Here is a 141,784-nt window from a genome sequence, read left to right on the forward strand (position 1 = left end):
ATGCCTGTAGGCCTAGCTTCTTGGGAGGCTAAGGTGGACGGATCACTTGAGCCCAGGAGTTTGAGGCTGTGGGGAGCTGTGATCACACCATGACTCAATCATCATCATCATCATCCAAGTATAGAGTCCTGAAACTGAGAGCTCAAAACTCCCCTCTGCCACTTTTCAGCTGTGTCACCCCGGGCTTGCTTCCTAACCTTTCACCATCATTATCCAAGTATAGAGTCCTGAAATTGAGCAGCTCAAAATTACTTATCAGCTGTGTCACCCAGGGCTTGCTTCCTAACCTTTCTTAGCCTCAGATGCCTCATCTATAAATGGGGAGTGCAATAGCACAAAAGGTTGATGTGAAGATTAAAGAAATATGCATCATAAGATGCGTGGCACAAAAATGGCAGTTTTTTAAACTGCACAATCTTGCTGTATATAAAGAACTGGTTGTCAGGTATGTTACTTAAAAATAGTGACACCAGGCTGGGCGTGGTGGCTCACACCTGTAATCCCACTTTGGGAGGCTGAGGCGGGTGGATCATCTGAGGTCAGGAGTTCAAGACCAGCCTGGCCAACATGGCAAAACCTCGTCTCTACTAAAATTACAAAAATTAGCCTGGCATGGTGGCGGGTGCTTGTAATCCCAGCTACTCGGGAGGCTGAGGCAGGAGAATCGCTTGAACCCGGGAGGCAGAGGTGGCAGTGAGCTGAGATCACGCCATTGCACTCCAGCCTGGGCAACAAGAGTGAAACTCCATCTCAAAAAAAAAAAAAAAAAAAAAGTGACACCAAAAACCTAAAAACTCAGTGCTACTGTTTTGCTTAGCACTAGGGTAACTGGTGTTGAAACTGTACAGACAGCTATTTTTATCATTTCTGAGGTGAAACCCCAATCAACATATCAGGAAAAAAGGAAATACTGACCTCACCAAAGATTGCTGAAAGTCAAATGATTAAATTCCACTCAAACATTATATATGTCTCTTTCCTTTTATTCAGGAATTAATGTGATAGAGTTATGTTGAGAGTAGAATATGAAAACTTTTGCATAGTCTGTATTTAGGCCAAAACTGCCTTTACTACTGAAGAAACTCCAAAGGGCCAGTGAGGACACTGCAGGTGGCAGACATTTCCATGAGTAACACCTACAAGCACTGTGCTCACAGGACTGACTGACACGAAAAAGGTCTCTTGGAGGGACAGTCATGCAATATGCAAAGAAGCTGTTGTCTCCAATTATTCAAGCCAAGGCTACAACAGTAGCCACAAATCTGCCAGTTATTTCCAATTAAGGCAGAACGATAGACTTAAAGCAATAGTGGTTTTTTCTCCACTGAGCTTTCAATTACATAATGTCTATAACATTTATAAAGCTGGAATTAAATAGTCAAAGCAAAAAACATTAAGTGTGGTAAAACATACATAAAATTACCACTTAAACCACTTTTAGGTGTATAGTTCAGTGGCATTAAGTACACTCACAATGTTATGCAGCCATCACGAAAATCCATCTCCCCAAACTGAAACACTGTCCCAAGGAAACACCAACTTTCCATTCCCACTTCCACCAGCCCCCGACGACCTCCACTGTATGTTCTGTCCCTAGAAGTCTGACTCCTCTAGGCACCTTATTATATAAGTGGAATCACACAGTATTTGTCTTTTTGTGACTGGCTTACCTCCCTCAGCATAGTGCCCTCCAGATTCATGTAATAGCATGTGTCAGAATTTCGTTCTTTGTTCAGGCTAAAAAATGCTCCATTGCACGCACAGGCAACATTTTGTTTATCCATGTATCTGTTTTTGGACACTTAAATTGCTTCCACTCTTTGGGCTATTGTGAATAGTGCTGCTGTCAACATGAGTGTAAAAACATTTCTTCTTGTACACACTGTTTTAAATTCTTTTGGGTTATATACCCAGGAAAGAAAATACTGGATCATATAACTGATTTTCTGAGGAACGACAGTACTGTTCATCACAGTGGCTGCTCCATTTTACATTCCCAACAGCAATATACAAGGGCTTCAATTTCTCTACATCTACACCAACAATAATTTCTGGGGGTTTTGCTAGCAGCCGTCCTAATGGGTGTGAAGTTGTATAAAGAAAATTTAGATCTCATCATCTCTGAAAAGCAAATACACTTCCACCGTTAGTAGCCGGCCTAGAGCCGGAGCCCCGCGTGGACGCCCACCCAGCGAGGGCGCTATGGTTGGCAGCCTCGACTCCTGGAAAGGCCACGGTCGCTGAGGTGACGAGCGGGGGCGGGGCAGCGCCGACTGGGACACTCAGCCCGGGAGCCAGAGCCAGCACGAGAGGGGACGGTCTATGCAGGTGCAGGCAGTTCCAGGACTGGGAAACCACGAGCCGAGTTTCGGTTGCCCACAGGCAAGCACCCGGCGGGGCGGGGCTTCGGGGCGGGGCTTCGGGGCGGGGCGGGGATTCGGGGCGGGGCTTCGGGGCCGGAAGGGTAGAGGGCAAAGCAGGATGGAGCGGCGGGGTGGGCGGAGCAGGGGGCGAGGCTTCGGGCGGAGTGGGCCGCGGACCGCCCTGGGTCTCAGCGCATGCGCGCTCCCGACGGCGACGCGACCTGTGACCATGGTGGCTGTGCTGGGTGGCCGAGGCGTGTTGCGGCTGCGGCTGCTGCTCTCGGCGCTGAAGCCCGGGATCCACGTCCCACGGGCCGGACCCGCGGCCGCCTTCGGGTAATGGCGGCCACCCCGCCCCTGGGATCCCCAGCATCCGCGCGCTCGAGGGGCGGCGGGAGGGGCGCGTGCCGACCGCAGGAGTTCCGGGCGTGTGGGCACTGGGCGTGGGCGAGGTCCGGCCGCCCTGCCGCCCTTTGTGCCGCGAGACCCCGATCTTGGGGTGCAGCCGCGCTTGGTGCGCGAGTCCCTCGATCGTGCATGCGCCTCGGTCAGCCTAAGTTCAAAGAGTCCGGAGCAGTGGAGGCCTTGGGCCGTGGAGTGCAGCCCCTTCAGTGTGCAGACCAGAGAGACCCAGGGAGATACTTTTGCCCGTAGTATAGACTCACCCGTGACGAAGCACGGATTAGAATCCCAACACCCTTATTAGTCCATTGCTCTGTCCAGAGTCCACACTGTAAGGGCATAAGGACAGTAATCTCTTCTTCCTGCTATGTCAGAAATCAGCCTGAGAATGACTGTGCCCATTAGCTCTCTAGTACCGCTAAGGCCTTAATCACGGGTCCCGAGAGCCCTAAGTCTTCTCTTTGCTTGCTGATCTCGTACCTTAATGTGCAAAAGAATCACATTGGGAACTGTGAACATTCAGAATCCTGGGCCTCACTCCCAGAGGATCTGATCTACATGTGTGGAGATGCCCAGGAACCTGCTTTATTCTCATTTGTCGTCCCACCTCTCCCCCATTTCAGGTAAAACAATGACAAAAAACTGGATTAATTTCTGACCTTCCGTCTTGAAAATGAATGCTCTTGGTCCCCAGAGATACTGGGCAGAAATGTGGATACGGCGGCATGAAGCTTGTTTTACTTTATTGTCTACATACATCCCTACACACATGCAAACGCACATATACAACGAACGTACACAGTGCATGTGCACAGTTGACTGTTGATGGGCTATTTCCATGAAGTCAATACTAGATAGGTACACAGCGTTTAGAACTTTACTTGATCCAACATAGAAACTTTTAGTTTGAAAACTTGATTTAGAAGGAGAAAAGAGGGCAAAACTGACCAACTTTTAAAATTTCATATTGCAATTGACTAGCTCCTTTAATATTAGAATTATTATAAGATGGTCAGGGCTATTTTGATAGATGGAAAAACATGTCAATGGCTACAGCTGTATAAATTATCAGTGAAGATGATTATTTTTCCGTTTCCTGTTTGTAGAAAGGCATTGAAATAAGTAAGGTTACTGTAATTGTACATATATATATATATATATATATTTTTTTTTTTTTTTTCTTGAGACTGACTCTCACGCTACTGCGCAGGCTGGAGTGCAGTGGTGTGATCTTGCTCACTGCAACCTCCGCCTCCCAGGTTTAAGCGATTCTCGTGGTCTCAGCCTGCCAAGTAGCTGGGATTACAGGCACCCGCCACCATGCCCGGCTAATTTTTGTATTTTTAGTAGCGACGGGGTTTTGCCATGTTGGCCAACCTGGTCTCGAACTCTTGACCTCAAATGATCCACCCGCCTCGGCCTCCCAAAGTGCTGGGATTACAGGCGTGAGCCACCGCTCTTGGCCTACCAATATAATTCTGATAGGTTATTTAATGGTTGAGGAAGGCCCCATTCACCGAGTTGCATTGCAGGTCATTCTTCCTAAAATATCTCGGAAAAAACAGGTTTCTATGGATTTCGTACTGCCATTTTATACATGCAGCTGCAAGTTGATATGACATATAATCTGGAAAAACAAGCAGTGGTGTTAGTTAATCCTGAAACGCAGCTGTAGCTCAGTGTCAGTAGGTAAAAGGATTCATGTAAAAACTTAGCTTCAGAATAGCCAGTGCTCAACCTACAATTGACTTGTGTTCCAAAAACTTGTTTGTAAGTCTGCTGTTTGGAACTTTGACCCTTATTTCAAAATCTGCAAGGTGATTTATTCCTGGGTCAGGTCAAAAAGAACCTTTTCTACCTGAAATTGTGTATTATGTACAGTTATAGATATTAATAATTCACATAACCTAACAATCTTCCTAAAAAAACATTTTCCAAGTTCAACCTTGGGATGCCCTGCCAGAGAATCAGAGACTGTCCTGCTGACGCCTGCACCACACTGTATCTGGCAGTCAGAGTGTGGCCCCAGTGCCTGAGCCCTCTTAGGACTCTGTTCAGCCATGAGGTTAGAGAGGAATCATGGCCTCTGGAGTTCTGATGGCCCCGTGGCCACTTCCTAGCTATGTGAATGTGGGCAGATTGTTCAACCTCTCTGAGCCTCTTGCCTTGCAGCGTTTTTGTGAGCATTTGAAACAATGAATGTAAAAGCCTGGGGATATAATAAACATGAAGTAATTAGTAGGCACAATGGGAATATTTATATAATAGTACAATATATAAGAAATGTAAAAATAATTCATCAAGATTCATGTAAATTCAAGCCCTGAAGGTAGCAAATACTTTATTATAGGCTACTTTGCAAAAGATACACAAAAGAAATAGCTGAACATATAATATTGTAATAGCAGTTTCTTTTTTTTTTGAGATGGAGTCTCTCTCTGTCGCCAGGCTGGCATGCAGTGGCACAATCTCGGCTCAGTGTAATCTTCACCTCCTGGGTTCCAGTGATTCCCCTGCCTCAGCCTGTGGAGTAGCTGGGATTACAGGCGCACACCACCACGCCCAGCAAATTTTTTTTGTATCTTAGTAGCGACGGGGTTCCACCATGTTGGCCAGGATGGTCTCGATCTCCTGACCTCGTGATTCACCCGCCTGGGGCGCCCAAAGTGTTGGGATTACAGGTGTGAGCCACCACGCCCGGCTGATCCAAAGCAATCTTAACCATAGAAATGAATTTCTCAGAGGAATAGGGCAGGAATCATAATAAGTAAATGGCAGGGTCAGTATTGCCGTTGTTTGCTGGCTTCATTGATGCCCCTCTAATAATATTTCTGTAGATAAGGAGCTTAGAGTTTGGTCAGACTTATTACTACCCAACTCTCTTTTATTTTTCCAGAAATTGTTTGTGAAGATTAGATGTATCTGTATTCAACACATCTGTTTCCACGTTTGTTTCTTTTTTACTTGAGATTGGCAAATAAGATTAAACCAAAAGAGAAAACAGGACCTCGTGTTTTCAAAAGGGCTGTGTTTCAGTTATCTTTTGACTAAGGGCAGAGGTAGGGGTAGGGAGTATGTAAAAGAAAAAGATGCCCCGGGCGCGCCTGTAATCCCAGCACTTTGGGAGGCCGAGGCAGGCGGATCACAGGTCAGGAGATCGAGACCATCTTGGCTAACATGGTGAAACCCCGTCTCTACTAAACATACAAAAAAATTAGCGGGGCGTGATGGCGGCGCCTGTGGTCCCAGCTGCTGGGGAGGCTGAGGCAGGAGAATGGTGGGAACCTGGGAGGCAGAGCTTGCCGTCAGCCGAGCTTGCAGTGAGCTGAGATCGCACCACTGCACTCCAGCCTGGGCGACAGAGCAAGAAAAAAAAAAAGAAAAGGAGATGGTGGTTGATTTCATTGTGTTGGCACTCCACCAGGAGAAGAGGAGCGCCTCCTTCTGGCATCTGTCCTGGCTTGCCATCATGTTCCTCCTGTGCTTCACTCAGTCATCTGTGGGAAGTTTGGTGGGTCCTGGTGCGGGGCCATCTGCGTGCCCCACTGGTGTATATCCCAGGACAGTCTGGCGCTCCTGGAAGAGCAGCTGAGGAGAGGTTAATCAGAACACCTGCACAGCACACATAACTCAGGCAGGACAGACACCGGCATTGTGCCTGTCCTGAGGCGTTGTCCTGTACTAAGCGTGGTCCAGTTAGATGCTGGATCCTAGGAGGTCTTAGGCCAAGGCGGGTGAGTGGCAGGAAGGAGGCTCTTGAGATGGAGGCTTATGGACAGGGCTACTTAGTAGTTGACACAGACATATTTTAACATTTTATAAAACAGTAGGCCTTATCAGTGCAGATGGGCAGTCTTGACTATGGCCCTCCTGCAGCAGGCCAGACAACACAGGATACCCTACAGCTAAGGAACAGCCTGGAGATCAGGACCTTGAGCCCAATCTCATCTTTGGGAATGTCACCAAGGCTGCTGAAGGTCTGGGTGGGTCCTCTGGGTCTGCTGAGGTGCAGACGAGGGCTCCAGGGTTTTTGCCCCAATGTCCACCCTTATTTCACTGCACCAAGCTCCACGCCAGCCTGCACTTGAGTACCCTTGGCTTCCAGCTCACCAGCGTGTGCCATGAGCCTCTGTGGCCAATTCAGCAAGCCTGCTAGGGTTTTTGTAGGGTGAGCCCCAGGCTGGTCACAATGGCATATTCAAGCATGAGAGTACAGTTCAGATTGGCAGTCTAGTAAAGAAGATTCAAACTCATGTCACTGTTCAGAATTGGAAAAATCAGAATAACCCAAGGAGCCTGCGAGGCGATGTGGAAGCGACTCATTCGTATACAGACAGTTTTATCATCTTAAATTAAATGATTTTCCTTTGGGGGTGCATTTTTAAACATTTCTCAAGTTGTATTTTTTAATTGACATAATTGTACCTGTTTATGGGGTATACAGTGATGTTTCCATACATACAAAGCGTAGTGATCAGATCAGTGTAATCGGCATATCCATCGTCTCAAACACTTCTCATTTCTTTGTGTTAGGAGCATTCAGTATCTTCCTTCTAGCTATTTGAAAAGATCTCTTATTGTTAGCATCCCACAGTGGCACAGAACACTAACACTTATTCCTCCTGTCTACCTGGAATTGTGAATCAACTAAGAAATCTTCCGTCTCCCCTTTCCCCCTGCGGGGATGGGTTTTTTCTCTTCTAGAACCTCGGTAACCTCTGCCAAAGTGGCTGTGAATGGCGTTCACCTGCATTATCAGCAGACTGGAGAGGGAGGTCATGCAGTCCTGCTACTTCCTGGGATGTTGGGTCTGGACACTTTTTAATGGAATGCTTTTGCATGCTGTAAAATCTATGATGCATTCACAATACTAGATGCCAAATGTTGATTATTAGTTTTAGTGCTTTTCTGAAATGTTTTAATATTTGCTACAATCAAACTTAAGTGACTTAGAAAGGTAGGTAACTTTCTACTGCTGTTCAGAATTGAATTTTTTATTCCTTTAGTAAAGTACCCAGTTTTCCTATGCAAGTACGCTATGAAATCACAGTTGCCCATCATTTGGGAGGGTGACAGGGGTCAAGGAAAGGGGTGTGGGAAGAAGGGATGGATAAAGGAAGAAGGTGAGTGGGTCATCAGTCATCCTAGTTAGCCTGGCATGGGGGGATTTTCCAGGATGTGGGACTTCCAGTGCTAAAACTAGGGTGGATTGGTCACTTGTTGTGGTTGATAATATATTCAGTGAAAATAAGAGGTAAGAAAAAAAACTCAGTTTAAATCTTGTTAGAAATCAGAGTTAGATTGGCATATTACCCTCTCTCGATGTATGGGCCATAATAAAACCTACTGGATCTCAGTCTCATTTTTATAACTGGAGTTCAGATGTAGAAAGTTCAAGGGAAAAATTTCCAGTGATTCCAGGACATCCCAAATCTGGTTTTAAGGGCATTAGTATTGTTGCTTTATTTTTGATTTGGTAAAATAATCCTAATATTTAATCTCAGTATCGATGGGGGATTGGTTCCAGGAAGCCCTCAGATCCCAAAATCTGAGGAGCCTCAAGTCCCTGATATAGAATAGCGCAGTATTTGCATGGAAGCTACATGTCCTCCTGTATACTTTAAGTCATCTCTAGATTACTTACCATATCTCATGCAGTGTAAATGCCGTGTAAATAATTGTTATCTCGGATTGTTTAGGGAATAATGGCAAGGAAAAAACCCTGTACATGTTCAGTACAGACCCAACCATCCGTTTCTTTCCCCAGATATTTTTGTTCTGAGGTTGGTTGAATCCATAGATGTGGAACCTGTGGATAGGAAGGCTGACTGTACTTATTTCTTTGTGATTTGTTTCTTTTGAAAAGTGAAGTGCTGGCCGGGCGCGGTGGCTCAAGCCTGTAATCCCAGCACTTTGGGAGGCCGAGACGGGCGGATCACGAGGTCAGGAGATGAGACCATCCTGGCTAACCCCGTGAAACCCCGTCTCTACTAAAAAATACAAAAAACTAGCCGGGCGAGGTGGCGGACGCCTGCAGTCCCAGCTACTCGGGAGGCTGAGGCAGGAGAATGGCGTAAACCCGGGAGGCGGAGCTTGCAGTGAGCTGAGATCCGGCCACTGCACTCCAGCCTGGGCGACAGAGCCAGACTCTGTCTCAAAAAAAAAAAGAAAGAAAAGTGAAGTGCTGAAAAGGTTCCACTTGACTGAGCCTCAGCGGACCGTGGCACCGCTGCAGCTAGCGAGGCGCATGTGTCCAAATGGTGCTGGGCACCTTTGTTTGCCTTAAGCTGATGAATGAGGACATTGACTCTTTGTTTGCCTTAAGCTGATGAATGAGGACATTGACTCTCATGGCTGATGTGGAGCTAAAGTTATCTGTAAAAGCATTTCCCATCTTAGCTTTCCATTATTTCAGTGTTGCAGTCATTGTCCAGGTGCTAAAAACTTATCAATTTAATTTTTTTTTTTTTTTAAAGGAAGTCTCACTCTGTTGCCCAGGCTGGAGGCAGTGGTACCATCTTGGTTCATCACAACCTCTGCCTCCCAGGTTCAAGCGATTCTTCTACCTCAGCCTCCCGAGTAGCTGGGATTACAGGTGTGTGCCACCACGCCTGGCTAATTTTGTATTTTTAGTAGAGATGAGGTTTCACCATGTTGCCCTGGCTGGTCTCGAACTGCTGACCTCAGGTGATCCACTTGCCCCGGCCTCCCAAAATGCTGGCATTACAGGCGTGAGCCACTGTGCCTGTCCCCAATTTAATTTTTGTTTATGTAAAATATTAGCATGATTCCAACATAAAAAAAAATGGACCAGAGGATATTCTCTCTCCTGTCCTATCCTCAGCACCCAGTTCCCCTCCCCACAAGCCTCTCAGGTGTCACATGCTGATAACTATGTACATATATTCCCTAAACGCTTTTTAAAGTTTTATATTCTTGGCACTGGTCTTCAAATGTGTACGTGTATGCCAGGAGCAAATGCCTTCTTGTTTCTGAAATTGGTCTTTTAGACTGTTCTTTTTTCCCATCTTCTCACCTCCTGCCCCTCCTTCAGGGTATTTCCCTCGCCAGAACCCTCCAGGTCAGAGGCAGAAGAGAAGCCTCAGGGGGCACAGCAGCAGATGTGGGCTGGAGATCCATTCATTTGGTTTTGGCTTGAATTTTCTGATGATTTACTTGATCTCGAGAAAGAGATATCTTGCCAGGAAAAATGATAGGCCTTGACGATGTTAAATGATCCTGCACCACCTTGAAAGACATTTTCTAATATAGTTTATCAGGCAAAGTGGTTAGTAGTCATTTGTGGCCTGAGATAGAAGTCCTCAGAAATCAGCAGACTTCACTGATAAAATGCTGACTTGCCCCTGGACTGGGCCCTGTGAGAGTGGCCTTCTGCACTGTGCACAGTAGGTGTGAACACACCACACCTACAGTGACCCTGTGGTGGGCTGTGGACTAGCAGGCCAAGCTCCCTGCAGGCCCACTAATAGAATTCGCCTTTTAGCATAGGCTGTTTCATACTCTTCTGATGAAACTGGTTTGGTTTTTTTCCTCCACACCTCTTCTGCATTTCAGTGTTTTCATTTAGTTTTTCTGGTTTTTAATTATAACTACAAAATAAAATCTTTAGGCTATTCACCTTAGCTTAGTAAAAAAAAAAAAAATTTAAATCTGGAATTTTAGAATTCCACTTTGAATAACTTGGACCAAGTCTCATAAATTTGTTTGCAGATATTATAGAGATCCCTCTCATGTGTAAGTCATTGTTTTAAGAAGAAAAGAGAAACCAGAAGCATATCTGTAAATTAATTTCTATACAGTTTCATTAATTCTTTTCTTTAGGAAAGGAAGATTAAGCCAAAGAGGTTTCGAAAGTGCTGAAATAATACAGAACCAAAGGAAGACCCAGGGCCTCTGTCCTTCTCGAAATAACCACCAGGGGGAGGTCGGAGGCGGGCCTGCGCTCCGCCGGGAAAGGAAGCCCGCCTCCTTTTTTTTTTTTTTTGGAGACTGTCTTGCTCTGTGATCAGGCTGGAGTGCAGTGGCAGGATCTCGGCTCACTGCAACCTCCACCTCCCGGGTTCAAGCAATTCTCCTGCTTCAGCCTCCTGAGTGACTGGGACTATAGATGCACGCCGCCACGCCTGGCTAGTTTTGTTTGTTTTGTATTTTAGTAGAGACCCAGGCCGGTCTCGAACTCCTGAGCTCAGGCAGTCCGCCCACCTCAGCCTCCCAAAGTGCTAGGATTACAGGCGCACCCGACTAGCCTGCCTCCTTTCTTTGAGTAGATGGATTAAGTCATTGCAAGGCTGCTTTCCTGATTATATTCTGACCACTTTGAGTAGAAATTAGTTACTTTGCTTTAAGATTGTTATTGCTTCTGTTTTCACTGTAATGTGTTTGACGGGTGATAAGCGATCACCTGAGTGTAACCAAGTGGCTGTTTTTAGGAAGTGGAGAGACAGATTTTGGACCTCAGCTCAAGAACCTCAATAAGAAGCTCTTCACAGTGGTCGCCTGGGATCCTCGAGGCTATGGACATTCCAGGCCCCCAGATCGCGATTTCCCAGCAGACTTTTTTGAAAGGGATGCAAAAGATGCTGTTGATTTGATGAAGGTGGGTTTCTTAGGGAAGGGCTAGCGGAGGAAGGGTGGCTGGGCCTGTGTTCATTTATTTTGTTTAAATCTTGTTGTTATATCTTTCTACAAAATAATACCATGTGATTGCTATAGAAAACTCAAAGAGTTCAAATAGGTATAAAAAAGAAAGTGGGAATAGTCCACAGTCCAGCTCTCCAGAGACACTACCAAGTCTCGGCGGCTCTGCTTTCTGGCCAGTCTTATTCTATCACAAACGCAGTTTCATATCGATGCCATCATACTACACCTAACGTTTTTCTAACTTACTATTTTTATTGAACAATTTTTCAAGGAAATAACTTTCATGTCAATCAATATGCATTTATACTAGTTGTATGATAGGCACATATTATTCCATTGTATGGTGTACTGTATCTTCTTTCACCGATTTTCTTTCTTTTTTTTGAGACAGAGTCTTGCTCTGTCACCCAGGCTGGAGTGCAGTGGCGCGATCTTGGCTTACTGCAACCTCTGCCTCCCGGGTTCAAGCAATTGTCTTGCCTTAGCCTCCCAAGTAGCTGGGATTACAGGCACACGCCACTACGCCCAGCTAATTTTTGTATTTTTAGTAGAGACAGAGTTTCATCGTGTTAGCCAGGATGGTCTCAATCTCCTGACCTCCTGATCCACCCACCTCAGCCTCCCGAAGTGCTGGGATTACAGGCATGAGCCACCATACCTGGCCTATTTCACCAGTTTTCTAATAGTAGACAATTGACTTAATTTTTAAGTTGTCTTTTTCTGCTGTTATAAATAGCAGGCAGTGAATGTTCTGTTGCTCCTGGCCATTTTCATTTTTTTGCTACTGTAAACAGTATTGTTGTGGACATCCTGGGCTGAGCTCCTGGCACACCTGGGAGAATTTCATGCAAATTCAGGAGACAATTTGCTAGGTGATAGAAGTTCCAGATGTTCATTTTACAGGATAGTGCCAGAGTAGTTACACCATTTTATGGTCCAGGCAGCAAATATCTTGGACTAATATTAATTCTTTACCTTTAATTTTCCAGTCATTCTATTCTTTCTTCTTGGCAGCCCCTCTAAGATATAATCTTTGTCCATTTTCCCTGCCAAGCACATGTGCAGACCCTGGCTGATTCACCCGCGGGCTCGCATAACCTCCCCATGACACTGTTCTCTGACAGCCTGGCTCTTGCCAGTTCTTCCCACAGTTGCTTTACCAGATACCCTGCTTCACTTCATCCAGCAGAGCTCAGGGTCCCCTCTCTGATCTATGGAACTGTTCTCAAGGTCCTTGCTCAGGCATGCATATGCGCTCACACATACACATGCACGCTATATTTGTCGTATCTAAGTAGTTGGTCTCCATTGATTCTAGTTCCTTGAGCTTTTTGTCCAACCAGAAGATGTAGTTCCCTCCTAATTCAAACCCATACCATATACTCAGGTTTTTTGACAATTTCCACTAAAACTAATTAAGAGAAAACATGATGTCATCAAATGGTGGACTCTAGGATTTTTCTTTTCTGACTAATTGATACTCCAGACCCACACCTGTATTGATTCTGATAATTAGTGACTCAGTTTCTTTTAACAGAGAGGAGCAATAACTTGTGCTATGCGTTTTATCGTATGATCATAGGCGCTGAAGTTTAAGAAGGTTTCTCTGCTGGGGTGGAGTGATGGGGGCATAACCGCACTCATTGCCGCTGCAAAATATCCGTCTTACATCCACAAGATGGTGATCTGGGGCGCCAATGCCTACGTCACCGACGAAGACAGCATGATATACGAGGGTAGGTTCTGCGAAGTGGAGATGCTGGGACAGCAGATCCTTCCCCTCTCTCCGCATCTCATCTCTTGTTGTGAGATATGTTGACAAGTCATATCTCTTCTGCTTCTAGTTCTCAACTCTCAGGTAGGAATAATAACGAGTTCTCAGAAAAGTAATGCAATTTAACCAGTCTGAGTTTTAAAGCTTTCTATTTCCAGGAGTGAAACTTCATGGCTCAGGAAAAGGCTCAGTAAAATCACTATTTCCATTTACTACTACTGATAATGAACTTTAAGGAAGGAGGGGGTGGTGTGAAGTGTTATCGATAACCTCATTGAAAATAATGTGAGGCCAGGCACAGTGGCTCATGCCTGTAATCCCAGCACTTTGGGAGCCCAAGGCAGAAGGATCTCTTGAGCCCAGGAAGTCAAGGCTGCAGTAAGCCATGACTGTGCCACTGCACTTTTGCCTGGGTGACAGGAGTGAGAGAGAGAGAGATGGGGGGAGGAAAGAAAATAATGTTGAGTGTGGAAAAGAATCACTGGATTCAAATATGAAACCTTTTAAAATAATTTCTGTGCTGTTTGCATGCTTTAAGGTTGTCCTTCAAGCCTGTCTTTGAGTTTTTTTTGTTTTGGTTTTGGTTTTTTGGAGATGGAGTTTCGCTCTTGTTGCCCAGGCTGGAGTGCAATGGCGTGATCTCAGCTCACTGCAACCTCTTCCTCCTGGGTTCAAGCAATTCTTCTGCCTCAGCCTCCTAAGTAGCTGGGATTACAGGCATGCACCACCACGTCTGGCTAATTTTGTATTTTTTAGTAGAGACGGTGTTTCTCCATGTTGGTCAGGCTGGTCTCGAACTCCCGACCTTGGCCTCCCAAAGTGTTGGGATTACCGGCATGAGCCACCGCCCCCAGCCTGAGGTTTTTACGGGCACTGGAATAGGGGCCAGCGAACTGTAGCCTGTGCGTTACACCTAGCCTGCCTCCCACTTTTGTGCAGCCCATGTACCAATCAAGGCGGCTAGTGCTGTGAATCACAGAGACCAAGCTGGGGTATCCCTTTATCACCCAGCATTGCTGCCCCAGACCTGCACTGGTGGTCACTACACAGGGGTGACTGTTGGCAATGAGTAGGCACCTAGTCATGGAATTTCAGTCAGCAGCTCAGGAGTTGCTTAGCCTCCAGCAAGCTGCCCACATTGAGATGACCAGGCTCTTGGGAGGAGCGAAGGGTGCACCAGGATCTAGGGGTTGCTGGGACAAGAAGTGAACCTGAGCTGCATTACCTTACTACCCCCACCTGCCAGCCTGGCCCACCAGGACCCTCTTCCTCAGGCCACTAGCTTTTGTCCCGAGTGTGATCTAGTGGATCCCAGATGGCCTGCCCCAGACACGTAGGACTAGGTGTGGCAGGTATTTTCTCTCCTCGTATGTCAGTATCTGCATAATGTCTCTGATTTTGTTTCTTGCCCAGCAGAACCTAAAATGTGTATTTACTCTGGCCCTTTACATAAAAGGTGTACAGATCTCTTCGCTAGAATATCACAAGTCTAGTGTTTTTCAGCTCTCCTGCAGTTCACATGACTTTGAAGTAAGCTACTTAGTGGCAGTGTTCTATTGTAGAATCGTAGTTCTTCACAGTCTTTCTGTGTTTTAAATGAATATGAAGCTTTTACGGTGAGTCTGATGTGGTTGCCAGTCCTGTCTGTGCTCCTGCCTGGTGTCCGTCTTGTGCAGAGTAAGCCATTGCGCTCTGTTACGGATCTGTCTCCTCCCGCGGCCTCTAGGACAGGCTGCCTTGAGTTCTTCCTCCCTCTCCTGTGTCCTTGAATTCTCTCCACTGGGTCAGTCCTCTCAGCCTGCAAAAGTGGGCACAATTCTTCCTCCAGAAAGTTGCCACTCCTACCTGTAGTTACTATCTTCCCATTCTTTATTCTTTCCCACAAACTTACGGAGAGAGCCACCTGCGTTCCCTGCTTCTAGGGATCCTCCTCTCCTTCCTTCTTTAGTCCATTCTGCCCCATCTCCCTCTCTGGCCCATTCTGGCCCCCTCTACTGAAATTCTTCTCACTGACCACTGCCCACTTGTTCTTTCCCATAATCTCTATCTCAGTTCATGGCCTGCAGATGACCTGGCATCCAGGCAGAGCCCCAGACGCATCCCTTGAGGGCAGAGGGCAGAGTCCTCTTCTGCCCTCTTCATTTGCCCACCTTGCCCTGTTCATTGAACTGCGATGCTTTCTGTTGTCACCACGTGCATACTACCCCTCCGGTCATCCTCACCTCTCTTCCTCCCCCCATCCTCCTGGTTTAGGCCGCTAACTTCTTATGATAGTTTGTCCTCCATAGGAGTGTTTCCTTTGTGAGGCAAAAATCGAATCACTTAATTCTACTAGAGGACTTAAAATCCTTCACTAACCAGCGAAGTCTGTGCTGATTGGCTGGCCCCTCCCGCCAGCCCCTCACTGGGCATTCTCCCATCTCCCCTTTCTCCTGATCCTTCCGGTGCCTCTCCCACATGGAATAAACGGCCATTCCCGGAACAAGCTACCCCCTCAGGCCTCTTCGCCTTTGGAACTGCTGCTGTGCCACCTCACACCAGCCTTCCCCTCAGCCACATCCTCTGCCAGGGCGTATTCACCCCTGACACAGCTCCTTGGGGCTCAGCGTCTGGGAAGGCGTGCCGGAGCCCTGAGACCTGGCGGTGCTCTCCCTCCTGGACCCTGCCACACATTGCACATGCCTGTGTCACGGCCCTTCATCCTGGACACTGTCGTCACTCACTCCCTTGCCTCAGTCACTGCAGTGGGAAGTCACCACGTGCAGTTGCTCTGACTTTCCTTTCTTTATGAAAGCAAGAGTCTCTCAGTAGCACGCACTCTTTACTCTCTGACATCTCTCTACTTCCCCTCCTGGCCACCATTTCTTTCTCATCCCCCATTCTCTCCTAACTTGTGTCAGGATGGCTGTGGCCCGCCAGTCTGCTGTAATAACCAAGCCCCCACCACACACCTCCTCTTGGCTCCTTGGTCATTCTGCAGCGTTCGGGAACATGCTCATGATGTGTGCGCCATTGGTCACGCCCCGCTTCTTGAAGCTTTCTCTGTCTGGAAATTCTTGCCACTGTCTTCTCCCGACTTCCCCTCCTCTCTCAGGCTGTTCCCTGGCTGACACGTGCCTGCTCCCCCACTGTGGGCCACAGTGTTGGGTCCTCCAGGCATCACCCTCGGTGCTCTGCTCCCCTCTCACCCTCACACCTGAGTAGCTTCACTCAGCTCCTTGCTCCACCTAACTCCCAAACCCCACATACTCGACTGTTTTCTTTTTAAGAGACAAGTTCTCACTGGGTGTGGTAGCTCACACCTATAGTCCCAGCACTTTGGGAGGCTGAGGCAGGAGGGTCACTTGAGCCCAGGAGTTCAAGACCAGCCTGGGCAACATAGCAAGACCCCGTGTCTACAAAAAATACAAAAATTAGCCAGGCATGGTGGCATGTGCCTGTAGTCCCAGCCATTTGGGAGGCTGAGGTGGAGGATCACCTGAGCCGGGGAGGTTGAGGCTGCAGCGATCTGTGATTGCACCACTGCACTGTAGCTTGGGTGACAGAGGTGAGACCCTGTCCCAACGACAGAAAAAAAAAAAAGAAAGGAGAGAAAAAGAGATGAGTTCTCACTATGTTGCCTTATTCAACTTTTTATTCAATTTTCTTATTTGGTTGTCTAATACATACTTTAAATTCAGTCTGTCTAATACTGAATTCATGATCTTCCCTCTAGGCCTGTCCCTTCTGCTACATTTCTTGTCTTTATAAATAATACTCACCAGAATATACTTTCTCCCTCAAAATAGTATTTTAATTACTATTTATTCAGTGCCTGCCATGAGCTAAAGTCTATAACCATGTGTTATCCCTGTAAGATCTCTGATACTCAGCCTGCTTGTCAGGTGAAAAACAGGGGCTCACAAAAGTGAGGAAACCTTCCAGACCACATCCCCCACACTGCAGCCTGCAGCCCACTCCGCTCCTCTGCTGGGCTCTGAGTGGACCCATCTTGCCCTCCCCCCCTCTCCCTCCCACCAGGCTCCCGCCAGCCTCGTTGATCCCGCCTGGGCTGATTCTGTGCCTCGCCAACCGGTCCAGGTCTTTGCCTCCTACCAGTCTGCCTTCCATGATGCTCTGAGAGCAATTCAGCAATGTGTGCATCTCATGGTATCTTACTTTAAGCCTGCCAGGACTCCCCACGACTTTCGTGATAAAGTTCAGGCTCCTTCACTTTGCTCACGGAATGAGTGGCCCGGCCTCTGCCTATCCATGTCCCCTCCCCCCACTTTCCCCTCCCAACCACCAGTGTCCAGCCATCCGAGACCACCTGGCCCCCTGCAGCAGGTGGCGGGCTCCTGCCTCCTTGTGTGGGCCCTTCCCGCTCCCTTCCCACTCCTTCACTTGTTTGCTGACTTCCCTTCTCCCAGAATGGCCCAACCACTCCATCCTCTAGGAAGCCCTCACCGCTGCCACGCCCTCTCCGTTGCCCGTGTGAGCACACAGGCCACTCTGCTGCAGACGGACAGCTGGCTCTTGTACCTGTCTCCTGGGTGTAGGAGCAACAGTATCTCCCCAGGGTCTAAGTCCATGAGTGCAATTACTGAGTGTTGTGCGCAGATATACTGCATTACAAGTGACAAATTATTTTCCAGCAAAATAAATTTACACTTCCACCAGCAATAGATGAGATTCCTTAACTTTTACCTCTTCAACAAAAACTTGAAATTCTCAGACTTCTTAATTCACTGGCCAATCAAATGGGTGTCAGATGTTATCTTATTGGGGTCTTAATTTGCATTTCGTATTACTAATAAGATTGAAAATCTGTGTTTATCCACCATTTGAGTTTCTTCTGTATTATATCTATTCATGTATTTTTATTGGCTAAAAACTTTTTATTACGTAATAATTGATACGTGCAATACAGTATGTTTAGGTATACAGTATGAAATGTAACAATGAAACAACCCCCGACTCGCCACCCAGCTCAGCACCAGAACATGTTATCCCAGTGTTACTGCTGTGCAGTTTTAAGAAAATACTCTAATCCTAATTAATAACCCCTTTTAGGGTAACTGTGTTGCAAACACCTTTTCACAGTGGGTGGCTTGCCTTTTTATGGACAGAAGTACTTAATGAAAGGAAATGCCACAATGTTTTACTTTTCTTTCCTTTTTCTTTTTCTTTTCTTTCCTTTTCATTTTTTTTTTTTGAGACAGGGTCTCACACTATTGCCCAAGCTGGAGTGCAGTGGCGCCATCTCAGCTCACTGCAACCTGCTCAACATCAGACTATCCTTCTGCCTCAGCCTCCCAAGTAGCTGGCACTACGGGCGTGTGCCACCACACCTGGCTAATTTTTGTATTTTTTGTAGATATGGGGTTCCGCCACATTGCCCAGGCTGGTCTCAAACTCCTGGACTTAAGTGATCCACCCACCTCAGCCTTCCGAGGTGCTGGGATTGCAGGTGTGAGCCACCACGCCCGGCCTCACAATGTTTTATTTTCTCATTGGTTTGACTGATTTTGTTTGGTTTTAGATCCACCAACATGTTTGCCTGTTTGTTTACTCACCTGTTCTTTCTTCACAAATGTTCCTTCTAAACGCATTTATCTTCTCTTCTTCCTGAAGTTATTTTTAGAAGTTATTTAAGGGCAGCCTGTTAATGGTCAACTGAGTTTTTACCAACAAATGTCTTTTCTTTCACCCACCTTTTCTGCAAGTCTGTTTAGCTGAGTGTGGAAATGGAAGCGGAAAATCATCGTCTCCCCCATTCTGCAGTCTTCTGCCTCCCATCGTTGCTGTTGAGATGTTTCCTGTCCATCTACATGGTTCCTGCTTTGAAGTGATGTGTCTTAACTCTCTGGCTGTTTTTCACATTTTCTCCTTACCTTTGGTATATTGCTGTTTTAATATATTCTGTCCAAGTGCAGATTTCATTTTACTTATCCTGTTTGGAATACATTGCATTTTTGTCTGTGGATTCTTTGATTCATTTTGAAAAACACTCCCACCCATTATTTCTTCAAGTAGGCATCTCGTTCATTCTCCTTATTCTCTTCTGAGACGAGTGGACTTTTGTAGACCTCGTCTTTCCGTCTTCCGTATCTCCATCTTCTTGTCTCTGCATGGTGTTCTGCATCATTTCTTAAGATGTCTCTTCCAATTTTCTAGTTTTTCCATCGACTTTATAAAAATCCTGTTTGTTTCGTGACCTTTGGTTAGGAGCTAATATTTGCTTACTCTTAATCTGAAAACAAACAAAACGGTGAGCATAAATCGAGAGTGCTTTCCTTCCGAGAAGATTTGCATTTGCTGCTCTTGGGAACTACAGGATCATACCAGGTTGGGGCCATTTTTAGCTCAGCTTAATCCAGGAGTCTCAGGTTGGGCCCCCAGCCTGCCCGTGAACACTGCGTCTCCACCCAGAGCAGGCCTGCCTTGGGAGCTGGCTCACTTCCTGTGCTGTATTTTCAGGGTTCTCTTTCTCATGTGCAGACACACACACTCACGCACACTCACACACACTCACGCACACGCTCACTCTCACGCACACTCACACTCACACACACTCAGACTCACACTCACTCACACTCAGACACACACACACGCACACTCACGCACACACTCACGCACCCACACACACGCACACTCACACTCACGCACCCTCACGCACACTCACACACACACACGCGCACACACACATACACTCACGCACACACGCACACTCACGCCCGCTCACGCACACACGCACACTCACACACGCTCACACCCTGGTTTCCATTAACACGGCAACTTCAGCAATGCCACAAAATTCTGTTTTGTTACAGATCTAGTTATTCTCCTGGAAAAAGGCCTTTCAGAGGGTGCGGTCTGCCATACAGCCACAAGCAGAAACTTGTGTGGGGCTGTTTTACTAGCCATCTTCACACTGTCTTGCTTCTCTCTCCCTTACCCCCACCCCCAAACGTTTTCTTCTTCCCACATCTTCTCCCCACCTCTTCACCCTGTCTCTAGTACCTCACTCAAGTCTTTTCATTCTTGTGCAGAGCAGTTCATCCTCTTCAGCCTTTATCTTCAACTCACGCAGGGCCTACCTCTGAATATTTAAGCCAATTAGCAGAAGCAAAGGCAGGCACCAGGCACCGGCCTGTAATGGGGGGTCCTCCCTCCTCGGAAGGGAGTTGTGATTGTCAATAGCAGTTTTTCCTCTATTTGGTGATTTGAATTCACTAAGCACACGGTGAGTGTCTGCCAGGCGCCTGACGTTGTCTGGGACCCTGTACGTATTGTGTTCATATGAGTTCATGCCATTAGTGTTATATTTCTTCCATGGGTAACATGTAGCTCTCAGTAAGCAACATTTAATATGCCCAAGAACATTAGAATCTTTACTTACCACAGTGTATTTAAAGAAATATGGAAAAGATTGGCCTAAGGAATCGTATTTGTTGGTTCACGTTAAGGGTTGTTTTTAGCTATTCTTCCCTACTAATGAATCATCTACAATATAGTTTGAAGTTTGGTTCTTAGCCTTTTACACCCATATTTCTTCGGTAGCAGAAGTTAGAATGAATACTTTGTGTACATTTTTCAATGTCCATACAAACGCAATGCAGAAAAAACTCCTCTTTTGCAAATATTGTCGCTCTTACTCAGGTGACCCTGTTAGGGTCATATTTTCTTTTATCTTGTTTCTTTAAAGGAGAGCAGTAAGTGCAGCTCTTAATTTCATTCACTTGGTAAGCACTGATTTGTGGGCCTGTTTTGTGGGAGGCACTAGCGTAGGCCCTGGGGTACAGTGAGGAGCAAAGCAAAGTCCCTTCCACTGCACCAGGTCCTGGTGGGAGGCAGGCACTCAGTCATGGGTCCAGAAGGCACTGCAAAGCAGCCACCAGGGCTAAACCGAGCAGAGGGAGGGAGGGAGGCACTCCAGCAGACGAGGCAGTGAGCGCATGGGCTCAGAAGTGGCTCTTGCTCGGAATACTTAAAGACAATACTTCAGTATGAAACTAAATGTTTCTTTGCCTACACTTCTGTTTTTCAGGCATCCGAGATGTTTCTAAATGGAGTGAGAGAACAAGAAAGCCTCTAGAAGCCCTCTATGGGTATGACTACTTTGCCAGAACCTGTGAAAAGTGGGTGGATGGCATAAGACAGTTTAAACATCTCCCAGATGGTAGGTTACTGGGCTCGAAGGGCTCTCTGCCTGTTATAGAGGGTGCGCGAGTTCCTCCCCAGTGTTCCAGAATTGCTCAGTGATTCATGAATCTGCCCGTCGCCCTCACACGCTCATGTGTGAACAGAACAGAGAATACTAGTTACTGTGTACTGTGCCAGTTCTTGTGTAGTCAATCTGGCTTAACGTAGAGATAGGGCTGCATGTCCAAAGGTTCACACTGTTGAGTCTTTAATAGCAGACTGTTCTCTTTTCCTTCTTATCCTTGGTGTGTGTGTGTGATGACAAAATAATTACCCAGAAGCCTTGAACAGTTTCTATTTTCTAATTCCAGAATGAGTCATTCGAAAATAAATAGACCACAATATGTACAATATTTTTTCCTTTTTACACTTTTAGATGTGTCACCCCACGAGGACACTGTTAATCTTTAATCTCAATGGAGTTAATATGAGGAAGAAAATATAATTTTTTCCCATCTTCAGAACTAAGTGATATGACCTTAACTATGAACAAATATCTCCTATTCTTTTTTTTTTTTTTTTTTTTTTTTTTAAGATGTAGTCTCACTGTGTCGCCAGGCTGGAATGCAGTGGCATGATCTCAGCTCACTGCAATCTCTGCCTCCCGGGTTCAAGCGATTCCCCTGCCTCAGCCTCCCAAGTAGCTGGGACTATAGGTGTGCACCACCACGCAGGCAATTTTTTTTGTATTTCAGTAGAGACAGGGTTTCACCATGTTGGCCAGGATGGTCTTGATCTCCTGATCTCATGATCTGCCCACCTTGGCCCCCCACAAGTGCTGGGATTACAGGCCTGAGCCACCACACCTAGCCTCCTATTCTTTATCTGAAAAATTACCAAGATTTCCAGTTAAAGTAAGAATTGACATCTTTAAGAGAAATTCTGCATTATAGTTTATTTTCATACAGCTATTTATGTTTATAATCTCATTTTTCTTTTTCTTTTTTAATTGCTGAGAAAATAGAGTAGCTGAGATCTAATCTTGGAGGGCATTGTTACAAAATGGTTGTGATTGAAGGACCAATTTGATCTATTAGGTAATCATTTCCTGCATGAGTCATCTGCCAGAACTTTCACAATGAAAAGGACATTTGGAAATGTTACTCTTCTGGTTTGAGTTGAAAGCAGCAAATATATCAAATATATGCCTTATAATGCTCCTGTTCAGATGCAGTATCCACCCATGGAAACAGGCCCTGGAAATCTCTGCTCTTAAAACAAACCAAAAAATGCCATAAAGCAATGTTTGAGACAGTTCTCCATTAAAGAGGGCACATTTGTAAAATGTAAACTTTTATGTTTTATTGAAGAGAGTACTGAAAAGATAGGAAGATTTAAAGGTGGAAATAGGGTTAAATCAGCAATTCAAAAATACGTTCTTGATACAGAGGCTGCAGCAGTGTATAAACTCTCTCACAGCGAGGCCCTCATGCTCTGTCCCCCTTCTGTGCTGGCTAATTTGGTAGGAGCCCCGTTTTCCTCACTGTCCTCTCAGGTTTGTGGATGCTTGGTATAGCATAGGGATTCATTGCATGGCTCTGGAGTGGGATGGGCCGGAGTGTGCATTCTGGCTGTGCCCCTGGCTTGCTGTTAGAATGGATCTGGGCAGGTAACTTCGCTTCTTGAAGCTTCAGTTTCCTGTCTGTGACCTGGAAAAGCTGTTGTGGGGATTAAATGAGATATGATCTGTTCAGCTTTGGTGCAGGATCAAAGACAGAGTAAGTGCCTAATGAAAGGTTGGCGTGACTGTGATTACAAAAGTACTTAACAGACAACCATTTTTATATGCTGAATGAGTTAAAACATGTAACTACTGGGTTTAACAGATATGAAATTGTGTAAACAGTTCCTGGTACAAAGTGAGCACTCAGGAATATTGACTTTGATCATCACATGATGAAGCAGTTGGCCAGTGTGTGTCATCTCGGGACAGGAGAGGGAAGTGTCAGAGACCTGGAGAAGTATTTCCCTAGTCACCGGGTCCCCTTCTCACTTAGCAGGCGGGGACTTCCCACTGAAGAGGAGGGAAAGGCCCAGGGCAAGGCAGGGCAGCACTGCATTGTGGGGGCAGCTCCCAGCCTTCTCAGAGCTGCAGCATCTTCTTCTTGACACACACAGAGAAGGGAGGGAGGAGAAGGAAAGAGCTAGCTTAGGGATGCCGGGAACCGTAGAAGCAGCTCTCCCGTTAGCCCCACGACAGGCCCCGGGAACTAGGATTGTTCCTGTTTGTGGCTGAAGCGCCCAGTGGTTAAGGGGCCACCACAGTCTCACAGAGGCAGGAAACTGCAGTACAGGGACTAGGGCCCAGGCTGTCCATCATTGCCTCCGGAAAGTTCTCATAAATGGGGGTGAGTCCTTACAGTCTCTCCAAAGGATGTCAGTCAGGAGTGTCACAGAAGCATCAGTGATAAGGCATCAGTGATGTGCAAGTTGTATAATGAATTCATTGTGAGGCTCATATGCTTTGAGGACTGGCCGGGGCCCCTACACTCATCTGAAATGTGATTTCCAGGGAAAAGCTCTACAGGTGTCCAGCACCTACCCCTGTTTTCACATTGGGAACTGCCACTGTGGAATATAGTGGTGGGGTGTTTATTTGATTTTCCTACTATTTTATGTGAATTTAAATCAGGCTGCTTATTTACTAGTAGAACTCAGAAACAGGCAAACAAACAAGAAACAGAATCAGAAAAGGGAATCCAAAGAATGTTAGAGTTGGAAGGATCCCAGGCACGGTCAAATCCAAACCACGGTTTTTGCAGATAGGCAAACTGAGGGCCAAGGAGGGGCAGGGCGCGCCGAGCTTTGCTTCCTCTGACAGCGTAGAATGGTTGCACTAAAGCAGATTTCTTGTGCTGTGTATCCTTCAGGTAACATCTGCCGGCACCTGCTGCCCCAGGTCCAGTGCCCCACCTTGATTGTGCACGGTGAGAAGGATCCTCTGGTCCCGCGGTTTCATGCCGACTTCATTCATGAGCATGTGAAAGGCTCACGGTAAGTCCTGTCACCACCTTCACGCTCCCCCCGACAGAGCCTCGGAGTCAATGGGCAGAGCTACTGGAAGGAAAAGAACCAAGAGGAGTTGGAGTTTTAGAGTACACGGCCCCCCTGTTTGCCAGTGCAGTCAGTAGCACCGCTTTATTTAGGGGACCACGGAGGACAGAAGCCCTGAACTGTGGGTGATTGATAACCGGAAGGAAAGGCACGCTCAGCTAGTCAGCTCTTACTTTTATGAGTGGCAAACATGCTCATAGGTGCTAAGTCCTGTCACTTGGTAATAGTTCAGGTTTATTTCCATCAGTATTAACCGAAATAATGTCACACAATTTAGGAATTTTCAGTTTAGTTTTTTATCATTATGAAAGCACTGACCACCCAATTAAAAAAAATCTGTTAAACCAAATTTCTGATGTCTGCTGACAGGCAGCGCCACTCAGCACGGCTAATGGTAGTGTTCCCTGTCCCGAAAGCCCTCCGGCCAGCCGGGAAAGCAGGCACAGAAACAGCTCCACTGCTTCCTTATCACTCTGTTCTGTGATATATTTAACAACGGATTTCTCAGAGAATTTGTAAATGAGGATAAAAAGTTTCTGTTCCATAATAAAATACAATTACCATAAACCTTTATAATTCCTATATCCATAATGGATAATGCTATATCCATTTAGCATTTTTTAAGTTAAAAGGCATCTCTTTATTCCACACATTCCTCCTATGCCACTTCAACCATGAATCAAAAATGCACATGAGCCTGTATAACAAATAATTCATGTGGTGAGAGCGTAGAGTCAGTGAAGAGCAAAGGTGGGAGTTAGGCAGGATTATTTTGCGGGTGGACAAAGAGGTTTAGTGGAGAAGTTATTTATTTTTTTTGGAGCTAGAGTCTCGCACTGTCACCTGGGCTGGAGTGCAGTGGCGTGATCTCGGCTAACTGCAACCTCCGCCTCCCGGGTTCAAGCGATTCCACCACCTCAGCCTCCCAAGTAGGTGGGATTACAGGTGTACGCCACCACGCCCAGCTAATTTTTTGTATTTTTAGTTGTAACGGTTTTTGCTATGTTAGCCAGGCTTGTCTCAAACTCCTGACCTCGTGATCCGCCTACCTTGGCCTTCAAAGTGCTGGGATTACAGGCGTGAGCGACCACGCCTCACTTGGAGTTTTTAAATTGATATAGTAGGGGCTGGGCACAGTGGCTCACACCTGTAATTCCAGCACTTTGGGAGGCTGACGTGGGCGGTTCACTTGAGGCCAGGAGTTCAAAACCAGCCTGGCCAACGTGGCAAAACCCCATCTCTACTAAAAATACAAAAATTAGCCGGGCATGGTGGCAGGCGCCTGTAATCCCAGCTACTCAGGAAGCTGAGTCAGGAGAATCACTTGAACCTGGGAGGCAGAGGTTGCAGTGAGCCGAGATTATGCCACTACATTCCAGCCTGGGTGACACAGTGAGACTCCGTCTCAGAAATAAATAAATAAATAAATAAAAATAAATAAATGTATTTAGTAGGCAATAAAAGGTATTTTCAAACTAGACTTTACAAAATTATAATACTAAGTCATGGTCATGGTACAAAATTCCAATAGTATACTTTCTTATTAATCCTTGCAAAAGTTTTTTTTTTTTTTTTTTGTTGAGGTGGAGTTTGACTCTTGTTGCCCAAGCTGAAGTGCAATGGCGTAATCTTGGCTCACTGCAACCCCTCCCAGGTTCAAGTGATTCTCCTGCCTCAGCCTCCTGAGTAGCTGGGATTACAGGTGTGTGCCACCACGCCCAGCTAATTTTTGCATTTTTAGTAGAGACATGGTTTCACTGTGTTAGCCAGGATGGTCTTGATCTCCTGACCTCATGATCTGCCTGCCTCGGCCTCCCGAAGTGCTGGGATTAACAGGCATGAACCACCACGCCCAGCCTGTAAAAGTTTTTTGTGCAATCTCAGTTTTTGTGCTTTTGATTGTGTTTGTTTGCAGTGTGCAAAGTGATGTCTCCATATAGCACTTAATATTTTTAAAGGTATTTTTTACATAGTATCTAGTTATAGTTTGTGACACACTTATGAAAAAAATTATCCATTTTACAGATGAGAAATCACTGCTGAGAGATGTTAAGCAATCTTTCAAGGCTGCATAGCTAGTAAATAATGAATCTTAGATTTTTCTCCTAATATGGTGCTTTTCCACCATAGTACAGCTGCCACTTCTCTCTTAATATGTACGATGGTAACGTGCCCAGAATAAGATACCAGGTGACCTGGTTAATTGTCTTCCAGCTTCAGAAATGACAGGTTTTTCACAGTGACATACATAGTAAATGTGGTATGTGCCCTTAAACAGCCAGGTTCAATTAAAGTCAGTCTACAAGAACGTTTAATTTAGGAATTAAAGTTTAATTTAAGCCCATCTCCTAGCAACAGAATACATCAGTATAGGAGAAAAACACCCTTACTATGCAGATATTAATTGTTTTAGTAGACTATTTTATGGAAGATCACTTTCTTAAAGCAATATTCTGTGGAGGAAATAGGTTGAGTATAAAGTGTTATTAGCAATGACTGTCGAAAACTGGATTGTAGCGCCGGGCGCGGTGGCTCACGCCTGTAATCCCAGCACTTTGGGAGGCCAAGGCAGGTGGATCACGAGGTCAGGAGATCGAGACCATCCTGGCTAACACGGTGAAACCCTGTTTCTACTAAAAATACAAAAAATTACCCGGGCATGGTGGTGGCGGGCGCCTGTGGTCCCAGCTACTCAGGAGGCTGAGGCAGGAGAATGACGTGAACCCGGGAGGCAGAGCTTGCAGTGAGCCGAGAAGAAAACTGGCTTGTATTTTCTACTTATTACCTTCCTCTGCTGTAAGAGCCCTTTATGTTGGGCATGAGCCTACCTAGAATGTGGTTGGTTTATTTTGGTATCCACAAAACGAAGGCAGATTCCCTGAGTACCAAAACCGGACTGTGTTGTGTGCACATCTGACAGCCATCTGACAGCAGGGAAACAACTTGGTGTAGCAAGCTTCCAGTGAACTGGATATTTCATTGCCTTGCGAGGTACTTTTGTTTTTTTGACATAGGGTCTCACTCTGTCACCCAGGCTAGGGTACAGTGGTGGGATCATACCTCACTGCAGCCTCGAACTCCTGGGTTCAAGCCATCCTCTCACCTCCCAAAGTGCTGGGATTACAGGTACAAGCCACCATGCCCGGCTGCCAGGTACACTTTTAATTAAACTTAAAGGCACAGGCCAGGCGCAGTGGCTCACACCTGTAATCCCAGGACTCTGGGAGGCCGAGGTGGGCAGATCATCTGAGGTCAGGAGTTCAAGACCAGCCTGGCCATCATGGTGAAACCTCGTCTCTACTAGAAATACAAAAATTAGCCAGATGTGGTGGGCACCCATAATCCCAGCTACTCAAGATGCTGAGGCAGAGAATCACTTGAACCTGGGAGGCAGAGGTTGCAGTGAGCCAAGATCACGCCACTGCACTCCAGCCTGGGCAACAAGAGTCAAAACCCTGTCTCAAAAAAAAAAAAAAAAAAAAAAAAAAAATCACTTAAAGGCACAGACTATCCCTTCCCAGATTTTTACCAAGAAATACAGATTATGTGTGAAGCAAACACCAAACTGCCTTTCTTGCCTCAGAAGGAGGCTGAACAAAGGGTGGAGTTGCTCAGCAGGTCTGCCTCCAGCTTATGTGAATTTTCTCTTTCTCTCCTCTCTTTGTGGTAGAAGAAAAATAAGAATCGCTTATTTTTATTTTAAGCAAAGAGGCCTTAGAGATCACTCAAGCTCAGTGGTTTTAACATGTGTTTTTAGTCGATTGAAGCCCTTCCTCTAACAAGCTCTTACGCCGAAGTCTGAGATACGAAACACACAGTGAGAGCTGCTCAAAAGACAGTGGTGACAGCAGGCTTTGCCTTTCTGCCTCTTGTGTCCAAATTTTCTCTTATAAGTACAGCAGTCGTAATAGATTAGGACCTATTCATATGACCTCATTTCAAATTAGTTACCTCTTTAAACACCCATGAACCAGCGCAAGACCTGTCTCTTAAAAAAAAAAAAAAAAAGAAGGCCAGGCACAGTGGCTCACACCTGTAATCCCAGCACTTTGGGAGGCCAAGGCAGGCGGATCACAAGGTCAGGAGATCGAGACCATCCTGGCTAACACGGTGAAACCCCATCTCTGCTAAAAATACAAAAAATTAGCTGGGCGTGGTGGCGGGCCTACCCAAAGGAGGTCACACTCTGAGATGCTAGGAGTCAGGATGTAAGCATATCAATATGAGGGGTACAGTTCAGCCCATCACAGTGCTTCTGAGGAGGTGCTCGGATCTCAAGAACCAGATGCCTGGTTCTGGGTGTCAGACTTGGCTGCAAATGATGAGCCCCTCGCCTCTTGCCTGCAGCCACTCTCCACCCCTCAGCCCTGCCTCTGCCTGCCTGGGTGTGTGCTCACCCCTTAGGCCAGGGCTCAGGCGGCTCCTCGGTGAGGCTTCCTTGCCTCTGCCTGCCCCTCCAGTTGCTTGCTCACCTATCTGAGGTCATGTGGCTCCTTATTCATACCTTTTTTCTTCTTCTTTTTTTTTTTTTGAGACAGAGTCTCACTCTGTCACCCAGGCTGGAGTGCAGTGGCGCGATCTCGGCTCACTGCAAGCTCCACCTCCCGGGTTCATGCCATTCTCCTGCCTCAGCCTCCCGAGTAGCTGGAACTGCAGGCACCCGCCACCACGCCCAGCTAATTTTTTGTATTTTTAGCAGAGATGGGGTTTCACTATGTTAGCCAGGATGGTCTCGATCTCCTGACCTTGTGATCCGCCCGCCTTGGCCTCCCAAAGTGCTGGGATTACAGGTGTGAGCCACTGCACCTGGCCTTCTCTTTTTTTTTTTAAGAGACAGGTCTTGCACTGTCATCCAGGCTGGAGTGCAGTGGTGTGGTCACGGCTCATTACAGTCTCCTGAATAGCTAAGACAACACCATTATTAGTGTAGGTATATGGGCATATTTGGGTTCTCCAAAGAAATAGAACCAACAATACATATATGTGTGTGTGTATATATAGGTAGAAAGAAAGAGATTCATTACAGGGAATTGGTTCATGGAGTATGAAAGCTGACAAGTCCCAAGGTCTGCAGAGTGAGTTGGCCAGCTGGAGACCCGGGAGAGCCAAAGGTGTGGTACCAGTCTAAGTCTGAAGGCCTGACAGCTAGGAGAGGTGATGGTGTGGTTCTAGTGTGAAAGCCAGGAGGCTTGAGACCCAGGAAGAGCCAATGTTTCAGCCTGAGTCCAAAGGTAGGAAAAAGCCAACATCGCAGATTGAAGGCCACCAGGTGGGAGGAATTCCCTGTTCTCAGCCTTCTTGTTCTACTCAGGCTTTCAGCAGATTGGAGGAGACCCACCACACTGGGGAGGGCCTCTGCTTTACTCAGTCAATGGATTCAAATGCTAACCCATCCAGAAACACCCTCATGAACACACTCAGAAATAATGTTTGACCCAATATCTGGGCACCCTGTAGCCCAGTCAAGTTGACACAAAGTGTATAGTCACAGGGTGAAGGGCTGAGAGATGCCATCTCTACAGAGGTCTGGGCCTTGTGTTGGGTTCACCAGAGGGTGTGCTGGCAGGCTGGCAGCGAGGCGTCAGGCCTGGGGTGTCTGTGCAGTGGACTAGTCACTGTCCTCTGTCTGAACCACAGAATGGAAGGAAGTGCCTCTTTCTGCAGCTTCCTTGGCTGTTTGGGTCTGGCCGCCAGTGGTAAGATGGCCCTAGTCCTCCCAGGCAGGCCAGTGGGAGCCTTACCACTTGGTGGAGTGAAATGAATTGGCTTAGGTGGAAAAGATTCACACCAGTGACAATGGTTCATTTTCAGCTCCATAGAAAAGTGAAGCCAGGTTCTGTTGGGGAGGTAGACGCTGCAGGCAGGCAGGGCTGCAGCTTCCGCTCTGTACTGCCTCCAGCCTGGACGCAGTGGTTTGCCCGCTCCTCTGCTACTGCCCCAGGTGACAGTTCCCCGCCACTGGCATCCCAGCCCTCCTCTTCCCAGCTGCTGCTTTCAGCTCCTCCCAGCTGCTGCTCAGGTGGAAGGGAAAACCGTCAGCTCCGGACACTGCTTGTGGGCTCATGACAGGATTTACTGCACACAGAATTAGCCAGTGCTTATCAAGTTGAGTCCTTTGTATTAATATTTCACATAGTGTGGTCTGAACCTTTCCGGACAAATCTTACCTGCAAGATTATATTAAAACCACTCTTAAGAGAAGAAGCCTGCAGTTGGAGGTGTTGTGTTAACAAATGTAGATTAATTGTGCTCCCCGGAGTCAGTCATTGTTTAATGTGCTGCACAGGTTAATACCTTAAGGAATCCTGCACATTGTAAAGTGCAATACAAATACACTAATGAAATAACAGCAGACATTTGTTAAGCTTACCACGTACCCACAGACCCTATGCTGCATACGTTGAATCTACTATCTCATTTCATCCTCAGAATGATTCTGCGGGGTAGATTCTGTTACTGTCCGCATTTTCCAGATGAGGAATTGTGACTCAGGGAGATGGATGTAGCCTGTCAGTTCGGACTCTGCTGGTTAGACAAAACATGTCCTGGCCCCATAAAGCCAGTGTTTTCCTCCCACGATGATGCCTCCAGTTTACATCCAACTGTCACAGGAAGAAAGCTTTCCTGCAGTCCAGGGCCTGACTAGGTCCCCACAGTCACAGCAGACTTGGAAAGGCTTTGTCCTCCACACACCACTTAAAAGCACCAACCCAGCAGCCCGAGGGTCCTCTAGCAGCCCACGTTAAGCCGACACACTGCCCAGAAAGTAGCCTCCGGGGCAGTTTTGCATCTAATGCTTGTGTCTACTGCTTGAGAGATGGTTGCATTTGAGAAAAGGAGCTCTCGGTGAGCTGTTGCCTCCACCGTCCCCAAATGCCTGGTCAGCCCTAACTAGAGGAGAGCCTGTCCAGCCAGGTAGACCCCAGCTTCATCAGCAGCAAGGAGCTTGTGGTTTGCCCACCATTCCCTTTTTGTTTGTTTGTTTGTTTGTTGTGAGATAGAGCCTTGCTCTGTTGCCCAGGCTGGAGTGCAGTGGTGGGATCTTGGCTCACTGCAACCTCTGCCTACTGGGTTCAAGTAATTCTCCTGCCTCAGCCTCCCAAGTAGCTGGGATTATAGGCATGCACCACCATGCCTGGCTAATTTTTGTATTTTTAGTAGAGATAGAGTTTCACCATGTTGACCAGGCTGGTCTTGAACTCCTAACCTCAAGTAATCCACCCACCTCGGCCTCCCAAAGTGCTGGTACTACAGGCGTGAGCCACCGTGCCTGGTCTAGTACCTTTTTCTTAGATGGGGCTTTCTAGAAGAAGCAGAATGAAAAAGGACAATATTTAGTTTCTGAATAAAAAGGGGCTACTGGCAACCAGATTTGGATGGCGTCAGAAGGAATGCCTGAAGAAGTGATATGCCATGTTGCTGCCCAGTTTCACACTGGAAGACATGCTGTGCAAAGATCCAGCGGCCTGCTTTGGGTTCCAGTTAAAACAAAAGTGTGAAATACTGGCACTCTACGGATTACAGACTTACTGACAACTTTATGGATTCATAGATCAAGTTTTGTTACATCGATCAAAGGTGAAGACATGCCACAGCGCATTACTTGTGGCCTTGTTACTGTCTAACTCCCTGAGTTACAGGTGAAAGTTCAGCTAAAGATGAAAAGGGCTCCAGGTGGGGCAGGAAAGGTAGCGTCGCGAGGCCAGCATCTCACCTATGCCATTTTGACTTAAAAGAGCTGTATCGACAGAGGTAAAGTGACCCAGACATTTATCTTGGGGTTAGACAGTTTCTAGTTCCTCAAAATATCTGGAATCATGTCTTGTTTCTGAAGGTGCAACATGCAATGAGGAACCTGCCCGGGCAGAGGAACTCGTGTTCATCCTCTGAAGCCCCTTCATGTCCCACTCGGCCATGTGTGTAGCAGTAGGGGGTTTCGTACTCATTTTTCTGGAGAATGTTATTGTTTGAAAAGCACTCTCCACAAAGCATGTGATTACATCCTTTTGTTACTTGGGTGAGAATCTAGGGCAGCTACAGAGCTCCTGCCTTGCCTTGACAGCTTATATTCATGATGGTCTCTTGTGGTCCTGCTCCCAAAGAGGAACACAGTAGAGTTTCCATGCAGTGAAACCTGTGTCAGACCTAAGGGAGGCAAGGGCTGCGAAGGAGCTTGAAATGACCCTCAAAAGATATCAAGGAGAACAGTTGTCTTCATATTCTCTTCTGTCTATCTGTGCATCTGTCCATTCATCCATCCAGCATTCAGAGCAGGTCTCCCACAGTTTAATGAAGGGAACCTAATTTTTATTTCCCCAAGATCTAGAGATTAGGAAGAGTGCAGACAGTGCTGAACAGCTAAAAAGAAAGGATTCACAGCGAGGGTCTCCTTCCTTCCTTATGGGAAACCAACAAATCCTAGCCAGATGGGCTGGGCTGTCTACAGAGGAGGGCTTCACGTGTGGCAGGCTGGGGATTCCCTGCCTCCCAGTCCAGCTTAGTGCAGATTACGGGATGCAATTTAGCCTATACGTGACCTTCTGTGACCTCTCAGCATCCTTGGCAATTGGTTCTTTCCTGTTTCCTGAAAACAAAGGCCTTGAGTGTCCCTGCAAACTCTGTTCCTTGTGTAGGCAACTGGGATCCTATCTTTGGGGTAGGTGCAACTCATCCTTCTTTTCTGAATAGTGTTAAATTTGAATTTAGAATGTTCTGGTTGTTAGTAATAGCATTACTAATTTTCCAAGGCCCTTGGAAAGGTCCCAACAATATGTCTTCCTTTCAAGTTGATTCTCTTGGTACCCCATTCCCACCCACAATGTGGTGGCTGAGTTGGAAGAGGCCCAGCATCTTCCAAGGACAGCTCCCTGCCCCACAGTCCCTCCCTGGAGCCTGCTGAGGTTCTGAGCTGTCAGTCCCCAAGTATTGAAAGTCAAAAAATTCGGCAACATGGTAACGCATTCTGCCCCAATATTGTCCTTTTAATGTCTAGTTATCATTGTAGACAAAGTGGCTTGAACTTAGGCTTTCATCCTAGAACCTTTAACACTTTTACTGTTTCTATACTTTTGTAGCTAATAAGTCAAATATAGAACAAAGAGAAGGCTGCATTTATTCAGGAAACTGTAAACCTGTCCCATTTTATCACAATCCTGTTGAAAGGAAGAAGCCTTACGAGGACAGTGTGTTTGCCACAATGCTGAGCCGTGACAGCTGCAGCAGCGGCTCCTGGAGCACAGGGCTGCTGGCGTGGGCTCGCCACCCTCACAGCTATTTGTCTGGCGGCTTGTATGTAGATGGATTTGTTCAGTAATCCAAAAATGGAAGGGTGATTTGGAACGTTGAGCAGCAGGCTGAGGGCGGCTGTGCATTCTGCTTTGCACTTGCCCGCTACATCGACAGCCCAAGAAACTCACCTGCCCCAGCCCAGTGCATTCTGGACATTTCTTCTTTTTATCATCTTACCAACCTCTCTGAAAATCAACTTCATTAAAATGGATTTTTCCAGAGTAACCACCAAATCACCTCCCCAACTCTCAGTCCATTTTCTGGTCAAACCATTTGTTACTTGATTCAATTCCAAATATAATATGTGTCTGCTACTGTTAAGTCGTCGCCTTACAGTCAGCCTCAGGGGTCGTCATAAACTCCAAGAGTTTCACGTTTCTGTCTGTATTCTTAGAAGGCTGATGGGTTCCATTTTCTCCTCGATAGTGCTCATGGGGAAAATGTGGCAATTTTTCACTTTAGATGTTTGTGAAGTGTTGGGGAGAGTGAGGGGTTTGTTCTTACATGGTGTGCCATTGACGCAAAGCGTTTTTTCTTCCTTTTTTAAGGCTGCATTTGATGCCAGAAGGCAAACACAACCTGCATTTGCGTTTTGCAAATGAATTCAACAGGTTAGCAGAAGGCTTCCTGCAGTGAGAGTGCGCACTGGAGTCTCGGTGGCTCCTTCGCGTGGGGCTTCATCGTGTTGCTGCCTGTTACCATGATGCCTTTGAAACCTTCCGCCTTGGAAACTTTCTACCCCTCCCTTCAATCTTATCCTGACCAGATGAGAACAATGACATACTGAAACCAGCCTCTAGCTTCAGGCTGGGCATGGTGGCTCACAGCTATAATCTCAGCACTTTGGGAGGCTGAGGCGGGAGAATTGCCTGAGCCTAGGAGTTCAAGACCAACTTGTGCAATATAGGGAGACTCTGGCTCTACAAAAAAAAAAGTTTTTTAGAATTAGCCAGGCTAAGTGGCACACACCTGTGGTCCCAGCTGCTCCGGAAGCTGAGGCGGAGATCACTTGAGCCAATTCAAAGCTGCAATGAGCTGTGATTGCATCACTGCACTCCAACCTGGGCAACAGAGTAAGACCTTGTCTTAAAAAAAAAAAAAAAAAAGGAATAAAGCCTCTAACTTCAATAGCTATGAAAATTAAATCTGATTTTCTAATATGAAGTTGTGATAGGTTATACCATTGTCTTAACAGGTGAATTCCTGCCATAATTTACTTTCAAATAAATTTTACCTGGAGAATGTGTAGTGTCAATGTTGGAGATTTTAAGACGTCTTGAATTTATACTGTACCTTTTATCTGAGAGGTTCAAGCTTCACTTGTGTTTTTATTTGTGTTTATCATATTCAAAGAGAAGTAGGGAGAGTCCATGCCTGAGGTCCTCAATTCTAAGATCATAGGATGTCCACACCAGCAGCAGATAGAAGCAGGTTTGCTTTACCCCATATCCCTCTTTACTCCTGGTTCACTTTTGAGGGATGAATACTGTGGGCCAGTAAAGGCGAACAAAATACGTATTTTCATGGCTCTGTACTAAAAGGGCAGGAATGCTATTAATTAAAATACTAAAGCAGAAATCCTACGTTGCTATTAAACTTTGATTACCACAATAAAAACAGTACCAAGTTAAACCTTGAAACTTTATACTTAAGCATTTAGAGAAAGAATAAAAATTACTTGAAGTGAGAACAGAGACCACAAGGTTTCTACACATGCTTTTTTATTAGTATAGATACCTTCACAGACAATACTGTAATTTTTAGAGGAGTTCCACATCATTACATCAACAGTGTGAATTTTTCTAACAGAGGCAAAACTGAGCACCATAGTTTACAAGTAGAAAGACCATGCTTGAGGACAACAGAAGTTCACTAAGGATGCACGATTGATTTCAGAAGTTCTTAAGCCTCGTCCTCGCCCTCCTCCTCCTCGAACTCCCCCTGTTCGTCGGCCGTGGCGTCCTGGTACTGCTGGTACTCAGACACCAGGTCGTTCATGTTGCTCTCGGCCTCGGTGAACTCCATCTCGTCCATGCCCTCGCCCGTGTACCAGTGCAGGAAGGCCTTGCGCCGGAACATGGCCGTGAACTGCTCCGAGATGCGCTTGAACAGCTCCTGGATGGCCGTGCTGTTGCCGATGAAGGTGGCCGACATCTTCAGGCCGCGGGGCGGGATGTCGCACACGGCCGTCTTCACGTTGTTGGGGATCCACTCCACGAAGTAGCTGCTGTTCTTGTTCTGCACGTTGAGCATCTGCTCGTCCACCTCCTTCATGGACATGCGGCCCCGGAAGATGGCAGCCACCGTCAGGTAGCGGCCGTGGCGCGGGTCGCAGGCGGCCATCATGTTCTTGGAGTCGAACATCTGCTGGGTGAGCTCGGGCACGGTCAGGGCCCGGTACTGCTGGCTGCCCCGGCTGGTGAGGGGCGCGAAGCCGGGCATGAAGAAGTGCAGGCGCGGGAAGGGCACCATGTTCACCGCCAGCTTGCGCAGGTCTGCGTTCAGCTGGCCCGGGAAGCGCAGGCAGGTGGTGACCCCGCTCATGGTGGCCGACACTAGGTGGTTGAGGTCCCCGTAGGTGGGGGTGGTCAGCTTCAGGGTGCGGAAGCAGATGTCGTACAGGGCCTCGTTATCAATGGAGTAGGTTTCATCTGTGTTTTCCACCAGCTGGTGGACAGAGAGGGTGGCGTTGTAGGGCTCCACCACCGTGTCTGACACCTTGGGTGAGGGCATGACGCTGAAGGTGTTCATGATGCGGTCTGGGTACTCTTCCCGGATCTTGCTGATGAGCAGGGTGCCCATCCTGGACCTGGTGCCACCCCCCAGAGAGTGGGTCAGCTGGAAGCCCTGGAGACAGTCACAGCTCTCTGACCCCTTCCTCACCACGTCCAGGACCGAGTCGACCAGCTCGGCTCCATCTGGCCCAGTTATTCCCAGCTCTGCTCTGGCCTGCCTAAAACATGTCATTTTGACTATGGAGGAGAAGGCAGGACGGGTCTTAGACTGGCAGATTCTTCTCTTTTGAATACTCTTCTTTTACCTAAAGAATTATTTTTCTTTTTCTTTTTTGTTTTTTTTGAGATGGAGTCGTGCTCTGTCCTCCAGGCTGGAGTGCAGCATTGCAATCTTGGCTCACTGTAACCTCTGCCTCCCAGGTTCAAGCAATTCTCCTGCCTCAGCCTCCCTAGTAGCTGGGATTACAGGCACCTGCGACCATGCCCAGCTAATTTTTATATTGTTAGTAGAGACAGGATTTCACCATGTTGGCCAGGCTGGTCCCAAACTCCTGACCTCAGGTGATTTACCCACCTTGGCCTCCCAAAGTGCTGGGATTACAGGCGTGAGCCACCTCACCTGGCCGGAAATATTTTTGTATGTCAGTGACTCTCAAAAACACTCAGGATCATAATAAAGTTAGAAGTTTAGCAAATTTGAGGCCATTGATTGAGGAAGAGGATAGGGTTAGAAAACTTAAATGGTTCTGAAATACATACATTTTTAGCAGGCATTCTCTTTATACTCAAGTACAATTAAACAGGCAAGGTGAAGGCAGTGTGACCAGGAGAGAAGGTGGCCTCAGCATCTGTCTAGCTCCGGTCATAACCTGTGCTTTTGGCCCCTGACTCTTTGAAGTCCTTTGAAGTTGCCTATAGCCTATGAAGCCTGGCTTGAAGCTTTTCCTTGCTCTTTCTTCCTTCCAGTCTGAGGCTGCTCTGCAACGGAAGGGCTGCGGCAGCCCTCTGCAGGCTGGCGTTGATCTGTGAGCCATGACCGCCCATGGACTGCGTGGAGCTAGGCCAGGACTCAGGGCTGCTGTGGACACAGTGTCACCTCGGCACTGAACACTAAGAACTGTGCTTTGCAGGGCTGTTAGGAAGAAGGTGTCATTTGGCCAGTTCCCAGTGATCATGACTACATACCAAACACGAAGTTGTCTGGCCTGAAGATCTGGCCGAAGGGTCCAGACCTGACGGAGTCCATGGTGCCAGGCTCCAGATCCACCAGGATGGCCCGAGGTACGTATTTATTACCTGCAGGAAACGAGAACTGACTCAGACCTGTGCTTAGGGATGGACTCACAGCAGCATTCAATTCCAGCATCTGAGACAAAAGGAGAACAGGAGATTTTCTGCTTTTAAGAAAAAGGAGGTCCTGAGTGTGCTTAACTGTGGCAAACAGGCAGGACTCTTAGGTAACCATAAAGCATGTTTTTCCAGCAGTTGGCATTTGAAATGAATATGCAAGAAGCATGCCTTTGTCACGTGCATGTTCCTAGGACATTTCATCTCCCACATCATGGAAAACAAGGATTCCTGGGCACACACATCCCGCTACTCACCAGCAGCCTCATTGTAGTACACGTTGATTCTCTCCAGCTGCAAGTCACTGTCTCCATGGTAACTGCCTGTGGGGTCGATCCCATGCTCATCGCTGATGACCTCCCAAAACTGAAATGAAACAAGAACCACACCATGGCTCTGCATCCTGAATGTCACTAAGGATGGCCTTGTCCTCCTCCCATGTCCTTGGAACAGGGGCTTTTGTGGTCAGACAGTAAGTGCTAGACAGAGAGCAAAGAGCTGCACCCCCTATTTCCTGCAGCAGCCGCTGCTGAGGGGCTTGAAAATCTGCAGAGCATCGGCCATATTATGGCGATAGACTGAAAGGCTGGGAGGGGCCCTGGAGGAGGAGGGGGCACAGCAGATGCCCTTCTAGGGAGAGGGTGGGGAGGGTAGAGAAATCGAGAAGGGGTACAGGGAGGCTCTGTCACCCCAGGCAGGGCTGAATGCCACTGCATCCGGGATGATTGATGGGTCGTGGCAGGACCAAGGACAGGGGGACCCACCCTGTGTCTGCCTCCAGGGATCAAGCTCTCTTGGCACAGATCCCAGGCAACCCTGCAACAGTGCAGGTTTAATGCTAGCACTGACCACCGGAGGGACTGGGCGAAGGGCATCAGGAGCCTGGGAGGGCACCTGAGCGGCAGTGGAAGGAGCTGGCCATGGTGAGGGCGCTGGCTCCATTGTGAATTTGCGGCAGGGAGGGGGCGGGGAGGCTGGGTGGGCAACATGGCGGTTCTCAAAGAGACCACGTCCTTGTACTGGCTCCCGCCCCCACTCATGCACCAGGCCCTCTGCTGCCTCCCACACAGCGGTCAGTAATTGCAGCCCCCACCCAGCGCAGTCACCTGCCGCCTCGGGGACTGGCAGCAGAACTATCGCGTTGTATGTGATCACGTCAAGACAGTGCCCGAGCAAGGAAATTTATCTAACACCCTCGCCTGTACGACCCAAAGGGAAGCCTCTGTTACATCTGTCAGTCCAGTGACACTGCATGTTTTCATTCAAACCGTAGAGATAAATACACAAATTAAATTCATATGAAGCTAGCGCAATAAATATGACCGTAGCCCCGACCCAAGCTTCTGAGACAAATACACCCAGCGGAATGCCAACCGCGTCCCTCAGAAGGGCTGTGTCCCAGGGAAATCGAAAGGGCCCGGATTAAACGCACGCACAGCTGCGGCGCTGCGGGCATCCTGACGGGTCATGCAGCCTCCCGGGCCCCGCCCGGCGGCCTCGCCGCGGAATGTGCCACCCAGCCAGCCCGGGGTCGCCGCGGCCTCCCGCCCCCGCCCCGGCCCCGGCCCCGGCCCCGGCCCCAGCCCCAGCCCCAGCCCCAGCCCGCACCCTCGGTCCCCACCCCAGGTCCCTCCGCGGCAGCGCACCCACCTTGGCGCCGATCTGGTTGCCGCACTGGCCCGCCTGGATGTGCACGATCTCGCGCATGGTGCCGGCTGCTGAGCGGGTGGCGCTGGCCCTCGGAGCGGTGCGCGGCGTGGACCGGCGGGCTTAGCTGCGCAGAGACCTGCCGCCGCCCCCCCAGCTCCGTCTTTTATACCCTGGGACCCGCCCTGCCCGGTGACGTCATGACGGGCGGGGCTGCGGCCGCGGGGGTGGTGCGGCTGGGACTGCGGCACCGCGAGGGGGAGCCGGGGCGCGGTGCGAGGTGTGGGGGCGCTCGGCCCGTTGCGGCTGCCGCTGGGTCTGGGGTGGGCCGCCGGCCCCGCTGTCCCGCGGTCAGCGCGGTGCCCGGAGCTCGGACCCCGCCGCAGCCCCCTGCCGGATCCACGGGCGCGGGCGACCCCTGGGGCTGGGTTCCTCGCTTACGCCGCAGTCCCCACCCCGCCCCGCCCACTCTGGACCCTCAAGGAGGGCTGGAGACCGGGGCCCCGGAACTAGGGGGAGGGGCTGCCTCGGAACAGGGTCCTCGCCTCCTAGGGGGTGGGGAGAGGTGTCGAGTACCCTTTGGAGTGGGGAACTGGAAATTGAAGACCCATTTGCAGTGGGCTCTCCAGCGGGTAGCAAAGGTTTCCGGCATCCTGGGCAGGGGCCAGGACGCCCTTGGGGGGCGGTGGGCAGCGTGGAGAGGAGTGTGGAGCCCCGAGGAGCCGACGGGCAGCTGCCTGAAAGGAATGCCAGGATGGCAGGGTGGGCGCCCTTTCGCCCCTACAGGGAAGGAAGATGGCTTGGTCTGGGGTGGGAGTTGGGGGGTCTAGAAAGGGTCTGGATTTGTCCCATGTCTGCTTTGGGCTCCTGCGTCCTTGTAAAGGCCTTTTAAATGTGGAAAATTCTGCGGGTGTGTGTGTGTGTGTGTGTGTGTATGTGTGTGTGTCAGAGAGGAAAGACAGGAGGAATATATCTGCCACGTTGATGTGTCAGCTGATGGCCCTGCCCCTTACACCCCTTAGGTCACCTGATCCTCAGGGAAGCTTTCGGAGCTAGGCTGTCCAGTTCCATAGACCCTAGGCATGGTGGCTGCCGAACATTGAAACGTAGGTAGTCTGAACTGAGATGTGCTGTTAAGTGTGAAGTATACACTGGATTTTATGGGCTCAGTAAGTTAAAATAATGTGAAATATTTCATTATTGATTCTTAAATATTGATGGTCTATCAAAATAATAGTGTTTTGGATACATTGTGTTAAATGACGTTTTGAGATTAGAAAATGTAAAATTACATACTTGGTTTCCATTTGCTGCTCACTTATGCATATTTTTGTTGACTACCACTGGCTTGGGGTAAGCATTATTACTACCCCAATTTCATAGCTCAGAAAGCGAGGCTGAAAGACCTGACCAGTCACAAAGCTAGTAAAGGAAGGAATCTAAAGTCTTTGTATAAAGAGAAAGCCCAGGTGAGTTTTAAAGGCTTGGGTGGGCTGTGGTAAGGACCAGTCTTAATTATTCACAAAGATGGCCCTGCACAGTGGACTAGGTAACAGGGGCCTAGGGACTGCCTTTGGTTCCCAGCACATTCCGACTATATAAGGATGATAATTACAGATGCCCTGGAGCTGGCTTTGTGGTAGGAAATGAGAAGCCATATATGAAAGCACACTGAGTTTATGGAGCAAAAATGCCTTGGTAAAACCCAAGGTGATGTTGTCATTCTTAATGTGCACCCTACTTGCCACCTCAATAGTTGGTCTGTATCGGAGGTGGAAAATAAAGCCAGATGTCTATGAGTAGCCTCTTAGGCCAAGTCAGGTCTTAATCAGCCCAGCTTTAGGAAGTGCCCAGCATCCTCCCAGCATGTAGGTAGGCAGGTGCCTAGTGCCTCTTCACAGGGTGGGGACAGATTTCCTAGAACTTCTCCTCCTGTCTCCCCTCTCCCTGCTGCTGGGCCCCCAGTGGACAGCCTGTCCCTCGGATGCTGCTCCCAGGTACCCAGAGCTTGGACTCCACCTTCTCCCCACCTCCACCCCACCTCCCACATCTTGGCTCTTCACCACCAGCTGGAGCCTTCCAGAACCTCTCCAGAGAATGGCTTTTCTTGGGGTACCTTCACTCATTACACAGTTCTGAAAAGGTTTTTCCGGAGATAATTGCTTCTTGGCCTTTGTGTTTTAATTCAACGTGAAATCTGAGGCCAAATAGGAGCAGAGGATGAGACCTGAAAGGGACAGCACTGGGGACACGGGGACCCCTAGCAGCTGGGCGTTTCCCGGCCTGTGGAGCATGTGACCCCTCTGCTGTTCCTAGCTCAGTCCTCCAGCAAGTCACTGCACCTCTCTGAGCTTCTCTCACCATATCTGAAGAATGGAAATGGGTTTTTCTTACATTGGGAAGCTGAGAGGCACTGTCTGAACTGGACATCAGTGAGCGCACAGAAAATAAATCCATGGCAGGGCTCACGGGCGCAGGCCAGGCACCTGACTGTCTGCTTTGGATGGCTGGCAGTGAATGTTCTGCCCAAGTCAGCCTTCTCCTGCCTGGCAGCTCACGCCCAGACTACTTCTCTCTGGCGCCCTCCTCCCTCGGCGCCGCCCGTGATGTGTGTTAGTATATAATCAGAGAAACTCACACGCGGAGTTTTAAATAATGCCTGCCCTGCCTAAGGTGACTCATCTGAGGCTGTGAGTTCCTGTTCTCCCCTCCCTCGCTGCAAGTGTAGATATCCCCACCCCACCTTGCTGTCACTAAGCAACTCGACCTTGTACAGCACCGATGCAGGTAACAGACGAAGTGGAGCCTGCTAATTCTCCCCTTCCCTAGAATAGGCTTTTGAGGAGCACTCTCTCCCCTTTCATCCATTTTTCGGTGTCTAAAGAGGAGCAGCTCCACTGGCTGTTGGGTGGGCCGGGGATGGGGAAGGGTAAGGGGACCAACCTCCTCCAGCCTCAAGTCACTTCCTGCTTTAGACAGGATGCCATGGCGCAGTGTCTGAGCCACCCCTACCCTGAAGGCATCATTGGCGCGGGGGGAGGGGGGCAGGAAGGGAAGGGAAGGGCAGGTGTAATGACAAAATTCAGACTAGAGAATGTGTTCCTGGTAGGAGGCTGAGCCACATCTGTCTTTTACAGAAGGACATAATCTCTTACCCTTCTGCCTGCCTTTCCTGCCTCCTGCTTCAGAGGGCCCAACAAGAAGGGTCCTGGCAAGAATGTTCTAGTGAAAAATACCCTGTGAATATGTGGTGCTATGATGGTATCATTACTGTTCATTGATGCCATCTCTAAGGGTGACAATTATGATCTAGTTGAAACAGATTTAGTTGGTCCAAGTAAAAGAGTCCTGGAATTTCGAAAACACCAGTTTCTTCTGCAGAATGATGAAAACCCAAGGACCATCCCAGCAACACAATTGTCTAAATTTGTATGGAACAGTCTTGCATCCTGTTTGTGTCCTCAGAGGAGGCCCAGGGAACTAGCTGCACTCTCCGCTCCTACTTCTTTCCCATGAAACTCATCCACTGTAGCCCCTGTCTGCTATTTTTTAAATAAAAGCATCTCTTTATGAAGATGGAAGAATTTTGTTCAAAGCATGTAAGGGGATGTAACCTTTTCAAAAGGTTACCTAAAATAAAACAGTCTGAACTCCAATTAAATTTAATTTTAAAATATCAACCCCACCAAAGTTTACAATTTTTTTTTTCAGATGACTATAATAATACAGAGTAAATATATAGAAGTTTTTTTAGCCACTTTCTGGGATGGGCTGTGTCCCAGAATGTGACATTCATATTACAAGTGTCAATCTGGGGCCTTTCAAAACTGAAGATGTCTTTTTTTTTTTTTCTTTTGAAATGGAGTCTCTGGCCCAGGCTGGAGTGCAGTGGCATGCTCTCGGCTCATTGCAACCTCTGCCCCCCAGGCTCAAGCGATCCTCCGGAGTATGGGATTACAGGCGCGCACGACCATGCCCGGTTAATTTTTGTATTTTCAGTAGAGACAAGATTTCGTCATGTTGGCCAGGCTGGTCTCAAAGATGTCATTCTTGATGTCAAATTCTCATTAAGCTATACCCCAAAATTTTTTTTAAAAAATACAATGTACACAGCAATTATATATACATATATCTTATATACATATTGTCTGATTATAAAATTAGAAACACTTAGAAAGTACTAAAGAGTACAAGTGTATCTTTCCACTGTTCTCGAGATTTTTAAAAATGCTTGATGTATTATATTCCTTTTTGTTTGTCCTATTCATGGGCTGTTTAGATGTTTTTGTTCCTTTATAACTTTTTTTTTTTTGCCTTCAACATTAAGAATGAAGAAATACTATATCTTCTTATGCTATGACTTAGACATAATGTCACAAATTCTCAAAAACATGTAACCTACTCCCAACTATCATCATCCCCATAATCTGAGGTGTCCAGACCATACTGAATTATCTGAGCAAACTCATCTCTGCTTCCCGTGACTAAGGCCGTTTAGAGGACTGGAATAAATGTCCCTACCTCAGTGCCCTCCTGCTGTGTTCCCTGACTGCTCAGGAGCACAGGGCCTAGAGTCGATGGACTGGCTGCGAATCCTCACTCTGTCACTTCTTAGCTGCGTGACTTCAGCAAGTTACTTAACCTCGCTCTGCCTTAGTTGCCTCATCTGCAAAGTGATAGTAATAATAGTACCCGCTTCCTGGGGTTGTGATAAAGCCTGAATGAATATGTGAAAGCACTTACAATACCACCTGCCCCAGTGTTATATAAATATTAGCTATTATAACTGGTTAATCCCGTCCTTTCCCCGCTCCTTCCCTCCCTTTTTTCCTCCTCCTTCCCCTCCATCCCTGGAGCTCTTCTTCATGAATCAGGACTCAATTCCAGAGCCACTTACGAGGCTCCCTTGCGGCGAGACTTCGGTCTCCTCCGGCCGCACGCTCTTCTGTACACAGCTCCGCACTACGCTCCTCGCCCCTAATCCCGAGGCTGGCGCTGCAGAGTGAGCGGGCGCAGGATCTCTAAGCGCGAGCCGAGGCGCCATCGGAACGCTCTTGCCCCCACCCAGACCCCGAAAGTCTGCAGGTCCAGGGTCCCTCTGCCCCACCTCTGCACCTTCCAGGGCAGAGGGCGCTGGGCGGCGCCGGGAGGCGCGAGGCACCCAGGAGAGCCGGCTCCGTGGCTTCCTGCTGCCTGACTCCCTGACCACCTAGTTCTGGACCCAGGCTTCTTCACCCTTCGCCGGGGCTGGGCTGCCAGGGACTCGGGGTGGGGCCACCACGCTGCCTTCTTCCTTCAGGAGCGCCGGGGCGCACGACCCGCTACATTCCACGCTCCAGACAAACGGCAGTTCGGGAAAGGCTGAGCTTGGCCCCCTCCCCGCAGTGAGAGCGCGGCACGGCGGGGCGGGGCGGGGCCTCCCGCGGGCGGGAGAGGCCCTGGGGTGCGGGGCCTGCGGCGCAGAGGGAGGGCGGGGCTGCGCCCCCTGGAGGCCCTGCCCGTCCCGCCCCGTCGCGCCCTAAGACCGGGGTTCCGCCTGGAGGCCGCCGCCGCCCCACCCTGCCCGTCGCCGGGGCGGCCTGAGCCTCTGTGTCAAGATCCGACGGCCTTTGCAGCGGGAGCAACAACCATTCCCACAAATTCATGAAATACCAGGCGGGAAATGCGCTCAAAATAGGACGTGCCTTTTTTTTTTTTTTTTTTTTTTTTTTTTTTTGGAGCTATAAGAGAATATCAAAGTACTTTTTTTTTTTTTGAGAGGTGCAGTCTTGGTCTGTCACCCAGGCTGCAGTGCAATGGCGCGATTTGGGTTCACTGCAACCTCCGCCTTCGCCTAACAGCCGTGTCTGTAGTACAAAAATAACAATAGGGAACATTTTAATGGGGGGTGGGCTAATTTTGTTAAATTTACTTTTTGATGCCACCACATTTTGTTGCTAGTGTTAATGAAATGCCACCGATGGCTGGCTGCCAGTGTATATATTCTGTGTCTCTTCTTAATTAGGAAGAACATTTGTTCCTTCCATTACCTCAAGTTTGCCCGGCATGGTCAGTTTTACCATTAGTCACCACAAGCACAGTGCTAATTAGTTTTCCAGACCTAAGAAAACGTTTGAGATCAGAATTGGGGTGTGGGGGGTATAAGGGGACTGATGACTCCAAAATAAGAAAGGAAAATTGCAATAGTAAAATGAATGTTTATTTAAATGTCTACAGAATATATCATGTCAATTAGTCAAAGACAACTCAACTTTTATATTGTAATGTATAAATTATAATTAATGTAAAAAGCTAAAATAGAAAATGAAACATGTTTAATATGATATGAGACTGTTCCTCCAAAAGAGTGCCAGTGACCTCCAGAGCTCCAGCTGGCTCCATTCATCACCCACTTTTAGTATCATTTTCTGGTTATAAAGAAATGGGCAGAATTATTTTTTTGAGACCGAGTCTTGCTGTGACCCCCGGGCTGGAGTACAATAGCTCAATCTCAGCTCATTGCAACCTCCGCCTCCCCGGTTCAAGCGATTCTCCTGCCCTAGCCTCCCAAATAGCTGGGCCTATAGGCGTGTGCCACCATGCCTGGCTAACTTTTGTATTTTTAGTAGAGACAGGGTTTTACCATGTTGGCGAGGCTGATCTCAAACTCCTGACCTCAAGTGATCTGCCTGCCTCGGCCTCCCAAAGTGCTGGACTTACAGGTGTGAGCCACTGGGCCCGCCCAGAATTTTTTTAATAACTGAAAGAAAGAGGAAGATTAAGGAAGATGCAGACAAATATGCAGGAGAAACACCCTCTGAGGGCAATTTAACAGAGCAGCAAATGTGGAAAGGGGAAGGGGAGGTGCTCCTTTTATGCCCAGTTTCCTTGGGAGGAAATCGGGTAGGTGGTCAGGGGTTGCGGGCAGTCATTCCCCTTACTGACCCTCAGGGGCCTCAAGGCCAAGAGCAACTTGGTTGCTGTACATGGGTTAGGGGAAGAGGGGAGAGTTAGGGTGCATGATAGGATAGAGAGGCAATGTACAACTGGATATTTCTATGTACTTGGTCTTTCAAAATTCAAAATTTGCTAACTCATGAATACTTGCATACTGACATAATTTACAGATGCCGTTTAAGGTTGGATAGTTTTGTAATTAATGAGGCATTGTGGATCTCATTGAGAGGCCAATACTGACTCTATGAGTGAAAACCCACCAATTGTTTTTTCTGTGTTCTCACGGCACAGCACCCAACACAGAAGATTTCTGTGACCCAGTGTGTAGGGGGTTTCCCCATACACCAAGCAGGAAATCGATTCTGCAGCAGACACCAGCTGGCTGTCCTCGACTTCCGTTCCGTTCTGACACCGTCTACCTGCAGATAGTGTCAGATCCCACAGGGTGAGGCTCAGTCCCCCAGGCTCTCCCCACCACCTTCAGATGCCAACTGCAAGTGCCAGGCTGTGCCTCTGACCAACTGGCTATAAATCCGGGATTCCAGGGTCTCCTCTTTGGGTTCAATTAATTTGCCAGAGCAGCTCACAGAACTCAGGGAAATACTCACCTACATTTCTTGGTTTATTACAAAGGATATTACAAAGGTTACAGGTGAAGAGGTGCCTAGAGTGAGGTATGGGCAAGGAGTCAATGCCCTCCCAGGACATGCCCCACCCCCCCCCCGTAGCCTCTATATCTTCAGTTACCTAAAGGTCTCCAAATCCAGTCCTTTTGGGTTAGTTCTAATGGAGGCTTCATTATGTAGGCCTGATTGATTAAATCATTAGCCATTGGTGATCAACTTAACCTTCAGGCCCTCTCCTCTCCAGGGAAGGTGGGGGATAGGGCTGAAAGTCCCAACCCTCTGATAATGCCTTGGTCTTTCCAGTGACCAGCCCCGTCCTGAAGCTACCTAGGGACTGCCAGCCACCAGCTCACTCATTAGCATAAAAAGATATCACTTTGGAGACTTTAAGGATTTTAGGAGTTGTATGCCAAAAAATGAGTTTGAACATATACTTCACAATATCACACTGACCTTGGAGAAATGAAGCTGAAAACAGCATAGTCTGAGGCCATCCATGGTGGGGAACGCCCAGGCTGAGGATGAGACGAGGGAGTGAGGACAGAGGCTGAGCGGCTCCGGAGCTGAGTCAACAAATGAGCTGCTAAAAATGACCAGAGATTAATGCAAGAATCAGAATCTGTGACACAATCTCAGATCTGGCTGAAAGGCCTTGATGGGGAAGCAGGACGAAGAGACTAGGATGTATATGTCAGAGGTGGGTTACAAGGGTTAGAAACCTAGGTTGTTGGTACTCTGAGCCCAGCCTGAGACAGAACTTTCCTGCAGTTGTAAATTTAGCTTACTGATCCAGACTAGTCCTCAGTGACATTGTAAGTAAGGGTGGTTACATCTCCTTTTTGTTCTGTGAAAGGAAAATAAAAATCTCAGGGCCCCAAACTCGTTAAGTCAAAGGGAAAAGCTTGGGAACTGAGTCATGCAAAGACTGCCTTCCTTCTGTTCCTAAGTAGATAGCTACAAAGATAGAAGGCCATAAACCTCCTAGGGGACCTTCCACGTGATTTGCCCACGAAGAAATTCCATGTAGGTCCCTAGATCTTTAGCCTAAAACAGTTCTGTTGAATTTCACCCTGACAACGTGAATTCACAGCTCATCTTCATAGGTAAAGGACAAAGACAGGACTAGATCCTCCCTCCACTCACTAGAGACAAATGCATGTTTGGCTGCTTCCTGTACCCTGTGATTACTTTATCTAATGTAAAACTGCAGATTCACTGAGACAAATGCATAATTGACTGGCGTTCTACCTCCTCCTTTCAGACGTAAAATGTGCATTCAGTGAAAGCCAATCAAAGTCTCAAAAGAATGCAACTGCTCTCCTTTTATCTACCCGCTCATTTTTTCTTTCCTCTTTCCCCTACTGCCACTCTTTCTCCTTTCAATATTGACGTCTCCAGACCCTTTTTGGAAAAAGCACAGATCACAGAGGTTCCCGTAGTTTTGTGTTCTTTGTCCCCCCCGCCAAGTGTGTCTTCAACCTTGGCAAAATAAACCTCTAAAATGACTGAGACTCACCTTGGTCATTTTCTTTGATTTAGAGTTCTTTTGTACCTCTCACTTTCCTCCCACCATACTGGGCAAACAGGCTCCACCCCCTTAAATTTTGTACTCTAAGGACACACTTTTTTTTTTTTTTTTTTAAAGACAGAGTTTCACTCTTGTTGCCCAGGCTAGAGGGCAATGGCTTGATCTCGACTCACTGCAACCTCCACCTCCTGGGTTCAAGCGATTCTCCTGCCTCAGCCTCCTGAGTAGCTGGGATTACAGGCATGCACCACCATACCCGGCTAATTTTGTATTTTTAGTAGAGACGGGGTTTCACTATATTGGCCAGGCTGGTCTTGAACTCCTGACCTCAGATGATCCACCCACCTTGGCCTCCCAAAGTGGTGGGATTACAGGCATAAGCCACTGCGCTCGGCCTATAATTTTTTTTTTTTAAGAGACAGTGCCCTGCTCTGTTATCCAGGAAGGAGCGTGGTGGCATGATCATGGATTACTGCAAATTTGAACTCCTGGGCTCAAGTGATCCTCCTGCCTCAGCCTCCCAAGTACCTGGGATTATAGATGCAAGCCACCACAATGGGCCAATACTTTCATTTTTAGTTTTTGTGGAGAGGAGGTCTCACTGAAAGATTCTCCCCGAGGCCTGAAAACTTAAGGGAATGAATAACTCCTCCCTTCCCAGGCCCAGTCCCAAGGTGCCAGGCCCGTTGTGCCAGAGTGTGTGTCAGCAAGATAGAAGAAGCAGGACGAGAGCTGGCTGGAAGACACGTATCCCCGGTAGACCGAGAGAGGCTGTCCGGGTACCACGGAGCAGTTACATCAGACTGACGCAATTCTTGTTTACAAGAGACTATAAAACCCCTGCCCTGTCCTCATTTGGTGCTGAGGACATTTTAGGCCTCAGCCTGCCTGCACCCAGGCACTCATTAAAACAGTGTGTGGCTCCAAACCGCCTCGTGTTGTCTGTTGGCGCACTCTCGGGGTTTGAACCAATACAAGAACATTTTACTCACTATGTTGCCAGGCCAGTCTCAAACTCCTGAGCTCAAGTAATCCTCCTGCCTCAGTCTCCCAAAGTGCTGGGATTACAGGTGTGAGCCGCTGCACCTGGCCCCAAGGAAATACTTGAATACCAATCAATGAAGCCCTTTTTCCGACGAAAAGCTCTTTCAAGAATGTTTACATGGAGCCACAGACTTTTCCTGGTTGTAAAGAACCTAAAGATTGTAGATTTAAAAATTAAAAGATATTCCGGCTGGGTGCAGTGAGTTACACCTGTAATCCCAGCACTTTGGAAGGCCGAGGCGGGTGGATCATGCGGTCAGGAGATCGAGACCATCCTGGCTAACACATTGAAACGCTGTCTCCACTAAAAATACAAAAAATTAGCCTGGCATGGTGGCGGGTGCCTGTAGTCCCAGCTACTCGGGAGGCTGAGTCAGGAGAACGGCGTGAACCTGGGAGGCGGAGCTTGCAGTGAGCCGAGTTCACGCCATTTCTCTCCAGCCTGACAGAGCAAGACTCAGTCTCGAAAAAAAAAAAAAAAATTAAAAGATATTCCAAAATTATCATGGTTTATCTTTGCAGAATCCCTGACAGGAAGTTATATAGCCTATCCTTGAACACCTCCCTTGACAAGGTGCTCCCACGGAGCTAGTTATTGCACACACATGTGACAAGTAATTTACATGTGCATTTCATTTAATCCTCATAATACCCTTCTGAAGTGGCCACCATGATCATCGTTTTTTGGACAAAGAAGTTATGGCTCAGAGAGATTAAAATCCTTGCCCAAGGCCATATAACTAGGAAGTAAAAAACATAACTTACTTTAGGAACACAGGTTCATCTTGTTCCAGAGGCTGTGCTGTTTCCACTCTGGGGCAGGCAGGACTCTAAGGTGGCCCAAGATTCACCGGGCTCATGGTATATACTGTTGGTAAAATGAGTCAAACTCTGTAAAATATTCGAAGAGGTTTATTCTGAGCCAAACATGAGTGACTAATGGCCCATGATACCGTCCTCAGGAGGTCTTGAGAACATGTACCCAAGGTGGTCAGGGTCCAGTTCGCTTTTATACATTTTAGGGACACACAAGGCATCAATCAATACATATAACATATACATTGGTTTGGTCTGGAAGGGCAGGACAACTGGAGGGAGGGGGGCTTCCAAGTCATAGATAGATTCAAAGGTTTTCTGACAACTGGTTGAAAGAGTTATCAATAGAAAGGAATGCCTGGGTTATGATAAGGGGTTGTGGAGACCAAGGTTTTATCATGCAGATGAAGCCTTCAGGTAGCTGGCCTCAGAGAGAATAGATTGTAAATATTTCTCATCAGACTTGAGAGTCTGTTCTATCAGCAATTCCAAAAGGGAGGAGGGAATGTAGAGACATGTCCAGCTCCCACTTCCCATCATTGCCTGAATTAGTTTTTCAGGTTAACTTTGAATGACCTTGGCTGAGAGGAGGGTTCCATTCAGATGGCTGGGGGGCCTCAGAATTTTATTTTTGTTTTACAACACTCACCTTTTTCCGGGTGTTCAATCAAGCATAAATCTAGGTACTGCTGTGACAGGATTTTCCAGATGCAGTTAAGTTTCCAAGACCTTCAGATAGAGAGATGATCTCATTGGCCTCCCCTAATTACATGAGCCCTTCTGAAGAAGAGGATTTCTCCACACTTTGACAGAAAGGATATTCCAGTTTGGAAGCAGTAGAGACCCTTTCCTGATGACCTTGATGGATCAGCTAGCCTGCTACGGAGAGGGCCGTGTGGCAGGGAACAGAAGGCAGCCCTTAGGAGCGGGAAGCAGCCTCTGGTCAAAGGCCAGCAAGAAAACAGGAACCTCAGCCTATGACCCTGACGACCTGGACCCTGCTGAGCATGTGAACAAGCATGGGAGAGGCCCCTGAGCTCCCGATGAGTGCAGCCCTCCCAGCCCTGCTGCACTCCTGACCAGACCAACGGAAACTGTGAGGTGGTGTGTTAAGCTGCTGACTTTGTGGTAACCTGTTACAATAGCAAACTAGTACACGATTTCTTCTTTGATGAGTGATGTAGGTCAGGTGCCCCAAAGCACACCCTGAGGCTAGGATCTGAGTGGAAGTTGATGAGGGCAGTGTCTGTCCTGGGAAGCACTGGAAGTGCTGTAGGGAACAGAGCCAAGAAGGAGAAGGAAGCCAAGGGGCTGCCTCAGAACAGGTTACTGCTGCAGGTGGCAAGGGTTCAACCCAGGGGCATCTGTCAGAGACAAGGCAGAACTGCACTCTGCGTTGCCCCACCTGAGGGGACGGGAACTCGCTATTTAGTCTCCAGTCTGTCAGTAAATGGGGCCTCCTGCCAAAGGGGTTTACCTTGCTGCACAAATGAGCCCTGGGGCAGGTCACAGTTTTTTTCAGTAAGAAGCCATTGGCAGGTCTGAGAAAAACCATGGCCAAAGGCACAGAGTGGGTCCAACAGTGTCTGCTACAAAGAAGATTAATGGGAAAGTCCTTGTATCTACTGACAGTGGCCTTCAGCGATTGGTCCTGCTGTGTCCCCTTAGCTGACACGTCTGTCTTCTGCAGCTGCCATTCAGATTCATGCTGCAGCAGTGCTCTCCTCACTAGCTAAGCATTTCCAGTCCCTCTCTGGACCCACCATGAAGCAGGATTTTAAATACTTTGTAATCTAGAGAGGCACTGGATTCAGAACTGAATGCAAAGGCCAAAGATGCTCTCACTCATTTAGTTGTTCTTGTTTGAAGGCTGGGAAGATGCAGGTCTGATTATGTCACCACTGGAGAGCCTCATCACACTGGTGACTCACAGGAAGCTGTCCTGGTTCTTTGTGCAGCTGCTGCAAAACATTTCACTTTCCCCGCCCCTCTCCTCTTAGTGTATGGATGCTAGGCAAGGGCATGTCATCTGCTGGGTGAGCTCGGGCACCGTGAGCGCACGGTACTGCTGGCTGCCCCGGCTGGTGAGGGGCGCGAAGCCGGGCATGAAGAAGTGCAGGCGCGGGAAGGGCACCATGTTCACCGCCAGCTTGCGCAGGTCTGCGTTCAGCTGGCCCGGGAAGCGCAGGCAGGTGGTGACCCCGCTCATGGTGGCCGACACTAGGTGGTTGAGGTCCCCGTAGGTGGGGGTGGTCAGCTTCAGGGTGCGGAAGCAGATGTCGTACAGGGCCTCGTTATCAATGGAGTAGGTTTCATCTGTGTTTTCCACCAGCTGGTGGACAGAGAGGGTGGCGTTGTAGGGCTCCACCACCGTGTCTGACACCTTGGGTGAGGGCATGACGCTGAAGGTGTTCATGATGCGGTCTGGGTACTCTTCCCGGATCTTGCTGATGAGCAGGGTGCCCATCCCGGACCCGGTGCCGCCCCCCAGAGAGTGGGTCAGCTGGAAGCCCTGGAGACAGTCACAGCTCTCTGACTCCTTCCTCACCACGTCCAGGACCGAGTCGACCAGCTCGGCTCCCTCTGTGTAGTGGCCCTTGGCCCAGTTATTCCCAGCTCCGCTCTGGCCTGCCAGAGGGAAAGTGAACATTAGACACTAAAACATAAGGAATTTCAAAATCTGTCATTTTGACTATGGAGGAGAAGGTAGGACTGGTCTTAGACTGGCAGATTCTTCTCTTTTGAATACTCTTCTTTTACCTGAAGAAATATTTTTCTGTGTCAGCGACCTCAAAAACACTGGGGATCATAATAAAGTTAAGAAGTAAGTTTAGCTCATCGGAGGCTATTTACTGAGGAAGAGGATAGGGTTAGAAAACTTAATTGGTTCTGAAATACATACATTTTTAACAGGCATTCTTTTTATACTCAAATACAATTAAACAGGCAAGGTGAAAGCAGTGTGACCAGGAGAGAAGGTGGCCTCAGCATCTGTCTAGCTCCGGTCATAACCTGTGCTTTTGGCCCCTGACTCTTTGAAGTCCTTTGAAGTTGCCTATAGCCTATGAAGCCTGGCTTGAAGCTTTTCCTTGCTCTTTCTTCCTTCCAGTCTGAGGCTGCTCTGCAACGGAAGGGCTGCGGCAGCCCTCTGCAGGCTGGCGTTGATCTGTGAGCCATGACCGCCCATGGACTGCGTGGAGCTAGGCCAGGACTCAGGGCTGCTGTGGACACCTCGGCACTGAACACTAAGAACTGTGCTTTGCAGGGCTGTTAGGAAGAAGGTGTGTCATTTGGCCAGTTCCCAGTGATCATGACTACATACCAAACATGAAGTTGTCTGGCCTGAAGATCTGGCCTAATGCTCCAGACCTGACGGAGTCCCTAATTCCAGGCTCCAGATCCACCAGGATGGCCCGAGGTACGTATTTATTACCTGCAGGAAACGAGAACTGACTCAGACCTGTGCTTAGGGATGGACTCACAGCAGCATTCAATTCCAGCATCTGAGACAAAAGGAGAACAGGAGATTTTCTGCTTTTAAGAAAACGGAGGTCCTGAGTGTGCTTAACTGTGGCAAACAGGCAGGTAACCATAAAGCATGTTTTTCCAGCAGTTGGCATTTGAAATGAATATGCAAGAAGCATGCCTTTGTCACGTGCATGTTCCTAGGACATTTCATCTTCCACATCATGGAAAACAAGGATTCCTGGGCACACACATCCCGCTACTCACCAGCAGCCTCATTGTAGTACACGTTGATTCTCTCCAGCTGCAAGTCACTGTCTCCATGGTAACTGCCTGTGGGGTCGATCCCATGCTCATCGCTGATGACCTCCCAAAACTGAAATGAAACAAGAACCACACCATGGCTCTGCATCCTGAATGTCACTAAGGATGGCCTTGTCCTCCTCCCATGTCCTTGGAACAGGGGCTTTTGTGGTCAGACAGTAAGTGCTAGACAGAGAGCAAAGAGCTGCACCCCCTATTTCCTGCAGCAGCCGCTGCTGAGGGGCTTGAAAATCTGCAGAGCATCGGCCATATTATGGCGATAGACTGAAAGGCTGGGAGGGGCCCTGGAGGAGGAGGGGGCACAGCAGATGCCCTTCTAGGGAGAGGGTAGGGAGGTGGGGGCAGGGGTACAGGGAGTCTCTGTCACCCCAGGCAGGGCTAAATGCCACTGCATCCGGGATGATTGACGGGTCATGGCAGGACTAAGGAGAGGGGGGACCCACCTGTGGCTGCCTCCAGGGATCAAGCTCTCTTGATACAGACCCCAGGCACCCCTGCAACAGTGCAGGTTTATGCCACCAATCTACATGCTGGTACTGACCACCAGAGGGACTGGGCGAAGGGCAGCAGGAGCCTGGGAGGGCACCTGGGTGGCAGTGGAAGGAGCTGGCCATGGTGAGGGCGCTGGCTCCATTGTGAATTTCAGTAGGGAGGGGGTGGGGGGGTTGTGTGGGCGACATGGCGGTTCTCAAAGAGACCATGTCCACCCGTGCACCAGTCTGGCTGCTGCCTCCCCTGCTGGGCTTGGTAATTATAGCCCCCACCCAGTGCTGTCACCTGCTGCCTTGGGGATGGGCAGCAAGAGCATCATGGTATATGTCATCATGTCTAGACAGTGCCTGAGCAAGGGAGTTTATCTGACACCCTCGCCTGTGGGCGTCAGATGACCCTGTGGTCAAATAAATACAAATCCAAGCTGGGAGCGATGGCCTCCGACTGGACTTGCGACTCTTCAGGAGGGCGAGGTGGGAGAGTTGCTTGAGCCCAGGAGTCCAGATCTAACCTGGGCAACACAGAGAGACCCTGTCTCTTAAAAAAAAGGAAATCCAGACTTAGATAAAAAGAAACTAGGCCGGGCAAGGTGGCTCAGGCCTGTAATCCCAGCATTTTGGGAGGCCGAGGCGGGCAGATCACCTGAGGTCGGGAGTTTGAGACCAGCCTGAACAACATGGAGAAACCCCGTCTCTACTAAAAATACAAAATCAGCCGAGCGTGGTGGCGCATGCTTGTAATCCCAGCTACTCGGGTGGCTGAGGCAGGAGAATCACTTGAACCCAGGAGGTGGAGGTTGCGGTGAGCGGAGATTGCGCCATTGCACTCCAGCCTGGGCAACAAGAGCAAAACTCTGTCTCAGAAAAAACAAAAAGAAAAAAGAAACTAATCAAAAGGCTTATTGAAATACAGAGAATGCTCTGGTTTTATTAACCTGTGTGCATCCAAAATTAACTAGATAGAGCTTTTCTTTAGTAGGGTGGGATAAGCAGGACTTGCAGAAGCTTTGTTATGGAGGAGGGTAAATGGATAGTAGACAGGTGGCAAAATCAGATCTCTTCAACAGGAAATATTTTTCTCTATATTCAGCTGATTTTGCAGTTGAGCTGTTCAGGAAGACAGTGTGCCTCTGAGTGCTTGCATGAAAGGCAACATTTGGGATTTATGGGTAAAAACCCAATTAAAGTTTGGTCAAGCCAAAGTCGTTGGTAAAAAATTGGCAACTGTGAGCCTGTGGTTATTCTTTCATTGTTTCAGACAGACAAAATCTGTCCTTCAATGCTGTTAGGGATGGAATAACCTTCATTGTAAGGTTGAGGCTGGTTCAATCAGGTCTCAGGGGTGGGCTGGCCTTCACGTTCTCAATGGCCCGGAAGATCTAGCTGTGACATCTGCTGACTGTGTTCTAGAATGACAGGTGTTAGAGAGTCTTAGAGATCAGCATTTAAGAGAGGTATACCTAGCATATGTTTAAAATAATAATTATTAATCCTTTTTTCCATTTAGAAAAGAAAGTGCAGGCCGGGCGTGGTGGCTCAAGCCTGTAATCCCAGCACTTTGGGAGGCCGAGACGGGCAGATCACGAGGTCAGGAGATCGAGACCATCCTGGCTAACCTGGTGAAACCCTGTCTCTACTAAAAATACAAAAAACTAGCCGGGCGAGGTGGTGGGCGCCTGTAGTCCCAGCTGCTCCGGAGGCTGAGGCAGGAGAATGTCGTGAACCCGGGAGGCGGAGTTTGCAGTGAGCTGAGATCCGGCCACTGCACTCCAGCCTGGGCGACAGAGCGAGACTCCGTCTCAAAAAAAAAAAAAAAAAAAAAGAAAAGAAAAGAAAGTACAGCTGGCTGCTAGTGCTCATTTAATTTTACATAAACACATGCTTTGAGGCCAAAGCAAATCTGACTGATTTTCAATGTGGAAGGAAAATATAAAAACTGTTTTTGAAGTTCTATTTCTAAACAGACCTAATATCAGAATCATTGGAATCATCTGAGCCATCTATTTTAGAAAAATTGGATTCATCACATGAGTCTTCGGCCAACAGCCGTTTAATGATGTTAACATCACGCATAGGAATGCTACGTTTTCTGGGCTCTGACATTTTCAGCGATCAAGGATTACTATATTTTGTAAATGGAAATACCACTACTAAAAACAGAATGCTATAAATAGAATAATGTCTTTTGTTTCCAACGTCAATATGCCAGAGAAATGCAAAAGTAATAATAAAACCAAGGTCTTTCTTGGCAAAGTTATCTTAGGGTAAATGCTGCAGCCAGAAGTGCTGCCGGCGAGTGCTCTCAGGGTAAATGGGAAAAGGGTTAAAAGTTAAATTAGAGAGTAACCAAGATTTGAGGTTTGAAGGAAGCTAGCCTAAAAGGCCTTGAGACGTTGGGCCTGGAGCGTCCTTAAACGGAAGTATAAGGACAATAGTGGCCATTCAATGCATTTCCTGGTTTGCAGTCTGAATATTTTTGGTGATGGCATAGACATCAGAGAGGTGTGTGGAAACATATGCACATCGGTCACTTCTGATTGCACAATCCCAAGTGCCCTGTGGGAAGCTAGGATCATGTCCCATGCCAGTCAATTGTTGTGGGCCACTCACTGGATTTCTTTAATCCTCTGGTGATGATGTTAGTGTCTTTGGTAAGATTTCCACAGTTCTGATTGTTTCCTGAAACAGAACATGGAGAATGTGGGAGCCTGGGTGAACTTACTGAGTGGCCCACTACCAGCAGCTCCAGACACAAAGCTTGTCCATCCATGACCTACATGCAGCATGAAGCCTTTCCAGTGTCCTTCCAATCTTTTTTTGAGACGGAGTCTGGCCTCTGTCACCCAGGCTGGGAGTGGCACCGGATCTCAGCTCACTGCAAAGCCCGGGCCCGGTTTACACGCTTCTATCTTCTCCTGCCTCAGCCTCCCGAGTAGCTGGGACTACAGGCGCCACCGCCTGCTAGTTTTTGTATTCTTTTAGTAGAGACGGTAAGTTTCACCATTGTGATGGTCTCGACCTTCTGACCTCGTGATCCCGGGCCTGCCTTGGCCTCCTCCCAAAGTGCTGGATTACAGGCTTGAGCCACCGCGCCCGGCCTGTCCTTCCAATCTTATAGCCTCTTGTTCTATGGCTTCTTGGGATCCTGATAAGGAAGGAGGGCCACAGTCTCTTTCTGGGGCTGGGATTCTGTGCCTTGGCTTGTAGATGTAAAGTTTTTGTAGCTCTTTGGATTGTCTAGTGCCTGAAAAACTTAAATCAGTGATAATCCAGTAGTAGTTAAGACAAGAAGAGAAGGCAGGCTAATTAAAGATTTGAAAAGCACCAAGAGGATTAGCTAAATAACAGGATCTATTCCAACCAGCAGGCATGCTTTTTCCTTTCCTGTCCAGCCCCCTTCCCGTAGGAGACAATTTGTAGATCAAAGAGGTCATGTTCACTCAAAGCTTGCACTCCTGTTCAAGAGCACGTTCCAAATATTATGGCGCTTGGATATCCTTCTCAGATTGCCCTGAACCCACTTGCAATGCCTAATGGACCTTTCTCCCTGGGTCAGTCCTCCTGAGGGTAGGCCATGCCTGTAGTGTGCACCCCTAGAATCAAGAGGCGCTCCAGGGGTAGCTGCCTGTGAAAATGATGGAGTTTGGACGTGTAGGCGAGGATATCCACAAACATGCACCCAAACCACAGTAAAAACTGTGAACAACAAAGCTTATGTGAGCTTCACTGGTCAGTAACATTCCGTGTGTATTATCATATGTTGATATTGGGAAAGTAATGTGCCCTGACTCCACAAAAAAAAAAAAAAAAAAAAAAAAAAAAAAACATTTGACTCCCCCGGACTCCACTGCAGGCACTTTTCCCTTGGCTGGTCTTGATTTGTATCCTTTCCATGTAAAAAAAAATCATTACTGTAAGTATAATAGATTTCAGTTAAGTTCTGTGACTCCTTCTAGTAAATTATCAAACCTAAGGGTGATCTTGGAGATCATTGTATTTGCAATTGGTTTCAGAAGCAGCAGTGGTCTTAATGACGGTTCCCTCTGACATTACAGGTCGCCAAAACACTTCACAGTAGGTGTCAGAGGTGGGATTCACTAGCCCCACCCTGACTTGCTGAAACATGTGGTTTGAGAGGAAGAAGGAGGAAAGGGCTGGGGGTGATTAAAGGGTTGGTGGTGATGAACCTTTGATTACTGGATGGCCACAGGGTTGCTGATGGTATGGAATTAATGCTGTGCTGCAATTAGTTGCTGGAGGCAGAAGTTACCAAAGGAATTTAGAAATAATGGCTCCGTTTCTGAGGAGATGGTACTGGATAAATAAGGAAATGAAAAGTAACAAGGAACAAACTAGTACCAGTCTCTTGGTTATTGTTATCTGTAATAACTAAAATAAAAGTGAGAGTATTGGGATGGATCCTGAGGCTGACCTAAGCTTGGATTCAGGTGGGTCCAAGCTATAGCCACTAATGTCAGTGTTACCACCAGAGGGAACAGTTAAGCAGAACAAACCAATAACTAAGATGTGAAGGAGAATGGGGGAAGCACAGAGGAGAAAGTCAAGGGACTCATCCCAGCAGGGCAGAAATCCTTCAGTGGTTATTAATGGGATGAATACAGCAGACACTGATGGAGTGAAGACAAAAGTCTTAGTGCAGCACTCTCAGAAACTGTAGGGACTGATGGGAGCCCCTGCTTATCCCCCAGCAGTGAAGGGCTTTTATTTATTTATTTATTTTTGTTGAGACAGAGTCTTGCTGTGTCGCCCAGGCTGGAGTGCAGTGGCATGATCTTGGCTCACTGCAACCTCCGCCTCCCAGATTCAAGCGATTCTCCTGCCCCAGCCTCCCAAGTAGCTGGAATTACAGGCACATGCCACCAGGCTCGGCTAAGTTTTGTATTTTTAGTAGAGACGGGGTTTCACCATGTTGACCAGGCTGGTCTTGAACTCCTGACCTCAGGTGATCTGCCTGTCTCAGCCTCCCAAAGTGCAGGGATTACAGGTGTGAGCCACCATGCCCGGCCATGAAGGGCTTTAAATAAATCTGCTTTATTCACTTTAAACAAACTCTGCTTCATAGTTTGGAGGAATTTTAAAAGCCAGGAAGCAAGGATGACAATGAGAAACCTGATTCTGAATCCCTGAGACAGTGGTCCCGCAATCTAATCAGGATGAAGACTGACAAGAGGGCCTGAGTCCCTTGGCCCCATCTTCAGCTGGGGAACTGAGGGTGTACGCATGCATGTGGGTAAATGGTCAGCAGGTGGAGGAGAGACATTTCTAGGACTCCTTGACACAGGAGGCCCATGCACTGTAATTCCAAAACCCGTTGGAGTTCTAAGGGGCTATAGTTAGATTGAGAGGATATGGGAATGAAATATTGAAGAAATTAAGTGAAAGTTTGGATGAAATTTGCAATGTCTGAACGGACTTTATGTGAAGTGGTGGTATCTCCTTTACCTGAGTTCATTAAGCAGATGGATATTGAGTCTGACTGGGGAATGCTTCCCTCACCTAGTATTATAAAACATTAAGCATGTAAATCTGCCCTTCAGCCAATATTGGTTGAACGATGCCAAAAACAGGAATGAAGAAAATTACCTGAGCCCATGCAGGTTGTTAATTTTACTAGAGTGATGATGGAGACAGATTATCTGTGCAATGTGCCTGTGTGGAGGGCAGGCTGGAACTTATGGCGGTAGTCTCTGAGAGCCATCCAGTGATGACCACTGGGATTTCTGGACTAGGAAAATTCCGTTCAAAAGGCAATTAGTTACTAGCCTTCTACTGGACATTAATTGAAACTGCCTTATGACTGAAGGACATAAACTGATCTTAAAACCTGAAATATTCGGAATGTCTTGGACAGTGTCAGAGAAACACTCTAATGGAGAAAAACAGTGCTCAGAAAAGCTCCATAATAAAATGGAATTGGTTTATAGAGGATCATGGTACCAGGGGAATGCGAGGAGGAGACACTTGCGAGCAGGGAGCCTCTTCTCCGCTAGCATTGGCTTTGGAACCACCCGAGGAGCTGCTGGGCCCTACAACCAGTTGAGTGTTACCTAAAAACAACTTTTCTTGATCAGCAAAGAGCTACTTGGTTTATGGATGGCAGTTCCAACGTGAGCAGACAGCATCCTGTTTGGAAGGCGCCATTCTGATTGAACAAGGTACAAACAAATCAGGTCAGCGGGCTGAGATGCATGCTGTTTGCCTCTATGTTGGAGTTTTTGCCGACTCATGGGCAGTAGCCAGTGGCCTGACCATAGACTAAGCCAGATGGCAATGGAAAGCTGGCCTCTTAAAGGGATGCCCATATGGGGCACAGCCCTGTGGAAATCACTATGAGAATTTGAGGGCTACATTGAAGTAGGACATGTCAGCGCCCATCAGAATGCCCTTCCAGGATGAGAAAGTGGTTGGAATTGGCAAGTGGGCATCCTGTGCACTTGCTTGGGCGGCCACCTGGGTTCATGGAATGAGTGGATGGGGGTAGTGGGGATGCTGTGGTGTAGACATGGCTGAATCCAGACACATTCCTCTTGTGCTCTCTGAGGCACACAATAGCAGCTGCTTAGTCAGCCAGCAAGAGAAGTAGAGACTGCAGATGGCAATGGGGCAGATTCTCCAGGGTAAGGCCCTGCCCAGAGCTGCCAGGTTGGTCTGATGCTGATGGCCCCTGGGGTCTACAAACGTGTCCTGACAGGAATAGGCACCTGCTCTGGACTGGGTGTTGACCAGTGGTAGATGCAGATGTTCAAAATACTATGCAAGGACTGGAATTGAAAATATTGCCCCAATTTAGACCACTGAATCACACTGAAACTGCATTTGCAAAATTATGACAGTAAGAGAAATCTGACATAGCTGACTCTGTCTGGCTTCTAACCTCTAAGCTGTCCTTGTTCATTCCTGGGCATAGGCTGAGCTAACCTAGAGAGGAATTTAGTTCATAGGTTAACCTTAAGGCAAGCTTGGTAATAGCCCTTTCCAAAACTACACCCTCCTTGTCCTAGGATCAAATTACTTTTTTAACACTAATGAAAGGCCACAGATTAAGATTGGGAAGGGGTCCGAACTCTGCTAAGATACAGGCATAGTGAAACAATAACTAGAAATTGTTCTACAGGGCATAAGAGTCATAACCTCTCCAGTTGCTCCTGTGGTTAACATCACTATTGTCAAACCCAAGACTGATGTTCAAAACTCCGCATCCTGATGAACCAGCTGGCACCATCCGGAATGGGAAACTGGCTCAACTAGTTTTATGATCCCACACAGGAACTCAAGAACAGCAGGAAGACAGCTTCAGCCCCCTGTGATTTTATCCTCAACCCAACCAATCAGCATTCCCCGTTCTTTGATCCGGAATCCCTGGTCTGATCTCGAGATTGATCTCGCCGCGGATGATCCCGATTTGATCCCGCGGCGCGCGCGCGCGCGCGGCAGGAAAGCGCGGTGAAAGCTTTTCCTTCTTTCTTTCTTCTTTCGATGGAGTCTTGCTCCTTGCTGAGCCAGCTGGAGTGCGGCACGATCTTGGCCTTCACTGCAACCTCTTCTGCTTCCCCGGGTTCAAGCTGAGCCCTCCTGGCCTCAGCCTCCTTGAGTAACTGATTATATGCATCCGCCACCATGCCCGGCTAACTTTTTCTATTTTGTAGTAGATGACTTCACCATGTTGGCCAGGCTGGTCTCGAACTCCTGACCTCAGGTGACCCACCTGCCTCGGCCTCCCTAAGTGCTGGGATTACAGGCATGAGCCACTGCACCCGGCCGTTAAACTTTTTCTATTGCAAAAAATCTGCTATTCTCAGTGCATTGGCTTTTCTGGTCAGAAGGCAGGATGAACCGATCAGGCAATTACGTTTCTTTGGAATACACTTTCACCCTCAGAATAAAAGTTTGATAGAGAAGTGGAACAGGCAGATGAAACATGTGTTGTCTGAAACAGGGTGATAAAGGCAGGAAGGGCTGTGGCTTACACGCCTTCATGTGCACACTCCACAAGAGGGACCCAAGGGAGTGCACGCTGGACGCAGTCCTCAACTTTCCTGTGGGATCTGGGGAGGCAGGGATGGGGGGATGCTACTGTGACCACACAGTTCTTCCCTATGTCACTTCACCTTCCGTTTTTCCTACCTGATACAGCAGCTCCAGGATCATGGCAGCAGTGGTAGGTGCCAGAAGGAGGGATGGTCCCTAAGCAAGAAGCTAGAACCAGGCCTTTAAAGCTTGTGTCAGAAATCCTGGGGGCCTGATGGTGTGGGCTGGGCCTTCACCCTGTCTGGTAAAATTGGGGTTAGCGGTGAATGCAGCTGTGTCACCTGGTTGTTGGGAGAGGTCACTAGTTCTTTTTTTTTTTTTTTTTTTTTTTTTTGAGACGGAGTCTCGCTCTGTAGCCCAGGCTGGAGTGCAGTGGCTGGATCTCAGCTCACTGCAAGCTCCGCCTCCCGGGTTCACGCCATTCTCCTGCCTCAGCCTCCCGAGTAGCTGGGACTACAGGCGCCCGCCACCTCGCCCGGCTAGTATTTCTTAGTAGAGACGGGGTTTCACCATGTTATCCAGGATGGTCTGGATCTCCTGACCTCGTGATCCACCCGTCTCGGCCTCCCAAAGTGCTGGGATTACAGGCTTGAGCCACCGCGCCCGGCCGAGCTCACTAGTTCTGTGCCTGTGTGCCCCTATCCTATATGAGTGGGAGCGGACTGAGGAGGAAGTCCCTGCTTCACCATGCTTGCTTCTGGCGGTCTATCCCGGCATAGTGGCCCAACCTAACGTCCTTTCCAAAGACGGAAACGCTGGTAAAAATACAGTGATAAATAGAGAGAAGGGGAAAGGCAGCTAAGAGCAGAGGGATGAATAAATGGTTTACGCCATGAGGGAGATCCGATATTTACATTGGCGCTTCAAGAAAGACTCCGAGCGAGAGACGATATTGTCTCTTTTATTTTGTCTGTTTGTTTTGGTTTTTTTAGACAGAGTTTCACTCTTGTTGCCCAGGCTGGAGTGCAATGGTGTGATCTCGGGTCACTGTAACCTCTGCCTCCTGGATTCAAGCAATTCTCCTGCCTCAGCCTCTCAGGTAGCTGGGATTACAGGCATGCACCACCATGCCTGGCTAAGTTTTGTATTATTAGTAGAGACGGGGTTTTACCATGTTGACCAGACTGGTCTCGAACTCCTGACCTTGGGTGATCCACCCACCTTGGCCTCCCAAAACGCTGGAATTATAGGTGTGAGTCACTGCTACTGGCCAATACTGTCTCTTACCACAGTTATATACCTGATGCCTGAAAAGGTGGAGCTATGGATTGCTGAGACTGCCTGTGCCTTTGGAACCTGACCGTGTGAATGAAAGTCTGCAAACCTGAGTGTTAGCGCTCGGGAAACATTTTGGTCATATGATATAATGATTGATGGTCATATGACTGATGATTGATGGACATTTTGGTCATACGATATGATGAAACTAGAGTAATTGATAATGACTAAGTAGGACTCTGGTAACATGATGATGTCTTTTGGCTTTTATTTTTCAGGTTACCATACTGTGATGTGATGTAACACTGGCCTTATTACCAATAAGAGTCAACTACCTTATATAAACAAGTCTTAGAATAATGCTGATAGTGACGATCAAATATATTGAGAGACTGAGTTAAAACCTCTTCAGGTTGTAATAAAATGACTGGCCTGAGGAAGCACTGAGTTTAACTGACCATTACCTAATTTCTATGCTAAATAACTCAGTATAAATTTATCAGAAGGTACAAATAACAGCAGATCAAGGGAGGAAAATAGTAATCAAATTATTAACAGTATAAAAATATGAAAACGTATGTAATGGCTTTATAGGACAGATGAGTTGCCCACTATTGCTCTATCTGTCTAATAAACACTACACTAACTATAGATGCCGAAACAAAGACGATGGTTTTGCTGTATAAGAAAGTCTTGGCCAAATGCCAGAGGGTAGCTTATGTAGTGAAAAGTTGATTTTGCCCAAAGAGAGGTCCAGCCTTTGCCCTTGGCTCCTGGGAGGTGATCTCTAAGCCCCTGGAATGTCCTGACTAACTGGAGTGTCTTTGCTTTGCGGGGTTTAGCCACCAGACAGTCTAACAGTGTGATTCATGACACACGCTTTGTGCCACATGGTATCAGTTCCAATATCCCAGGGACTGGAGATGAAAGGTATGAGCCCTGCCTCCAAGAGGGGCTGGGCAGTAAAGGCCAGTCATGTGGGCAGTGTGTGGTCAAGTCTGGATAAAAACTCTGGACCCCAAAGGCTCAGGTGGGCTTTCCTGGTTGGTGATGCTCTGGGCACGTTGTCACACATCAATGCCAGTGAGGGCAGAGTTAACAGTGTGCAGGATTCCACCGGGAAAGGACAACCCGAACCTTTGCATTTGGGCCCCTGTTGGTCTCCACCTCATGTGTCTCCTCCATTGGTTGATTTTAAGCTGTATTCTATTCTCCATAATAAACCATAGCTGTGAGTACAGCAGCATTCAGTGAGTTCTGGGAGTCCTTCTAGCAAACTGTTGAAGCTGAGGTTGGTTTGGCGAACCCTCCAAACTTGTACTTGATGTCAGAAATGAGGGCAATCTTCTATGTGGACACTGTGTGTCCTCTAAAGCTTCATAAAGTGCCCTAACTTGCTTGGAAAATTAAGGGAAAGCTTACGTATTGAGTGCCGAAAACCCCAGCTTTCCACTCAGCTCTTACGGTGCTGGCAGCCAGGAGTAAGGAGCAGGACACTGGTGTGCTCTACTCTGGGGAATGTGATCAGCTCAAGAAAGAGCTAATGATAATGACTAGATCAGTTAGTGTTTGCTGTGTAACAAACCACTCCAAAATTTGGGGTTAAGATGAAGCCTTTGTTAATCACAGCTTTGCAGTTTGGCTGAGCAGTTTCTCTGCTCTGGGCCAGTTCATTTGGGCCTTTGTGTTCTAGGATAGCCTCACTGTCTTGTCCAGTGGTTGGCTTGATGTTAGCTGGAACAACAGCCATGTGTCTTCCATCATCTATCAGGATAATCTAGGCTTTTGTGGTGGCAGAAAGGTCCCCAGCTGCTAATGTTCCATCTGCCAAAACAAATCATGCGGTCAAACATAGGCTGAAGAGACAGAGAAACAGGCTCCAGTTCTTGACTGACAGAGTGGCAGAGTCACCTTTCAAAGGTGTAGGCATCAGTCAGCATTCTCCAGAAACAGAACTAACAGAGCCTGACATCATAAGGCAGACCAGTTTGGCCAACATGGTGAAACCCTGTCTCTACTAAAAATACAAAAATAAGTCGGTTGTGGTAGCATGCACCTGTAGTCCCAGCTACTCGGGAGACTGAGGCAGGAGAATTGCTTGAACCTGGGAGGAGGAGGTTGCAGTGAGCCAAGACCATGCCATTGCACTGCAGCCTGGGCAACAGAGAGACTCCATCTCAAAAAAAAAAAAAAAAAAAAAGAAAAGATAGGAACCCAAACAAGCAAACAGTAAAAATGGAAACATAGAGGAAATTATGTAGGAGGAAGAAAACATCTTTGAAAACCTCGTGAATTTCCTCAGATAAGAGATGATAGAGAATTAATGAAATAAGACTAGGAAGATGTAAAAAAATAAAATTTGGAGAATAAGGAAACGTTCTTGAGAACTATATAAAAACACAAGTGAACACATGGAGACCTTGGAAAATAGGTCAAGTGAGCCTCCTAGAAAGTGCAGTAAGAAGAGTAGGAGATGGAAAACAGGAAAGAACTGATAAGAAAATGAGGACTGGCCAGGTGCAGTGGCTCACACCTGTAATCCCAGCACTTTGGGAGGTCAAGGCGGGTGGATCACATGAGGTCAGGAGTTCGAGACCAGCCTGACCAATATGGTGAAACCCCATTTCTACTAAAAATACAAAAAACTTAGCCAGGCATGGTGGCACACACCTGTAATCCCCACTACTTGGGAGGCTGAGGCACGAGAATGCTTGAACATGGGAGGCGGAGGTTACAGTGAGCCGAGATCGTGGCACTGCAATCCAGCCTGGGAGACAGAGCAAGACTCCATCAAAGGAATGAAAGAAAGCAAGAGAGAGAGAGAGAGAAAGAAAGAAAGAAAGAAAAGAAGGAAAGAAAATGAGGACTGGGCTGGAGGTCCAACATCGGATAGATAGGAATTCCATAGGAATAATTTTTCTCTCTCTCTTTTTTTTTTTTTGAGACGGAGTCTTGCTCTGTTGCCCAGGCTGGAGTGCAGTGGCCGGATCTCAGCTCACTGCAAGCTCCGCCTCCCGGGTTCACGCCATTCTCCTGCCTTAGCTTCCGGAGTAGCTGGGACTACAGGCGCCCGCCACGTCGCCCGGCTAGATTTTTGTATTTTTTAGTAGAGACGGGGTTTCACTGTGTTAGCCAGGATGGTCTTGATCTCCTGACCTCGTGATCCGCCCGTCTCGGCCTCCCAAAGTGCTGGGATTACAGGCTTAAGCCACCGCGCCCAGCCCTCTCTCTCTCTTTTTTAAACAGAGTTTTGGCTCTTGTCGCCCAGGCTGGAGCTTAATGGCGCAATCTCGGCTCACTGCAACCTCTGCCTCCTGGGTTCAAGCAATTCTCCTGAGCCTCAGCCTCCCGAGTAGCTGGGATGACAGGCTCCCACCATCATGCCTGGCTAATTTTTTTTTTTTTTTTTTTTTTGTATTTTTAGTAGAGACGGGGTTTAATCGTGTTGGCTAGGTTGGTTTCCAAATCCTGACCTCAGGTGATTCGCCTGCCTTGGCCTTCCAAAGTGCTGGGATTACAGGCATGAGCCACCACAACCGGCCGAGAATAATTTTTAAAAATGAGAAACATGATCATGTATCAAGAAAAATGACCAAAGAACATGAGTTTCCAGATACAATTCTATATGATGAAGTGCATCACCTTCTTATAATCTGCACATATGATGTAGTAACTTTGAAATGAATTGTCTCAGGGTGGTTCCTGGGGAAACAGACTCAGAAGGAGATTTGCATGTGAAGCATGTCAGAGAATGACAAATGGAGGACTGGGGACGCCAGGAGTCAGGTGGTGCATTCCCAGGAAATGTCTTGGTCTGTCCTAAGTGTCTCTGGAGCTCAAACGACCCTCAGAGATGCCCCAAACTGAGGCAAGGGAACTAAACCTTTGCACTATCCCCCACTGCCCAGCACTTGCACTAAGCCGTCCCTGAGGAGGGGCTGCGACTGTGGGTGGGCTGCTCTCTTTAGCTGAAGACGACTGTAAGAGAGGGGCTCTGAGGGCCAGCAGTGGCCCCAACTCCCAGCAGCTGGGAGAATATGAAGGGGGAGTCTGTGGTCCACGTAACATCTGCTTTGTTAAACCGGAAGCTTCTAGTTCTGACTTCTTTGAAGTCTTTAATGCTCACTTGGTCAACAACCTCTAGTTATACTGCTGACTCTCACCACGGTCGGCTTGCAGACAGCGTGTACTTGGGGCTCCTTGTGCCATGCAGCAAAAGCCGGATCGGGGAGCTCAGCGCCGAGGCCATCAGTGGCCACAGTCACCCAGCACTGTCTGTGGGGGGAGTGTGACGTCTCTCCAGTTCAGGGGTAGGAGGGTGACATTAAAAGGCCTATTGTTGCTGCACAAGTCGGTAACATGGATTTCATCAGCGATTATGCAGGCATTTTGCTATTGCTAGATCTGACTCCCACAGCCATCTCTCATTTGAGTCTCAACTCCAGCAGAGAAAAAGGGGTCCTTGTTATGAGGTCTCTCAACCCTTACTGTGTGGCTGTGCTTGTTCAAAGAACATCCAGACTATTACATTTAACTTTTTTTTTTTGAGATGGAGTCTCATTCTGTGGCCCAGGCTAGAGCCAGTGCCAAGGCTCACTGCAAGTTCTGCCGCCCGAGTTCATGCCATTCTCCTGCCTCAGCCTCCCGAGTAGCTGGGACTACAGGCGCCCGCCACCATGCCTGGCTAATTTCTTTTTTTTTTTTTTTTGTATTTTTAGTAGACATGGGGTTTTGCCTTGTTAGCCAGGATGGTCTCGATCTCCTGACCTTGTGATCTGCCTGCCTCGGCCTCCCAAAGTGCTGGGATTACAGGTGTGAGCCACCATGCCCAGCCTATGTTAAAAAATTTTTAAGCTTACCAAAGTGACGAATTAGAAGTATTTGTATCTTAAATGACTTTTCAATTTACAAAAGATTGGTCATCTAGCACCATATAAGGAACTTCCTTATTAAGCTTTAAATGTAATTCCAGTTACACAAATTCAATTAACTTCTCGTTCATTGCCAAAGCTGTTTCTATATCATATCTATATCCTATTTATTCAGTGGTGCCTGTGAAGTGCAGCAAGCTTGTGAGATGGGTAGAAGAGAAGGGAAAAACATCTACGTTGAACGCCTTCTGGGTTCTACAACCAGCTATGGTGCTACACATACACACACACACACACACACACACACACACACACACACACAAAGAGGTAGATATTATCTCCTGCTTACATGTGAGGAAGCTGGTTCACAGGGGTTAATAAAATGGCCTGGCATCACACAATGCCAGCAAAAAATCAGCAATCGCATCCCCTGCTGCCTGACAGCACATTTTCTGAAGTTTCACATCCAAGCTGTTTCCTAGGTAACCACCACACAGCCTCCAGGACCGTCTGCATAAATAGGGAGGAAGGGGGAATCCAGCCAGCGCCTCTCATTTCCTGCATCAACAATAGTGCAGGCCTTTGTCAGGGCGTTAATGTGGCGAAAACAGAAAGCCCCAAAGCTTGTCCGTGGGATTCTAGTTCAAATGAGATATTTCCACTCACTGAAGGGCCCAATTCATTGAGGATCTTGCTTGTCAGAGCACTGAGCCTGTTTCTATTTTTATTCACTCCCCTGCCTTTTCCTTTTCTCCCAGGTTTTTTGTTCTCACAGCAAGGAGTGAGTACTCCTCCTTGTTCACAGGAGCCTGTGCCCCTAGAGAAATGCCAGGATCTGAGCAACCCACCCACTCCCCTGATAGGCAAAGGGCTCTGCAGAGTCCTCGCCGGTCCCCGGCCCTGGGACTGGCCAGGACAAGGCCCAGGGCCAGCATGACTCTGGGTCACATGATCTTTTCATCTTGGTGTGGCTTCTTTGCTTATTGTGCTCCGTCCTGTGATGGTCTCTGCAGACGGCCACAGAGACTTAAAGAACTTGCTCTCCTTCCCTTGTCACAACAGACAGGTCTAGGTTGAAGGACTAAGTAAGAGAGGGAAATGAGGGTCATGGCAGCCCACTCTCTTACCACCTTTAACAATTTGATCTCCATCCAACTGAGGCATTTCCTCTATACTTTTCTGAGAAGCTGAAAGGCACTTTGCTTTTGTGAGTAGCTCTCTTCTGAAATAAATATTAATGACATTCAAGCTCGTGGGTGTTGCTGAAAGCCATTTGGCTCGGCAATATTATGTGCAAAGAACAGGTTGGAAATGTCGGTGGCCAGTCATATTATGTATGGTTGCATTAGTCCATTCTGGGCTTGCTGTAAATAACTACCTGAGACTGGGTGATTTACGAAGAAAAGAGGTTTAATTGACTTACAGTTCCGAAGGCTGTACAGGAAGCATGGCTGGGGAGGCCTCGGGAAACTTACAATCATGGCAGAAAGCAAAGGGGAAGCAGGCATGTCTCACGTGGTGGGAGAAGGAGGAAGAGCGCGAAGGGGGAGGTGGTACACACTTTCAGACAACCAGATCTCATGAGAACTCACTCGCTAACACAAGAACAGCAAGGGGGAAATCCACCTCCATGATCCAGTCACCTCCCACCAGGCCCCTCCTCCAACACTGAGGATTACAATTCAACAGGAGATTTGGGCAGGGACACAAATCCAAGCCATCTCAATGATTAACATCTTCACTTGCCATTTCAAATATCCACGGTCAGCTGCAGCATGGCATAGGTCGCCTTCAAGAGGCAGCAGACTAGCTGTGGTGCTGACCCACAGGGATACGGAAGGGAAGACACAGGTATTCACTGGGAAGGAATTGGATCCAGCGGTTTGAGCTGGTGGGTGAAGGCAGCAGGCTCCATCTCTGGACATGATGGTGCACCAAGTCACACTATTAGTTCTGGATGGGGCAGGCTATGGGTGAAGGCAGCAGGCTCCATCTCTGGACATGACAGTGCACCAAGTCACACTATTAGTTCTGGATGGGGCAGGCACGCGGCAGGGACAGGGCTCAGTGCCCAAGCAGCAGGGCGGGGCTGACACAATCCCAGGGTGCCAGAGCTAGTGGCTGGAGATGAGGTGGCCCTACTGAATACCAGTGATACATTTTTTGGGTGTGGTGCTGCCACTGTGGTTACATCAGAGAGTACCTTTGTCCCCAGGAGGTGCGTGCTGAAACATTTAGGGTGAAGCGTCGTGATGTCTGCAATCTACTTTCAAATAATTCAGCAAAAAAAAAAAAAAAAAAAAGCTTACACGCAAATGTGGCAAAATGTTAAAAACTACAGAAGGCAGAGGAAGGGTATGCAGAGATTGACTGTGCTATTCTTTCAACTTGTAGAAGTTATAAGGCTTTTTAAAAACAAGCTTTTGAAGTTTTTCCAAACGGGTTGATGATTGGTTCTAGGCTTGAAACATGAAGCAGTTTTCCGGTTTTCTTCACAAGTGGCCTAGAGTTCAAAACTAGAATAGGTGATACAGCTAGTTACTACTACTTTGCTGACTTCTCATCCTAAATGTAGTACAGTCCACACAGGATGGAATATGGTAAAACTGCTACCTTTATATTCAACGAGTTAAACAGATATTTCATAAAACAGGCTGGTGAATTCCATTTTTATCTTATGTTTTCTTGTTCTCACATTTTCAGTGCTTAATTGTTTTTCTCATTCAAAAGAAGGTTTTATCTGAAAACCCATCCTGTGGCCGGAAGTGGAAGCATGTGCCATCTAGAGATTATACCACAAAAATGGACAGCAAGTCTTCCCCATCCTGCATGGTCCTGCTTTTGTAGCCTTGAGAAAGTAATGCAACCAACCAAAACACATTTGTGGCTACTTGCTCATAATTAGCATGAAAAAAAGTAAGTATTCTCTATTTTGATGCTTATGAAAATATATTATGAATACATAACTCAAACAAATAAAGACATAAAAATTAGATGAGGATGTCTATTTCTCTTCCTAGACTGTAAGACCCTTAAGGGCAGGAACAGTATCTTATTTATATTTGCACCTCTGGTGCCTAGCCCCATAAATATTTGTTGAATAAATAAATGCACAAATAAATTAGAAAATAGAAACGTGGGCTGGGTGCGGTGGCTCATGCCTGTAATCCCAGCACTTTGGGAGACTGAGGCGGGTGGATCACTTGAGGTCCGAAATTTGAGACCAGGCTGACCAACGTGAAGAAACGCCATCTCTACTAAAAATACAAAATTAGCTGGGCATGGTGGTGCACACCTGTAATCCCAGCTACTCAGGAGACTGAGGTAGGAGAATTGCTTGAACCCAGGAGGAGGAGGTTGCAGTAAGCAAAGATTGCGCCACTGCATTCCAGCCTGGGCAACAAGAGTGAAACTCCATCTCAAAAAAAAAAAAAAGGAAAGAAAAGAAAATAGAAACATGATGATGGTTGAATTCCACAGTAGCCAAGGATGACACAAATCCACAATATTGTTATTTTTATAAATTATAATGTTTGTAGACTAAATATAGCACACCGATGTTCAATGCTCAGGGGGAGAGCCTTACTTAATGATACAGCATTGTAAGTATGTAAAATATCTATGTAGCTGAGTGAGGATTAGGTGTTGACATAGAAAATGAAACTAACAGTTGTGTTAGAGTGGTGGGTTTGGTGTAGCTTTCTTTACCATGTACCCCATTTTGGTTTTCAATGAAAGGAATTTATAAGTGGGTATTACCTCTGCAGGCCAGCAAACTGAGGCTGTCTTAATAAATAAAAGAAATAGCACAACACTGAGAATTACTGCTTCTGTTCACATGGAGTCTAGATTCAAAGAAGTATGTGTTGATTTTATCTCACCTTGGGAAGTAGAAGAGAAATACTGGAAGTGACAAGATCTAGGATGCCGCTGCACCTAGTGCCTTGGCCTTGTTTCCAGAAACCAGCCAAACACATGAGCAGGAGTCTTGGGCAGGCCGACGCACGTATGAAAATGGAGTACAATTTCCCTGATAGACCATGTTACCATACAGGAAGGGAAGAAGGTCAACTGGAATTAAGGACTATGTCTCCTAGGTGGCCTATTCAGTGCTTGACAATCTGTAAACTACTCACTTTGCAGGTGAAAGTGGCAGCACTGTGTCTGCACACATAGGTGAGTCTGCAGATTCAACAGTACTGTATCCTAAACTACAAACATTAATCACACTGGGTTCAAAATCACTGTGGTGGATTTTAAAATAAATGCCCTCAATAATATAAATGATGTTCATCCTCACTGATAATTCAGAAATATAAATTAAAGGATGAGATATCATTTTTCATGAGGTTGGCAACATTTTTTAATTTGATGATGTCTGTTGTTGGACAATATGAGTGCTTAGTACATAAATACATATGTATAAAAAATTTTAAAGCTTTCCTAAAATTGACCTTAATTTCTAACTCAAGAGGCTTCTTCTGTTTGGCAGCAACAACTTCAACTTAGTCAATGTTGGTTAATCTTTATCAATCCAGGAAACCCTTAGTCAACTTCTCTGTCTCTCTGAGGTTGAGGTGAAGTTTAGAGAAAGTGTGTGTGATGCCAGAGCAATGGCAAGGGAGGGACGTTGCATTTCTTCTTCACTGCCATCAATCCATGCTGGCCCCTGATAAGATGCCCACATTCCCCTAGAGCCTTCCATAATAAATTCCATCCTGACATATCCTGCTTTGTCCCACTGTCTAGATTATGAGGTATCTTTTGTTCTCCCAGCCTTCTCTCAGCTACCTCTGTGCTCTTCCAAGTGAAAATAGGGAAAACGCTTCAAATCTCTTCCACAATGTCCTGGGAGCCAGTGAGGCTCCATGAGGCTGCCCCGGTACGTTTGAGCCTAAACATGTGTCTTGCTATTTCTACTCTACTGCTGGTACATCAAATTGGTGGCTGTCAATGTGGTTGGGGTTACCATTTCCCAGGATCCAAGAGAGAAACCAGTATGCAGATTTCTGGCTTGTGAAGCTACTCCTAGTTTATCAGCTATGATGTGTTTGGCTGTAAGTAACAGAAAACCCAACTGAAAGTGACTTTAATCATAAGGGACTTGTGATCTCATACAACAAAAACATTATGGTGGCAGTTGTCAAAACATGGTCTAGTGATGCCTGGAAGTCCCTGAAACCCTTTCAAGGCACTACACGGTCAAAATCGTCCATTCCATGTGCAAGTTGCAGATGGACTTTAATGTCACAGAGCAGAAGCCAGTGTTTATTTACAAAAAACTTTATTACCAAATGTGTTGTGAATAAAGTTTTATTGGCACACAGCTGCACTCATTTGTTCATGCGTTATCTGTGGTTGCTTTTGTGCCACACCAGCAGAGTCCAGCAGTTGTGATAGAGACTGAATGGCCCACGAAGTGGAAAATATTTACTATCTGGCCCTTTCCAGAAAACAAATTGCTCATCTCTGCCATAGTGTATAGATCATTTTTGGAGATAATTTCAGACTCCACATTGCAAATGACCTTTAAGGAACTACTACTTGTTACATTCTTAGTGTAGTGCCAATGAAGAATATCTACAATGATCTGGTAAGACATAAAAATACTGCTCATTTTTCTACTACGTATCTGGGTGAAACTAGATTTTTTTTTTTTTTTAATATACTTCAACCAAACCGACACACTGTAACAGATCGAATATAAGAACAGACATGAGGCTGGGCCCGGTGGCTCAGATCTGTGATTCCAGTGCTTTGCAAGGCTGACGTGGGCGCTTGAGGCCAGGAGTTTGAAACCAGCCTTGTCCCCGTCTTTTTTTTTTTGAGACGGAGTCTCGCTCTGTAGCCCAGGCTGGAGTGCAGTGGCGCGATCTCAGCTCACTGCAAGCTCCGCCTCCCGGGTTCACGCCATTCTCCTGCCTCAGCCTCCTGAGTAGCTGGGACTACAGGCACCCGCCACCTCGCCCGGCTAGTTTTTTGTATTTTTTAGTAGAGACAGGGTTTCACTGTGTTAGCCAGGATGGTCTCGATCTCCTGACCTCATGATCCGCCCGTCTCGGCCTCCCAAAGTGCTGGGATTACAGGCTTGAGCCACCGCGCCCGGCCGTCCCCATCTTGACAAAGGGAAAAATAAAAATAAACAAGAGCAGACATGAGAATCCAGCTGTGTTGTATTAAGCCAGACATTAAAGAGATTTGCAAAAATGTCAAACAATGCCACTTGTCACTAAGTTATTTCTTGTTCTAGAAAGATACAATTTTTTCACAAAAATGTATTTGTTATTATATAATCAGTTTATTTTTAATGGATTAATAAATATATATTTAAAATTTCTCTCAGTTTCAATTAATAACATAATAAATACTGATAGATATAACCCACATAAACAAAAACTTGCTGGCGTCCTCAGTAATTTCAAGAGTATAAAGGAATCCTGAGACCAAATAGTTTGAGAATCACTGGTGTAGACCTCACGCAGCTTCAGGACTGGTCACCACATCATCTCACTGATGCTGTCGTAGACCCAGTTGTTTTCTATCTGTTTACTCTGCCATTCTCAGCATACGGACTCGCTCTCTTAGATAGCAACCCTCCCCTCACCTCACATGGTACCAAATGGACACACAGAAATGACAGAGAGAAAAAACTGCCGCAACAGTTCCCGGTATCATAAGTTTGCAGAGGCAGAAAAGGCACTATTTCTTTTTGTCCTTTTTGTCCAAAAAAGTTATTTATTTATTTTTTTTTTCAAGACAGAGTTTTGCTCTTGTTGTGCAGGCTGGAATGCAGTGGCATGATCTCAGTTCACTGCAACCTCAGCCTCCTGGGTTCAAGCAATTCTCCTGCCTGGGCTTTCCGAGTAGCTGGGATTACAGGCGTGCACCACGATGCCTGGCTAATTTTTATATTTTTAGTAGAGATGAGGTTCACTATGTTGGTTAGGCTGGTCTCGAACTCCTGACCTAGGTGATCCACCCCCCTCAGTCTCCCAAAGTGTTGGATTACAGGGATGAGCCACTGTGCCTGGCCCCACTGATTTTTCACAAGCAAGGAAAACCTTTTCCAGAACCAGTGTGCTATTTATTTTTACAATAACCCTAAAAAAGGCCTCATTAAGAAGGGTGTATAGGAGTAACTGATACAGGCTGGGTGCGGCTCACACTTGTAATCCTGGTACTTTGAGAGGCTGAGGTACATGGATTGGTTGAGCTCAGGACTTGGGGACCTGCCTGGGCAACATGGTGAAACCCTGTCTCTACAAAACATACAAAAATCAGGCATGCTAATCCACGCCTATAGTTCCAGCTACTTGGGAGTCTGATGTGGGAGAACTGCTTGAGCCTGCGAGGTTGAGGCTGCTGTGAGCTGTGATTGCACCACTGCACTCCAGCCTGGGTGACAGAGCGAGACCCTGTCTCAAAAAAGAAGAAGAAGAACGAGAAGGAGAAGGAGAAACCAGATCAACTATAAATGACTAGAGAACTGGACAAAATACATGAAACAACTGGTTTTGGTCTTTGGAAAATAGAAACATAATGACTGTAATCTCTGAAGAAGGGAAACAATGGGGTGAGCTCTGCAATCACTCCAGCGTTCTGCCTGAGGAGCTTTCTAAGCCATGTGCAGGGAAAAGGAATCCAAGCAGAGCGCAGCGGTCTTGTTGAGCTGAGGAGACAGAAACAGGTGTTTGAAGGCTGAGGGGGTTGAGCTTTTAGAGATACGCAAATAAATTCCTCCATAAATACGCGTAGTACCCTTGAAGATTTTGGCTGAATGCTAGGTTGTGATGTCCAGGTGAGATTCTACAAGGCTGTGCAAAGAACAACTACCAGGAAAAGAGCAGCTCCTGGGTAGTTGCAGCTTGCACAATGCTGCAGACATTTGAGCTGTGGCAGTGATGTGGGGCAATCTTAATGAACACCCAGGACATTCATTAGAAACCGCAGGGAGATCAGCCCTCAAAAGTGTAAGTAAAGTAGTGCTCGCATAAAGATAACCATAGATCCACTCTAGCAGAGCTTAACAATGAGCCACAGAAGGATCATACTGATAAATAAGTAAATTAACTGCTTGCCAGAACCAAGTTCAATGCTCATTAAAAGAAGACAACAAAATTCAGATGTTCAACAATGAAACATTCAAAACGTCCACCATTCAATCAAAAGATGCTAGACATGCCAAAAAGTAGGAAAATCTGACCCATAATCAGGGGGAAAATCAAGTCAGTAGAAAAACAACCAGAAATGATAGGGGGAAAAATGTAATTATCAGATAAAAATTTTTAAACAGCTAACATAATTATGCTACAGAAGTCAAAGTAAAACTTGAACACAATGAGGAGATAAATGGTAGATATAAAAATAATCAATATTATGGTATGTGAATTATATCTCAAGTAAAAATAAAAAAGATGAAAATTCTAGAGCTGACACCGGGCGCAGTGGCTCACATCTGTAATCCCAGCACTTTGGGAGGCTGAGGCGGGTGGATCACTTGAGGTCAGGAGTTCGAGACCAGCCTGGCCAACATGGGGAAACCCCGTCTCTACTGAAAATACAAAAATTAGCCAGGCATGGTGGCTGCCTGAAATCCCAGCTACTGAGGGGAGGCCTAGTGAGACCAAGAATCACTTGGGAACTGGGGATGGAGTTGCAGTGAGAGCCGAGGATATGCCACTGTGCACTCCAGCCCTGGGCGACAAGAGTGGAGTGAGACTCTATCTCAAAAAAAAAAAGAAAAGAAAGAAAAGGCCGAGATTCTAAGGCTAGAAAACACAGTATCTAAGAGCCGAAATTTTGCTGGGTGAGTCCCTAATAGAGTGGGCCTGGGAAAAAAGTGGAATTAAAGACATAGAAATATAAATGATCAAAATTGAAAGATACGAAAGACAGAGACTTTTAAAAATGAACATACTTCCAGTTCTCTATGAGACAATCTCAACCATACATATAATTAGAATCCAGGAGAGAGAGGCAGAAAATGTATGAAAAAACTATGGCTAAAATTTTTTTCCAGTTTTCATTATAAATATCAATTCATAGGTCCAAAAATCTCAACAAAGCTTAGCAGGATAAACAGAAAACAACAACAAACTCCATTAAGGCAACATAGTCATAGTCATATTAATGAAAACCAGTAGTAAAATCAGGCTATGAATGTCTGCTGAATTCTTACCACAGACCCGGCAAACAAGGGGGCAATGAAACAACATCTAGAAATGCCTAAATCAAGCCCACCTAAAAGTCTCAAACCAGTCACAACGGTCTTCAAAAATGAAGGTGAAATAGGCGTTTGCAGATAATCACGACTTAATTTATCACCAGCAGATCTTACTACAAGAAATGTTAAAGGAAGTTCTTCAGACTAAAGGAAAATGAAACCAGAGTAAAACTCAGATCTACACAAAAAAATGAAGATCACTGGAAATGGTAAATATGTGGGTGGATTTTAAAGTAAGCGTGAGGAGAAAAGGGAGTAAAATATATATCTTCATGCACACCCACCCTCCAAATAGGGTCTAGATCAAATTTGAAGAGTCTAGCTGCCACCTCAGCAACTCCAGACTTGCCACAGTGGCTGGCGGTGCTAATGTAACTTCCAAGGCTGGAGTCGAGGCTGGCAAGCCCTCCAAAGACCCAGCGACTACCAAAGATACAGTCGTAGTTCCTGGGCCCTGGAGTCTCCAGTTAACGTCTGGACCCCAGGCTGCACTGTCTCCTCTATGGCCTGCCTGACAATGGCTTGACCTTGACTCTGGCTCTTATTTCTTTTCTTTCTTTCTTTTTCTTTTTCTTTTTTTCTGAGACGAAGTTTCCCTCTTGTTGCCCAGGCTGGAGCGCAGTGGTATGATCTCCGCTCACTGCAACCTCTGCCTCCAGGGTTCAAGCAATTCTTCTGCCTCAGCCTCCTGGGTAGCTGGGATTACAGGCATGTGCCACCACACCTGGGTAATTTTGTACTTTTAGTAGAGACGGGGTTTCTCCGTTGGTCAGGCTGATCTCGAACTCCTGACCTCAGGTGATCTGCCTGCCTCGGCCTCCCAAAGTGCTGGGATTACAGGCGTGAGCCAACACGCCCCGCCTCTAACTCTTACTTTAATCAGATTTGGGGGTCCACAAAGCCATTCCTGCCCTGTCCCCTTAGAGGCTAGTCCAGAGGTTTTTGCTTGGTGACATGTAGAGGAAGGAGAGGAGCACCAGCCAGTCTTCCCGTACTGCCAGTGTTTAGGCCCTATGGGGATTACGACATTGTGTTCAATTCCTTCCTTAGGCAGCTTTCACTCCACGTTGCGTCATGTCTGCTATGTACACTATGAGCTTCAGACTACTGGGTTTCACTTTTTTCCTTAACTTGGCCACCGTGGGAGTCTTAAGAAAATGTGTTATGTTAATGAAGCATACACTGAATGTGCTAGCCCAGTGCAGCCACCATAATGATTCACACATGACCTAGAAAACTGATTGAACCAGTTAAGCCTCCCTGATTTCAGTTCCTGGCCCTTCTTGTCTGTCCTTCCCATCATCAGCAGATTTTCCTTCGCAAGTCATCACTCTATGTTATAGACTGAATGTTGTATCCTTCTGAAATGCATATGTTTAAATCCTAACCCCCAAAGTGATAGTCTTAGGAGATAGGGTCTTTGGAAGGTGATTAGATCATGGGGGTGGAACCCTCATAAATGGGATTGGTGTCCTTATAAAACAGAAACCCGGGAACTCTCTTGCTGCCTTTCCACCATATGAGGACACAGGGAGAAGGTGGCCATCTGCAACCCAGAAGAGCGCCCTCACCAGGACCCAACCATGCTGGCACCCTGATCTCAGACTTCCAGCCTCCGGAACCATGAGAAGGGAATTTCTGTTGTTTATAAGTCACTCAGCCTATGGTACTTTGTTATAGCAGCCTGAATGGACTAAAATACTCTAATGCCATGTTAGCACCCTCTTCAAAATCAGAACTGTCTTCTAATGTGTCATTGCCTTACCCAGATAGAGCGACTGCCAACGTGTTTGTAATGGGAGCCAAGGGTCAGGGGGAACAAGAGCTCAGGAGCCAAAGAGATGACAGGCCGGTGGATGAGGCAGATGTCAAATATGCTTGGCAATGCTGAAGGACACACGTCTCTCACTGTTGCCAGTGGGATTAAAAGGTCATTCTTCCTTTCAGGCATTTGAATTGCAAAAGCAATGCAATACCAAAACATCAAAAGTAAGTTTAATAGTCTCTCTTCCCTGCCCCTCCCGACACCACAACACGCTACACATGTATCTTCTTAATCATGACCCTGGAGAGATGCTTTCGTGGAAGTTTACAAGCTTATACTTCCAAGTCGATGACTTCAAGCCTTCATTATATTACAGTGTTGCTGGTTCCATTTTATAACCTAGGAAAATGTCTTAGGGTCCAGGCATGGTGGCTCACACCTGGAATCCCAACACTTTGGGAGGGCAAGGCAGGAGGATTGCTTGAGCCCAGGAATTCAAGACCAGCCTGGGAAACATAGGGAGACCTTGTCTCTACAAAAAAAAAAAAAATTTTTAAATTAGCTACATGGTGCATGCCTGCAGTCCCAGCTACTTGGGAGGCTGAGGCAGGAGGATCACTTGAGCCCAGGAGGTTGAGGCTGCAGTGGGCTGTGATTGCACCACGGCACTCCAGCCTGGATGACAGAGTGAGATCCTTACTCTTAAATAAAATTTAAAAAAGAAATAGGTCTTTGTTTAGTGTTGCTGTGTGTGTGCATGCATGCATATGTGTGTGTGTGTGTGTGTGTTTGTGTGTGATTTGTAACAGAGGTTGGGATTTCAAGAGAAGAACAAAAAAGTCAAATATTTTCCCAAACTCTTCTCTCATAAAAAGGAAGGTTTGGCTGGACACAGTGGCTCATGCCTGTAATCCTAGCACTTTGGGAGGCCAAGATGGGTGGATTACCTGAGGTCAGGAGTTCAAGACCAGCCTGGCCAATGTGGCGAAACACCATCTCTACTAAAAACACAAAAATTAGCCGGGTGTGGTGGCACATGCTACTAGCTACTTCGGAGGCTGAGGCAGGAGAATCACTTGAACCCGGGAGGCAGAGGTTGCAGTGAGCTGAGATCACGCTACTGCACTCCAGCCTGGGTGACAAAGCGAGACTCTGTCTCAAAAAAAAAAAAGAAGATTTTTAGCAATTCAATGACACGAAAGTGAAATGTTGCAACAGCTGCCAAATTAGGAAAGATCAGCCCTTCCAAACATTAGGTGAAGCAAGATGGGACTCGTTTTAGAAGTTGCAAAGAGTTTGGATTCCCTTTTCATCTCATTATATCCACAGTTGAGAGAATTTCAGGGTGGGAGTGTATCTAAGGTCCCAGGCACACTGCATTTCTAAGGGTACTGTGGTTCTCGGGAGACATCAGTGGCCCTTCCTCCTGTTCTTCTCTTGCTTCCTTAGTATTCTCCTCACCTCTTCCTGATGAGTTGTTATTGATTCTGTCTCCATAGCTGAGCTGTAAAACGTTGCATACCACGGATGACGCACATTTGCCCTGGAACCGTTTCCATCCCTCAGCAGTCTGTGACCCAGCCCTTTGCCAGCTGCTTGGGAGCCAACACTAATGACTGGAAGCAGGTCGGGGCCATGAACCTCTGAGACGGGAAAACCTGCAGGCAAGAAGGAATTCCTATCAGGCGGCATAGCGCTTAGACCAAAATGCAGTTCTGCAAATACTGGCTGATGGGGAAATGACTGAGACGTTTCTCTATGTCTGAGAAACTTAAAGTTTGGTGGAGAAAGGAACTGACAGAATTTCTATGTAAAGTTGTCAGAACCAAGGGAGCTCAGGAAATCCACCTGAGTGGAGGAAGATTCCCTGAAGGGCGGGGTGAGGAGCTTTATCTTGAAAAGGATGAGTGATTGATGAGGTGGCAAGGGCAGGCTCGGAAGAGTGAGGTAGAGAGAGAGAGAGAGAGAGAAAGAAAGAAAGAGAGGGAGAGAGAGAGCAGGAGCCCAAGCTTGGGGGCTGGTCAGCAGGGAGCAGGCAGTTTTCAGGTACTGGGTCGGGCTGGAGGTAGGGTGACTGTCGATCAGAGTGAAAGTCTGCTGTCAGAGGGATTAAGTATTGTATTAGGACATTTGCACTTTATACTTCAGGGAAGTGAGAGTTTAAGAAGTGAAATAACAGGATCAGGTTTTCATTTCTGATCATCGCCCTGGCTGCAGTACAAATCATAGATTGGAATCTCTCTTCTTAGCGAAGTATCTGTCACATGGTAGGTGCTCAGTAAATATCTGTTGAACAAATGGTCAGTGAAGAAAGGAAAGAAAAAAGTGTCCTTTTTTTTCTTTGAGACGGAGTCTTGCTCTGTCGCCCGGGTTGGAGTGCAGTGGCGCGATCTCTGCTCACTGCAAGCTCTGCCGCCTCCCGGGCTCACGCCATTCTCCTGCCTCAGCCTCCCTAGAAGCTGGGACTACAGGCGCCCGCCACCATGCCCAGTGAATTTTTTTGTATTTTTAGTAGAGACGGGGTTTCACCGTGTTCGCCAGAATGGTCTCGATCTCCTGACCTTGTGATCCGCCCGCCTCAGCCTCCCAAAGTGCTGGGATTACAGGCGTGAGCCACCGCACCCAGCCATAAAAATGTCCCTTTTAATAGGCTTAATGGGCTTGCAGCAAAAAGTGTCACGTATGAAACTCTCCAGACAGGCGGGGTGGGGGAATTTGACACAGACGCTGCTGCCCTGCTGCCGCTTTGTTTCATTCTCTTTCTAATCTACCAGCGCTGCAAGGGAAAGGGTGACTTCTGGGATCTCTGGAGCTAGTATGAGTCAAAGGCCCGCTGACAACATTCTAGAGCTCTGCTCCTCACAGCACAATCAGGCAGCAGTGGCATCAGCTGGGAACTTGGTGGAAATGTAGAATTTCTGGCCCCACCCTAGACCAGCTAAGTCAGAATCTGCGTTTAACAAGATCCCCAGGTGATGAGTAGGCACTCGAGGGTTAGAGGAGCCGGGTGTAGACTCAGAAGCTCTGCCCTGCAGACGAATCATCAGGAGAACCCGGGAGAAGTAGGAAGAGTGGGGAGACCTGAGAAATCCATGTTTTTCCAGTCTCCTCTGCTTGAGACTACAAGTGGGGCCACACTAATAGAAACCTATGGTTTTCTCCAAAGGCCCCAGCAATTTCATAAGATTCAACCTAATACTTTGGAGAGTCCCCAGAGAGTGACTCATGACTGCCCCTCACTCAGTTACCACATGGCATTCCCATTTTCCTGCTCTCCGACCTGGGCACCAGCCACGGCTCCCAGGGGTGCTTGCTTTACCGGGCACTCTGTGTAAGAGGTGAGAACTCTCCTGCCCTGCCTTGAATGGCCTCAGCAATGACCATGATGACAACCAACAACGTCAAGAACTGCTATACACCAGGCACTGTTCTGGGCACTCTTTTGGGTTTAACCTTATGAATCACAATGATTGTTCCTATTTCACAGATGAAATTTCCATTTCACAGATAAAGAAACTAAAGCCCAGAGAGGTTAAGGAGCTTGCCAAGTCACAGGGCGTGTGAGTGGAGTGACTCCCGCTTATCATTTAGCCCTGGCGGGGCAGAGCTGCTTGATGCTCTAAGAATTACACAGAACCTTTAGCAAACGAGCTCTTTTTGTTTATTGCTGGGAGCGTGAGCTATAAGCTAAAGAAACCACTCAGAGGAACTAGAGATTTGTGGGTGGTTTTAAGACAAGTGAATGAGGTTAGGGCTGTGCTGCTGTGGGGGTGGATGTGTTCCCAGGAGCTGATGTGACCCACTGAGTCCCTGTAACCTCGAGCATGATCAGGCTCAGGCTGTAGCCCCTGCTGCTGGGGCAGACAGAGGAGCTCAGTGAAGGTTGGAACTATCACAGGCAAGCGGCTTTGCCCGAGGAAACCTGGGCAGAATCAGGAGAAGTGGGATGAGGCCAGTGAGGAGCCTCAGGCCAGGGCCACAGAGACCCCCAGGATCTATTGAAGGTGATGGAACACCCCAAAAACAATGCTGAATGTCTACATGAGGAAGTGTCTTCATCACTGGTGGTCCAAGGACAACCTGAGGGAGCAAAACAGGACCCGAAGGCCAGAGGTCCAGCCTCGGGTTATGACCAGGGATAAGAGGAAGGAGGAGGCCCATGCCCAGAAGCGCCTTCACCCCAGGTCCACTGCGGTCTCACGACTGAGACCCTCTGCTTGCACCCAACTCAGACAGTGCTGAGGAAGGGAAGAGGACGCAGGAGGGGAAGCCTGCGACAGGACCAGCTGTGCTAGTCTATGGGAGGCTGAGCAGCTGTGCTAGTCTGTGGAGGCTGAGCAGCTGTGCTAGTCTGTGGCAGGCTGAGCTAGGATAAGAATCCTGTGGTTTGGAAGTCCTTTGCTTCTAGGATTTAGAATCTCTCATTTCTTCCAGGGCTATTCTAACCTTATTTTTTTAAAATTAATTTTTGTTTTTTTGAAACAGGGTCTCACTTTGTCACCCAGGCTGGAGTGCAGTGGTGCAATGCAATCTCAGCTCACTGCAACCTCCCCATCCCAGGTTCAAGCACTTCTCGTGCCTCAGCCTCCTGAGGAGCTGGGACTACAGGCATGCTCCACCAGGCCCAGCTAATTTTTGTATTTTTGGGCAGAGACAGGGTTTTGTCATGTTGGCCAGACTGGTCTCGAACTTCTGATCTCAAGTGATCTGCCCACCTCGGCCTCCCAGAGTGCTGGGATTTCAGTGTGAGCCATCATGCCCGGTCTCTAACCTCTTCTTATGGGACTGTCTTGCAAAGGAGCATCCTTACTTGGATGAAGAATGGAGGTGTCAGTGAACCCCTAGAGGCCAGAAGTAGTGCTGACCCTGCAGTGAGTTGCCTCAAGGCCTAGGCATGAGCCAAGGAAGCTGGCATAGGGACGAGAGGGCACTCAGAGGGTGGGGCTGAGAGGCTGCTGGGAACCTGCGCATCCCTTCTCTCCTGGACTCTCCATCCTCCTCCTCCTGCTCCCTCAGTCAGCACCTTCAGGCTGTGTTTACCCTTAGCAGGGTCCTCCTCTGCGTCGCCATTAGTGGGACTGACCTAGGGGAAGGCCTTCTTGAGGTCACACTCCTCTTTCTCCCACCTCCTGGTCTCGGGATCACCTTGGAGCCTCTGGTCCTGGAGGAAGCCGTAGCAGCAGGGACTAAGGAAAGACTGCAAGCTCCAAAGATAACCACATCTTCTATGGCTTCTTCAATTTTCCAGTTGAACCCTGGAATAATTGAATACAGGATTCGACCCTTAAAAAACAAAAACTGTTCCGATGAATAGAAGCAGGACAGAAGCACTGGTGGCCTCTAAAGAGGGTCTGCCCCAGAGACGGCTGTGGGTGAAGCCAGGCAGATGGCAATCTGCCCTCTTTCCTGCCAGCACACACATCAACCGCTTGGCTTTTTATGAGAAAATCCAAACAAAGGGGCATGATTATGTGAGATGCCAGACTGTGTGCCAGCCTGCGAGCCTGCCCAGGGGATGGGATGGCCAAAGACTGGGGCTGGACGTCACAGGTCAAGAATGCAGAGAGGCTCCCTGCTGCCTCCTCTTTCAGCAGAGGAATGGAAAGCTCTAATCTGGTGTCTCCTGTGGGAGGAAGAGCTAGGGATCAACACCAGGCAACAGCCATACTGTCTTCCTCCCAGAGAGAGGCCTGTCAACATTGCTAGGGGAAGAGGAAAACAAACAAACAAAAAAGGAGGCCAGGCTTATGATGACAGAGAGAAGCATGAGCTCTGTGAAGGGGACAGCCCTCATTATCCAGCTGCATTTTCGGTAATACCACATCTTGGCTGTTTCAAGAACCAATGGTTTGAGTCCATCCACCCACAAGAACCCAGATTCTTATTAATACGTGAATTCCATTAGACCTGCTAGTTTAGGGGATGTACTTGTTGCTTCCTGTATGAATGTGACCCTGGTTTCCAGCGAGTGAATTATGTTTTCTGTGCACAGCGCGTGCACAGGCTGGCTGTGCTTTACTTGAGCTTATGTTTCTCTCCCCCACTGGCTTGGAACCTCTGGAGGCTGGAGTGTGTTTATCCACATTCGCACCCTTAGCACAGTGTCAGGCACGTAGTAGGTACTCAGCAGACATTTGTTGAAGCAAAAGGATGATGAGCTAGAAACATGACAGTAGGAACTATTTGACTCAGGAGACTTTAGAAATGACCCGATTTCGGGATAGGTGGAAGATAGCGGTGGTGGGACCAGAGTTTTGACTCTCTCCTCACCATTCTGCCCTCACCTTCCTCCTCCCACAGAGTGGATGAGAAATTAACCCTATAAACTCTCAAAAAAAAAACAAAAAAAACAAAACAATCAGAATTCCCTTTCAGAACAAGGCTTGCAGTGAGGAAAAACTGCTGGAAGCAGATCCATAGTAAGGAGGATAGGATTAATAGCCGCAAAGGAAAGAGAAGATCCAGGTGAAAAGGAATCAGGGAAGGAGCACTGAAGCCCATCTCTCAGCAAGTAGGCCATTAAAAAAATCACTTTCTGAAAACAACAGAAGGGGGGGCTATAGATCCACGCAGCTATTAAACTATAGAGGCTTTTTTTTTTTTTTTTTTTTTTTTTTGAGACGGAGTCTCGCTCTGTCGCCCAGGCTGGAGTGCAGTGGCCGGATCTCAGCTCACTGCAAGCTCCGCCTCCCGGGTTCACGCCATTCTCCTGCCTCAGCCTCCTGAGTAGCTGGGACTACAGGCGCCGCCACCTCGCCCGGCTAGTTTTTGTATTTTTTTCAGTAGAGACGGGGTTTCACCGGGTTAGTCAGGATGGTCTCATCTCCTGACCTCGTGATCCTCCCGTCTCGGCCTCCCAAAGTGCTGGGATTACAGGCTTGAGCCACCGCGCCCGGCCAAATAAAGGCTTTTAAAGTCCAGTGAAAGTTGAGAGACTCATTACCAGCTGACCTGCACATCAAGAGTTGTTAAAGGAAGTTCTGTTCTGTAAGGCGAAGGAAATGTGGATCCTCCCAAAGAAATGAAGAGACCTGGAATTTAAATATATGGATGAACATGTTTTTCTTAGATTTTAATCTCTAAAATGATAACTGTTTAAAGCAAGCTTGTCCAATCCGTGGCCCAGGGATGGCTTTGAATGTGGCCCAACACAAATTCATAAACTTTCTTAAAAAACATTTTGAGTTTCTTTTTGCAATTTTTTTTTTTTTTTTTTTTTAGCTCATCGTCTATCTTTAGTGTTAGTGTATTTTATGTGTGGCCCAAGACAACTTTTCTTCCAATGTGGTCCAGGGAAGCCAAAAGATTGGACACCCCTCATTTAGAGCAAAAGCAATAACAATGTGTATTTTCAAAATACAGTTGACCCTTGAATAACATGGGAGTTAGGGGCACTTGCCCTACCCCCAGTCGAAAATCTATATATAACTTTTGAATCCTCAAAAACTTAACAGTCTACCTCCCAGTAATACTATACTAATTGCTTACTGTTGACCAGAAGCTTTTCTAGTAACATAAACAGTTGATTAACACATATTGTACATGTTGTATGTATTTTATACTATATTCTTACAATAAGGCAACTAGAGAAAAAAAGTTATTAAAAAATTCATAGGGAGAAACTATATTCATTCATTATATATGAGGATGAAGACCTCTATGATGTTCCACTTCCACTTACTATTTCTTTTTTTTTTTTTTTTGAGACAGAGTCTCACTGTGTCGCCCAGGCTGGAGTGCAGTGGCACAATCATGGCTCACTGCAACTTCTGCCTCCTGAGTTCAAGCAATTCTCCTGCCTCAGCCTCCCTAGTAGCTGGGACTACAGGTGTGCACCACCATACCCAGCTGTTTTTGTATTTTTAGTAGAGACAGGGTTTCACCATGTTAGCCAGGGTGGTCTCGATCTCCTGATCTCATGAGCTGCCGACCTTGGCCTCCCAAAGTGCTGGGATTACAGGTGTGAGCCACCACGCCCAGCCTCCTCTTCATATTTCATTAAGTGGAAGTGGATCATTATAAAAGCCTTCATGCTCATCATCTTCACATGGAGTGGCTGAGGAAGAGGAGGAAAAGGAGGGGTTGACCTTGCTGTTTCATAGGTAGCAGAAGTGGAAGAAAATCTTTGTATGAGTGGACCTTCACTGGTCAAACCCATATTGTTTAAGGGCCAACTTCATGTGAAAATAAAATATGGCTATAAAAGCATAGAAGACAGAAGGAGTAAATGGAAGTACACCATTGTAAGGGTCTCACACTATGCATGAAGTGGTAAAGTATTACTGGAAGGTAGATTGTGATAGATTAAAGATGTATATTTAAACCCTACGGCAACAACTAAAATCATAAACACAAAGAAACCAATAGTGGAGATAAAAATGGAATTAAAAAAATACTCTTAGCAGGGAAGCAATAAACAATAGCCAAAATTGAAGTGAAAATGTCATGACCAGAACTGAAATTGCCTGCATCCTAGACCTGTGCTCTTATTCTAATAAAAAAAGAAAGAACATGCCATGTAAAACATCAGAGTAAAAAAAGATTTCTCGAAAACGGTGGAGCCTTAACATGACTGTAAGAGCTGAGAAGCATTTGGGAAGAAATGAAGTGGGCTATTCTAGGGAAGGAGAATGGCATAAGAAAAGATGATGGTGGGAGACCGGGAAGGAGGGTATTTGTAGTGGGAAAACAGGATTCATACAGAAAGTTCTCAGAGAGTATTAAGAGGTAAAGGGGCTGGGCGCGGTAGCTCATGCCTGTAATCCCGGCACTTTGGGAAGCCGAGGCGGGCGGATCACTGGAGGTCAGGAGTTCAAGACCAGCCTGGCCAACATGGTGAAATCCCATCTCTACTAAAAATGCAAAAAACAGCTGGGTGTGGTGGCGGGTGCCTGTAATCCCAGCTACTTAGGAGGCTGAGGTAGGAGAATCACTTGAACCTGGGAGGTAGAGGTTGCAGTGAGCCAAGATTGTGCCCTTGCACTCCAGCCTGGGCAAACAGAGCGAGACTCCATCTCAAAAAAAAAAAAGAGGTAAAGAGGGTGTGCCAGGTAGTCAAGGGCCTTGAATTTAGCCTTCAGCCTGTGGGCAAGATGGAACCCCTGAAGAATGCTTATCTCTGAGTGAGCCTGGCCCTCAGTGGCCACTCTGGCTACCCTTTCTCACTTTCTGTGATCATTTTTAGGTGTTATGTTGTAAAGGTCATGCACTAAGCAGTCAGAAACGTTGGGTTTCTCTCCAGGTTCTCCACTGAATGATTCTAGGGCAAGTTTCTTAGTCTAAGCCCAAGTTCTTTCAGGATCAATTTCCTAGATGATGAGACTACTGATCACTTGGCCCTTCCTTATCCACCTCAGGGGAGGACACAGTATCCAGGCTGGTCAATCACTGTCCCTCTTCCCCTGACCACAGAACTGATTCGGAGATGGGTACATGACACAGTTCTTGCCAGTCTTTTTATTTTTATTTTGTTGAGATAGGGTCTTGCTATGTTGCCCAGGCTGGCCTTGAACTCCTGGGCTCAAGTGATCCTCTTGCCTCAGCCTCCTAAGCAGCTGGGACTATAGGTACATGCCACCATGCCCAGCTATGGATTTTTCTCTAGCAATAGGGTGATATAGGCCTAAAGTTGCCACCATCTGGGGAGATCTTGCCGAAGAATAAAGACAACACTGGGGACTACAAAGCCAAGAGAGTAACACAGAAAGAGAGAGTTCTGATGACATCGTTAGAGGCTCCCAGAACCTGGAAGAACTACCCGTGGACTTTTCAATTACGCGAGCCAATAATTTCCCACCCTTACCGCTTTTGTAAGCAAGTTTTGAATTGATTTCAGACACAATCAAAAGCACCCAAACTACATAGTATTCTTGTGAGGATTAAATTAGATAAACATGCAACAAACGGCACATGTTCAACATATACGGACTATCATTACTTTCTTATCGCTACATGTCTTAATATCATTTTATCCCCTGTATAAGCAGATACCAAGAACTCTATTTTACAGAGGGATTTAGAGAGAGAGGAAGTAACTTGCTAAAAGGTTCCAAAGTTAATAAATGACATAGTAGAGCTCTTTTTCCACCCGACACTATAGATGATAGTAACGTGCCTAGCGCATAGCAGACACTTGGTAAATATGGATTCCTTTCCCCCTTCCTGCAAACCAAGATCCTCAACTCATGCCTATCTACCTAGAGATTCACAAGAAAGCAGAAGTTGTAAGGGGCTTCTCTACATTCTGCCTCCCTTAGGTATAGTTTGCTCTTCAGAGATCTATCTTTGAATGATCGGACCTTTTGAATGCTTGTATCTTCCTGTCTCAACCCCTTAAGGCTTGCCCCTCTCAGCTGTCCTTCCAGATTTTCAGCCACTTCTGAACGTGGGCATCTAACATGTTCTCTGGCACTGACTTGCCCTCCAGCCCTCAGACTTGCCTTAGGCCCTGTTGTCTGCCAGTTTCTCCCTGGACAACCTCCTCTGAGAGACCATGTGGTCCCAGGGCTGCTCATGACCAGTGTGCACCCGGGTGCATCCTCTTCCCACACAATTCACCGAAGTAGTCTTGGTTCTTTCTCCTCAGCGGTCAGTCATGCAAGTCACAGTGAACATATTTATTTTTGAAAAGCCCAACGCGTAACCTGATATAAACATTTCATTGTCTATCATAGAAAGGAACTTCCCTAAAGTTCTGGGAAGTTGTCATCAGTTGACTAAAAGTTACAAAGGGCTGGGCGCGGTGGCTCACGCCTGTAATCCCAGCACTTTGGGAGGCCGAGGTGGGTGGATCACCTGAGGTCAGGAGTTTGAGACCACCCTGGCCAACATGGTGAAACCCCATCTCTACTAAAAACACAAAAAATTAGCTGGGTGTGGTGGCAGGTGCCTGTAATCCCAGCCACTTGAGAGGCTGAGGCAGGAGAATTTCCTGAACCTGGGAGGCGGAAGTTGCAGTGAGCCAAGATCGTGCCATTGCATTCCAGGCTGGGTGACAAGAGAGACTCTGTCCAAAAAAAAAAAAAAAAAAGTTAGGCCTAAATGTAAGGAGAATAAACATTTAGAATCAGAAATTCTGACCAAGAAATCGTTCCTTTAGTCTTTGGCGTTTTAGAAAATGAGGGCTCCTTGTTAGCATGAAACACTGCAATCTTACATTTACAAAGAGCACTGGAAGAGGTGCTAAGAGAGTGGTTTAGTGCCACTTCTTAGCCACTATCTGTTTACAGATGAGACTGCTGGTTACCTGTGCAGGTCCCATTCTCTGCTTCCTAAGAGAACTTTTAAATTGCTAGGAGATCATGTACCCAGCTTAAAGATTATCTTGCTCAGTCAGCTTGTGGGAAAGGTGAGGCCAAAGAAATGCAAGCAGAAGTCACTGAGAGGATCCTGGCACAGATCTGCAGACGCCAGCTCAGCTGGAAGGTGATTTTTACCCTCCCAGTTCCTTCTCTGTCTTGCCTGGAACCAGGTGCCATGGCCAGAGCTGCAGTGGTCATCTTGCAGCAGGAGAACTTGAGGATGGTAGCCACTGGCGGTGTTCAGAAGAGCAGAAAGAAAGAGAAGAGTCGGGTACACTGAGGATGTTGTGAAGCTACACTGCCTGGGCTGTGTGCCACTACATTATATTTTTTAAGTGAGAGGAAAAAATAACCCATTGCCATTGTTGCTTGCAGCTGAACATCGGTTCTAACTGATGCAGTGACCTGGAAACATTGCTTAATTGGGACCATGGTTTCCTCATTTGTGAACTGATGAGGGTTTTATCAGAAGATCTCTAAAGTTCTGTTTCTAAAACCTTATGATTCTAAGACTCTCTGTAAATGCATAAGTACAAAATGCTTGCCTGATCTCTACTCCATCTTGGCCTTCTGGGCAAATCTGAAAGTGTGTGTGTGTGTGTATTGTTAGCTGGAAGTCAAAATGATTATGAAGATGGAATTGCCATATGACCCAGAAATTCCACTCCTAGGTGAAATGAACTGAAAACATACACACAGACAGACACGTGAATGCTCATAGCAGTGTTTTCCTTCCCTCCTTCCTCCCTCCCTCCCTCCTTCTTTCCTTCCTTCCTTCCTTCTTTTCTTTTTTTTTCTTTCTTTCTTTCTTTTTTTCTTTCTTTCTTTCTTTCTTATTCTGACTGAGTCTCACTCTGTTGCCCAGGTTGGAGTGCAGTGGTGTGATCTTGGCTCTCTGCCACCTCTGCCGCCCAGGTTCAAGCAATTCTTCTGCCTCAGCCTACCAAGTAGCTGGGACTATAGGTGTGTGCCACCAGGCCTGGCTAATTTTTGTATTTTTAGTAGAGATGGGGTTTCAGCATCTTGGCCAGGCTAGTCTTGAACTCCTGACCTCGTGATCCATCTGTCTCGGCCTCCCACTGCGCCTGGCCATCCTTTTTTTCTGAGATGGGATCTGGCTCTGTTGCCCAGGCTGGGCTGCAGTGATGAGATCATGGCTCACTGCAGCCTCAACCTTCCAGGCTCAAGTGATTCTCCCACTTCAGCCTCCCAAGTAGCTGGGACCACAGGCATATGCCACCACACCTGGCGGATTTTTTAAAAAACTATTTTCTGTAGAGACAGGGGCCTCCCTATGTTATCCAGGCTGATTTCAAACTCCTGGGCTCAAGTAATCCTCCTGCCTTGGCCTCCCAAAGTGCTGGGATTACAGGCATGCGCCACCGTGCCCAGCCGCGGCATTATTCTTAATAGTGAAAGAGTGGAAACAACCCAAATATCCATCAACAGAAGAAGGAGCAAACAAAAGATGGTCTATCCATACAATGGCATATTATTCAACCATAACAGAATGAAGTACTGATACATGCTACAACATGAATGACTCTTGAAAACATATGCTAAGAAATAAAAGCCCAGCCAGACACAAAGCACCACAGACAGAATGATTTCATTTATACGAAATGTCCAGAATAGGCAAATCCATAAAAACAGAAAGCGTAGTGATTTCCCAGGCTTGGAGTGGTAGGAAAGACTGGGGAGAGGGGTATGGGAAATGACTGACAATAGGTATGGGGATTTCTTTTTTGGGTGACGAAAATATTCTGGAATTAGATGGTGATGATAGTTGCACAACTCTGTGAATATACTAAAACCCACCGACTCATAGTCTTTTAAGTGGTGAATTTTATGGTATGCAAATTTTGTCTCAACTGAAAGACAAAAAAATGACTGTGAAATGTTTTGAATGAAACAGAAATGCACCAAAATAAGCTTCTTTGACTGTGTGTCGGCAAGCACACCTGCAGAGAAACACGAGGGGTGGGGAGGCAGGAAGGCAGGGTTATTAAAAAGCAAAAGTATGGAAGAGTCTCTTTTCAAGGGAATGGCTCGACTTTGATGTGCATTTAGAAAAGCATGACCTCTCAATAGGACATCTTTTACACACCAGAAAGACATTAGCCTTATAGCAGTTTGCCAAGCCACATCGTAACTAAAATGAGGATTTGAAAAAAGGGCCACTCCAGTCCTCCTTAATTTCCTACTTTTTTTTTTTTTTTCACAATAACTAACCCCTGGTAGAATATTCCCTTTTGCAACCATGTTTGCATTAGAGCATTGTGTATGTGGTGTTTTAAAACCAGGCAATTCAACATCACCTGTCAGTGACCTCATTACAGACAAAAGGCTGGCACTATGTCTGTGCCCAACCCATCTGGGAAAGTTCAGTGGGACCTAGGCACACGTTCAGGTTTTCCTTGATGCCAGGGAAATCATCTTTCCCTTCTTCATGATCCTCAGGTGGCTTTGTATACGACAGAACCTGAGCCATGCAGCTGCAGTGAGGTCAGCACTGGGTGTAAGACCCAATTTGTACAGAAAGTGTTCTGGGATCTTAGATAATTCTCTGATCCTCAGTTTCCCTACTTACATAACCAAGGAGGGCAAATGAGATGATCTCTTAAGGTAATTTTTGTTCAAATTGCTATCAATCTAATATCAATCACTTCGGTGATAAAATGGAAAATCTACCGTAGTCTTAGATCATCTCTGAGGCTGATGTAGAGGAGCAGATGTAGGCACACTGAGGTTTTAGTTCCTTCTCAGACTCTCTGAATGACCTCAGGGTGACTTCAGCTCCCCTCCCCAAACCCCAATCTCTGGATCATGCATCACATCTCAGTGGGTCTTGCAGTTTGGATATTGTGCCTGCTTGGAAGTAAATTTCCTCCTCAGGGCACATCAAGGAGGGATAAAACATTTCTTTCGGAAAGTATGGAAAAGAGATACACCACTACTACCACCACCACCACAACACTACTACATCACCACCACCACCATCATCATCATCACCACCACCACCATCACACCACTACCACCATCATCACCACACCACCACCACCACTACCATGACCACCACAACACTACCACATCACCACCACCACCACCACCACCACTACCACCACCATCACCATCATCACCACCACCACGACAACACTACCACATCACCACCACCACCACATCATCATCACCACCATCGTCTTACGCCACTTCCGCCGTCGCCGCCACTGCCGCCATCGTCATCGCCGATAACACCGATATGCGTCCGCCGCCGCCACCGCCTCAATCAGTCGTCGCCGCCATAAATCATCCGCGCATCGCCATAAATCGATCGCCGCGCCGCCATATACTCGCCACGGATGGAATCCGCAATGCTCGCCGCGATCCATGCGCTCACCGCCGTAAAGTCGCTTCGCCGCCGTCGCCAAATCCGCCAAGTCCGCCGCCGCCATGGATGACGCTTTCTGCGATCGCCGCCGCCGTCGATCCTGCCATAAAGTCGCCCGCCGCTGCCATAAGTCGTCATACTCGCCAAAGTCATGATCAACTCGCCACTTCCTTCGCCGCCAGAATCGCCACCACCAGAATCATAAATCCGCTCCATGCAAATTCGTGAATGACGCTTTCATAAATCCGCCGCCGCCGCCGTCGTCAAATCGCCATGGCCGTCTTACTTCACTATTTCCACATCCACCATCCATCCATGAGCCACTCACCATCGTCCGTCCACCACCAAATCCTGCCTGTCCGCCGTCCGTCCGCCACTGCCACCAGCCGCTGCATCCTGCCACCGTGAGTCGTCGTCCGCCATAAATCCGTCACTGCATCCGCCGCCACCGTCGCCGTCACGTCCTGCCCGCCGCCGTCGCCGTCCGCCGCCCGCCGCCGCCGCCGCCGCCTGACCGCCGTCCGCCGCCGCCACTGTCGTCGTCCGCCGCCGCCGTCCGCCACTCACCATAAATCGTCACCACCACTCATAAATCGTCCACCACTCATACACTCGCCATAGGTTAATCGCCGCCACCGCCACTCGCCGCCGCAAACTATCGCCGCAAATCACTCAACCGCCATAAGTCATGATCCGCCGCCGCCGCCATAAATCGTCGTACTCCGCCACTCTGCACTCACCATCCGTTAATCCTGTGCTGCGTCCGCCGCCGCCGCAAGTCAAATCGTCACCATAAATCACCACTTCTGCATAAGATCCGCCCTCTGCCATAACCACCAGACGCTGCGTCCGCCGCCGCCATAAGTCGTCGTCGTCCGCCACCAATCACGTCATGCTGCGCCGGATATGCATAAATTAATGACGCTGCGTCGCCGCCGCCAGCCAGGTCAAGTCGTCGCCGCCATAAATCGCCACTGCTGCGCCAAAGTCGTCATGTCCGCCGTGTCGATCCGCCGCCGCCACCGTCGATCGATCCGCCATAAATCCGTCCGCCGCCACTCGCCGTCGATCTTCCGCTCTCCGCCACCGGCGATCCATCCACCATCCACCATCCATCCTTCCTTGTTTCACTATCCATCCATCCATCCACCATTCCTTCCATCCTTCCCTCCATCCACCATCCACCACTACTAAATCACTCCACTACTCATTAATCCCTGCCACCACTATTCCATCACCACCATATAAATCCACTCTTTCCACCAAATCATAAAATCCGTCATGCGTTGCTGCCAGTCGTCGCCACTTTCACCGCCGCCGCCGCCAGTGGACCTGACGCTGCCGCGCGAGATCGCCGCCGCTGCCAGTCACTCGCCGCCACCGGTCCGCACCGCCGCCACCGCCGTCCGCTAATCCACCCTTCCATTCCATCCATCCTTTTCCATCCACTACCACCACCATCCATCCACCACTATCCATCCACCACCACACTCCATCCATTGCAAATCCTGCCGCTCTTCTGCACCACCATTTTCATCATCCACTTAAATCATAAATCATTGCTAGCTATTGAGAATTATAAATCACTCACCATTCCTCATCCGCCACCACCACCACCGCCGCCTCAGGCTACCACCACTTTCACTGCGTCACTCAGATCATCCCTTCATGTTGCTAACGTCATGTCATCAGCCGCCATAAATCACTGCCTGCAAATCCCTTTCGCCGTCCGCCACCGTCCTTGCCACCGCCGCCAGTCGTCACCACCATAATCACCACCACCACCATCACCACCACCAAATCCCACCACATAATGGTAATGTAACAAACGAAACTAATAGCTCCCAAATAGTATCTTCATCCAGGTATTAATCTGAGCATTTTCCTCATTTTGAACTTGTTTTAATGTATGCATTTAAAGTCTGTATTAGGCCCCAGAAGATCTGCTTGACAGGTCAGTGTGGCACGCACTATTCTAATCATGCCAAAATAAGCTGTAACAGTGCAGACGTGCTTGTACTGACAGGCTAGCAAGCTGGCCTGCTGGTGCCTGCCTGTTCCCTTCTCACCAGGTCGAAGAGAAGTACCACATATCCAGTATGCCAAGAGGCCCTTGGATGTGATCCCACTAGTCTCTGAGGGTGCTCAACGCATGCCTGACAGGTTGTAGGGATCGCATGCCCAAGGGTAGATCCAGGAGGCCTTGGCAGCTGCCCTGGGTGTTTGGGGCATTTAAAGCTAATGCCACCCTTCAATTCAGTGGTTGGAAGCTTTACACCAGCTCAGCAGGAATCACATCTGTCAGTCTGCAGTTAAATATAGAAAACCGAGCTGAAGCCACTGGCTCCAGACACCTGTCTGACCCTACTCACCACTCAGTCAAGTTTTAGAGATGTATAATGCTTGGTAAAGAGAACTGTGCTCTTTTCCTTTATGGGAGCCATGTGGCAGGATTATTAACCTATTTTCACACTATTTGGAATTATACTGCTTATAGTTTTCTGGAACCTATTTTTTTCTTTTTTTTTTTGAGACGGAGTCTGCTGTGTCGCCTTCAGGCTGAGTGCAGGAGCGATCTCGCTCACCAAAAGTGCTCCTCCTGGTTCACGCTTATTCTCCTGCCTAGCCTCCCAAGTAGCTAGACTACAGGCTTGCTACCACGCTCGCTAATTTTTTTTTTTTTTTTTGTATTTTAGTAGAGATTTTGGTTTCACCATATTAGCCAGGATAGTCTCGATCTCCTGACCTCGTGATCCACCCGCCTCGGCCTCCTAAAGAGCTGGGATTACAGGCTTGAGCCATCGCGCCCGGCCGGAACTATTTTCAAATATATTTCAGCCTTTTAAATAATGAAAATCTTGTATCTATACTTTTTTTTTCTTTTTTAAAATTTAAGTAACAGTAGAACCAAGCAGAATAAAATAAATATAAAGTCAGGTTTAAAGTCATATTTTTTCTAATTTCGAGTTTGTGTGAAAACTAGAAAAATCTTAAACCTGGTTTTCATGATCCTTTCTTTCTATAGGGGTGTGCAAATAAGTTTTATACATTTGCTTATAACTCACACTCTTTTTCTCTTCTCAAGATGGGAAACTAACTAGGTCAGATTAAAGCAGAGTATCAGCACTATTTTGACAAGGTATAATTTATCCCATAGGAACATCTTAACTGAAAATCCATTACTGAAATCCCATAGCTTCTTTAGTGGTTGAGTTCAAGTCCAAAGTCAGACTTGGGTTCAAATCCCAAATCCTACTTCTGCATGGAAGAAATAAATGCAGTAGGCTGAAGATTATTCTGGATTGCCTACTTAAAGTAAAATTCCCCAACAATTCAGAATTTGTAATTCCATCTAAACTCAAAAGATGTTAAAACAAGTACAAACAGTTTGTAATATAGTATAAATACTATTGCCTGGAGAAAAAGTTGCTTGAGAATTGAGGATGAGCTATTAACTGTGTATAACTCTATAGCTATTACTAAGTGCAGGTGATATAACTTAAAAAGGTATATATATATGCCTTTGACAAAAAATTCCGTTTGTGGAAATTCACTATTCTCATATGCACACTGATAAATGAACAAAATTATTCATTGTTACACTATGCTGTAAGTATAAACCTAAATGTCCATTGGTAGGGAACTGGCTAAATAAAACAGCACATATGGACGCCACATATCCATTTAAAGGAGGGAAGCTCTCTGTAGGTTCAAGATACACTGTTTAGTGAAGAAGGCTGCAGAACTGTGTTAGTATCACATCATGTGTGTGAAGAAAAAAAGGAAATATCCTACATGGGTTTGAAAATATATGGAATATTTCTGCAAGGATGTAAGAAAGATAACCATGATTAGAAAGGTTTCCCTCCAGGGAGGAAACTATATCAAGGAATACAGGAAAAAGAGACACTCACTTTCCACTCCTCAGAATTTTGTACTGTATGTAGGAACTATTCTAAAAATGCTTTTTTTTTTTTTTTTTTGTAAAGGAGATAAAGGCGTAGTAGGAACTGCACATGAAGACACACAGCGTGTTTTCAAGTAGACGTTTTTTCAACTAATATTTATTAAAGGTATTTTAAAACTCCGGTTGATCTCTCATCTTAACTGTGATTGGTTCAATTTTACCATACCCAAAGAATAAATTCATTTGAGCTTTTACCTACGCCTTTGCTTTTTGTTAAAGGAAGAATTTAATGCAATGTGTTCAGAAAGTTACATTTGAATCGTTAATAAAGAGAGAAAGGAAGAGAAAGAAGAGAGGACACCATTCCGACACAAACGTTTATGTGATTTTAGCCATTACAACAGTAATTCAGAAATATCTCAAATGTTACATTGATGTCATCAATATTACAAAAAAGGGAAAAAAAGTGACAGGCAACAGTGAAGAGCACCAGAGACCCAGCGCACACCTAAAGTAGACCATGCTTCTTTCCTTCCACTGCCAGGGTACCGTCCCGGGAAGCCCCCCACCCCCTCGCTTTCCTCCTCCGCTTCCCCTAACCCGCCTCCGCCTCGCGGGGCATCTACGCCTCGTCCTCGCCCTCCTCCTCCTCGAACTCCCCCTGTTCGTCGGCCGTGGCGTCCTGGTACTGCTGGTACTCAGACACCAGGTCGTTCATGTTGCTCTCGGCCTCGGTGAACTCCATCTCGTCCATGCCCTCGCCCGTGTACCAGTGCAGGAAGGCCTTGCGCCGGAACATGGCCGTGAACTGCTCCGAGATGCGCTTGAACAGCTCCTGGATGGCCGTGCTGTTGCCGATGAAGGTGGCCGACATCTTCAGGCCGCGGGGCGGGATGTCGCACACGGCCGTCTTCACGTTGTTGGGGATCCACTCCACGAAGTAGCTGCTGTTCTTGTTCTGCACGTTGAGCATCTGCTCGTCCACCTCCTTCATGGACATGCGGCCCCGGAAGATGGCAGCCACCGTCAGGTAGCGGCCGTGGCGCGGGTCGCAGGCGGCCATCATGTTCTTGGAGTCGAACATCTGCTGGGTGAGCTCGGGCACGGTCAGGGCCCGGTACTGCTGGCTGCCCCGGCTGGTGAGGGGCGCGAAGCCGGGCATGAAGAAGTGCAGGCGCGGGAAGGGCACCATGTTCACCGCCAGCTTGCGCAGGTCTGCGTTCAGCTGGCCCGGGAAGCGCAGGCAGGTGGTGACCCCGCTCATGGTGGCCGACACCAGGTGGTTGAGGTCCCCGTAGGTGGGGGTGGTCAGCTTCAGGGTGCGGAAGCAGATGTCGTACAGGGCCTCGTTATCAATGCAGTAGGTTTCATCTGTGTTTTCCACCAGCTGGTGGACAGAGAGGGTGGCGTTGTAGGGCTCCACCACCGTGTCTGACACCTTGGGTGAGGGCATGACGCTGAAGGTGTTCATGATGCGGTCTGGGTACTCCTCCCGGATCTTGCTGATGAGCAGGGTGCCCATCCCGGACCCGGTGCCGCCCCCCAGAGAGTGGGTCAGCTGGAAGCCCTGGAGACAGTCACAGCTCTCTGACTCCTTCCTCACCACGTCCAGGACCGAGTCGACCAGCTCGGCTCCCTCTGTGTAGTGGCCCTTGGCCCAGTTATTCCCAGCTCCACTCTGGCCTGCCAGAGGGAAAGAGAAATCTTGAGTCACTGGTGATTGTATTAAATACCTTGCCTCAAACCCCTTAGTATAGATCAATGAGTCAATGCTCAGATAAGACTATTTCAGATAATCACCAAAATGGCCAAACGTTAAAATATTTGTTCATGAATATATCATAAATAAGGAAGGTCAGGACGCCGAGCTCTTAGCAGTTGGAAGGCAAACAATTTTACCCTATATTAAAGCTAAGCTGGCACACAGTGGATGTTCTTTCCCTCTGGCAGTCACACCTCTCCAGCCTCAGCTGCCCAGTGTAAAATGAGTCCCTCATGCTCTCAGTCACACCAGGCACTCACCAAACACGAAATTGTCTGGTCTGAAGATCTGGCCGAATGGTCCAGACCTAACCGAATCCATCGTGCCTGGCTCCAGATCCACAAGGATGGCCCGCGGAACATATTTGTTACCTGCAAGGAACAACAGTGACTTAAGACTCTCAGGCAAGGACCTCTGCAAAGAAGGGCTTGGCGCCTGCTGCCATCATGCAGATGTTCCCCCAAACAAAGGGAGACCCACCATCAGGTTCTCAAAGGGCTCTGTGGACATAAGGAAGCCCAATGAAAGACTGCAGGGAAGGAGCGGAGATCCTCAATTGAATGGCCCACCCTCTCCCAGGGCCACACCCCTGGGGTCCCAGGCAAGGAAAGGGGAGAGGGGTGGAAAAACTGAAGGCAGTGGGGGTGGGGCAAGGGCGATTACCAGTGGCTTCATTGTAGTAAACATTGATTCTCTCCAGCTGCAAATCACTGTCTCCATGGTAACTGCCAGTGGGGTCAATCCCATGTTCATCACTGATGACCTCCCAAAACTGAGACAGAAAGGCTGCATTTAGCCATGCACGATCCGCCAGAAACGCCAAGGCTCACAATGAAATGTCCCCGACTCAGTTCCGACAACCCAACGTTTCAGGAGCTTGAAGGTTTAAAGGGCGGCGTGACCCGGGCACAGCCGCGGGGCTTGTATTTTGCAGGGTTAGAAAGTCGAAACTGGGCGTTTCCCAGGCGAACAGCTGCTGCTTGCGGCGGGAGGTAGGGGGTCGAGGGGGGAAGGACCAGCCAAAGCAGGGCAGTGGCGGAGCTCGGCGCACGGGTCGCAGCCCCAGGCGGCGGCAGGAGGCGAGGGCACAGGGACTGCAGCCCGCGAGGAGCGGGTGGGCGGGGAAAGAGGAACGCGAAGGAGCTAAAGGACCGCGGTTTTAGATTCAAAGCACGTCCTGAGACCGCAAGACAATCGCTCTTCTCCCCTCCCCCGGCGGCTGGACTCCGGTTCAAACGAGTACAATTAACCCGCCTCGTGTCCCAGCCCCTCGCGCGGAACGCCGCGCACAGCCTCGCGGACACACCCTCGTCTTCTCCAGGCGCGCGTGCCTGCCAAGCGGCCCGCGGGGTGACGGGGACTCCAAATGAGTTACAGCAGAAAAGAGAGGTGCCCCCTCCGTCGGGGAAAGTCGCCTCCCAGCCCACGCCACACTCGGCGGCACACTTGGCGATCCCCAGGCCTTCCCGGGACCGCGCCTGGGGACCCCGAGGGGCTCTCGGCCCAGGTTCCCGCCCCCATCGACCCCCTCCGCGGCGGCGCGCCCACCTTGGCGCCGATCTGGTTGCCGCACTGGCCCGCCTGGATGTGCACGATCTCACGCATGGTGCCTCGTCAGCGTCCTCCTGGTCCGGCGGCGTCTGGTGGGTCTGTCCGTCCTCCCCTCACACACCCACTGCGGGGTCACCGGGAAGGCGCTCGGGAACCGACGGGCTGAGAGCGCCGGCCCCGCGGGCTCCGGCTTTTATGCAAGGAGGGTGGGGCGGCTGGCGCAGGCCGCGCCCCCAGCCCGAGCCCCCCAGTCCCCTTCGCGCTGGCGCTCTCCAAGCCTGGCTGACGTAATGCTCCGAGCCCCAGGGACCGTCCGGGGGGCTGGACCACCGGCCCGCGGCCAATCAGAGCGGGCGTGCGGACCGGGAGAGGGGTGGGGGCCCCCGGGAGTAGGGTGGGGGTGTGCGCATTGTCTGCGGCTGTGGTGGGGGTCTGGGTCTGGGGCTATGGGGGAAGGGTGAAGAAAAGGAGGGTGAGAGGGCGGCGAGGAGAGGGCCACCAGCGCGGTCTGAACCGGGTGGGGGCAGAGCTGGCATCGGATGGGAACGATGGAGGACTGGAGCAGGTGGAGAGGCCGTCAGGTGCTCCGGTGCCGGCAGGTGGGAGGGTTGAGGTGGCACAGGCTGCTCCGCCACCTCGAATTGCAGCTCCTACTCGGCCATTGGCCAGAGTCCCTCCAGCCAACCGCGCCCCTCGTGGGACCACTGTCCTTTCCCTCAACCCCGGAGGCCAGCGACTGCCCAGGCGGCGCTCCGTCTCATAGAGGCCTGGGGGAGGACAGGTGGCCCCAGAAGGAAGTCGTGCGTGACGGCGACCCGGGACACCTGCAGCCCATGAACACCAGCGCGGCCTCCGCCCCCACCCCAGCGTGGGCCTGCTTTCTCCTTTGTCTGTCTAGGGCTGGTAACTCCTCTCACTGAGCAGCAGCATCCACGGGTGAAGCGACCTCGGAGCCCCTCAGCCCTGCCCGACCCTCTCCGGGAGTGCACAACGCCCCTGCTGGTACCCAGGACCCCTCTGCCCCGAGGGTTGACTTTTGTTCCTCGCGAGTGATGGAGTGGGAGTGGCCGGTAGCGCAGCACTGACCGTCCGGAGGGCAGAAAGAGGGTGGGGTCCCGGGGGCGGGGCTGTCGGCGGAACAAAGGGCTCTCAGAAGCGTGGGATACGCTGTGCAACTGAGTATTTAAAATCACACGACAGGCGCCCCCCCCCCCCCCCCGCCCTCGGATTCGGTTCATCTATTGTCAAGTAAGAGGGTGGGTTCCAAGGGTGACCCACGCCCGAGTAATGAACTTTCTTGTCTTCCATCGCGGAGACCTGGAGGTCCGAGGCTTCGTGCTGTGGTTGAAGGGTGGGGAATACGACTAAAAACTGCAGCCCCGCGCGCGCGAGACCACCCAAGACCCACGCATACTCGCACGAGCGCGTGCACAGACTTGGAGCACCGACCCTCCCTTCAAATCCGCAGTCTCTAGGTACCCAGACAGGAACTGGTCTCTTTGTTACTTTTCGCGTGTGTGTGTGTGTGTGTGTGTGTGTGTATGTGTGTGTGTGTGTGTGAGAGAGAGAGAGAGAGAGAGAAGGAGGGAGGGAGGGAGGGAGAGAGGGGGAGAGAGAGAGAGAAAGAGAGAGAGAGAGAGAGAGAGAGAGAGAGAGAGAACCTAATCCTGCGTGCGTTTGAGGGCGGGAGGGGATAGGGTGTCAGAAACGTTCACTGCACAACCTGTTCCCTGCAATTCGATGACTGAAGCGCGCCGCCCCACACTTCCACACTTCGGAAGGGCCGATGGCGAGGTGACGTGACCTCTTTCATCCCCTGGCGAGAGAGGCCGAAAGACCGGGGCTCCCGCGGCGGAGCGGAGCCTGCAGCTGTTGAGCGAGACCCTCCCAGAACTATCAGCAAGCTGTCACCGCCTCCCTTTCCCGCTGTGGGGTGGGGGGTGGGGGACTCAAGTCGATTCCAATGTACAAAGAGAAGTAGCGAGAACAAAAGCCCAGGCGCCCCCAAACATCCAGGGCGCCCAGACTGGAGCTCGCGGGCCGGTATTCCAGACGCGGCCGGCTTGCCTGGGTTAGGGTGGGGTCTGGGGACAGGCAGAGATCAGCGGAGGGTCTGTCCACATGCCCCACTCTCCGGGTTCCAAGGTCTCGCGGCCTGACCTCCGAGTTTCTAATCCGGATCCCTCCAGATGCCGAAACGTCGAGGGCTAGCAATTCCCAAGGTCACACAGCAAGTGAAGGACTGGGCTTGGACTGGAATCTCGTCTTTTGGGCACACCAAACCTCAGGGAAAGTGACCGCATCTCGGCCAAAAGGGCTGTGGCAGGTGTCAGCCTCCAGTGGCGGCTCTGGTGGGACCAAGCTGCGCCGGAAGGAACAGAGCGAGGGCGGCACCCGCGCTGCGAGTGTAGACACACTCAGAGCGGTCACCTCCTCGCTGCGAGCTCCCAGGAGCAACCCTGATGCTCAGCGCGGCGGGGTGGGGATGAGGGGCGCTCAGCTCCACGCTGAGTAACTTGAGCTGGCCGCCTGCCTCCTTCATCTAACTATTTCATTTCTTAGCTTCTTTTCGGAGCCACTCCACTGAGTGCTCGGGTGAAAACGCGTGTTCAAGATCATATAGATAGATGAAAAGACCCTTTCCTCTCAGGTTTCTTTTAAAGGGAGAGGTTTGGGATAGGGTGAGACTGGAAATCATCCTTCTGAAAGCCCAGAGTGCCCTTGGGGACACTTTTGGCCCAAGATCTGCTTTCCTTTCAAGCATTTTGCTTGAATTGTCCCCACACCCCCGCCCCTTCCGGGCAGCCATTCTTGTTAACCGGTCTGCATCCCACCCCACCCCCACTGGGATTGTGATGCTGCACATTTTTATTTTCACAAGAAGCTGATTTTGTGTTAAAATGTTGACAACAGTCACACCTTTCCCTAAAGTCTTTCAGTTTATCTGATAACCCTTAAATAAAAAAAAAAAAAAATCATTCTTAATCCATGTAGTTTGCAGGAAGAGACCGGTACCCGGCTTTCAAAGAAAAAAAAAAAGTCGTTCTTAGTTGGGTCCCCAGCATTTCTGTCTATTCATTATATGCAGTGCTTCTCAATCTAGGTCATCGTATATCAGGCACGAAGATTTGGGGGCAACATATTTCATGATCTCTTAATGTTAGTCTTAACGATATATTAACATTTAAAAATTTTCCCTTCCAGAGACAACTGTAGAAATATCGCTGCATAAAATACAATTCAACATTTGTTTTATACATAACCTATTGCGCAACTGAAGTGAGCAAGATATCCCTTAAACTATTAAAATTAATATTTGCTTTCACAATTTTCAGATTATTTTCAACGGCACGTCCTCAAGTGAATTTGCATTTCTCTATTACACACACAAGTCATTGTTTGAAGAAGTCTGATAGAAAGGAGGCTTTACATAGTAGTAAATTTTTAAAGCATTGTTTTCATAATGCATTATATATTTTTGACACAGTTATTGAAATTACTAGACATTTAGCATTAGGGTTCTTCCCTGCTTGCCGGGATTCACCGCTTGAAACCCAAAAAACCCAGCCTGCAGCCCCCATAGCAGGCTCTGCAGTCGAGATGCACGCGGTTTCCTAGGCAACCAACACTTAGCCAATGAATGAAGAGGAGTTGAAAGAAAGAGACTGCAAATCCATCATTATTTCCTTCACACACACACACACACACACACACACACACACCACCTCTTCTCATAGCTCTCCATTTAGAAATATTGGAAAGCTACCAATCCTAACATTTATGTAAAAGAGCCAAATGCCCGGGGCACGGGGGCTAGGAAGCGGTCGCAGCCCCATACTGTGACTGCGGAAAGGACGCAGTGGAGGAGACTCCCGGAATCCGCCAAAATCTGCGCCTTCTCAGCTTTGTCGCTCCCCAATTTCTATTCCACTGCCCTCCCCCTTCCCCCCAGGCCTTCCCTCCTCCTCCTGGGAAGCGAGCGGCCCGGGCGCAGCTGCCCGGCACTCTTGAATGGCAGGGGCTGTGGGGTGGCAGCCCCAGAGCCCTGTCCTTCCGCAGCCGTGGGCCCCGCAGGGACCAGCCAAGCAAGGTAACAAAAAGCTGGACCCAGCAGCGGAAACCCCGAGCCCACGAACGCGGCGCAGTGCGGGGACACTTGCCCTTTGTTCCTCGGTAAGGCCGGGTGTTTTCCATCCCCGGAGGTCGTGAATTTGAGTTATAACGGCCTCGGTCGGGGCTAAGAGGGCCGAGCTTCCACGCAAGAGCTTTGCCTTCTTTGTCCTACAAATCGGCGGAGGGAGTAGAACCCTGGCTTCCAGGGCACCATTTCCCTGCTACAGGCCGTCTCCCCTTCTCCCCTCCCCCAGGCCGTCAATGATTTGTGAGATTCTTAGGCAGGCGGGGCAGGCCGAGCCCCGGGAAGGCACGCTGAGTCCTAGACACAGAGCCAGGCCGGGTAGAAAACAAAAAGAGAAGAAACGATTATGAAATATAAGACGGACCGTGTGCTCCTTGCAAGGTGCGGTCTGCGAAATCAACAGACTTACAAATAAGGCCTGGAGGAAGCGCATGAGCGCACGCGGGAGGCTGTGGCGGGGGAGCCTCTGAGTTCCACCGTGGAGGCTAAAACATCGCTGTGGCTGCGGGACCCTCACCCGGCCCTGGAAACCCTCCACATCAGCTCTTGCTCGGAAATGTCTCGCAGCTCACCGCTTCTCTTCGAAATCTGCCCAAGACCTTTGTTTGCCATTTAAATGAATTGAAACCGTGTGTATCCAGGCGGACACATCCATACCGCAACACTCGTGCCTCTGGGCTCTAGATACTTGGTGGGCAGTGACTGTAGCCACACTGCAGAAACAGCAGAACAGTTTTCAGACGGAGTTCTTTGGGCTTCACACGCCCAGCCTGCTTCTTTTTTAAAATTTCTATTTTAATTTTAGATTTAGGGAGTCCACGTGCAGGTTTGTTACAAGAGTGTTTTGCGTCATGCTGAGCGCTTGGGCTTCTATTGACCTGGTTACCCAGATGGTGAACGTAGTACCCAATAGGGAGATTTTCAGCCCTTGCTCTCCTCCTTCCTTCTCTCCTTTTGGAGTCCTCAGCGTCTATTGTTCCCATCTTTCTGTCCGTGTGCACCCAATATTTAGCTCCCACTTTTAAGTGAGAACATGCAATATTTAGTTTTCTGTTTCCGTATTAATTCTCTTAGGATAATGACCTTCAGCTGCATCCATGTTGCTGCCAAGGACATGATTTTATTCTTTTTTTTTTTAATGGCTGTGTAGTGTTCCATGGTGTATATGTACCACATTTTCTTAATCCATTCTACCATTGATGGGCACCAAGGTTGATTCCATGTCTTTGCTATTGTGAATAGTGCTTTTTGGTAGAATGATTTATTTTTGGGGGTATATACCCAGTAATGGGATTGCTGGGTTGAATGGTAGTTCTATTTTTAGTTCTTTGAGAAATCTCCAAACTGCTTTCCACAGTGGCTGAACTAATTTACATTCGTACCAACAGCAAATAAGCATTGCTTCTTCTCTGCAGCCTTGCCAATATCTGTTTTTTTGTTTGTTTGTTTTGTTTTTTACTTTTTAATAATAATGACTGCTGTGAAGCGATATCTCATTGTGATTTTGATTTACATTTCTCTAATGATTAGTATGTTGAGCATTTTTTCCATGTTTGTTGGCGACTGTATGTCTTCTTTTGAAAATGTCTGTTCATATCCTCTGCTCTCTTTTTAATGGGGTTATTGAGTCTTTTCTTGTTGATTTAAGTTCCTTATAAATTCTGGATATTAGTCCTTTGTCTGCGGCATATTGCTAATATTTTCTCCCTTTCTGTAGGTTGTTCATACATCTCCATCAACTCTGTAGTGCTTATAGTGTGTGGTCCAAATACTTAGCATAGAATTCAAGTCCTTCAATCTGGACATTACCTACCTTTCCAGTGTTATTCGCCACCCGTCTGTTATATGCAGTCCTTATAGTGTGCGGTCCAAATACTTAGCATAGAATTCAGGTCCTTCAATCTGGACATTACCTACCTTTCCAGTGTTATTCGCCACCCATCTGTTATATGCAGTCCTTATAGTGTGCAGTCCAAATACTTAGCATAGAATTCAGGTCCTTCAATCTGGACATTAACCTGCCCTCTGATCTCCAAAAAGGACATGCTCTCGGAAGTCTCTGAGTCTCTGCTCACACTAATCCATTATCCAGAATGACCCTCTCTGCTTCTTCACCCAGGGCCTCTCACTCATTCTTCACGATGCAGTTCATCTCTCTGCGATATATCCCACTAGCTGCCAGGAACAATGGACGGCCTATGCTCTATGCCCCAAGTTTGCATCATAGGGCTGGTACAGGTTTTGCATTTATTACATCAAAGCAGTGGTGTAATGAGTTTCATTGTATATCTCTACTAACAAAAGAAAAAGGAGGGTATATATTCCCAATATATGTATATTTATTTATTCATAAATTATATATATTTATTCTTATAAGCTAATATCCCAAGGTACAATATACTTAGTGTGAGGTACATTGTTAATGGTATCAGATGTTAATATTTCCAACTTTTCTACAACTTCCAGTTATAGGCAGACTTGGGGTTCGTCATGACTTTCTTACCCTGAAATGGGCTTGACAAAGAGCTTATATAAAAGAGCAGAGTGTCAACTTGGCCATTTCCTTATTTTTGTGTGTGTGTTCATATCACTAATGTCCTCTTCATTTTCCAGTTTCTTTGCTGTAGGCTTTAAAGTCGCTTGCCAGTTGTGTGAGTCAGGGGAGCAAACAGGAGATAATATGCTCAGCAAACCCAGCTACAGTTCCTCGCTTATGGATCTCCCTTTCCAGGGAACAATTCACGACACATGACCACAAAACATAAGCATCCTGTGAGGGCACCTGTGTCATTTTGAACTCTAACTACCTAAAGCATAATTTATTTTTATATGAAACAAACAGAAATTCTGAGTTTCTTCCCATGCTCCAACAGATGCTCTTGCCTGCCCCATTCTGAGACCTCCCAATTGGATTGGAGTTAGTTCATTGGCCTTTATACCTTCCACATTGCCTGAAACTAAGTATGGGCAAATAACAACAGAACTTGGGTGAAAAAAAATCACAAATATAAAGCAATTAGGAAAAGCCCCCAGGAACTTCTAACCTGAAGCAGGAGCAGATTGTTCTGAGATAAGTACAAAGAAACCTTCCTCCTCTTTCTCCGTAATTACCTCTTGGCCAGGTCCAGCCCACATCCCATGCTTCCCAGACGCTGTGGCTCCTGGCTGTGGTGGTTGCGGTGGGGCCCCTGATGATGTGTCCTCCTCTGCATTATCTTTCACTTCCCTACAGCCATTTTCCTGCACCTGCGTCTTCACCCTTGTTTGTCTCTATTGGTAATGCATAACTAAGATTTCTGGTTAAGACAGAATGGAAGGAGAGAAGGAAATACTTCCTCAGGAATCAGAGTTGAATTACTAGTCTGCACTTTCTTTTCTTTTTTTCTTTCTTTTCTCTCTTTTTTTTTTTTGAGACACAGTTTCACTGTTTCACCCAGGCTAGAGTGGAGTGGCGTGATCTTGGCTCACTGCAACCTCTGTCTTCTGATCTCAAGCAATTGCCCTGCCTCAGCCTCCTGAGTAACTGGGACTACAGGCGCCCACCACTATGCCTGGCTGATTTTTGTATTTTTAGTAGAGAGGGGGTTTCACCATGTTGGCCAGGCTGGTCCCGAACTCCTGACCTCATGATCCACCCGCCTCGGCCTCCCAAAGTGCTGCAATTACAGGTGTGAGCCACTGGGCCCAGCCCCCTGCACTTTGTTTTTTTTGTTTATTTGTTTGTTTTTTATATTTTCTTTTTTTTCTTCTTTTTCTTTGTTTCTTTTTTTTTGAGATGGAGTCTCGCTCTGTCACCCAGGCTGGAGTGCAGTGGCATGATAGCAGTGCAGCCTCCGCCTCCCAGGTTCAAGTGATTCTCCTGCCTCAGCTTCCTGAGTAGCTGGGATTACAGGTGCACACCACCATGCCTGGATAATTTTTGTATTTTTAGTAGAGACAGGGCTTCACCATGTTGGTCAGGCTGGTCTCGATCTCCTAACCTTGTGATCTGCCCGCCTTGACCTCCCAAAATGCTGAGATTACAGGGGTGAGCCACCGCACCAGGCCTATATTTTATTTTCTTAGAGACTAGGTCTCCCTATATTGCTCAGGCTGGTCTCAAACTCCTGGGCTCAAGCTATTCTCCTGCCTGGCCTCCGAATGTGCTGAGATTACACGTGTGAGCCACCTCAACTGGCCCACTAGTCTGCACCCTCTTTCTTGGCATGCAAATCAAGGGTGTGAAACAGACTGCTGTCTTGGTGATGAGGTCTGGAGAAGACAGAACCAAGTAAACTTTCTGCTTCTCTCAGAAGTCACCCAATGGAGGAGAACAGAAACGCAAACCCCAGTTTTTAGGAAATTGAGGAAAGATAAGAAGTATCAACTTCCTGGAGCTCTTTGATAAAGAAAGGATCTTCCGGGCAAGCTAGAAAAAAGATCAAGTCACTCTTGTAAGTGGGGTGGGGAAATCAGGGTTGTTTCAAACTTTTCCAAAACAATAGTCAATGCTAGAAGATAAGAAAACAATTTGTATAACATTTTCAAGGAAAATGTGCCCAAGGATTTTTTTATCCAGTTACATTGCCTTTTAATTTTAAAGGTAACATATATTTTTCAACATAGAAGAACTAAAAAAAATTGTTCTTGTGAGTCCTGTGTAGGGCGGATAAAAGGACCCTAGAGAATGGAGAAGTAGGTCTCACAATGAAAGTGCCATGCAGAGGCTTTTGCAGGCACTGGCAGAGGCTGTGTGACAGCCTGTGAAACAAGGAAGGAGGTGCCTCTGAACCGGCCTAGAGACAAATGCAGAATCCGTCCCTGTGGAAAGCTCCGTGCCTTCAGGAAGGATGTTGACATGCTCTTTCAAGGTGCTGCTGGGGGTCTGCCAGGTTCCCTGGAGGTTGGAATTATTACCTGGCTGTTTGTCAGTTTATTCTGGAAGCTATTCCTGCTGCAAAGAATAGAAGACATCAAGGGATGGAAGAACAGACTGCATGGAACTACACTACCACAGGAAAACACTGACTCTTAAACCATTGTGAGATTTGAGGCAGAAGATCAAAGCTGCAAGCATCTTCTCAGGAACTCAGGGTACAGACCACAACTGTGTTTGAGGTGAGCAGGATGAGACGGTCAGGGGGTCTAAAGAAGGGAATGAGATTCCTGGAGGAAAGCCACTCTTATTTTTGCTGCTAAGGACAAATGTCATGTAAAGAAACAGGACAAACTACTGGAAAGCCAAAACTCTGGGCTGGGCGCGGTGGCTCATGCCTGTAATCTTAGCACTCTGGGAGGCCGAGGTGGGGGATCATGAAGTCAAGAGATCAAGACCATTCTGGCCAACATGGTGAAATCCCATCTCTACTAAAATATAAAAATTAGCTGGGCGTGGTGGAGTGTGCCTGTGGTCTCAGCTACTCAGAAGGCTGAGGCAGGAGAATCACTTGAATCCGGGAGGCAGAGGTTGCAGTGAGCCGAGAATGCATCACTGCACTCCAGCCTGGCAACAGAACGAGACTCCGTCTTAAAAAAAAAAAAAAAAAAAAGCCAATACTCTCTGGAAAAAGTACACGTTTTAATATAGCTTGTGTTAAATTTTCAGAGGGAAAAATATGTCACAATAAAGGCTAAGTTAAAAAAAAATGCCAAGTTCCAACAAGCATAAGAAAAATATAACCAAATTTCAGAGGTGCATGGAACAAATACTGGGGAAAGATGATTGGAATAAGAAATCCACTGAACTCAGGGAACTAACAAAATCATATGTGAAATCTTTGAAAGATATATAAGAAACTCCTGCTTGCAGAGAGAAGGAAATTAAAGTTTTAAAACATTGCATTTTATAGTTGAAGCAGATCACTGGAGTAAGAATTTTTGTTGTTGTTGTTGTTGTTTTTTGGAGACACAGTTTCACTCTTGTTGCCCAGGCTGGAGTGCAATAGCACGATCTCAGCTCACTGAAACCTCTGCCTCCTGGGTTCAAGCGATTCTCCTGCCTCAGCCTCCCCGGTAACTAGGATTACAGGCATGCACCATCACTCTCTGGTAATTGTGTATTTTTAGTAGAGACGGGATTTCTCCATGTTGGTCAGGCTGACCTCAAACTCCCGACCTCAAGTGATCCGCCTGCCTCAGCCTCCCAAAGTGCTGGGATTACAGGTCTTAGCCACCATGCCCGGCCTCTTTTTCTTTTTTAAATAAATCAGAGAAGGAGGAGGACGAAGTGCTGATGGACAAATGTTTGCCAAATCCTTTGTTTCCAACATACACTGACTGATGAGGGGTCATGTAGGCATGACAGTCAACCAAAATTCTGCCGGAAAACAAAAGAAAAAATCTTGCAGCAGAAAGTGGAGAGATTCTTAACGACCTCTACTGAGGGAAATGCATGGTTCTGAAAAAGAAGCTGATTCAGGACTGGTATAAATAGGAAAAGAAATGACAGAAGCTACCAGCTGCAGAGGAAATGAAAACTTACAAGCAGAGAAGTGAAAAAATGTTGAATGAATTATGGCCAACAGCGAGATCTCACACCACCCCAGACCATTCCTCACAGTGAGAAGGCTCATGACAGCTGGCCCGCTGTCCTTGCTGGAATGGAAGGTGAGCTATGCCAGCCTTGGATAGAAACTAATACAGCTGAACCCATGAATTCAGAGAGAAACCTTCACCAGGCTCCCCTGCTCTGTACGCTGATATTGGAGGAAAACAAGCCCTGCTCACCACCCACGCAGCCACTGGTCACTCCTACAGAATACACTTGGATGCATCCTCGCCATGCGGGGCTTCTGGGCCTCCTTGCCTTCTGCCTCTCATTCCCACTGGAATCCTCCTCCTCCAGACTTAGAGAACATTGCACTGGTGAGACACGCTTTCCCATGCAGTCAGGGCCATCTCTTGGGGTTCCGGAGAGAGCTCGCTCTTTAAAATCAGTCCCCAAGGCTCTGCTTCTGACCTGAAATCACCGTTTCACCCTCATCCTGTCCCAGCACGGAAGGACTGTTTGTCTCCACCTTGTGCAAGATCGGAGAACGTCGTCAGGCTCCAGAGCTGCCACTTCTCTAGCTTCTCTAGCAGTGGCTCACAGGAGGACTCAGGCTCTACCATTCCTTCAGTGTGACAGTGAGTGGAACGTCCCCCGTGCTTTGAATCCATCTCCGTTTTCCCATTTTGTATTTGCTTAGGCTGTCCTGAAATTGTGCTTTTTTTTTTTTGAGACGGAGTTTCGCTCTTGTTGCCCAGGCTGGAGTGCCATGGTGGGATCTCGGCTCACTGCAACCTTTGCCTCCTGGGTTCAAGCAATTCTCCCGCCTCAGCTTCCCAAGCAGCGGGGACTACAGGCACACACCACCACACCCATCTAATTTTTGTGTTTTTAGTAGAGGTGGGGTTTCACCATGTTGGCCAAATTGGTCTCAAACTCCTGACCTCAGGTGATCCGCCTGCCTCAGCCTCCCAAAGTGCTGGAATTATAGGCATGAGCCCCTGCGCCCGGCTAAAATTGTGCATTTTGAGTCACGAATGAAGAAGACTCTGAAGATGAAGCCATCTGAAGTATTACTTGCCTGCTTTATTTAGCATCAATTCCAGTAATTAAGAAATTAAACATGATGAAACTACTGTGAAAACACCTTTAATAAACATTTTTGAAGTTCAAAAATATTGTCAAAGTACTTCAAAATGGAAGAGAAAACCCTTACAACCTTATTGTAATTTGAAGCGTAATAAGGAGGTCCCCACCTCCACATCATAATAATTCCTTTGCTCAGGAATCAAATGATCTGGGATGCCACTCCCTGGGACTTGTTCCTTTGTGCTACGAGTTGCCTTTATCCTAGAAACCTATTTAAGTCACGCAGTACCTGAGTGGGCAACACATTGCCTCTAGTGCCTTTAAAGGCACAGGAACTTTTCAGACTCAGCTCCCTTCAGGGCTAGTGCGTTCTGCTGAGTGGGAGGTGAAGGGGAGAAGCTACCCCTTGCTTCACAATGCTGGCTCCTGAAGCCCGCATGGTTCTGGGTGTACGACCAAGCAGACTACACTGGGGCTTTTCCCAGACGGACATTGGGAGAAGGCCTGGCTGACCTTCCCAGGACAATGCGGGTGGCTGCAGTCCTCCTCCTGGTGAACCGGACACTTGTTGGGGAGTCCTGCAGGCCTTTGGAAGTATTGACAGACAGCCAGGCACACCCAACTTTCATCCTTGCAAATGGCATTAGAAGCCATGGAATGTATCTGACAAATACTTCCTGTGCATCAGGCAGTGTTCTAGGCATCGCGAAGACAGCAGCAGGTGAATCAGACAAAAGTCTCTGTCCTCCATAAGCAAACACGGCAGGTGAAGCTGTACCATTAGAAAAGCGTGATTCCTCAGGTCTGCAGTTTCCCACTTTTTTGTTGTTTCCTCCTCGTTGCCCTTTATTGGATTTTTAATGCCAGTTTCACTCTTTTCCATACCTTCCTCTTTTCCCTGTTAAATAGAGTGTGGTGAGACTGAGTAATTAAAGGCTGCAGATGACTTTGATGACAGCGTAATGAAAAGAGTCTGTGACGGCTTATTAGACCAAGTGCCATCAAGGTTATTTGAGTCACAGTGACACTTTCAATAATGACACTGTTCCATCCCTGACCTGACTTCCCTTCCTCACCCCCTTTTGTTCTCTCTTTCTCTCTCTCAGTGATTGTAGATTACCTGGCACAGGAAAATAAGTAACTGATTCTGCGGAAAAAACCAAAAAATCAAATAAACAAACTCTCAGCCTAAAAACTCATGTCTTTAGTCATTGTGGGATCCTCACCAAGGTGATCTCTAAATCAAAAGCCAAATTGTGCTGGAAAACCCAAACTAAACAGTGCTAGCCACCTGTAACAACCAAAAATTACTCCTTTATTCCTACACTACAGGAAAAACTAAAGCTTCGGTGAGAAATGAATTTCACCCCCGGGCTCTCCTCCATGTGTCATTCCACTGCAGAAATACTGCACAGAAGGACGAAGGCGAACTTATTTTTCCAAACTTACAGGTCCATTGTCAGGTTAGCCAGGGGGAGGTTTGGATGGCAGGCCCTCTTGGCGGGTCACTGTTTTTACAACGTCAATTTTAATTTAGATGGCAGCAGGAGGCAGCTTAATTCACTCAGAAGAGGAGTTGCCCACCCAGATTTGCTTCCTCTGCCTTTTGCAGACTTGAGCTAAGAGGCCTTGGACACAATGTCCGTCCTGTCCCTGCCTCGCACCTGTAAACGGGAATAATAACATGCTTCCTCCTTTCCCCCAACACTGGGGAGCTGTGAGAAGAGATGGGATAGGCCGCTGCCATGTGTGGCCTTGCCCATCCTATCGTACTTCCTCATGTCAGATGGTAAGACCTGGATGCCCTCATCTTATTCTCATTGTCGTCACGGGTCCAAGCTCCATAACTGTGACATTCCAGATTTCAGATATCTGATGTCCTCCCCACCACCACCACCACCACCACCACCACCCTGCCTTTGTTTTAAATCATTTTCTTTCTTTGATATTTAAGTGTCATTTTGGGGAAATATTTTCTTTTTCTTTTTTTTTTTTTTGAGACAGAGTCTCGCTTCTGTCACCCAGGCTGGAGTGCAGTGGCCGGATCTCAGTCACTGCAGCCCGCCTCCCGGTTTACGCCATTCTCCTGCCTCAGCCCGAGAAGCTGGGACTACAGGCGCCCCATCTCGCCTGCTGTTTTTGTATTTTAGTAGAGATTGGGTTTCACCGTGTTAGCTGTGATGGTCTCCCATCTCCTGGACTCTGCTTCAGCCTCCTCCCAAAGTGCTGGGATTGTATGGAGCCACCAGCCTCGCCACATTTTCATTTCTAAGTTATTTTATGCCTTTAGTTTTCCCAACCCCAATATCTTCCCCTCCAGTGTTTGCCCTCTCAGAAATATGGTCACAGACTTTGTAAATCTTCTATCTCTAGGACATGGGTGTTGCTCCTTCACCTTGCTGCTTGCTCTCTGGGTGCTTACTTACTTGACTTTCTTTCTTTGCTTTGCCTCTCCTTCCTCCTCTTCCCTTCCCCATTTCTTGAATCTATCTAGTTTCTCCAAAAATTATTTTTTATTTTTATTTTTATTGTACTTTAAGTTCTGGGATACATGTGCTGGACATGCAGGTTTGTTGCACAGGTATACGTGTGCCATGGTGGTTTGCTGCACCCATCAACCCATCATCTAGGTTTTAAGCCCCATATGCATTAGGTATTTGTCCTAATGCTCTCCTTCCCCTTGCCCTCCACCCCCCAACAAGCCCCGGTGTGTGAGGTTCCCCTCCCTGTGTCCATGTGTTCTCGTTGTGTCCATGTGTTCTCACTGTTCAATTCCCACTTACGAGTGAGAACATGTGGTGTTTGGTTTTCTGTTCCTGCATTACTTTGCTGAGAATGATGGCTTCCAGCCTCATCCATGTCCCTGCAAAGGACATGACCTCATTCTTTTTTATGGCTGCGTAGTATTCCATGGTGTATATGTGCCACATTTTCTTTATCCAGTCTGTCATTGATGGGCATTTGGGTTGGTCAAAAATTATTCTTAAGTGTGATTAGCCTAACCATTGAAAGTACTCTAAAAAAGACCAAGTAAGACCAAGGGTAGTTACAGGCCTATTTCTGTGCCTTTGGCAGGTGGTTGAGTATGTGGGGGTACACTGGTGTGTGTGTGTGCATGTGTGTAACCAGCAAGCTGCACGTGGCTGCCTTCACTTTTGCCCGACCCCAGGCCTGTCTTCTGCCCTGGAGATGCCTCTCCAATCTTTCTCCCTTTTTTTTTTTTTTTTTTTTGAGGTGGAGTTTCCCTCTCATTGCCCAGGCTGGAGTGCAATGGTGCAATCTTGGCTCACTGCAACCTCTGCCTCCCGGGTTCAAGCAATCCTCCTGCCTCAGCCCCCCAAGTATCTGGGATTACAGATTACAGGCTTGTGCCACCACTCCCAGCTAATTTTTTTTGTATTTAGTCGAGATGGGGTTTCACCATGTTGGCCAGGCTGATCTCGAACTCCTGACCTCAGGTGATCCACCCACCTCAGCCTCCCAAAGTGCTGGGATTACAGGCGTGAGCCACTGCGCCCAGCCCTTTCTCCTTCTTATGTATATGAGATGTTTGCGTTGTCCATCATTTTGAAAAATGGTCGCCTTAAACTATATTGCCAAAATAAGTGAATGTAAAATTCAATACTATCACCCCTCCATGTTTCTACACATAATTCAACTCAATTCTTTGTTAATAAGTGATGATGATTTCTACTTTTTCCACTGATTTCCACCTACCATGCCTTTCTGCTGTTCCTCATCTGTGTATACTTCTTTCCATGAACCTATCCGGCATCCAGCACTTCCCTATGATACTCTCAGCAGCCAATCTGATCACACCCCTAGTCCTTTCCCATCCACAAAAGGTGTTCTCGCGCTCTAAGGCAGAGGGAGCGCTGAGGCCTGGAGGCTTGCCAGGGCTTTACTCTGGGATGAAAGGATGTTGGCTTTTCCACATCACTCACTGATTCTTTTTACACTCTGCTTTGCTCTCCTGGGACTCAGGTGCCATTTATTCTTGAATTGTCCCTTGTTTGGTATCAGAGGGTTTCCACGCCCTGGAGCAGTGCGCATGGTGCAATTCCAGAAGGGAAGAGACTTGTGTTTCTTCTGTGCAGTAGGGGAAGCCTGAGCTTGAAAGGTGGTTGAAACAGGAAGACAAGCTCTCAGAACCGGAACACTCGCCAGCAGAGCATGTCTGCATCGGAAAGAGTACAGGTGTCAGTTTTAGATCTGGAAACCAATCCTTGACAGCTATTCATGACTCTGCACCCCTCCAACGTCTTCATGTCCCCAATCTACTAGCTTCACTTTGAAGCCCACTATTATAGCCCAGTCACCCACTGAGGGAGAGGAAATCTCTGTGAGTCCCAAATGCTAAGTCCTTAAAAAGGGATTCTGTTGGCTCCAGTCTCGGGGCTGGAAACTTGGAATCTTCAGTCTCCTGGATGAGCACTTTGAGGAGCCCACTGCGGCAAATGTGGGGCAGCAGAAGGGGTCTCTTCTAGAAAAGTGTACATGGTGCGGCATAGACAAGGTTGGAGTGTGGTAGGTTGGGAGGCTGGGGGTCGGGAGCTCTCCAACTACTATAGGGGATTTTCATTTCCAGCTGTGAGAAGACAGTTTACTTTAGCGTAAAGCCAGACTGTAGACTATTTAACTTGAACAGCTATTAGAGTTTGTTTCTTTTTTGAGATATGGTATCCCACTGTTGCCCACACTGGAGTGCAGTGACGCCATCTCAGCTCACTGCAACCTCAACCTGCTGGTCTCAAGTGATCCTCCCACCTCAGCCTTCCGAACAGCTGGGACTACAGGTGCATGCCATGATGCCTGGCCAACTTTCTTTAAATTATTTTTTGTAGAGACAGGGTCTCACTATGTTGCCCAGGCTGGTCTTGAACTCCTGAGCTCAAGTGGTCCTGCTGCCTCAGCCTCCTGAAGGGCTAGGATTACAGGTGTGAGCCACCACACCCCAACCTGCCTATTAGAATTGAAAGATTCTGCCAGGATTTGATGAGCCTGTTTTCTCTGCTGTCAGCTCTGTCTCAGCCATGAAGTCTGGAAAGATAAAGGAGGAATCAGTGAAGGTGCCACCTCTCCTCTCAGGTTCCCTTCCACTCTTCTCCAAGAATTTCCATGATGAAGAGAGTTGGCTGGAGGGCAGGATTCAGGTGGTGACTTATTTGTTCTTCAGCCTTTCTTCAGCCTCAGATGGGCTTTGCTCCAGGTGCACGGCAGCACCTGGGAAGCTACGGGAGCTCTTTCAGTCAGCAAGTAGGCAAGCACATTGTATTATATGCAGAGGTGTTTTGTTTATGGATGTTGATGCTATTGTTGTTGTTGGACTAAACACAAGGTCCTATAAAAGGCCCAGAGGGAAGGGGTAAGCTGGGCGGGGTATAAGAGAAGCAGTGGGTGACATCGTCAGGCATGCTGCCACATTCTATCTAACCTAGAGAGAACCTTAAATACACACTTCTGAGGTAAACCCAGATTGCATAAACAAAACAGAAGAGCCAAGTGGGAAGAGCATTGCATTTGGAATCAAATGGCACACTAAGAAATGGTGGAAACAAGGAATATTAATACCTCCCGATATGGTTAATGTCAACACCTAAAGCTCATAATGTAGTTCCTGACACAGGGTAGGTGCCCAGTGATTGGAACAATTATCATCAGTGTTATAGAATGAGTGACTGTCTTAGTCCGTTTAGGCTGCTATAACAAAGTGTCTTAGACTTACAAACAACAGAAATTTATCGCTTATAGTTCTGGAGGCTGCGAAGTCCAAGATCAAGTGCTAGCAGATTCCATGTCTGGTGAGGGCTCTTTGCTTCATGGCACCTTTTTGTTGTGTCCTCATGTAGCTGAAGGAGAAAGCAGCTCTCTGGGGCCTTTTACTTTGTTTTGTTTTGTTTTGTTTTTGTTTTTTTGGAGATAGAATCTTGCTCTGTCGCCCAGGGTGGAGTCCAATGATGCAATCTCAGCTTACTGCAATCTCCACCTCCTGGGTTCAAGCAATTCTCCTGCCTCAGCCTCCCAAGTAGCTGGGACTATAGGTGAGTGCCACCACGCCTGGCTAATTTTTGTATTATTGGTAGAGATGGGGATTCACCATGTTGTCCAGGCTGGTCTTGAACTCCTGACCTCAGTTGATCTACCTGTCTCAGCCTCCCAAAGTGCTGGGAGTATAGGCGTGAGCTACTGCACCTGGCCTGGGGCCTTTTTGATAAGAGCACTAACTTCCCAAAGGCCCTACTCTTTATCCCATCACCTTGGGGGTTGGGGGGAAAGTCTAGGAGTCAGGACTGAGAAGAGGGATTGGCATTCAATGCCATTGCCATAGAAGAAAGCACTGGGAGCTACGTGGAATGAGTGGGAAAAGCATAGACTTTATGCCAGGAATCCGGACTGGTTTCACTCTCAACCCACTGCATAGGCCTGGGGGCAAGTTACACAACCGGTCTGATGTTCGGCCTCCTCAGCCTGACTTTGAAATAATATCTTCCTCACGTGGTTGCTGTCAGGGCTAGAAATGGTTTAAAGAAGGACCTAGGATAGTACTAGGCATAGAGGAGGCAATAGCTAAGTTATGGTTCCTACCATGCTGAGAAGCTGGGGACGGTGGGTTCTTAGCAGCAGCTTCAAGAGAGGAGTGTTCAGAAATTGGACTGCTTACCCAACAGGGCTCTTGGAAATGAAATTGATTCATAAGACCGAAAAATTATGAAATAGGATCTTTATAGAGTCAGTAACAATTTGTGAATTATTTTGGGTTATTGGAGGAGGACCTGTTATGGTTTGGGCAGCAAAGTATATAGAACCTCATTAGGGTGATGGGACTTCTTGGTCAAAAACGTACCTAAGATGACTGACCTTCCAGGCCAGGGTTTCTTTTTATTTATTTTTAAAAATGTTTTTATTATTTATTTTTTTTGAGATGGAGTCTTGCTCTGTCACTCAGGCTGGAATGCGGCAGTGTGATCTTGGCTCACTGCAATTTCCACCTCCTGGGTTCAAGCGATTCTCCCGTTTCAGCCTCCCAAGTAGCTGGGATTACAGGCGTCCGCCACAACGCCCAGCTAAATTTTGTACTTTTAGTAGGGTTTCGCCATGTTGGCCAGGCTGGTCTCGAACTCCTGGCTTCAAGTGATCTGCCTGCCTCTGGCTCCCAAAGTGCTAGGATTACAGGCGTGATTCACTGTGCCTGGCCCCAACTTTTTAAATTTTTAAAAATTTCATTGCTATAAAAACCACATAGCATAAAACTTTGCCATGTTAACCATTTCTAAGTGCACAGTTCAGTGGCATGAAGCATGGTTGTGCAACTGTCATCACCATCTATTCCAGAACTTTTCATCTCCCCAAACTAAAACTCTGTCCCCATTTAAACACCAACTTGCCTTTTCCGCAGCCCTTGGCCACTCCCATTCTACTTTCTGTTTTTTTGTGAATTTAATTACTCTAGCCACCACCTATGAGTGGGCTCAGACAGTATTTGCCCTTTTTTGTCTCTCACTTAGCAAATGTCCTCAAGGTTCATCCCTGCTGTGGCCTGGGTCAGAATTCCCTCTCTTTATAAGATTGCCTTTGTAAGTGGGCGCCTCAGGATTTAGCTGAGGGTTTTTCCATAGGATCTGGTCAACTGGCTACATTTTGCTGAATTTAGTTCTGCCTTTTCCTGTAGCCCCGATGCCTTCCTTACCTTGGCATCGCTGTCCTGATTCCTGTACCAGCTTCCTAACCTGCTCCGTTCTGTGCTCCCCAGCCTTTGTGCTCAGTCTTGCCCCCATCTTCTGATCCCCTTGCAGTTCCCAGAGCTGCCTGTGTCTCTCACCCATTCATCTGAGCCCCGGTGTGGTGGCTCATGCCTATAATCCCAGCACTTTGGGAGGCCGAGACTGGTGACTGGCTTGAGCTCAGGAGTTGGGGATCAGCCTGGGAACATAGTGAGACTTTGTCTCTACAAAAAATAAACACAATTTGGCCAGGCGCGGTGGCTCACGCTTGTAATCCCTTTGGAGGTCAAGGTGGGCGGATCACGAGGTCAGGAGATCGAGACTATACTGGCTAACATGGTGAAACCCTGTCTCTACTAAAAATACAAAAAATTAGCCGGTCGTAGTGGCGGGCACCTGTAGTCCCAGCTACTCGGGAGGCTGAGGCAGGAGAATGGCGTGAACCTGGGAGGCGGAGCTTGCAGTGAGCCGAGATCGCGCCACTGCACTCCAGCCTGGGAGACAAAGCAAGACTCCGTCTCAAAAAAAAAAAAAAAAAAAAAAAAAAAAAAAATTAGCCAGGTGTGGTAGCATGTACTGGTAGTTGCAGCCACTTAGGAGGCTGAGTTGGGAGGATTGCTTGAGCCCAGGAGGTCAAGGCTATAGTGAGCTATGATCACACCACTGCACTCTAGCCTGGATGACAGAGTGAGACCCTGTCTGAATTTTTTTACAAAAGGTGCTCTGACCACAAGTGTCCAGCATTCCAGAAGCCCCTTGGTGTTGTCCTCATCTCCGACCCCAACAAGCAGCTACCGCCTTGCCTTCCAGCAGTAGGTGTTAGCTCTGCCGGCTTCAGGACTTGATAGAAATGGAATCCGACAGTATGTACTCCGTGTACATACCATTCTTTTTGTGAGATTCACCCATGTTATCGCACATTCCATAAGCATCCCATGCATTCCTGGTTCCTTTAGATGCTGTGAGCTGTGGATGGTTCACTGTGTCCTATTTATGTGTGCGTCTGCTTCCCGGTTCCAGCAGAGGGAGAGGCGGGGGTCATCGTTCTCAAGGGCATCTTTGTGTCTTCCCAGCACTCAGGACAGTGCCTGGCACACAGATGCTTCAGTAAATGTTTGCCGAGTGAACCCGATGAATGGGCATTTTGTCACTGGGTCTTTTCATGTATTCCTTGGCTTGCTCCCTGTCTCCCCTTGAAACACAGCTGCTTTCATTGACCGCGTCTTTATTTGTTGGGTGGATGTGCTTGTTTTCAGTGCCAGGAAGGAAAAACAAGCACAGAAGTCGCCCCTCCCGAGCAGCCATATTCCCGGCTAAGAAGCCCTCCTTTGTGCCAAGAGCAGAGCCGTCTACGGCTGGGTGGAGGGTCACAGCCTGTGGGACGGGGCAGGGGGGCGAGCTCTGGGCTTGCAGGCAGGCAGTGACTCATGCAGCGTCTGGGCACCGGTGCGGGAAAAGGGCTTTGACGTTCTCAGCAAACCTCAAGGCGAGCCCACCTGCCCCTCCCACCCACGCAGGGCCTTGCAGATGGATCTGCTTCTGCATCACATGATCCGTTTCAGCAGGAGAGAGACGGAAAGAGAGAAACAGCCTTTTGTTCTGCCAACCTCCATGATTGCGTATCGTAGGCACAAGGCTCGGCTCTGAAGTCAGGCTGAGGATTCTAATAAAACATAGGAAGCTTTACCCGGAAGACAAGGTGCTCTTTCACTGGGCATGATTTGGACCCAGGATATAAATGCTCTTTCGTGGGACGGGAGAGTTGTGTCTTTGCTCATCCCTGGGGAGTCTCACTGTGCCCCACGGATCATGCGTGCGTTCCAGAGCTGTCAGATAGCCCCCCTCCACAATCACACATATGTGCAACCACATATTTTCCAACCCAAATGAGGGTACACACCATCTGGGGAGGGATTCCCCCTTCCCATATGCGTGAATTCGTTTAGCTAAAAAGCATTAACAGTCACAAAATAAAATCACATTGAGACCCACATTTTGATGGAAACATTGGACCTTGGGGTTGTGCTGGAGATTTTGAGGTCTGAGATAAGAAACCCAGAGTGAGCAGGTGGAACAGTTCCCACGGGCTTTGGTGATATGGCCCCAGGACTGCTGTCCACCTGCAGGTCCTGTTTGGAGCTGACTTGGGAGGGGTGGTGGCCACACTCCTCGCCACTGTGTGCATGCTGCCTGACCTTGCCTGGAAACCTGTGTGTTCACTTAAATTCAGGTCCTGGGTTCCGCACCCCATAGCTCCTCATGGATCCTCACCCTCCATCCTGCCTCGGGTCCTCACTGTTCCACCTGGTGAGAGGTGCGGGGAGGTGGTCCGGGATCCAAGCCTCAGCTCCACTCTCAGCGACTAAGTGCCTTGTAGGCTCTTTATTTATTCACTGTTCAGTTCCTTTTTTGAAAAGTGAGTCATGGCTGGGTGCGGTGACTCATGTCTGCAATCCCAGCACTTTGGGAGGCTGAGGCGGGTGCATCACCTGAGGTCAGGAGTTCGAGACTAGCCTGACCAACATGATGAAACCCCGTCTCTACTAAAAATACAAAATTAGCCAGGCATGGTGGCGCGTGGCTGTAATTCCAGCTACTTGGGAAGCTGAGTCAGGAGAATTGCTTGAACCCAGGAGGCGGAGGTTGCAGTGAGCCAACATCGCGCATTGCACTCCAGCCTGGGAAACAAGTGCTAAACTCCGTCTCAAAACAAAACAAAACAAAAACAAAACAAAACAAAAAACAAAAGAAGAGAAAGAAAAAAAGAAAAGTGAGTCATAATACCTGCTGCCTGGGGACTTGTATTTTATTTTTAATTTTTATTTTATTTAATTAATTTATTTAGAGACAGGGTCCAGCCCAGGCTGGAGTGCAGTGGTGGGATCATAGCTCACTGCAGCCTCTGACTTCTGGGCTCAATCGATCCTCCCACCTGAGCCTCCTGAGTAGCTGGGACTACAGGTGTATGCTACTATGTTTGGCTTTCCTGGGATTTCTGTGAGGCTCTTCAAATATATAACCTGACTCTTACCCCACTGGGCTACTCTACCCCTGGTCCCATGCTGCCCTAGGGCACTGCTCACCCCTGTTTCCCCTGCCCAGCACACACTCTTCTCTTCCTCTAGCCTAACGCACCCTGACATCCCAGGCCCAGCTATCTGACCAGCCTGGCTCAGCCCCTTCTTACACCTGAACTGTGTGGTGTTTCATGAACCTTCAAGAACCAGCCAAGGGGCCTGAGAAGGAGGGACCTGGAGGGACGAGGCACCAAGACAGAGCAGCGCCCTGGAAATCAAATGGAAATCAAATGCTGCCCGTCTTCTATTGTTGATTATCATTCTGTGTTTGCTGGTCTTGTCTCTGCAACAAGCTGTCTGTGCCTGGAGAGCCAATCAAGTACACAATAGTGTGCTGGGAGCTCAGCGCGTGGAAAAGCTGCTGGAAGAAAGGGTCAGCAAGGTGAGGACCAGCTACCCAACTGCTCTCATGCTGGAAAGCTCTTTTCTGCTTTGCTGTGCTTAATCTGCCATCTTGTCACTGCCCTTCCCTAAAGCAAGTGGGTGAAAAAGCTGGGCTGCTCCCCAGGCCTAGCCTGATGGGGAGGAATCTTTTTATTCATCACTCATGGTTCCTCATGAGCCACAGCCCAGGGCTGGCTCTATACCGCAGGGGTGGGGTTGGGGAAGGTAAAATGTGGGCTCCTGCTGCCCGGGCCCCCCCAGCGGCAGGGGTCGGGTGGAGTGAAGACAGGGTGCCTCCTTAATGCCCTTCGTGGGGTTGTCCAGGGTCTAAGACCAGAGCTGTCCTCTGCGTAGGGCAGGGCTGTATTGACGTTTGCTCAGTTAAGAAAACTGTATTGGCATTTTAGGAAGAGTTGTAGAAAAATCTCATCCTGGTTGATTCTGCCTGTGAATCACAGTGATGTGAGGCTTAACTTGTTTCCATCCACTTTAAGCCTTTTTCCCTCTGGACCAAACAGGATTATCCGATTTTTCCCTTTGAACCGGGGCCTGATGACATCAGAACTTGGGCAAGGCTTCTTCTTTTGTGTGCTGGGAAATGGCTGCTGCTGGCCAAAGTGTTTTGTCTGTGCTTGTGAAGGGTGAGTGGGGACAGCTGGGACCCACGCCTGGAAGAGTGCAGGTGCTGCTTTCTGAGATGGGAAGGCTGTGGGAGAGCAGGCTTGGAAGGAAACCCCTCAGTAAGTTGGAGGTTTCTGATGGAGATGCTGAGTAGGCAGCTGACCATCCGCACTGGGGCTCAGGCGAGAGGTTGGCTCCGGAGCAGCCAGTGTGGGAGTCATCCGCGTGCAGAAGGAATTAAGCCATGGGCTGGGGAGCTGGAGAGAACAGGACGCTGGATGCTTCTGCAGCACAGGCGGGGCTATGACGAAGAACCAGCCAAGGAGCCTGAGAAGGAGGGACCTGGAGGGACGAGGCACCAAGACAGAGCAGCGCCCTGGAAATCAAATGCTGCCCATTGAGCCAGGAAGAGACTAAGATGTGGCGCAGTGACCTTGGTGGAAGCAGTTTAGTGAAGTGTCAGGAAAGAAGCGAGTTCACAAGAGCAAGGGAAGAGAGGCGCTGGAGACAGCACACGTGAAGCCTTTTTCCAGGAGCTTTGCTGTAGAGGGAAGCAGAGCTATGGGGAGGTAATCAGAGTGAATGTTTGATCAAAGGGGGATTTTGGTTGTTGATTTGAGATAGGATCTCATTCTATCGCCCAGGCTGGAGTGCAGTGGTACAATCATAGCTCACTGAAGCCTGGAACTCCTGGACTCAAGTGATCCTCTCACCTCAGCCTCCAAAGTAGCTGGGTCTACAGGTGCACACCACCACGCCTGGCTAGTTTTTCATTTTTTGTAGAGACAAGGTCTCTCTATGTTGCCCAGGCTGGCCTCAAACTCCTGATCTCGTGTAGTCCTCCCACCTCGGCCTCCCAAAGCGCTGGGATTACAGATGTGAGCCACCTTGCCCAGCTGGTCACAGAGCAGTTTTCTTATCCATCATCTTTGGATCTTTGTTCTTAATGAAATTCATGCCAGACAAAGGCTCACAATCTAACCTAGTCACAGAAAGAGGAGGGGGTGGATCAAACACCGCAGGCAACCTTGCCTTTTCTCTTCCAAGCGGCCTCTTTCGCCTTCTGCTGCTGGGTGGTTTTGCATTTGTGGGCTGTGGCCTACCCGGGGACCAGGACCCCCGTGCTTCATCTGAGCGTTCTGCAATTGCAGAACCTGGAGAAAAAAACTGTCCTGACTGAAGATCTGCAGGAGTAAGAATCCAAGAACTCCCATCGCTTTCCGAAAGCAAAAGCAGCTCTCACCGTGCCCGCTTCCTTCCCACCTGCCACCTAGTGGCCCCCTGCAGAATGACATGGGCGGCAGTGAAGGGCTCCAGTTACCGTTCGGCTCTCTTATCTGGTCTTCACAGGGTATTAGCTCGCGAAGGCGCCTTAGAGACGATCTAAGCCAATCTTCTCAATTTACAGCTAAGGTAACAGAGACCTAGAATAAAGGCATAGAGATAATTAGTGGTGGAGCTAGGTAGGACTAGAGCCTAAGACCCTGATGAGGCCTGCAGTGAGGCCCTTCTGTGTTCTCTCTCACTCAGCCATTCAATCAACTTTTGCTATCTGCCTTACACGCAGGGTCCAAGGCTGTGCACTGCACTGCAGGGGAAAGCCCCTGTCACTATCCTTAGGAGCTTCCTGGCAGAAAGACCATTACATCAAATGCATCTTATTTTACATTGTATACAATGATTGCTCTATGGAGGTAAAAGTGAGGGCCAAGAGAAGCTGCCGCCAGTCTGCCTGGAGCCAGGGAAGGCTTCCCTGGGGGGTGGTGTTGGGGTGAACCTCAGGAGGAGTCGTCTGTCAGGCAGGTAAGGTAGGGCAGGCCCAGGTCCAGTGGCGCCGTGTGTGTGGTGCACGGGGCAGATACTGAACTGTGAAGTCATCGCCTGAGTGTGACATCAGGGACAGACATGAAGGGGACCAGCAGCTAGGTGAGGGGCCTGGTGTGTCTGCAAAGGTGTTTGGGCTACACATCACCAAAGAATTTTTATTACAGGGCGTAGCATCATCAGACGTATTGGTTTGATAGATTTCTCTGGCGATAGTGAGAAAGAAAAATTGGAAGCCAGTGAAACAAGAAGCAAGGAAACATTAGGATGTCACAGCAGCAGTGCAGGCCAGCCTGGGAGATGCGAGCAGGCGGCGCTGCTGCAGTAACCGGGAAGAGCCTCATGTTAGTAGTTGGGAAATGAGTGCGTCTGGTATGTGCCCCACTGTCCGGACCACAGTCAGGCAAGCTGGCCGGGGGGTAGGACAGAGGGACGGGAAGGGAGGAGGAGCTCTGTGTGGTTGTGCCGAGGGGCTGGTGCTGTGAAAGAGTCAGGTGGGAACACCTGCAGGCGGCTGGGTGTGCCTGTGGCTCTGAGAGCAATGCTGGCCACAGATTCACACTTTAGAGATTAGGTGAGGAACAAAATCAGCCAGAAAGGGCGAAAATGGCTGTCAGAATTGACCATGCACATTGGGCCCCAGTGGCCATGTCTTTAATCCGTTGTCTTCATCAGAAAGTCCCCACAGGAAGGACCTTGGACAAGGCAGTTCTCAGTAGCTGAAGAAATCCCTACGGGGGATGACACTCGAGGGCCCTGTGCCCCCAGGAGCTGGGTGACAATTCTTCCCTGACAAGGGGATCTGCCCTTCCTAGGCTGGAGTTGCTGTTTCCTCCATTTACTGTCATGGTTGGGCGAGGGAGTCCCCTGCAGCACCCAAGTAGCTCAGCTGGTTACCAGACACCTTCCTTGCTCCTCCCACAGGGTGTCAACAGCCCTCCTCCTCCTGATGACCAGGGTGGATCTCCCCTGCCAGGATGGTGACTGTTTTCAGCTCACCAAGGAGCCCAGAGTGCCCTGCAGCAGCCATGGCTTATTGCTTAGTGGGGCCCTTGCTGTGTCCCAGGTGGAAGTGTTCTCCCCTTGGGAAATGGGGCTTCTAATCCTGCAGTCCACAGGTGCAGGTTCGGGAAGCCCAGTCTCCTCAGTGGACTGTGGAAGTGACGGCCATTCCTGCTTCCACTCCTTGGTTCCCTGATTCATGTAGTCTTTTCACTGGGGACACAGCACCTTAGAAAATACTTTAATTCAGGGGACATACAAGAGCCTGGAGGATGGCTCCCCATCCTTGTAGTTACCATCTCTGAGCTGGTGCTTCAGCCATGCCCTCAGTGGGCAGCAGCATCTGAGTGGTGCGGAGCATGTGATGTGGCCATGGATCCCACGGCCTTCACCCACTTCCACGTGGCAGCCCTGGGAGAAGGGCGCTATCTGATGCCCTGTGGACAGGAAAAACAAGCTCACACCTGGAATGTGCTTCTATTCCTGTAAGAACAAATTGCTGACTCCTCTGGGTAGAAGGAGCCCAATGTCACCAAATTCCTGCCACGCGCTCGGTCATTCTCTTTGAGGAGCAGGACCATACTGAAACCTTAGCTGAGCTCTCTGCTGGTGGTAGGTAGGATGTTTGGTGGCAGCAGGAGCAAAATCAACCCTGGTGAGCAGAATTCCATGCTGTTGGGTTCACGCATGATCTCTGCCACCATGGCTGTTTTGTTTATGGGCCCATCGTGCCCATCCTGGGACAGTGGCAGATGAGACTGACTAACAGCAACTGGCCCAGTCATTCTGTCTACGTAGTTGCTTAATCTCTCTTCTGTGGTTGATGTTGTTTGCTGAGTGATAACGTGACACAAGGATTTTCACACTTCATGGACACTCCATCCACATGCGCCTTCCCAGACCTCCTTCCCTTGTATCTTCCAGTCTTTCTCCCCAAAGGTCCCTGACCAGCCCAGCCAGGTCATTCCCCACTGCCCATGAGTCTGTATAGACTCCAACCTCGGGCCACTGCTCTGTCCACATGAAATGGATACCCAGACCCACTGCCTGAGTGAGGCCGCAGTGCAACTGTCAATCCATTTGTAGCTTGCGCCCACACACTGACCCATCCAAGAACCTTAAGCGATTCCTATGAGATCCCCCATATGGCCAAAAGCATGAACTGAAGAAGGGGCATTGATAAAACAGAGGTGGCCATGGCAAATGCACCAATGTGATACTCTGTGGAATGTCCAGACAGTCCCAATCTTTTCAGACAGAGGGCAGAGATTTGACAGAATCATGGGCAAAACTGTAAATGAATATTGTCCATCTCACAGGAATGCAAACTGTTTCTCTTCCTCTTTTCTGATTGGGATAGAAAAGAACGCATTTGCTGCATCCTTGGCCACATACCATGTACCTGAGGCCTTATCACACCACTCTAGCAAAGATCCCGCATCTGCTATGGCAGCCGTAATTGGGATTGCTTCTTGGTTGGGTTTATGGAAGTCAGTTGCAATCTTCCAGGACTTGACTGCTGAATTAAATAGAGACACAAAGTCTACCACCACTGCATCCTTTGGCTCCTGAAGAGTGGCACTGATTTTCACCCCAGGATGCAATACTGTTTTTGACTTGCTTGCTTGGCTGAGGGGAAGGGCCATAATTTTAGAAGCTTCCATTTGGCTTTCTCCACTATGATAGCTCCTAAACCCTATAGGCCACAGATCCAATGTGGGTGCTGGGCCAATTTCTAGGTATATATATCCCAATTATATATTTGAGGACCAGAGAAATGACCCCTGATGGGTCCACAGACCCAGTGGACCTTTGGCTGGGACTCCATTTATTTTTTGTTCCTGTATGGATGGTTGCCCACTCGAAAGAGGGACTGTGATGACACTTCAGGCCCCCGGATCTCAATTCCAGCTCTAACCCTTGAAATATTTGCATCTTCCTCTTTCTCTGATGTGTGGCCAGTCACTCAGTTGGTCATTTAGGGAATGGCTGGGGCAGTTGTTATGGCACATGGTGGTGCAGGGGACCTGGTCACCTCTCTAATTGTTGGGTTCCAGGCCCAGGAACTGAGCAAGGCATCATAATATTTTTGGGGGGTGACTACATTCAGCCACTTGACCATCCATCCTTGATTTCTTTTGATGGTGTAAGGTAAATACCGCCCTTGCAGTATGCAGGCTTGGCTGACTCCATGGGCACTCCAGAGCCAAAACGGCCCATGAGAGTTGTGAGTTGTCCTGCACTGGGCCAAACTGGCCTGGCTTTCATATTCTGCCTCCATTAGTTATTGGATATGGGCTGCCCTGGGGAGGGTGTGCAGGCTCTGAAGGAGGCCATGGCAGAAGGTTGGATTTCTAGCAGTTGGGACAAGTCCTTTCTCGAAGTGGACCTAGGTGGCACATGCAGGCTCTTTGGAGACGCCATCACAGATAATGAGGGAGGTTCTTGAGGACATGAAAGGACAGGGTCAAAGCACAGGTGGATGGATTGACCTTCAGTGCAAGGAGGGACGTCTTTATCTTTCACCATCACAGAGAGAGCAGGAGGAAAGATAGGGTCCAATGAAGACAAGCGTTTTAGGAGAGGGACCAGGAGCTGGGAAGATCCGGCCTTGTCACCTCTATTTTCTTCACACCATCAGAAGTAAGGGCGTCTGCTCAACCTGGATTTGGGTCAGCTCGGAGCCTGGGGAGCATAGTCAAGGGGAGTGAGAGAGGACGCTGTCTAGCGACTGCCGGGCAGTGTTCCAGGGCCGCTGATGTTGGGCATGACTGGCTGTGACGCTCTCCTGTGTGTTTCCCCAGCAGTGACAGAGCAAAGCCGGAGAGAGAGAGGAGCACTGAGGTTTTGACCCATGTATAGCCAGTGAAACCATCCTTACAATCCAGATTTAGAAATTTGCCATGCCAGCCAGGCCTAGAACTCTCCACCGGTAGGTAACTTTGTTTCCTTAATCTTTGGGTCCTCCTAGCTGATGAAGAGCCATCTATTTTGGTCCCTCAGATCACAATGTAAAGGGATAAACAACCATGTTATAGCCATACAATGGGACACTGCTAAGCAATACAAGGACACAAGCTATTGACACGCACGCAGATGAACCCATGATAATTATGATGAAGGAAAGAAGCCGGACATAAAACAGTACTTACTGTGTGATTCCACTGATATAAAACTCCGGAAAATGCAGGCTAATCTATGTGGCCAGAAGCAGATCAGTGGTTGGGGGCAGGAGTGATTATGGAGGGCAGGAGGGGTACTGGATGCGTTCAGTCTGTGGATTGTGATGATGATTTCACTGGTTATAACATGTGTCAGGACTTCAATTTGTACACTTTGTATGCGTGCAGTTATTGTATGTTAATCACATTTTAATAAAGCTGTTAAAATATTGACCTGAAAATTAACTGTATTATTGAATCATTGATAATTAGCAAATAGAACGAAACTATGGAAAATGTCCTTTTAAATTTCAATTAGATCTATTAGAGGTTTATAAAGCAGACCTTTGATAGTTCCAAGTTAAATCCCTAAAGTCAGTTGTAACAGAATCTGACAAAATGGGCTGTTTTCTTTTACCACCTTCTCTCTTAACCCATTGAAGCCTTCGTTACCGAGGGTCTCTCCACAGGTATGACAATGGGATGATTCATGGTGCTTCCCATGAAACTCTCTTGCCATCCTTTCCACGTCTCGGAAAGGCTCCTGTTCTTATTTGCATTTTGCAGATGAGGAAACTGAGTCTCAGCGAGGTTAAAGGGGTAGCCCGAGGCCATGTACATGACTGCAGCTCGGGGCTCGGCGTCCAAAAGGGTGCCTGCTCATCCTCCTGCCAACTTAGTTGACACAATTTTCCTTTCTAAAGGCTTTCTCCCAATACCGTTGCCATTCTTAATTAGGGCTAGGTGCAGTCGAAGCCTCCCTGGAGTTAAAGGGCTGCCAGGAGGAGGAGGTGGGACGGAAGGTGGCCGTTTTCAGAGTGCTTAAAGAACTAATTAAAAGTGAAAGTCTGTCGGGCGAAGTGTCACGGCCTGGGAGGACCGCGCGGCTGGCTTCAGCCCTTGAATGCCCCACGTCAATAATAATTAGGGTGTGGGAGGAAACAAAGCGAGGGCGAGTTCTGCCGGGCGCCCGTGGGCTCCTAGAGGTCACTGTCGGACTCTGCGACTAAAGTGGGTTTTCCCAGTCTAGAGAGGTGCTGCAGCGCGGGAGACGCCGGCAGGACCGCCCGGGACCGCTACTCCGTCCAGGGCCGGCAGCCGCCCCGCCTCGACCACGCCCCTAACCCTAGCCCGGATCGCCCCGCCCCGACCACGCCCCCTCCCCCCCCCCTCCCCGACCACCCCCCCCCCCCCGCCCCTCCGGGGCCGAAAGCGAAAGCGCGCTCGGTGTCTCGGTGCTCGCTCCGTCGGGTCTGGCTGGGCCGGCAGCGGCTAGGACCCGGGTGCAGCGCCGGGAGCCGTGGGGCGGCATGGAGGGGCTGGTTGCCGCCGCCGGCGGGGACGTCTCCCTGCACAACTTCAGCGCCAGGCTGTGGGAGCAGCTGGTCCACTTCCACGTCATGCGGCTGACGGACTCGCTGTTCCTGTGGGTGGGGGCCACGCCGCACCTGCGCAACCTGGCCGTGGCCATGTGCAGCCGCTACGTGAGTGCCGGGCGGCCGCGGGTGCGGGCGGCGGGGCGGGGCCGGGGCGCGGGGCCTGCGCGAGCTGCCGCCCCCCAGGCCTCTCTTGGGTCCACAGGGCGCCCGACTCCCCCGAAGCCCTCCCGCGGGGTGTCTTAGGGAACCCGCGGGCGCCCGGGCCTGCACCACCCAGGGAGCTGCGCGCGGGCTCCGAGCCCCTCTCCCTGCCCCGCCGCCCGCAGCTGCGTCCCGCCCTGGTCTCTGTAGGTCGGAATGTCCTGGGCCCCTCCTCGCCACACGCGCGCTGGGGGACGCGTCTACCTCGTAGCTCTCGTGCCGTATGGATTTTGAGCACACTGATCATATTCTGGGGACTCCTGCGTCTCCACCTGCCGTCTCAGGCATTTCGCACTAGGCACTCTTAGGGCACACATCAGGCCCTCTTCCCAAGCCTGCCCCCTCCTCCGCCTGCCCGGCGCTGGGATGGCAGCTGCATCCTCCTGGCTGTGCGCTCTGAGCCTCGCAGTCGTCTTGGATTCCTGTTTCTTCACACTCCTCTTTCTCAGCACTCCACGCGTTGAGTCCCTAGGCACTGCCGCCAGTCAAAGCAGACAAAACCCAAGCCGCCCTCACCTCCTTCACCCTGCCACGCTGGGCCAAGCCTGGGACATTAACCATTTCCCCTCCTCTCCCGCCTTTCCGGCTTTGCGCGTCGCCGCCTGGTTTCCCCTGGTTTCCTGAGGCTGCTGTAAGAAAGTGCCGCAGACCGCGTGGCTTAAAACAACAGAGGTTTATTCTCAAAGTTCTGTAGACAAAGTCTCTCTCTGTCACCCAGGCTGGGGTACAGTGGCATTCTTAGAGCTGTCACCTCAAACTCCTGGGCTCAAGTGATCCTCCTTCCTCAGCCTCCCGAGTAGCTAGGATTAGACATGTGCCACCGTACCTGGCTAATTGTCTTTTTTGTAGAGATGAGGGTCTCACTATTTTGCCCAGGCTGTTCTTGAACTCCTGGCCTCAAGTGATGATCCTCCTTCCTCAGTCTCCCAAAGTGAGCCCGACTCTTTTCTCATAAGGACATCAGTAATGTTGGATTAAGGGCCCACCCTACTCCAGTATAACCTTGTCTTAAATTACATCTTTTTTTTTTTTTGAGAGGAAGGCTTGCTCTGTCGTCCAGGCTGGAGTGCAATGGCGTGGTCTGGGCTCACTGCAACCTCTGCCTCCTGGGTTCAAGCAGTTCTGCCTCAGCCTCCTGAGTAGCTGGGATTACGGGTGCGAGCCATTACGCCGGGTTAATTTTTGTATTTTTAGTAGAGCTGAGGTTTCATTATGTTGGCCAGGCTGATCTCGAACTTCTGACCTCATGATCTGCCCGCCTCTGCCTCCCAAAGGGAAGCAAGTCCCTCTGGAAGTAAAGAATCTTTATGCTAATCTTTATCCTAAAGTGCTGGGATTATAGGCGTGATCCGCCGTGCCCGGCCTAAATTACATCTTAATTACATCTGCAGAGGCCCTGTTTCCAAACAAGGTCACATTCACAGGTACCCAGAGGTTAGGACTTCAACGTATTTTTTGCGGGGACACAATTCAAGCCACAACACTGCCTTGTAACCAGCGCAACAGAATGATAGTTTTAAGACTTAAGTTGGATATTTTCATTTCTCTGCTCAAAACCTTTCACGAGGTGAACTCAGAGCACCCAAGGACTCCAGTGACCTTCAGGCTCTGTTGCCTCTTAGGGCTCCTCCCTGTCCTCCAGCTTGGCACTGCTGGTCTCCCAGCCGCGTTAGCTCCCTCTCTCAGCCGTTGAGTGTTTCACGGTGAGGTTGGTCTGCTTGCCCAGGGTGAGCGTGTGTATCTCTAGCTCCTGATGCACCACTCTCTAAGTCCCTGTGGAATGAATGAGTGAGGCCCCCTCGGCGAGACTCTTCTGAAGCCAGTGAGGCAGTGATGACTGAGGGTGCTGGGGGCGGGAAGTCCTGGGCGAGCCCTTTCGTTGTGCACAACAGCACCCGGAAAGACCTCAGGAAGGGGATGGCATCTGGATTCCTTTCTTGCTTTTCTTTTCCTCGGTGTTTCCTTTTTTATTTTTTCTTTTCTGGAGGGGCCTGGCAGTGGGCCTTTGAGCAGGCGGCAGCAGAAGAGGCCTGGGGGACCAGGGGTGATGGGTGGGGCTGTGTGTGCTCTGTGCCACCTCGCATTCTTTCCTGATCCCAAGGCTTTGGTCATAGTGGGCAAGGCTTTGGGCACTGGTCAGCTCTGGTGTCACTGCCTTGTGCCCCTTTGTGCAGTGCTGGTTTGGGCTAGTGAGTGTGGAAGAAGTAGGCTCCTCCTGGGGGTGGCTTTGGTCACCCGTCCCATGGTGGTCACAGCTCCCAGTGGGGTGTGCTTTCTCATCTGGAAAGTGCGCCTCCAGCAAGGCCAGGCAGGAGAAGGAACAGGGGACCGATTGAGTGACCTGGCCTGTCAGAAGTCCAGTCCCACTCCCTGGCCACAGTGTGCCTGGATGTTCCTTACAGGGGCAGAGGGCTGAGCCAGCCGGGGAAAAGAGGTGCAGGCCATCGCTTAAGGCAGGAAGCCCAAGGTTCCTGTGACCCGTGGGCTGGCCCTCCATCTCCCATCCACGCAGGTAGAGTCTGTGGAGCTCTTGTACTTTGGTGGCAGGGCTGAGCGGTTGTAATAGAGACTTGGTAACCCCTAAAGCCTGAACTAGTTATTGTCTGGCCCTGTCAGGAGTTTTGCCAGCCCACGCGTGGAGAATGGCACCAGTCTGTGAGGTCTCCTCCCTCCCGCTTCCCTAAACTCCCACGTGTAAGACTGTAGAGAACAGACACCATGCACCCTGAGCTGGCCGACCTTGGGTTGAGCAGGGATTTTTGGTGCCCAGAGAGGCTGCAGGGCTAGTGATACTAAGTCCTACCAGCTTGAGGGAAGCTGGCCTGGGACCTGGGCTCCTGCCTGCTCGGGGATTCTTGGACCCCCCAACTGGCTTCTAGGAGTGGAAGGTGGTGCTTCAGCTGCAGGAAAACTCTCTGGGCATGCATCTGCTGGGAGACCACAGTCCTAGTGTGGTTTTGGAAGTTATGAACTCTTAGGAGTAACACAATGGGGCTTTACGTTTTACTTTTGGTAGAAAAAGGCCACCCTAGGTAAGGTAGATTTTCTGTTTTCTAGAAGGTTTAACTGTAAATACTGTTACCATGCAGCTAAATGTTGAACTTGAGGAATCTGTAAACAGCAGGCTCATTAAGATCATATTTTTGTATCGTTTTTAATGAAAAGCATACAGTAAATGCTTTCATTCTTCTCCTATGTTTTTTGATCTCTTGCCCTTTACTGTCTTTTGTGGAAGTGGCTTTGAACCTTTAGGAGATGAGCAGCGCCTGTGCTCTGTGCCCTGCCATACTGTCCGGCACGTAGTGGCTGTTTGTTCAGTTCACTTGTCCCCGCTAGGACAGTTGGGGTGACAGGGGGATCAAACCCCAAAGTCTCTGTACCTCTGTAAATCTTGCCACTTCCCAAGATTCTCAGACCTCTGTAGCCAGGCTGCTTCTCCTAGAAATCTGCTATTTTGATAAAAGCAATTTGGCCATATTACCAATAAATTTTTTTTTTTCTTTTAAGCTAGACCTTTTAACTTTATTTTACTTTTTTTTTTTTTTCTTTTGAATAAAGATGTAGAGACAGGGTCTCACTTCATTGCCCAGGTGAGTCTCCAACTCCTGGTCTCAAGCAGTCCTCCCGCCACAGGCTCCCAAAGTGCTGGGATTACGGGACTGGCTAGACACTTTTCATGGTGAGATTTTACCCCCCAAGTCGTCGGGAGCAGGTTACTCCACATCTGCGAAGGGCCCATTTGTTGATCTCAGCATCATTTGTACTGCTTGTTTCACCTTATTGCTTCTTGTCCGAAATGAGGTTGGCCAAGCGTGTTCAGACGTTGTTATGTTCCCTGTTTGGATGCTGGTGGCTGGTGCCCTTTCTCAAAGTCACAGGGCACTCGCCGGCCCCGAGGAGCCCGCAGGGGCTGGAGCAGCACGCCGCCTCACAGGCTGAGATGGGGAGATTAGGCATCCTGCCTCTGAGCCAGCTGCTGTGGGGCCCGAGGCACTGGGGCACAGGTGCCCAGACTGTGAGTCACTTTCTTCTTGCTGTGGCCTTCATGATCTTGTTTGCTTCCCTTTTGGTTGTCATGTTGCCTTTCAGCATGCTTTGGAGTTTCAGACACTAAAACGAGCCTTCGTGTGAAACTGGTCCTAGAACTTATTAACAGGACTGTGGTTCCAACTTCATCTTTCCCAGCTCTACCGACCTCATATGTGACATGGGGTCCACCTACTTGGTTGTTGATGAATGCCACCCCCTCTTTCCCTCGGCACCTGTGTCTGTCCTCTCAGACCCTGCCACTGCCATCCTCGTGAAGGATCAGAAGCCCCTCAGCCAGAAGTGTGGCTGGCCTGCGGTGGGTGGAGAACTGCAGTGCGCCCTTTGCTTTTCTTTTAGGACTCCATCCCCGTGTCTACCTCCCTCCTCGGAGACACTTCCGACACGACCTCTACTGGCCTTGCCCAGCGCCTAGGTACGTACCCACAGCTGGTGCTGCATGGCCAGCCAGGCGGGAGCCCCACTCTTTAATGGAAGCATGAAGCAAGTCCCTTTGGAAGTAAAGAATCTTTATGCTAAGAACCGTCACCTCATTGCTGCTGGGAAGCACAGACCTTTGCACGTTGGGTCTTCTTTAAAGGGCACGTCCATGCTTGCCTGTCACCACCACCGTCCCAGGGCCGGCCTGTTCCCAAAGGACTCCCACCTTGTCCTTGGTTGTGTCCTTGAGTCCATGAGCTGATTTAGTTCCCTTCTGTAAGTGCATCACCTCCTTCTGGGAGAAGAGAGTGAGAAGTGCCTACAGCCCCTGTGGGCAGTGGCTCCAGGTAGCCTCCTGGGCCTTTGGAGGAGTCAGTGCAGCTGGTAGAGCAGGTGTCACCTCTGTGCAGGAAGGACTGTCCTTCACTCACAGTGTGATGCTCTTCAGGGCTCAGAGGGAAGACTGGCCTGGCCTGTGAGTGTGGCGTAGAGTGGGGATTAAGCAAAGGTCATGAGGTTGAAGGCTCCACACCTCCCACACCCCAACACATATTTCCTGTGGGCCAGGTAAGGAGTCCATGTGCTCTATGATCCCCAGCCCCAGCCCCAGTGCCTGTGGCCGGTGTGCACAGGATGCCTGTCAGGCGTTCTCCAGCAGGCCCAGCTGCTTCAGCTCTGGAGTTAGTCACGGAGCCTCTCTGTGTCTCAGGCAGAGAAGGACCTGGTCCCTGACAAGCAGGAACCTCTGGGTCAGTCACACTGAGGCAAATGCACACGAACAGCGTGGCACATGGCCCAGGGGGAAGGCAGGGCAGGGTGGAGTGTCACCAGCAGGCCCATGGCAGTGTGTGGATAGGACAGAGGTCAGGGAGGGCACAGGTCAGCGTTTCAGGAACTCGCAGGATTCTTTTTCTCTCCCTTGGAGGTAGAGACCTGACTGGTAAGTTACTTTGGTAATTTTTAACTAGGAAGTAATTTACAATTTTCGGAAAAGTTGCAAAGAAGATAGAATTCCTGCTTAGCTTTCGCCCTGATTTCCCACTTGCCATCCTTCCCTCTTTGTGTTTACATCTTTTTTTCTGAGCCACATGAAGGTAAAAGCCCCCTTTTGTGTCTCTGTGTCACTTTGCGTTTGTGACTGTGTAAGGGGTGGCACACTTACGTGGAACAGTTACTGTGTGCCCGTGCTTGGCGGGAGAAGGCTCAGGAAGGTATTCATATTTATACAGACAGAAAGCTGGGTGGGATTGCCAAGGTACACTCCAATAGAGAACGTGATGTGAGCGTGTCTTGCAGGCCGTGAATAACTTCTATATCAATAAGGTAAATTCGGCTCCAGAATATCTATGAGATGGAGGCCTAGTATCTATATGCCAAAAAAGAGGGGTTCTCAGTATCTTGACAAGTCAAGGGTGTGCTGTGGCTTCCAGCATCACTGAAGGGACTGGTGCTGCAGAGCTCAGACCAAGAAGGGGTTTTCCAGCAAAGTCCTGTGCTGTGCGAGTTGTCTCCAGCCTGGGTCTGGGCCCTAAAGTTGAAAGTGCACTATTAATGCACTACAATGAAAAGGGAGAGGTGTCCTGAATCAGTATCTTACATGAGAGATGAAAGCAAGTAGGGAAAGAGAAGGCCTGGGGGTTCTCAGTAGCTCTGGAAGCTTAGCAGGAGTTGGTGTGGCCATGGGGACCCAACCTCCTATGGCTCTGGAGGGCACAGCTTGGGTCTGAGGGCGACAGTGCCTCCAGACACAGCTTTGTTCCCCGGAAGTCCTATCGCTGCAGTTGGAATCCCAGGGGGCCTCCTTGGGGTAAAGGGGACGTTCCTGCCCCTCGGAGAGGGTGTGACTTCTGGGCTCCTCCTGGCCAGCCTTGGTGAGCCCCAGCTTCTTACCACACTGCCTGCCTTCATATCAGCCTCTACACGAGTGGTCCCAGCCTGCCTAACGCAGCTAGGAAAGGGTGAGTTTGGTCCCTCGTGGTAGGGGAAGCGTAAGAGGCTTCCTCACCCCCCACAGGGTTGAGCAGATAACTGGGCACAGCTGTCTGCCTCGGGGGCACCCTGCACCCAGCACGCTGGTGGCAGGCTCTCTGCTAAGTACTGTAAAAGCTGTTCTTTAAACACCGGCTCTTGGAATAACCGAACAGCTGCCTTTGTCCAGACACATTCCTTTTTTTAATAGAAAAAAGATTTCCCGAGATGTAAACACGTACCATACAATTCAGCAGCTGTCCTCAGGCGGAGGCTGTGCTCGTCGTCTTGCTTTCTCATAGGTGCGTTGGCTGCCTTGTAAGGACAGTCAGTTAAATAATACCCAAGACCCTTCCAGCCCTAAAGATCACACAGCCTTATACAGCTGAAAACAGGCCTTTGGGGTCCTGGGCTCTACCCTTTCTCAATTTACAAACAAAGCTGGAAGAGGTGTCCAGGCCTCAGTGGGGCCTGTGCCTGTGCCTGTGCCCCCGAGCCACACTGCCTCTCACGGTTCTTGGCGGGACCATAGCTCAGACAGCGGCAACTGAAAGGACAGAACTGCCGCCCAGGTGAGATCCTGTGACGTGTGTTCTAAGTCGGGCTTTAGTAATGGTGCAGGTGGCCTGGTGCCCCTCAGCGTCACTGCACCACCTTTCGGCCTTTTGGTGATGAGGCTCAGTACATGGTCACCGTATGTTGAGGTGGGGGCGGGTCAGTGCCTCTCCAGGGCTGAGTAGTTCTGCACTGGCCCTGCGTGTGGGTGAGGCTAAAGGAGGAGGCCCCGTAGTGGGGCAGGCAGCATGGAACTGCCGTAGCCTTCTTGCCCACTTGTTTTCAGGATATCGGCTTTCAGATGCCGGGTATGTGACTCTACTTGATTTTTGCGGTTGATCCAGTGCGCGCCTCAACCATTTATTATCAATTCTGTAGAAAGGGACTAAAACTTACATTCAGTAGAAAATTACATGTATGTCCATATGCCTATCTGTATATGCACACACACACACACGAATATGTTTGTGTGTGTACACATGTATGCAAATGCATGGAAATGTAGGAGGGAGGGAGGTGTGTGGTTAGGGGTGGGGTGGTGCTGAAGGAGAACTTTAATATTTTATTTTAAATACTTTTTGTTTTGTTTTGTTTTGTTTTTTTGAGACGGAGTCTCGCTCTGTGGCCCAGGCTGGAGTGCAGTGGCCAGATCTCAGCTCACTGCAAGCTCCGCCTCCCGGGTTCACGCCATTCTCCTGCCTCAGCCTCCTGAGTAGCTGGGACTACAGGCGCCGCCACCTCGCCCGGCTAGTTTTTTTTTTGTATTTTTTAGTAGAGATGGGTTTCATTGTGTTGGCCAAGATGGTCTCGATCTCCTGACCTTGTGATCCGCCCGTCTCGGCCTCCCAAAGTGCTGGGATTACAGGCTTGAGCCACCGTGCCCGGCCTTATTTTAAATACTTTATTTTTTGTGTTTTAAAAAAATTTTTTTAAAAATCAGAACACCAGAAACGCCTCTGTGCAGAGCAGAGGTTCTTAAGCAGTGCCGGCCCCTGCAGGGCTATTCCCACAGACAGCTGGCCCCACATCCTGGCTTTCTGGGTCAGGAGGGCTGGGTGGGGCCCAGGAGCTGCCTCTCAACAAGTTCCAGGGAGGCTGCTGAGGTGGGGCCTGCCCTTCGGAACCCCGGTCTGGTGGAGAGACTGGGAGAGGCCTGAGTGACTCGTCTGCCTTTGCAGCACCTGTCTGAAGAGAGGCGTGGAGATCAGAGCTTTGTTCTCTTCCTACAACCCCATCCTCTTTCTGAGCATTTCCCAGCTGCTTGTGGGTGTGAGGAACACGGGGTCTGCAGTGTTTCAGGAGTGGCTGTATCAATGTGTTTTCTCTTTTTAGCCAGGAAGACCAACAAACAGGTGTTTGTCAGCTATAACCTCCAGAACACAGACAGTAACTTCGCATTACTTGTAGAAAACAGGATCAAGGAAGAGATGGAGGCTTTTCCTGAAAAGTTCTAGCTGAGTGGCAGAAGTGAGAATTTGTTAACTTATGTACAATGTACATGTAAATAAATGGATTGAATTTCAGTTTGTCATCAGGCCGCGTTCCCGTTTTGTTTTTAAGGGGTTAATCTTTTGAGCTTCCTTCTCAGCAGTGTGTGGGCCAAAAGGCTCATACTGACCCACCTGGTGAAGGAGAGGCAAAGTGGACAGTACACACTTCCTCATTTGGCTGTGAGTGATAGAGGGACGAAATGGGATTTCTGTTGGAATTGAAGGCTATAATCTAATCTAAGAGTTTCAGTCAGACATGACTGTCTCATGTGCATCCTCAGTTAGAATTAAAGTGATGTGTAAATATGCTTTAGGTTTGTGTGTGCATTCCTCAGAATTCTGTCTTGTGAATTGATGCATTTATCTCCTTCTCATTGCAGTGAAACCCCAGGGCACTTCTCTTCTTGCTGTGTTCTCCCTAAACCCTTCCTCTGGGCACTCCTTTTTTGCTGTGTTCTCTCTTGGGCCTACATTTGAGCACCTCCCTACATTGCCCCATTACTACATTTGTGGTCTTGTGAA

At 48.3% G+C, this 141,784-nt stretch overlaps 4 protein-coding genes across 9 annotated transcripts in view; 2 read left to right on the top strand and 2 right to left on the bottom strand.

The window, feature by feature from the left end:
• Positions 1-2,548: 2,548 nt before the first annotated feature.
• On the top strand, positions 2,549-35,358 carry BPHL (biphenyl hydrolase like). 3 transcript variants are annotated; one of them, XM_021936944.2, is made up of 8 exons: positions 2,599-2,699; positions 3,389-3,623; positions 7,470-7,573; positions 11,216-11,382; positions 13,009-13,162; positions 21,230-21,361; positions 24,255-24,378; positions 24,808-25,295. In XM_021936944.2, exons 2-8 carry the CDS (start codon positions 3,604-3,606, stop codon positions 24,920-24,922), a joined length of 816 nt encoding a protein of 271 aa, XP_021792636.1. In that variant the 5' UTR covers positions 2,599-2,699; positions 3,389-3,603; the 3' UTR covers positions 24,923-25,295. The 3 variants fall into 3 exon arrangements, with proteins under 3 accessions (XP_021792635.1, XP_003897023.1, XP_021792636.1); XM_021936943.2 differs by lacking the exon at positions 3,389-3,623 and having other exon boundaries at positions 2,549-2,699; positions 24,808-25,296; XM_003896974.4 differs by lacking the exons at positions 3,389-3,623; positions 24,808-25,295 and adding an exon at positions 34,275-35,358 and having other exon boundaries at positions 2,550-2,699.
• Positions 35,359-35,430: 72 nt separating this feature from the next.
• Positions 35,431-39,617, bottom strand: LOC101016030 (tubulin beta-2A chain). Its single transcript, XM_021936942.2, is given in 5 exon segments — positions 35,431-36,646; positions 36,648-36,675; positions 37,647-37,757; positions 38,066-38,174; positions 39,459-39,617. Coding segments are annotated over 5 exon segments (1,323 nt in total). The 5' UTR covers positions 39,516-39,617; the 3' UTR covers positions 35,431-35,628.
• Positions 39,618-52,386: 12,769 nt separating this feature from the next.
• LOC101016760 (tubulin beta-2B chain) lies at positions 52,387-102,006 on the bottom strand. 2 transcript variants are annotated; one of them, XM_031666872.1, is made up of 4 exons: positions 101,717-102,006; positions 100,832-100,940; positions 100,429-100,539; positions 52,387-53,033 (listed from the first exon to the last, which is right to left on the bottom strand). In XM_031666872.1, exons 1-4 carry the CDS (start codon positions 101,771-101,773, stop codon positions 52,402-52,404), a joined length of 909 nt encoding a protein of 302 aa, XP_031522732.1. In that variant the 5' UTR covers positions 101,774-102,006; the 3' UTR covers positions 52,387-52,401. The 2 variants fall into 2 exon arrangements, with proteins under 2 accessions (XP_031522732.1, XP_003897026.1); XM_003896977.4 differs by lacking the exon at positions 52,387-53,033 and adding an exon at positions 98,534-100,089.
• A 30,396-nt stretch (positions 102,007-132,402) lies between these two features.
• The window catches only part of PSMG4 (proteasome assembly chaperone 4), an 18,133-nt gene continuing 8,751 nt past the window's right edge, over positions 132,403-141,784 (top strand). The window contains exons 1-3 of one of the 3 annotated variants that reach the window (XM_003896978.2): positions 132,403-132,686; positions 137,169-137,244; positions 141,105-141,303. In XM_003896978.2, the coding sequence (XP_003897027.1) occupies positions 132,513-132,686; positions 137,169-137,244; positions 141,105-141,226 (372 nt within the window). In that variant the 5' untranslated portion in view covers positions 132,403-132,512 and the 3' untranslated portion in view covers positions 141,227-141,303. Of the gene's footprint in view, positions 132,687-137,168; positions 137,817-141,104; positions 141,304-141,784 lie in introns of those variants that run through there. The other 2 variants (XR_645636.4, XM_009204370.4) reach the window with 2 other exon arrangements.

This window comes from Papio anubis, chromosome 6 (genome assembly GCF_008728515.1).
Source record: "Papio anubis isolate 15944 chromosome 6, Panubis1.0, whole genome shotgun sequence".
Taxonomy (NCBI): Eukaryota; Metazoa; Chordata; class Mammalia; order Primates; family Cercopithecidae; genus Papio; species Papio anubis.

What these genes read in the sequence shown, in the direction of transcription:
- LOC101016760 (XM_003896977.4), bottom strand. Translation starts at nt 101,773, where the DNA reads ATGCGTGAGATCGTGCACATCCAGGCGGGCCAGTGCGGCAACCAGATC. An exon ending in TTACTACAATGAAGCCACTG is followed by an intron (nt 100,540 to 100,831) that starts GTAATCGCCCTT and finishes TGTTCCTTGCAG; the next exon opens with GTAACAAATATGTTCCGCGG. An exon ending in ACCAGACAATTTCGTGTTTG is followed by an intron (nt 100,090 to 100,428) that starts GTGAGTGCCTGG and finishes TCCCTCTGGCAG; the next exon opens with GCCAGAGTGGAGCTGGGAAT.
- BPHL (XM_021936943.2), top strand. Translation starts at nt 2,593, where the DNA reads ATGGTGGCTGTGCTGGGTGGCCGAGGCGTGTTGCGGCTGCGGCTGCTG. An exon ending in ATGCTGTTGATTTGATGAAG is followed by an intron (nt 11,383 to 13,008) that starts GTGGGTTTCTTA and finishes GTATGATCATAG; the next exon opens with GCGCTGAAGTTTAAGAAGGT. An exon ending in AGACAGCATGATATACGAGG is followed by an intron (nt 13,163 to 21,229) that starts GTAGGTTCTGCG and finishes TCTGTTTTTCAG; the next exon opens with GCATCCGAGATGTTTCTAAA.